Here is a 144,179-nt window from a genome sequence, read left to right on the forward strand (position 1 = left end):
TTAGCACTCCTGCAATGTCTGTGCAGCAGGAATTTCCCTCTGTGAAATTCATCACCAATGACTCGTTTCCACGGAAAGCTGCACTTCCAAGGGCCAGCCCTGAATGTACCGAGATACCAAAATCACTTTGTGGTGACTAAGCTCCTTTGAAAGTAGGATTTAGACTTTCTAAGCCCTGTAAGTGTTGCTGCAAATCACATGTTGGTTCATGAAGTAACGGGTGCTGCTGCTTTCTTTGGCAGTCACGCTGATGGCCGTGCTCAGAGAACTCCAGCCGGGTGTTTTCCAGCACTCACTGATATTTCGGGTCAGCACTCATGTCTGTCAAGCCTACACTGTGGCACTTGCAAGCCTGAGATACTTTGTAAAGTGTTAATGAGGATGGGAGAGGACTTTTCCTGTCCTGGAAACAGGCTTAGCAGAATAGCTTTCTTGTGTCTGTGTAAGTTTTGTTCTGCACACGGGGTGGAAAGGAAAAGGCCTCTGTAAAAATAGTGGTTTGATTTTGCTGCTCTCTTCACACACATCCCAGTGGCAAATGACTTCCCTCCAAGTGAAAGCTCCTGGTGAAAGAAGAAAGCAAGAGAAACACCAAGGTAATTTAGAGATGGTGAGGGAGGCATTCCTCCTTCCATGAGGAATTCCTCCCCCTGCCAGCCTGTCCAAATCCCTACTGAAATATGGTGTATCATGTTTTAATCCCCAAAGGCTTCCTGCACTGTGTTATTTGTGTGGGCTGCATTCTTTCCCCACCCACAAGAAGGAGGCAAGAAAACACAGGCTCCAGCTCTTACACAGTTCAGCTTTTCCCAAGAGTTTGGAGATTTTGATGGGACAAACTTCCCTCTCAGTTGACAGCCCCTTATCTGCAGGCCAAGCACTTGGGTGGCAGGAGAAGGAACTGGCAAGTGACTGCAAATCCCAGCACTGCCCAGAGTGGGTGCTCCTTAAAGAATCCTGCCGTGGATTATTTAATGGCTCCTTTCCCAAGGGGATAAAGACACTGTCAGTGTCCACCCAGGCAGGTGCTGAGAAATGCCTGTCCCATGAACTGGCCTGATCTGTTCTCCCAGAGTGAGGAATTTTGGAAGCCTCTGAGGGGTTTATCAAAGTGAGCTGATTTTCAGCAAGATTTGGGACCCTCTAAAGAGCATCTGTAAAGATAACCAGAGATGGCAAAGTGAGTGAGTGCAAATATTCTTTCCAGTCCTGGACAGCTGTTCCAGTTGTGCACCTGTGCCTTGGTTCATGGATGTCCATGGAATTCCCACCCAAACCCCAAGCCCATGGTACTGTGGGGCTGCTTCCTATGTTGGCCAGCCAAGAATTAGTAATTAATAATGAATAAAAAAGTGAGCAGTTCACTAATGTCCCATAAGGTACAATAGATCAAATAGCTGATAAACTTGTGAATAAAATAGGATTTCTTTTCTTACTTTTTCTAAGGTGGGTTAAAAAAATAAGAAGAGAAATGAAACATCTAAAATACTTTACTCTTTTCTTTACTTGCATTTTTGTCAAATATTTGAACTGTATATAGATTTTAGCTGGTATTTTGAGTAATTTCTCAAGTAAGTGAGGGAAGATCATGTCTGTTTTAAGCAAGTTGTTTCCTTTAATTGCTTGCTTTTAAAAAGTGCACAGATTTATGTCTTGAGAAGTAATAGGTGAAAAAGGGCAGAATTAACCTGATTTTAAAGGAAAAAAATAACAAACTGTCTTAAATGTAGAATTGATACTGTGTATTTAGGAAATTGTTTAGATATATTTTTGCCTTAAAGATACAAATTTTATTTCTTACTCTTTCATAATAATGTAGTTACAATATATTTGCAGTTATGTAGGGTGACAACCAATTCATATCCCTGGAAGTTAAAATCCTATGAGCAAATAATTTAATATTAGATCTGTTCTTCATAGACATCATTTTGGAAGCCTGGGCCATAAGTGCAGTGCAGCCAGGCTGTCACCTCCTCGTGCAGGACTTGCTGGCCCTGGCTTAGGCCATATCCACAGTTTTTCTGTTCCCATACAGGCACAGTCTGGTGCCTGAGTGAGTTTGGTATGGCTGGGGTCATTGTCATTACAGGATTTAATGGTGGCTTCCAGCTCACATGCAATTCCCAGTTCAGCTGCAGGCAGCAGTAGCAGGATTGAGCAAAGGCCAAACAGGCCTGCAGATCACACAGCTAAAGAGTTTGAGGTATAGTCATGCCTGGAAATGAGAAAAGAAAGCAAAAGAGACCTAAGGAAACACCAAGCATAGATTATTTGCTGTTCCTGGAGCAATATGGCAATGGAGCACCTGGAGTATTTACCACACTGTCTGTGTCCATCAGGGTTGGGCTTGGGCTCTGCATCTGCTCTGCCCTCCCTTCAGTGGTCAGTCCATGACAGAACCTGGTTTAATATAGCAGGGTTTGATTGTGCTTATTTTTATACAGTAAAAATTCTGCCATAAACAGGTTTCAATCCTTGCTGGTTCCAGCCACAGTCAAGCATTTGCTCAGCAATTGGCTCTGCTGCCTCTCAGCTCATTTTATCCAGCACTGGTGAGGTTCAGCGCTCGCCTGGGTTATACCAGGTCAGCTTTTTATTTCTTTCTTTTTCTCTCTTTCTCTTTCCCTCTCTCCTTTTTTTTTTTTTTTTTTTTTTTAATCAAAAAGATTTTTATTGGTGCTCTGGAAAAATAAACACAACACACCGCTGTGAGTTTTGTAAGTGAACCAATAAAAAATGAAATTCACTGATGGATTCTTTAATAGCAGCGAGTGAGCCCGGGTTCCAAATGGATTTTATATTGTGCCATTATGTATAAACAAGGTGCAATGTGATAGCCCTGGGCTGGGGGGGGCCACGCCGAGGGGGCAGCACCCTGAGGACAGGATGCCCTTCCAGGCCTCTTGTTCCCTGTCCTAAGGGCTTCAGGTGTGTTTTGGGGTTAAATCCTCTGAGGAAGGGCAGCTGCTGGGCCCAGGTGCCCTAAGGCTGCCTCAAGGCTTAGCAGCTGTGCTCAGTCCCACTTGGTGTCGCCTTCAGTGGTTGCTTTCCCTTCACCCTGCTCATGTCTGCTCCAGGCATTGCTTTCAGAGCCTCAATAATTTTTATAAAGGCAGTTTTGAGCACTTTCATTTAATGAAACAGTCCCAGAGAAAACATTCAGAGCAAGCTTTTCAGTTCCACTCAGGAACCTCCAGGCAGGCAAAGGTGCCAGCTTGGACTCCTGAAAACGCCGAGTTTTTTCTATTCCCCGTGATGTCTTTGAGGCCATTCCCAAAGCCCAGTGAGGATGAGGGACAGGCCCAGTCTGACTTCAGGGGGAAAATCCTTGGGGCCAATGCAGAGCAGCCACCATCACTTTGTGTTTGGCCAGGAGGAGCTCCAGGGAGCTGGTGTGCCCGGGGACCCTCCTGCCTCCTAGCAGGCACCAGGACAACAGTGCAGCACAACAGTGAGTTCCTGAACATGAGTTGTCTGGCTCCAAAACAGAGAGGTTTTTGTAGCCTTTAAAAGCCAGTGTAAGCTCTTGCTCCAGAGTGCAGTGGAAGCTGCAGAAGGTGCTGGCTGGCTGCTGGCAGGGCTGGTTTGTAGGAAAAGAACCAGGGTTAGTGCAGCTGGGAGTCCGTCTGTCAGTCCTGTGATCTGAGGCTTGGCAGCATGGCCCTGGAGGGCACTGTCAGGCCTTGTGTCTGCTCCCTGTCTTGGGTTCTCTTCCCCCCACATGTCTTGAGCTGAGAGGTGCTGCCAGGGAGCTGAGGAGGCTGGAGAAGGGCTGCCCATCCTCTCCAGCACACCTGGGGAGCAGGTGGGACAGGGGAGAGGGATGGGCAAAGGGCATCACGCTGACAGTGGCTGTGTCAAGTGGAGGAAAAGGCTGTGGGAGAGGAGAGGCTCATCTCCCCCAGAGCACACTCTGCCAGCAGGAGCAGAGGGCCCTTTATTCCACAGCCCAAATCTGCCTCAAGTTTTGTTGTTATCTGCACCACATTTTGCTCAGGCTTGGTCTGAAAAATTCACAGAACAGCTGTGGGGCTGTGAAAATTATTTTCATCTGTTTGGCTTTTAAAAATGAATTTGCATCAATCTTTCCATGGTTGCCTCCCACCCACACCCTCTCCTCTTGTCACAGCTGTTCTTTCAGAGAGGTGAAGCAGAGTTGGTCCAGGGAACATCCCCATCCTGCTCTTTTTCTGTCTCCTGTGTCACACCCAGAAAATGCCAGATGCTTTCCTGAGGTTGTTGAGGTGAGAGCTGTGCACAGGCTCTAACAGAGTGGACTCTCCTTCCTGCTGGGATGTCACAGCTGGTTCGGGTCCTTTTCAGTTTCCCCTCTGCAGAGAGGGAAGCAGGGAATTTGTTGAAGACTTGCTGATGCTGCAAGTGAGGAGAGGTGGGGGAAGATGGTGCTGCATCTTCCATCTCCCTTGTCAGCAAAGGGATCCAAACAATGCCCAGAGGAATTTGTCAGGTCTGCTGCTCAGGAGATGTTTTTAGGATCCACTCTGCCCTGATGGGCTGATGTGTGAGTTCTGGTGTGTTTCACTCCTTCCTCTGCAGCACCCTGGGGCTGGCCAGTATCTTTCTAAAGGAAAGTTCCTGTGGCTTTGAGTTATTTCACAGCAGTTATTTATCTTTATTTTTAACAGCATATTTTTCTTTGTGTCCTTAACCCAGTGAGAGCAGAGTTCTTCTCCCAGGCTCCTGTTAAAGCTGGCTGTGTGTGCATGTGTGTTTACATGTGTGTTGCACATAAATAATCCCAGCCTGGAGAGGTTCTGCTGGCTTCAGGCAAAGCCATGGTTTTGCTCATGGCATTATTGAAATTCATCTCCTGTGGACTGTAATTCCTAGGGAGGGAAAAGAAAAATAGTATCAGGTGTTCTTTTTTTCTTTTCCTTGTTAGAAGACTATTTAATCTTTGTTGTAGGGTGAGAAGGTGAAGCACCAGACCTCAAAGTAGGCTGCAATAGGATCCTGGCAAACTTCCCACGTTATAAACTCTGTCCATAGGCAACACTCGTTTTGTGCCAAGTTTGCTTAGCTAAAAATGACTGGGCCTGAGTTTCAAAAGTGGATATTTGGCAACAACTAGCGCTGTATTATTTTTGTCCTAGCAAGGAAAGAATAAGATTGTGAATGACAAGGGAAAAAGTGTTGGGACAGCTCCTTCTGGGTAGATGGAGGCAACTTCATTTTGGTGGTACTGAGCTCCCTTGTAAAGAGGTTTTCTGTGCCTAGATGAGGTGTGTAAGGTACAGCCTGGTATTGCTATCACAGGGCAGTAAGAGTAGCAAGCTCTTCTTCTTTATGCCACGCTCATCACCCTGCTCTCTAGGATCAGTTGAAGTCGGTGGAATTGTGCCAATTTTCCTTGGCTTATCTGTCTTCCTATCTTGTTTCTCAATTAGAGGAAGTAAATGATCCTTTTGTTTTCATCTCCCCTTTCTTTGGGAAATGTTAAAGAAGGGTTCAGATTGCAGTGCAGCTGCATCATTGTGGGGAACCAGATGGTGGATGGGGGACCTGGAGGCAATTCAGGGGCTGGGAGCTGATGCCTGGCTGGATGTGCACTGGCTTCATAAAATCAGGATTTCTTGCCTGCCCCCTTCACTGCAGGGCTCCAGCTTTGCAGGCCTCCCCTGAGCCAGAGCTCTAGGAGTAGAGGAGTCAGGTTCAACTCCCTTGCTCTCCCCACAACATCACCTGTCTCTGACATTCTGTAGGCTCCAAGAACTGTGATCTAATTAATTACATGTTATCTCTAGCCTGCCTTCACAAGTGTTTTTATTTATTTATTAAAATAAATGAACAAGAGGAATAAGTAAGTAGTAGGTGCTGGCCCTCACCCCACATCTCCCTCAGGTTATGCCATCTTCTAAAGCATTCAGTGCAAGCCTCTGTCAGAGAACCTTCTGCCAGGCTTCCCTGGAGTGAGAGGTGAGCTCAGGGAAGGAATGGAGAAGCAGGGTAAATTAGCTCCAAGTTTCCATGGCCAGACTGCTCCCAGTACCAGAACCAGGCAGTCTGAAAGGAGCTGATGTGCCCCATCACTGCTCACATTGCTGAACAAGGCACTTCCAGTTGTGGTTTCCCCTTATTTCTAATCATAAGTGATGTTCCCAGGGTGCCAGCATATTTTGGTGGATGCTGGGAGCTTTCCCACTGCCTTGAGTGGGAGCTTTCTCTCAATGCATGGAAAGGGATATGAGGCCAAGACTTTCCATGCCTGGAGATGTGGGATACTTTAAGGCACAAAAAACCAGCTCTTTAAAGAGGCATGACCTGGGGGAGGGAAGGCAGTTGTTCAAGTTTTGTTAAAACCTCATCCTGCTGTAGGGTCTTAAGTCTGGCATTCAAAATCATTAGCACTCTTTAAATTTGGCCTAAAAATCCCTATGAAAAGTTACAGCACGTGCTGAGTAACTACTTTTCACAATGTAATAACTTGGCCCTTTCAAAGAGTAGGTTTTAGAAGCACATATTACTGACTAAAGGCTTGCCAAATTTCTTTTTTCCTTTCCAAACTCCACGTAATGATTCATGGAGACCCATCGATTTTGTTTCTAATAAGGTGCTGTTCTCGGGTACGTGAAACTGAGGGGAAACAGAGCGACGTTTTGAAGAAATATGTTTTGTCTAGGAGCTGAGGCATCCAAAGAAACACAAGAAAAGCATTTTGAGATTAAAAAACCCCATGTGGTGTTATGTTAAAAATGGAATTTTAATGTGAATTTAGCATTTGCAGAAGTTTAGGGCTGATTGCACTGAAGTCTAATGTGCTCTGAATGAAAGTAGATGAACTAACTCTTTGCTAATGTGTGTGTGTACACAGCACACTCACCTGACACTAACAGAGGGCCAGGCCCACTGATGGCACTCAGGGAGTTCACGCATGGTTTATTCATTAGGAGGAGGTTACTCATTAATGAAATCACTGCACTGCTGATAGAGCTGGGAGATCCTCGGAGGGAGGATGGCAGCCCTCCTTCCTGGGGCCAGCTCCTGGCAGCACTTACCTGCTGGCAGGTTTCTTGGAGGCATCAATGTTGGAGCATTGCATCCTTATGGATCAGACTTGTCTGCTCACCCAAGCTGGGTTTGGTGCTCCAAAAGAGAGTCCAAAAACACAGCAGGGCCAAAACTCAGGGAAAGGCAAAGTTCAAAAACCCCTTCTAGCTTCTGTGTGAACCAGCTGTGGCTGTGGCAAAGACAAGCTCTCTGTCCCAGAGCCTTTTCTGATCCTCTGAAAGTGATTGCTTGGTGTGACAGCTCAGCTCATCATCTCTTCCTCATTCCTTGCAAGGCTCTGGTAAGGAAACCTGACCCCGAGCTGTGCAGCTCCCTCCTCTTTGCAGTCTGCAAAAGGCCAAGTCTACCTCTCTAACAGTGTTTTTTAGTGAAGTCTGTGACCAGCCAGGCAGTTTACTTCAGGGTATGATCAGATTCCAAGCCACAGTGTGAAAATGTCAAAGGTCCCTGGAAAATATGTAATTACATTTTGGATTTGGAGGAAACAATTAATGAAATGGAATTTCTTGGCCCTTTGCTCAGTTGGATGATATGTAGTGGCTTGCCTGTGAGCAGAAGTCTGAGTACACTTATGGCACAGAAGAGTTTTTATCATTTTAAAACTTAATTATATAGGCTGTAATTAAGCTATATACAAAATGTCTGGTTCTTTGAAGTATATTAATTTTAGGGAAGTTCTCAAGCACCCAGTAGCTGCAGAACAATCATGAAAGAAGACAAGGCTTGAATAATGATGACAGTTGCAAGCCACAAATAATAGGAACAACCTTTCCAAAACAAAGGGTTTCACATTTTCCAAAAGTATGAGCTTTATTATTTGTGTGTATTTGCAATTTGTACATGCCTTGGAGGGACTAACCTCAACTATAGTGCTCAAAATAATTGTGGGATGACATAAATGGGCACTTCTCTATTGAGGCAATCGCTTTTCTTGCAGCATGCCAGTTTTTGTTTACTTTTTAAACAAAAAATATTCTGTCTAAATCTGCAATGATCAGGATGTGATATGGGGCATAAATTAATTTGTTGGTTTGGGGTTTTTTTTAAAGGGGGATGGGTTTTCAGAAGGTGTTTCATGCATGTATGGATGGTTGAGGGGCTGAGGAGGGGCTGCCTGTTGCTGTTTTTCTGTACAGTGCCTAGCAAGAGTGATGTTCCTGTAAGTAAAACAAATATCTCCAGTGAATTTTGCATTGGAAACAAAAATCCCTTCTCAGCTGTTTCAGCCTTTACTGTGTGGTCTGTATTTTAATAATGAGTTTCCCCACAACATTTTCATGCTTAGGTCTATCTGCAGTTGGAGATGAAGGTTTTTATTTCTTCATTTAAAGAGCTGCTGTGAGCTTTAAAATAAACACAACTGTCCCTGGGAATTGTAACTATTTCAGTTCTCTGGGCTTGTGGCCGTGGCACATCCCGTGGGTCACCACGCCTGGCCCAGAGTCAGGATTTCAGGGTCTCAGTTTTCTCTGTCACCTGCTGCCCTCGGGTGCCCAGCACCCACCCAAGCACCTCTTCCTTCTTCCAGACTGGCTCTCACCAGAGCTTTGCAGCCCCACGAATCTGCTCACATAATAAATGAGACGGGTTTTTCCTGTGCTGCTTCAGGCAAAATCCTCAAGCTTAACTGGAGGCAAGTGGCAAACAAAGGCAGTTTGCAGGCTCCTGAGTGACTCCCCTTCTATGAGGAGGCTTTCCAAGTATGCCCAGGGAATTCAGTTCCTGTCATCAACCCTCACTGAGGGGCCTCCTCTTTACCTACTTCTCTCCAGAAAAGTTGACTCAAAACAACTTGTTCTTATTTGACTTCCTCAGAAACTACAGGAGAAGTTTGGTTTAGCTGTGCCTTTATAAATAGCTCCCAGTGTAAAAGATGTTTGGTCCAATGGGACGCTCCTTAAAACTGGAGCAAGGTGTGGAGTGGGGAATCATTGCCCTTCCCTGCTGTCTGTGGAAACCATCACTCTCCTGCTTGCTTATAGCAGCAGGGAAGTTAATGGGCTGGCTTTCTCAGCCACATTTCCTAAAGGCAAGTTATAGCCTGGGAAATTGGCTGTCAAGCCAATAAAATCATGTAGTTACATTTCACCTTTTTGCATTTACCAGGCTTAGAAGCAGAGATAAACCAGAAGAAATTGAAAACTCTGTGTTTTAGAAACTGCCATTTATGTCTTGTCATTTTTCTTTCTTCCCTTCCTTTCTAAGAGAATTTTCTGAGGCCTTCCTCGATGTAGGAAGGGCAAAATCCTACCCAAGACTTTGACTTTAAACTAGAAGAGGAAGATGTTGGGAATGCTTATGGTATCTCAGGTCATTGCCTTAGTCTGCACACCTCCAAAGTGGAGGAATCTTCTCAAAGCAGCAGCTTGAATGATCTCTTCAGCCAGAGCTGCCCTTTAGACATAATTCCATGTATTTCAAACCTTTAATGCAAGGAAGTCTGCAGGACCACGCTGGAGGTTTGTTGTACATGGAGTCACATCAGGGCAGCTGTCTGCCTGTGATCCGAGTAGGAATGCACTTTGTTTCTAATTACAGACAATGAGCAATTAATGCCCTCAAATGGAATGAAAAGGAGAGGCTATTTGCAAAACCCCTGCTTTTTTCTCTGCCTATAACCCATAAATCACTTTTTTAAAAATGGAGGGACAATTCAGAAATTGCCCAGAAGCTGGAGGAGATTAATCCTAATGGGTCTGTGTGCATTGTTTTCATGGCAGTGAGCAGGAATTCTCCAGGCCGGGTCTGTGTCCACCAGCGGCGTCCTGCCGTGTGCCACTGGGGCTGCAGCAGCTAATCCAGTCTTTTAGAGGAGTGTATAAAAATCTAAACCTTTTTAGTTCCCTTCCTAATTGGATTTATATAATTTTAGTTTCAGTGGGGGAGGTTTTGAAAGGGACAAATAGAAGCCAAGCACCCCTTTTTTTTTTTTTTTTTTTTTTTTAATATTTTTAATTGCCTCCAGTATGTTGTTACTTCCAGAGGTAAAATCCAAGCTTAAAGTCTCGCTGTGCCAGGAATGTTGAAAAGCACAGTTAAAGCAGTGGTGCTGCAGGAGCCTGGACTGTCTGTGGACATAAGGCAGACAAGGCTCTCAGGTACAGGTAATCTTCTTTGTTAGGTACAGCTGGAACAGTTTTGGGCACACAGAGCCACACAGAAAAAGTTTGTGTGCCTGAAAATGGGATTATTTCTTCCAGCCGTTACAGCTCGTGTAATTAAGGTTTGTGGGCAGAGTTACCTTCTTGCTCTGGCAAACAGAGAGAAGGAGCAAATAATGCATTTTTAAAACATTAGGAAGTATTTCGCTTGACAATCCATATTGCTGGCCTACAGAATTTTGTTAACTGTGGTTTGACTATGAAGCCCCTTCCAGAAATCACCTCCCTGGTCTTGCTTCCAGATGGGAATTTATCAGCCTGTGGCAGGGAATCTGGGACCATTGGCTCTTTGTTCTCATCACTAAATATCCCCATCTCCAGCTCAGTGTGTCTGCTCTCCACTGCACACATTGCCTCTCCCCCATCCCACTGACAGGGATTAGTGCAATGCCATCTTCAGCTGGGGAGATGAGCCTGTGAAAACTTGCCACAAAGTGTGTGTACTGATTTTTGGGGGGGGGATAATAGGTCTCTGAAATCTTACCTGCTTTCTTAATTTTCTTAGATGTTTCTTGTCATTTTTATCAAATGGTATAAACTTAACATGGCTTCACAAACACCTGATCTGAACTCGGTGCTGATATTGATTAAAAACCATATCAGTGCTTAGCAAGAAAGAGCTATTTCTAACGGCTTAAAGCAGGTTAATTCAGGATTTTTGCAAAGACTTGAAGGACAGGTTGCTGATTTCACCAAGTAGGAGACTTGGAAGTGGTTTTTCTGTGAGATGGCAGCTAGTGTGTGGGACAAAGGGATAATTGGCATATGGAAACCTAGTACTGGAGCCATCCCTAGTGGTCTCAGAGCTGGAAAGGAGCAAGCAGAAAGTACAAGTTCACAGGGACTGTCCAAGTTGGGTGAGTTTTTTTCAAAGTGTGATGTGGTTGGAAAATGCTGATGTGTCAAATCTGAAGTATCTTGTAAGAAAAAGATCAGTTTCAGTGAATTCTTCATCAAAGAAAAAGCAAGGTAGAAAGGCTCATAATTGTTAAACAATATTTTCTTGCATTTTTTAGATAAATATTATGGCTTTTCTGTCTAAAAACAATGTGGTGCATAGAGCATTAATTCTCACTGTAATAATAATATTGGGAAATGGTTGTGTGTTCAGATCTGAAGGAAACATTACAGAAATGAAACACTTCCATTGTTCTCAATTATTTCTTAAACTTCCACAGCACACAAAATTGCCAGGGTGGGGGTGGAGCTGTCTCTCAGAGCAGCCAATTGCCCTCCAGATTGGTGAGTGGGGTTGAGGCAGGCTGGACCTTCAGAGGCAATTCCTCCTGCTCTGCCTGGTGGGGTGGGTGACTCTTGTTCCCACAGGCACTGCTGGAGGTGCACAAAACTCAGCTTTGGGGGAGGATCTTTGCAGACTCTTTTTCTCCATGTCTAGATCACCAGAAAAGGGATGTTTTTGTTCCACTGATAACCTGGTAAATCAACAGCTCTTGATCTGAGACTAAAAAAGTAAAGGTTAAATAAAAGCATTGGAGGGGAGACTGTGTTTGGGATGTTGGCTTGCTTTTTTAATGCCAGATTTAGTTAGGACAGACACTTAGAGCTTGTCTTAAGGGAAAATAGTCTGTTAAAATATCTCAGGAACATTGTTTCGCTGTCATCAGTTACATGAGTTTAATAGCCAGAAGTTGTTTCAATATTACCTCTTTCATTTCAATAATGAAGCCATATGGAGTGGGATAGCATCATGAGGAGATAATTCAGTGCAGGGAACTGTTACTTTGTTTTGGAATGAGATTAGGCCATAAATAAACACTACTTTGTCTTTAAGTTAGAAAATGGTTCCCATCCAAACAGCCTCCACAGACATTTTCCACCTGTTAGGGGACGTGTAGTATTGGGAGTCTTTCATAACAGTGGAAACTGGCTCCGACTTTCAACGGGTTTGTAAAAAATAAACCAGCCTTGATTTATGAGTTGAACTATGACAGGGAACATGTAAGCAAATAAAAACAATGAACTGAGAAAAAAGCAAATATACTGTTGATTTGGCACCGCATGAATCATGCAGGCAAATCTGAGAGGAACAGGAGGAATGAGCTTCAGAGTGATGGATTGGGAAAGGGGATCTGATCCCTGGGTAATGAAATGTGAGGGGGTCTTGCCTTATGCTGTTGACCCAGAGGTAGCCTGGAGGAAAGTGATTCCTTCTGACTATACAGTGTTAGTTAAAACAATCCCCTGGGCTCAAATATCAGCTATTAAAATAAATTCGGGAGACAGAGGAAGCGATGTTTATAAGTTGGAAGTTTGAGCTGCTTTTTAAACAATTGTGGATCTACAGATTCTGAACTGGAAACGTGATATGGCGGGAAGAGGGCAAGAGGAAATGACAAGAGGGTAAACTGGGGGTGAGCTGGTAAAGAGCATGGGATTGGGAGGGAAAGCAGCTTTTTGGGGCTGGAGGGAAGAGCAATTCCCACAGGGCCAAGCAGAGAAGCCCCCTACACGAATTCTTGCTTCACCTCCTCCGTTCGAGGTGCCATGGCTACATTTGAAGGTGCCAGAGAAACTCAGACATCTTTGATATCCCAAAGACAACAAGGGTTTATGGTACCTCTGGGTGTGTTTGGATTTTCAACCATAATTATAAGAGTTGGTCACTATTTTTCAGCAGAACATTTTTCCTCCAGGAATGATTTGCATTGAAACTGAGGTCTTCCATGGAAAAATTGATGTGGCTTAGTTCTGGGGAGAAAAAACCAAGTTGAACTGTTTATTTAATCAGTAATAAGACCAAGGATGTTAATCATCATAATAGAACCCTTTCAATTTAGTTGCAGCAGCAGCGTTACCACCACCAAAAGAAATCTAACAACAAAAGAAATTTTTTTAGTTGACCACTGACCAATTTTGGGTTTGGAACAAGAGCATTTTGTATAATGGTGACATTTCCCTTAAGTAATCACTAGAGTTTCTGCATTACTCCAGAGCATTAGTGGAAAACTGAAACTCTAATTTGGGTAACAGCATGACCCAAACATTATGGCAAAGCACTTGAAATGGCTTTGCCTCTGCTTTCTCTCATTACTCTCTGTGATCCTAAAACAAGATGCTTTTCCTGCTGGACCTATTTCTTTAGCCTGGAATATGGTTGAAACAGAGGATTTCTTTCCTTGTGAATGAATGTTACACAGAGCTGGTCTTGTTTTGGTTTCTAACTACCACGGTTATTTACAAGTTTGTTACCTAAGTTGTAAAAATGTAACTAGGAAATGTTGTTGGTGTGTCTCTAGCAGGTGGATTTGGTTGTTATTCATAATAATACAGTGAGCCTCCATGCCACAGCTTCCCTTTTTTTCCCCCCTCATGCTGCTGGAGGTGTCCTGTGGCTTTTCCAAGTGACCTTTCACCATTTAACTTCTTGCTCGTGTCTGATAATGACACACAAGCAAATCCCCATCTGTTCCCATGCACATCCCTATTGGATCTTTTCTTGTACTTAATATTTCCACAGAGCTGCTCCAGTAGGAGAGTCTCATGCTGAGGCTGTTCCTCTGCAATTTATGAGCAGGATTGGTGCCTGGAAATTCCCCAAGTGCCGGGTGAAAGACAGGCTCAGAGACCCCTTGTATACAAATCTGAAAAAAAATGTGAAAGGCAATGAAATCTGAGCTTGGGCTTTCAGAGACAACTTGACAAGTCAATTGCCCTGTTAGGAGCTGACAACAGTGACCCTGATAGTAGAAATGATCCATTTCCTCTGGTTTAATTTATCACCAGCAGGATTCTGAGTAGCTGCTCAGTAGCACAATTTTCAGATACTGATATAGCATCAATCCCAAATGGGACATTGTGTGAAGGGAGAGTTTACTTACAGTCCTAAAAAAAAAACAAAACAAAACCAATCCCTAGGGAAAAAAAAGAAAAGTGCCCTAGGAATGTTCAACGTGTTTATTGTTAAGAGCTGAGCCTGATACACGTGAAGCCTCACATTTTAAAATTCCTTACCCAATATTGGGACCATGGTGTTGCTCTCCTTTCTTAGGCATTTCAGTGTTCTCAAATAATTTCATTCCAGAGATGTAGGGAGCAGTGGTCTCAGTCAGTCTGAACTAAAGGTGAACAAAAAAGTCCTTACAACTTATGTTTGGGGAAGAACTGAAGAATTTGAATTTACCTCAGTAGCATACACAGTCTACTTTTTTTCATTCAAAAGCACTGACAGGAATGATGTTTGGTTTTGGGGGCCTATTCATGAAGCTCTGAGGTTCTGTGACAGTATTTTCACCAAGTACTTCTGCAGTGCTGCTGTGTTTCTCAATATGCCAGGAATAATCACTGGGAGGAAAAAAAAACCAAAAAACAAAACAGAGGGGAAAGCAAATTTATAAGAAAATACTTGAAAGATTTTAATTTTATAATTTTCTTTTTAATATCTGAAATTTGATAAATCACAGACACCAATGAAAAATTTTAAATCCAAACTTTGGTCTTGCCTTGTGCATCTCCCAGATCTGTCCTGAGCTCAAGCTCAGTTTGGGTACAACTTTCTTCCTGTCCCTAATCCAGAATATATTTCTGGGGTGAGAAATGAGCCCCAAGGATGTCAGGAGGGCAGAGGTGATGGACTGGGAGCCTGTGCTCCCTGTCCAGCTGGGGAGTGCAGCTCTCCTGGCAGTGCTCTGGATCCTCCCAGCCCATCTCACTGCTCTGGCTCTAATGGAAGCCTGAGCTCTTTAACAGAGCCATTGAAATTCCATGGTTTGAGTTAGGTGGGTGAATTCCCCCCCGGAGCAGCGTCCAGATTTATACAGGAAGTCTGTGGCAGAGGCAAGAATTGAACCCAGCTTTTCTGTGACTATCTTTTTATTCCCAAGCTTCCAGTTAAACTGTAATCCATCTTGAACCACTTACTGGAAATAGTTCCCTAAAAATAAATTGAAAGTCTAAGTGATCAGGAAGTTTACCTAAACTTCAGAGGCAGGTTAATATGAGAGTACTTTGGACTGACTCCTTGGAATGGCTCTTCTTGGAGAGGGCAGAGCATTATGGGTGCTCTCCACTCCTCCATGGAGTGGCCTCGTTATTCTGCTCCTGGGGATCTGTTATTCCTACCAGGTACCTCCTTCCAGATCTCATGAAAGAACAGGCATTAGTGAGACTTGGGCAATTGATTAAAAAATGAAAGTAGAGGTCTTAGATGGGAGACGGACACTTTGCATAAAGTACTGAAAAGCATCTTATCCCAACAAAAAGTTGGATTTGCTTCTCCAGGAGCTGTAAGGAGGGACATTCCCAGCTCCCTGCAGCCAGCAGGAGGGTGATGTTTCTCACCAACCCCTCGTGACCAGGAGGGAGGCTTGCAGCCTGTCCTGGTCTGCCTCTGGCAGGGCTGAGTGGGGGCCAATTTCCAATTTTATGCCAGTGGCATTATCCACAAGAGGCTTTGGAGCAGGTTTGCTGGAAGAAATCAGCCCCTGTCAGAAGCCTGACAAACCTGAGAAGTCATTTGGCCTCTTATATTCGAGCTGAATTACTCCTGAGCACAACCTGTGTGCTGCTAACAAAGGTGAGACTGTTAAATAAGGTGACAGGACAAAAGTTGGCTGATGTAATTAAACTGCTGCAATTTTGGTGGTTTAGGGTTTTTAAAAAAAAAAAACCTCAGCTTACAACAGTCTTGGAGGAGATGCAGGGAGGAGGGTGGGAGCAGCAGAACCTGCTCTGATGTGGAAGGGACTGGCATTGTAAACATGCTGCTTAGGTGATAATATTATTGTAATGCTTTTTCACATATTACACACATATATACTACACAAACAATTTTGTGCACACGTGTGGTGCAATATATTATGGACTGTGGAAATACACAGAAGAGTTTAAACTCCAGCAGGGTCACTAATTTCATTGCATTTTGTGGTTTCTGTCTGAAAGAGCACATTTCAGCTGTGGAATGGGGCAAAGGGGCACTTATGCTTCATCCTGAGGCAGAGCTGTCCTCTTGAAAATGAAGATCTTTAAACCAACTGCTTCCAGTCTGAGTGAAGTCAGACATTGCCTAGAAGTGCAAACAACCAAAGGGGTGTTGTCACCCTGATGTGTGTAAAATCTCCATGGGAGTGTTTCCAGTAGGCAGGTGCCTGCCAGTGTTGTGGACAGCTGAATCCCACTGGGGCCGTGTGACACCCCTGAGCCTCTGTGCTGAGGTGAGCTCTCACCAGAGAACAGGCAGAGCCTGCTCTTAAGGATGGGGACCAAAGTGGTTGTGTTTTCAGGGGTGCTGTGTCTTGGTGTCCCAGGGAAATCTCAGGCTAGGAAGGTGGGTGGTTTTGCAGTTTAAACACTGCACAACAAACCCCATCCTGACAAAATGCAAACCTTGCTACTGAAGGTAGCATGAAACCTGCCTAAGCTGGAAACCTCTAAACCTGGCCCCAAAAAATGCCATTCCCTAGGTTTCCTCTCCAGAGGCAACATCCTTTTTCTCATCCTAGGCTACCTTTGGAGATCCAGATAGCTGTGTGTCTCTAAGCACAGGTATATGCACAAAAAAGCTTTTTTACAAGAAAAAGCACCCCCAGCACTTCCTAACCCCTGTGCTGAGGGCAGCTCTCCTGTAGGGTTTAAACCTGCCCTTGATAAATGTACTGTTATTCTGGCTGCAGGTTTTTATTTCTGGGGATATCAATTGGATTCTTATTATGAAAGCAGAAAATTGGAGTTACATCTGGTGGCTGACGCATGTGACAGTATCACTGCGAGGAATTCCAGTTTCCTGAAGCTTTTCAATTAACTTGGAGCCCTTTTCCTCAGGTGCTGCGCGCTCGGGTTTTCAGCGTGCGCCTGCTTCCAAGCTGTAAATCAAGGAGGGGGTTATTGTACTTTCCTAGGAGCTCTTGTGCCAGTAAAATGAAACAGCAAATAATAAACCCCAAGGAGATTTATATAGCCTGAGTTGATGAAACAATTACTTTCTCATTCCTAGGCTCACTCAGAAAGGTGGGTTAAAAATAACTGAAAATTTACAAGAGCCTAAAACTGAATCTGAAAAGTACAACCTCAGCAACTTATTGGGCTCAGCCTAGTGAGCGCCAGATTTACTGTTTGCAATTTCTTCAACTTGTTCGGTCATTTTTATTATTTTAATTTTTTTTTCAACTGCCCCCTCCCCAGGCTGATGACAAGCCTTGGCAAAAACATCTGTGCAAATAAAGCAGGGGAAAGAGTGGAGGGACCCGGCCAGGAGCTCCCTGTGTCTGCTATGGCAAAAATGTTTGATAAAAGCATCCTTTGCCCTAAAGCCTCTGGGCTGGCATCTCATGTGGCAGATGAAGGTCCTGGTTGGGTCATGGGTGCCAGGAGCCTCAGCTGGGTTCCTCAGGCACCTCAGGACAGGGCTGAGAAACCTCCACTGTGCCCTTGGAGGTGAGTGAGGAGCCTAACCCTGGCAGGGTGCTAACATCCCCCCTGGGGCTCCAATCTCTGCACCCAGCCCTGTTAATGCCTTCTTCATGGTCACTTTCCCACTCAGTGGCTGTGCAGTGGTGGGAGCAGAGACCAGACCTGCTTTTGCAGAGCTGTCACCAGCTGAGCCTGACCCATGGGATGTTTCTGGTGACAAAGACCCTGTGTGGAGGGTGTGGGTGAAGGTTTAGGAGACAGGAGCCTGCAGCAGTGAGCCCAGCAGATGCCAGGGCACCAGCAAAACACAATCAGTGTGTCTGGGAGCAGGGCAGGGCAGAGAGAGACCAGCAGGGAGTTGAGGGTGATAGGAGGACTTAACTGCAGTGCCCCAAAGCACAGGCACTGTTTCTATCCCAGCCTGATCCATCAGCTTGATAAGTGCTCTGCTGACAGCGTTGGGATTAAGGTGACAGCACTCTGCAGTCAGCACACATGGGGAGGTCCTACATTCAGCTGGAGTACTTGGGGTAAGAAAGGAACAGCTCAGTGGCCATTTCCCTCTAGCCCTGGTGATGGTGCAGACCCTTTGGAAACCACCTCACTTTCTGCTTCCTACTGCGACCTCCTGAGGAAAAGGTGATGTGCTCCAAGGCCCTGCTTCAGGGAACAGCTTGGGCTTTTCAGCCTTTAAATGACATTTTTGTCCTTCTCTTCCTTTTCTCCTGCAATATGGGCAGGTGAATAACATGTTCCAGAGTGCTACCCACCTGTGTCCTCTATCTGTGTCCCACCTGCTACCTCTATCCCAGCGGGGACACTGGCACCTCCTTATCAAAGGTTGCTGGTGAAAAAAGCTTTAGCCTACATTTTCCAGTACAAGTTTGTAGAGTTTATTCCAAAGGCAAGGTGGAATGAAGACATTGGTTTGCTTTCCAGAGATGTTTTGGTCATAAATCAGGAAAACACAGGAACACAGAAATGGGCTGTTAGATGGGCATAGGAGATTTTGTTTTCCTTTCGATGGAAAGTTCTTTCCCTCTACCAATATGTTTGGGTTTTTTTAAAACACATTTTTTTAAATGAAAGAAATCCTCAACACATTGCTTTCAGCTGCCTTGTGACATCCTTGTGAGTCTCCCCAGTGAAATTTGGCTCTCCCCAGGCAGAGGCTGTTCCCCAGCCACTTTTGGGCTCTCTATCAGTGCCACAAATCCTCCAATTAAAAATGGCTGAAATAATGATACACATTTTAACGGACCAGTTTTCCCTCTGAAGGTTGGCATGTGACTCTTATTTTGTACATTATGTAACTCCAAGGGTGGGATTTTTCAAAACCACTTGGTTCTGCCCTAATTCTTCTCCTGTTGAAGTCAGTGGGACTCTCTTACCCCTGGACTGTAATCGGAGCAGTTAAGCCAGCACTGGGAGTTTATGGAAACCACATCCTAACTATGCTCCCAGACCTCACCCAGATTTCTGTTTCATGGCATGAAATTTGTTTTCATCCTATTAGATGTGCTGGAATGCTGATGTCCAAGGGAAGCTCCCAGGGACTGAGTTGAACATTAATTCTGGCCAGGCTTGGCTTTGTGGGTTATGGCTGAAGTGTTTCTGTGAGCATGGCAGGGCCACTCCTCACACAGACAGCTTCAGCAGGGTCAGAACAAGTCAGAGCTGGGCATGCCCTGCTCATCCCAGGGCCTCGGGGATCAGGGGAGGCACAGGAAGCACCTTGGCCTCCAGGCAGACACCTGCTGGGCCAGATGACTCCACCAGCCATCCCAGTACCTGTGTCCTCAGAGCTGCAGCCAAGGCTGTGGGACTGAGTTTGGGGCACTGTACCTAAAGCAGTGCTTCCTGCCACTCTCATGGAAGTCACTGTCCCAAATCTGCTTCCTTGAGTCAGGGATCTTGGCCATAGGTCCCTGGAGCTCTGTCAGCTCAGGGCAGATCCAGCCTTCTGAGAACGGCGATGGGAAACAGCTTCTGCAGGGATTTGTCAAGTAATTGCACTTTCCACACAAAACCATTTGGGTAGAAGATATCTGCTCATTCTGCAAAGAGAAGTGCCAGATTGCTGCTCCCTGGGAGCTTGGTCAGTTCTCTCCATTTTGGTACCTTTTTTTAATCTTTTTTGTTGTTGTTATTTATTTAATGTGTCACTTGCAGTTGCTCTAAAAGTTCTGCTTTGCTTCTCAGAAAGTTGACCTCTATTCTTTTATGAAAATAAGCTGAAAAACAAACCCAAGCCAAAAAAGAACAAAACAGTTCCCTAATTTTACCTCTTAATTGAGTGTACCACATTGCCTGTCAGGCATGCTGGCAAAATCCTGTCTTTTGTGCTTGAATTAATTTGGAAGCCAGCACAGGGAGGGAAAGGTGGCCTTGCTCATGTTCAGCATTAGGTAGGATGGGATGGATCCCATCCCTGTGACCTCTGCCATCTCAGGACTTTGCTGGGAACCTGGTGGAGTGTAAAATGACTCCGCCCATGAAAATTCATCATGGGGAAAAGCTTCCACCCCAGTCTCCATATCCCAGAGATGAAACCAACTGGAAAAAGCTCCAATCCCTTTCCCTGTAGCCAAGAAAGTCATTTTGTGTTCCCTGCACATGCTGGACTGAACTCGGCCCACAGCTGATTGCTGCTGTCGATCCAAATCTCCCAAAAGGCTGGTGTATTTTCCTGCTAATAAATGTCCCACAAATGTTTTGAATTTCTGCACTCATTAGGGCTTAGGGAGGCTATTTGTCAGGACCAAAGACGTCTTCCACAATAAACCAGCAGCTGTCTGCAAAGGGTGAGGAGACGTTTGTTGCCGTGAGCTGAGTCTGCTGTCAGCAACCCGGCCCCTGACCAGCTCTAGTAAATGTTTTATTGATTTAATATTAAATTAACTGCCTGGGCATAAGGAGTGCATTATTTTTAATGGCATTCTGATATTAGGGACTGCAGTTTGCTAGAATGCACCTGTAAAATTAGTATCCCCCAGTATTCTGCAGGAGCCATAAAAGGTAATGCTTGTGGTGCTGTGAGCAGGGTGACATGGGACCCACTTCACCCCGATGGCTGCACCAGTTCCTGCTGCCACAGGAGGAGGAGCTCAGTCAGCTCAGAAGGCTCCTTCCAAATTCATCTCCTCTTCACTCTGAAGTGGGGCCAGTGGAGCCTGTGAAGCCTGAGTCCTAATCCCAGAGCATCGAATCTGACAGGGCACAGGAGCTCATGGTCCTGGCAGGGCACCCTCTGCAGGGGGGGCAATGCAGGAGCCAGTGATTTCCCTCAGTTTTGAGGTTTCTCAGTAAATGGCATAAAGGAGAAAAAAAAATGCAGTTAAAAAACATCACTTGTTCAGCCCCAAATATTTGGAATTTACCATTTTAGTGAAAGAAAAAACATTTGGAAAGAAACAGAATTTGAAATTTAAATAAACAAGCACGTTTCTTAGTGTAAGAATGAAAATACTTGAATATTTGCTAATTTCAGAATGTCTGGGAGTTTTGTTTAGGTTTTTTGTTGTTGTTGTTTTGGTTTGGTTTGGGTTTTTTGTTTTTGGGGTTTTTTTTTTGTTCAGAACTGGGCTGTGAACTTAATACAGGGAAAATTTCAGCCCAAACAAAAAATAGTTCAAATACAAACTAAAGAAACTAAAGTTCAAATGAAGTCCTCCATAGCGACCTTTTTATTGTCCTTAAAGTGTGTACCTGGTAAATGCTGCCTTTGGGTTTATTAAGGTTGTAAAAATGCCACATTTGAGCTGTTTATATTTTTTAACTCCCTCAGAAAATGTTAATTACAGAGTCATATCTTCTTAAATGGCCTTCAGTGAGGGATTCTGAGAAATCCTGGGATTTCTGGGAAGTTCCTTTCACGTGGATTTCACAGGCATGAATCACAACTCCAGAACAATTATGGATCCAGGACACACAACAGGCATGACAGCATGATCTTAGCATGTCCAAGCTATAAAAATAAAAACCTTAAATTAGAAGTTGGCAGGGTCAGGAGATGAGGTAGGATACCAAATGTTGTGTATTTTGTTGTTGAAGTTACTTTTAAAGCTGGAGAGATGAGGGGTTCCACACATGTGAGGGACCAAGTTAATTCCAATGGCAGCTGTGAGTAAAGCAGCAATCCCAGTGGACTGGGATCAAAATGGGCACCTAGCAGCCTCTGGTACAAGGCACTTTTCAACTGCTTTCTACAAGATCATTGCCTTTGTGCAAATTGTTTGATGATCTCTCTTCTGCAATTGCTTTCTTGGACATACCAGTGAATGAAATCCATGTTTTCATACCCCTAAGGCAAACATTGACAAGAAAAGTGTATTTCTTTTTCCTGATTTTCCAGGTGACATCTCAGTTTCCTTCCCAAAAAGTTGAACGTTTCACTGACCTTACTTTTTCCACAGAGTTTTTGGGCACCAAAATTCAGCTCTCTCTATACTGGGGGAAGAGAGGCAAGATGGGACAGAAAATGGAAATGGAGTTTAGTAGGGATCAGTCACTACAAATATTGTCAGTGCTACGGATCAGGTTTCTGTAGGACCAGATAATGAATTTCTCAGGTGACAACGTCTGCCCAGGACCTCTCTCAGGCTCTGAAGCTCGTGAGTGCACTGAGGGCATGGAGAAAACCACGGAGAGAGGGTCTGGGCAAAGATTTCTGTTGGCTTTAGTAGGTACTAAATCATGACAGCCTCCTGGATTTTATAACATGGTGTTGGTGTTGCTCTCCCTTTCTTTGCCTGCTGCCCCTCTTGCTGCTTGACACTGACTTGCCACCTTTCGTGTGGTGTTCAGAGGTGAACACAAAAGGTGGGCAGTCACTGCTGGGTCATTGCTTTTTGGATGACAAGTACAGATAATTCCTTGGCCAGGCAACTTGAGCTGATGGAGTCAAACCATACTTTTTTCAAAGGATGTGGTGGATTTACTTATTCCTGTTTCTGTGTTTGATTTACTACCACATGATTTCATTAAACAAGAACTTAAGATGGGGATTTCTGCCAAGCAACTTTAGGCAAGGCCCATATTCCACAAATCCCTAAATTTGAGGGTGGTGGGTGGGAAATAATAATTTTTTCAAGCAGATGTCCATTCTGCCTGTGGACTGGAGTTTGGAGTGGTTTGTTATTACTGTTGTTGCTTTAAAAACCTTGTAAAATGATGTTTATTTTCTTCCCATAAGATAATGAACTTGAATTTTTCAGTTCCATGAAGTTGCTGATAACTGTAATGACTATTCATTCTCTAATTAATAACAGCATTGGAGGGAATAAAGGAGAAATCTTCAAACAGGCTGCATTTCAGGCTTGAACTGGTTTCAGGTTCAGACAGGGTTTCTTGGAGCTCTCCCCTGCCCTCCTTCAATCTAAGGCCACACAGCCCATGTTTGTTGGTATTTTTAAGTAGATAAAATATGTAAGAAACTTCCTCCCTTTAATTACTGGATAGAAAATCCATATCCTGGTAGCTCAACTGTCCGGATCATGTTAAACTTCAGTGGAAGAAAATAAGTAAATGCAAAGAAGAAGAGGCCAAAGAAAATGCAAGGAGGGAAGAAAAAGTGATGTGAGTTGGCCAAGAGCTGAGTTCTGCTCGCTGGCGCAGCTCTTGGTGTATCCATCATCCCCACACAGCTTCAGTGCAGCCATTCCACTTCTCCAATGCCTTCAGCTTGACTCTTGTCAGCTTCCAGCAGAAAAGATAACAGGCAAAGCTACACCACTCCCAGAGCAAGTTTGCTCACTCCTGAATGCTGACCTTTGCCCTCAGAGCTGTTTTTGTCCCAGTCCCTGGCACTAGGGTGGCTGTGGATGCAAACTGAGGTCACAAAGGGATGCCATTGTTGAAAGTTGGGCTGGGCAGAAAGACACACCTGGGAAGGTCTTGTCTCCAGTTCTGAGCTGGGTCTCCACTCCTGTGCCCAAAAGGATTTCTAGGGAACACCTGGCCAGGAGAGGTTCAAGGCATTTTGGTGGTCCTGGTTGCACTGCCCACTAAACAACCTCAGCAGACTGCTGTTGTTGCTTTAAACTATTCCAGAGGAGGCTCTGGAAATGTTTTGGGAAGCCACTCCTTGGAGCTTGTGCAGCTCCCCTGAGCTTGAGGTCCAGGCTGACACATGCAGCAGGTTGTCTCAGGCTGGTGAGACAACCTCCTGTGGCTCAGCCTCAAGAATTCCTTTTGGTTCATTTTGCTCTTTCTTGGCCATTTTGGGTTTGGCTTCAGGGGACAAAGACCATCAGCCATCTCCCACCCAGCACCTCATGCCGCTGCTGGCCTTTCAAACATCTGGAGCATTCTGGCCAGTGGCACAAGGAATTGTGTTTACATCTTCTCTGAGAGACAGCCAGGGTTGAGAGAAAAAAATAAATGGCCAAGACAGCTTAGTGCTTTTGGCTTATTGTTTGAATATTTAAAGACATTGCATCTGGAAAGTATTCCATTAATTTGTGGCTAGCACCCATATATCAAATTCATGAGCTTCCAAGTTAACAGCTGTCACTGGAGCTGCCACAGAGGGAAACTGGCACTGCTGGCTCGTGGTGAGCAGCGAGGGAACACGCTGGTACAGCCTAACCCAAGGAGGAAACATCGACCCAGATGTGTAGAGGACAATGAATGAATTGTTCCTTAGAGCTCCTCAACTTCTCTGCTGTAGTAACACGAGACACAATTAAGGCCTCAGGTTATTCTGCTCCCTCACACACACAGCTGGGGTTGCATCTTACAGCCATAGCCATAAAGCAGCCACCTCTGAGTTGTGTCTGAGGGACAGCTGCCATCCGTGCTGGAGGCAAATCTGCCTGCTTGGGTCACCTGGCTGTAGTTTGACACTCACCCAGCTTGGAGCACCAAGGTCCATGACTTCCTCAAGGAGGACACCAGCACCCATCCAGGCCTCAGTGCAGCAGGGGTAGCAGTGGGGTGCTTGTCCCAGAACTTCAGGTTCTGTGGGGCTCTAGGCAGTGCCAGGGCCTCAGCTGGAGCTGGGACTTCCCATAGGAGCAGCTCAGAGCGAGCCAAGGAGTTCTACCTGAAAATGCTGAGGTGAGGGCTCAGCTTTGGGTCCCAAGAGCTGCTGGGTTTGGCAGAGCTGTTTGTGGTGCAGCCCAGGTCAGCGGGGGGAGGGCCTGGTAGCTCCAGCTCCTGTTTGACCCATCTGCTTTCCGTGAGGTGCTCAAGGAAATGAACCCTTAACGAAGAGGAATTGTGGAAGTGGGACAGAGATGATGCTGTGATCGCTGTTTTCTTGGGAGGGGCATTACAGAAGTGTTGGAAAACCCCATGGCAGTTCCAGGGTCTCTGGGGTAGGAGCGTTGGGGCACCTGGGGAGACTCCAACTGAACTGGAGGAAAAGGAGCAAGAAGGTTTCCCTGTCCCCCTTCCAGAAGGGAGGGTCTGAGGCCTAGGGAGATGAGATGAGTCTTCCAGGGAGGTGGGTGCACCAGAGAAATCATGGATGACATGGGAAAACTCCTCCCTGCTCCCACCCCAGAGCTGCTCTGGCATCTCCTCTGGATGCTCTGGCACTTCACAAGCTTGGGATTTGCTTTCTGTTTACTACCCAACCTGAAGTGGGTTTGAACTGGTGACCTAAAGGTGAAAGGCTCTGCATCTTATTAGAATTACTGTGAGCTGCTGAACGAGTCCCCCATGGCAGTTAAGATTTGATTATGGTTCTAGAAAATGTTCAGCTTTTACAATTAGTGTCAAAGCAGTGGTAAGCCCCTCTTTGATTCCTGGGTGTAGGCTCGTGCTTTTCTTAACCTCACACATATGCTGGCATATTTACAGTAAGTGCTCAGGGGTTTGTTTTTTTAATTATTATTTTTTTATTTTTGAATTAAAAATGAAAGTTCCCCAGGGAAATTATGCAATGGGAAATAGCCACTTCAATAAACTCAACTCACACATTTTATTGATTATGGTAAATTTAATTATTCTGTTTAAACCTTGCTTATACACACACAAAAAAAACTTATCCCTTTCTTCCTACATGTTTTTTCCTGTTTTTGTATCCATCTCTACAGACCAAAACTGTGCTATGTGTTATTTTAAACTTTTTAGAGAAGAAATACTCAAGGCTAAGTTTCTTCCTCATAATTAGAAATTAAAAATTAGAGAACATACCATAAATCTTACTCAAAACATCTTCAAATAGAACTACTAATTGTGAAACAGCAGTAATTATGGCTTTTAATGTAGCTCTTTTGCCTCCACCTTATATTACATGACCACTTTCGCTAAGGGAAACAATTATCAAGTGCAAAGGATGTTAAAAAACCCCAAAATAACAACAAAACATAGAACAAAATCAGTATTTCTCTTACTCAGGACTTCATTAGGTAACACTGTTTGTTTTCTTGATGTTCAGGTATTACCTGGAGGGTTTAGTCTGTTTGGAGACCATTGCACTGAGGTTTTTAGAGGCTACTGCCCAAAGATAGTGAAAGAGCTGCTGATCCCTGGGTCTGAAAACTTATTTCCCTTTTCCTTCTCTTTCAGGGAGCTGCTGCTACTTCTTCCAACCTGCTAAACTATGTTCAATCCAGGTAATCACCCTTTTTCTTCCTAAAGTTATGAACAATGTCCTCTTCCTGGGAAATGCATTTACTCATTACATTGTGACTGTTCTGTGACTGGGGAATGTTCCTGTGGATACAGGTCTGTGGGGCTGAGGTCAGAGCAGTCCTCCAGGGCTAGAAATTAGGACATGGGAAGTGGAATTGTCCCTAGAGATAAAGAATCACGAGTAATTCCCAATCTGTGCTCACTCTTCAATGAGGGGCCTATTCAGAACCAGCCCATCAGAGCAGTGAGGCAAATCATGGTTGGACTTCTTCCCTGACACTGCAAAATTGTCTGGGGTTCTGGAAGCTGAGCTGACCAGTTTTGAAATGTGAGGAAGGACCTTTGTTCAAGGTTTTGTTCCTCCCAGATACAACTTTCATCTGAGTTTTTTCATGAGACTGTCAGGCCAGGGCTTGTCTGAATCCCACGGCCAAATCCTCATCTGTAAAATCCAAAAGGGCCCCGTTTATTTCAAGGGATCTGCACCCCTCAGTCTGTGGGGTTCCCTGGAAGGAGCCACTGGCAATGCAGGGATGTGGAAGGTTCTAGACCCTGTGTGCAGGTCTCCTTTGCTCCCCTACAGTTTCTCTCCAGGTGGCACATTGAACTGCCACCATTGGAAGCACAGTGACCAATCTTCTGGATATCCCTTCTTGGTAAAAGATGGACTGGGGGGACCTTGATGCCACTTGCTGGGTTTCCTGCATCACAGTGTGATTCATTAGTCACATCTGTACCTTCAAGAAGGAGATATTAACTGGGATGCTCTGTATTCTGGTAGGTTTCAGATTTATTTGCTTTATTCATAAACTATAGCTGCAAATAAGTACTTGCATATTTCTAAATGACTTACATTTAAATATAGCCACAATCTGATGTAAACTGGCAAAAATTCCCTTAATTAAATGCATTCACTCCAGCTTGCACCAGGAGGATTAGGCCTTGAGATTCAAGCAAGCCCTGTTGTGATGACCACAAAAAGAACTTAAAGATTAATTTGGAAGCAATCAAACCAATCTGATTTCACTTGTTTTTCTGGCAAGCCACGGATTTCTGAGAATACAACCTTGTTCCAATGTGTATTACACCAAATCCTTCAGCTGATCAGCCCATTGCCACAGAAGTCACTCTCTGTGCCACAACTCCCCAAACCATTTCCATTTCCTTCCCTGTAACTGTCACCGTGCTTGTTCTGGCCACCATGGTGAGGGAACTTAGCCCTGTCTGATCCCAGACCCAGCTTTTGGCCTGGCTGACACTCAGAATCATTTTGCAGATGGGCCAGCCTAGGACACATGCTTTATCTGTCCAAAGGCACAGGTGTGTGGGTTTCTTACTCTGCCATCCCTCCCCAGGATTTTGTTACATTCCCCTAGAATTTATCTGTACCATGCACTGCAGAGCTGTTCCCCAGGAGAAAAGGCTGAGTCCTGCATCAGTGGCTGAGCTAAAGCAAAACTGGTGGGGACAACTCTGCACCCCCAGAGGCCTCACCCAGCCCCCTTGGCCACGGGGATATCATGACTGATGTTCCTGCTGGCCAGAGCCCTGTCTGTGTCACTGCAGAGCCCAGGCATGCCCAAGACAGGAGCAGCTGGTCATGCCCATCTCTGCTACTGCTCTTTTCTCCTTCCAGACTTTACTACGTTTGTCCTCTTAGCACCTCTGTAATTATCTGTCTGTAGCAGATGAGAAACAGAAGAACATGCAGGTCTGCAATTTGAGCTGGGCCACGCAGGAGCTCTTTGCAGAGAAGGCAGCCTCCTGAGGGGTGAGTAATGTCCTTTTGTCAATCCCATTAGACTCCTGGTTGTATCCTCACACACCTAGAGACAGCCCAAATCACTGAGCCTGACTCTCCTGGCACTGAGGGCAGCTTTTCACCCCAGTCCCCAGCACAACTCCCAGAGAACTGCAGAGCAGTTCCACTCTGATTCACTTTGAAGGCTCAGGTCTTATTTATGCCACCGGTGTAAAACATCATTTTAGTCTGACAAATGTACAGAAAATTCACAGCAGCTGCAGTTGTTGTGTGCAGTGCCCTGCAGAATAATCTTGCCCTCACAGCTGGATTTTAACCAGTGTGACTGGAAAAAGGAATCAGATGGTGCTTGGCTTCGAATGCAGGTGCATGGCCAGCAGTAAAACCCAGAACTACACCAGGAACCCGATTATGGCTTTAGACCCTGAGTCAGCAGCAGGACTCAAGCAGAGGCAGCCCCAGTGCAGCTTGAAGGAGGCTGAGCTGAGCAGAGACTCTGTAAAACAGCAGTGAGACCAGGTCTGCTGAACATCCTTCCTGCTGAGTGAGTCAGCAGCAGTTTAATTAGGCATAGCTGGGCAGGGAGCAGCAGTTATGACAGAAGAGGCTTTAGTTGATAGGATCGTTTTCAGCACAATAATATTAATTAGCAATTGCGATAGGGAACATGAGGCAGGTGGAGCACTTTCTGTCAAGGTATTTTTGTAAGGAATTAGCCTGTATAAACACCCATTGTAAATACATTGTCCTTGTCAGGTGTAATAACTGCCTGGGCACATGGCATCCTTCCTCACAATGGAAAGATAATTAAAGATGCAGTTCCACACTCCCAGTGCTTCTCCCAGCTGCTAATTGTGTCACCTGAGAGATCCAAACAATTACAGCAGGAAAACACTGGGGGGCTGTTAACAGTCATTTCCAAAGTGAGGACAATAAATAGATTGAGAAAATGCTGTGAGCGTTGAGCCAGCCTTGGAAAAAGCTAGAGGAAAAATTGTATTTCTAGAGGAAAAACTGTATTTTGACGCAAACATGGAAATTTGAAATGGGAGTGAGGTGTCTAAACATCTTGGAGGAACTTAGACCCTGAGCTTTCTGGAGCCAAATCCTACCCTTGCCTAGAAATAAATTCATATTTCACAGCCTTCACATTTTCCTCAGATGAACGTTGTTCTTAGAAGCTTATACAAGGAGGGCAAATTCTGAAGACATTACTTAAAGGAAATTTCTATTCATGTCGCTGAATATTCACCACTGATAATCCTGGTAATAATTCTCATGAAAAACTGTGTTACATTACATTGCATGTTGTAATTTGTGATGTACAGCAAATATAATATATTGTATAACTCAGTATTACAGGTCTGCATTACATACCTGCAATATTATGCTCTGGTAATTAAACCAATTAAAGTGCAGTTATGAGCTCATTAAACCCAAGAAATATGAGATGTCAATCAATTCTGTGTTCATCAAGATAAAATCTTATCAAAGTCAAATGGTTCAGGCCTTCAAACCAAGTGTTCATTCATGTCTCCATTTAACACACCCGGAGAACATGATCCAGAAATGCCTGTATAGACAGATGGGAGCTGCACGCACAGTCCCACTGCACAGGGAACTGCTGCTGGATATTTTTACCTCTTTGCTTCCCATGATTCATCCAACTGGGATATTCTGTTGCAATCACAAGGTTTTAAATATTTAACACCATCACGTGATTCTTTAGAGATCTGATAGGGGCAAAGCACAGCTGCCAGCCAGGTATGTGAGATTTGCACATTGTCCCTCAGCAAATGCCAGAATGACTTGGGCTGAGTCCTCCTGCTATGGTCAGATGCCTTTTCCCAGGTGCTGCAGTTCCTAAACTGGTCCTTGCAGAATTGGCAGGTCCAGCTCTCCCTCTGGGCTCAGAGGTGATCCTACATTAGTTCTTTTGAAGTCACCTGGGACTGGTGCCTTCTTGCCTGGAGCAGAACATTATACTCTGGGATAAACATACTTGGGGCAGAAATCTCCTTCCCACTCCAGTTCTCCCATGGCTTTTATGGTGGGGATAAGATTTTGGGCATAACCTCACTGCCATCCCAGTATTTGCTGGGAGTGTTTGGTGGAGCTGAGTGATGGCAATTCTGGGCTTTTGCTTTGTGTTGAGAAGAAAAATTTGGTAAAGCTGGTGATCACAGGTGCTGCAAGAGGAAGAATTCAAATCATACAGAGAGGCAGCAGAGGAATGGCAGTGACAGGGGGTTCATTGAGCTGGGTCCTGAGAATGTGGAGGGCACAGCCTGTCCTCAGGTTGTGTTTGTACAGCATCTGAACCCTCACCAGGCCTTGGTCTTGGCTCTCATCTCTAAGGGGGGCTCTAACATAGGCAATAATAACACTAATGGTGATGACAATGCTAATGAGAGTCTGATAATAGTGATTTTTTCATATGGTCCAGAAAAGCTCCATGCCTCAGGTTCAGCTCATCCAGAGCAGAGGAGATGTTTATGTTTATACTGATTTCTGGTGGGAGGAGAGTGTTCCTATCCAGAGATCAAGTCCGCAGGGAGAGAGCTATGGAATGATTTTTCTGTTGTAACAAAACTATGATCAGAAAAAAGAAGAGGGAGAGAGGAAAATGTGGATGATGTTGTTATTACCAAAATGAAAGAATTTGGATATAATCATAGCAGTTAGGGAAATGTGTTTTTAAAGACCCTGAGAGAAGTCATAGTGAGAGTTTACTTGGTAGATCTAATCACACTTTACAAGACCATATGCCAGTTCCCAGTGGTGTCCATAGTGAACAGCAGGACATCAGTAATTTTCCAGATGTGGCTTCCCCCCTAGAAGGACAACAAAACCAGTGAGAAGAACTGGAGTGACCCAGCACTGGGGGAGCCTCTGAACTCCTTTTGACTGGGATGCTCTCACGAATAGGTTGGTTGTTGCCGCTGGCATAAATTCTTCTCCAGTGTGATGGAGCCCACAAGAGAGGAGAAAGTGGGAGAGGGATCATAGGTTCCAATTTTAAGGAAATGTCCTCATAAGAGCTGAAGCGTGCATACCATAACTTCTGTCCCAGATACCCAGTGAGCATTTGGAGCCACATCAGCAGTGGGACAAGGGAAGGATGTTTGGAGCCACCAGGGCACCCTGTGAAAGGTGCCAGTGCAGAGATCACGATCTCATCTTCTGCCCTGCTTTCTCTAACTTCAGCAAACAGGTGCTTGTTTGGCCCCCTTTGGTCAGATCCTTCTCTCCCCCAGCCTTGGGGCATTGCCCCGGTCCCACTGCAGCACAGCACCTTCCAGGGCAGAGCACACAGCAGCAGGAGAGGTCACAAGGGACCGTGGAATCACCAGATCTCCTGGCTTTGCTTAGACAGAGCAATGTCCCTCTCAAACTCCAACTGTGGCTGAGGGTGCGACTTGGAAAAGATACCCCAGTGAAAAATGGCATTCCCCAGGGAAGGAATGTGGAATCATTTGTTGTCTTCTGGAGGCTTTGCTGGCACCTGGCACCCTTACTCCAGGTTGCTCTTTTCTTCCATCTTGTTTACTTTGTGCCCATATTGTGACTGACATCAGCTCAGGGGGAGGAGCTGTCACAGTTTGGTGACAAGACAGCGGTTCCTGGTGTCACCCTGCTGCAGCTGACTCACAGCTAGCTCTGGAGGAGCAGGGAACAGTCTGAGATCCACCAGAAGCAACCATCTGCCTGCATGGTGCCTTCAGATAGACTCTAGCTCAGGACTGAGCTTTGCTTGCACCTCTGGATGTGGTCAACATATTGTCATTTCCCCAGAAGAAACAGAGGGATCGTGACAGTCACAGCTTTCCACGGGAACAAGGAGTGGAGTTTCCTCATGAGCTGGAGAGGGAGGGAGGAAATTTCAGTCAGGGCCTGTTCTCTCAGAGCAATGGCACATCAGGAGCTGCTTGGCCAAGCGAGGCTCTGCCTGCCCAGGGCTGCTGAGCTGAGCAGGAGAGCGGCTCCAGCCAGGGCTGTGCCAAGGAGCAACGTGCTGCTCTACATGGTACTGAGCACTGGGCCAGGGGCTCGCAGGAGAAAAGGGAAAAGCCCTCGTGGGAGATGGCCTATTTTTAATGAGCCCAAACCTCTTCCACAAATTAAGTGAAATATTTTTAAAGGAAACAATATTACTTTGGTTTTATTTGTTTCAGCTACTTAGTTACAGCTCCACGTGGACACAATTAATGGAGGAAATAGAGTATTTTATAAGCCCAGGACTCTGAGATAGATATTTTGTGACCATGTGAAATTCTTTGCTTTAATCACCATACATTCCTAGGGAGAAGGTTGTATATTGCTGAAGATTATTAACCTTGATTCCAAAAATGTGTCTAGTCATTGAAAGGCAAAGGTCAAAATTGTCATGGCATTTTTGTGACAGTTTGCCCTCCCTTTTCCACTAAATTCCATGCTTTCCACCTCTGGCTCAGGTCTGCCCTAATTAAGTATTCCTCAGCAAGGAAAAGAGAAATGTCTTTTCCACTGGAGCAACTGTGATTTCCTAGATCCTTCAGATTCCCTGGGACTTCATGTAAATTATTTGGACCTTCAGTACCTTATTTCTTGGTGATTTGGGGGTTTCTTTTAATAGAATATGATTCCCCCTTTATTTGCTATTTTGCAGGATGACTTTTTTCAAGGCAATGAATCATCTTATTTTGATGGTATCTAACACCAACTCCTCTGATCTTTGCTGATCAGAGAATAAAAACAGATTGAGGTAAAAACCTGGGGGTGAATATTGTTTAGATGAAGAGTTTCATTTGTGCCCTTTCCTGCTTTCTTGATGACAGACAACAACAAAGAAGTCATCCTTAGAATAAAAAAATAATGGGTTTTTTCAGTCTTCTGGGACTGCCTCAAATATCAGAGATGGGACCCACAAAATACCAGGACAGGGAGTTGTGAGAGGAGTGGGGCAGCAGGGTGTGATTTCTGGCTGGAGAGAGCTGACCATTTCCTCAGGTCTATGAGCCTCATGAATCAGCCATCCCCTTCTCCCAGGCAGAGCCAGATATCCTCCCTTCCAGCTCTCAGAGCAGTGCTGGGCAGGCTGCATTGCAACAGGCTCCTACAGGAGGAGGTAAACAACACCTCCTGATGCAGGAATCTCTGCAAATGTCCCCAGAGCGAACCCAGCAGAGGAGTAAATAAACAAACACCCCCCTCTGCCTGCCCCTCCACCCCGATGATAAATTTGGGTTACTGTACACGTCACTGCTCGGGCCCTGCAGGGCTGCTGGGAATCCATTAGTAGGGCAAGGGTGAGTGACTTCTGACTTCAGCGACCCTTAAAGTTAATCCAGCATTGTAGGGGCAGAATTAAATGTGATGAGCTCAGAAAGTGTGATAAAACCAGATTTAAGTGCACAGCTGGACAGCAACCTATAAAGGCAGAATTTAAAACCGTAATAAAAACTTTGTAATCTAATTACGACGGCAGAGTTAAAGGTGAGGTATTTGCAGCATGATTCACATGCACCATGGCTAACCTCTGACATCTTGAATATATTATGTGGTTTCTTCACTACAGGCATAATTTTTGAGTTACTCTCTCACACTACATGGGTCCCTATGTTTTATTCTCGTGCACTGTCTCTGGAGGCTGCAGGCCAGGGCAAAAGCCTCTGCTTTCCTGCACTGCTGCCTCCAGGGGTCTCTGGGCTGCCCCCCCCCCATGCTCTGGGCAGGGGCTGCAGCAGGTGCACGACACCTCCAAAATATTGCAGCTGCTGAGAGAGTCCAAGGAGAAATTACAGCAAGAGTGGCCATGTCTCAAGCTGGTTTTAGCCTAGCTAGACTTAACACCAGGGGAAGGAGGATGCAAAGGAAGTTAGAGCTTGGCTGCAGGATACAGTCCCAAGCAGTGTCGTTGTCATCCTGTCTTCATTGCAATTGGCACCCAATTAACACCACCGCTGATAGCAGCCACCTCTCTGATTTCAATGTTGGCTTGTCCAAACACCGGAGGGAGGGGAAAAACCAACTTGTGAACCCTGCCTGGCTCCTCTGGACTGCTGCCAGTGACAGGGCTTGCTTTGCCCATCTGGTGCAGAGGGCTCTCACCAGGGTGGGCATTGCCAAGTGAGACAACAACCTCAGATCCAAGTCTGGCATCTGCCAGCAGAGGGGTTCTACACTAAAGCAGGGGTCTGTTCCCTGCTCTCATTAAGCACTGTCCAGCATCCCAAGAGCTCTTCATGTGTGGGCAGGTGTAGTGGTGGGATTTAAACACGTTTGCTCAAGTTAGCAACAGCTGTGCAGTAACACCTGAAGAGGTCTCACTTTCTTCAGCCAGCCTATGTCAAGACAGAAGTTTCAAATTAGAAATTTACCCCATGTGATAGTTCTGATTTTTTTTTCTGTATCCCAAACACCAATTCAAAAATGGAGCAAAAATGCCAGAAGAAAATCTTTCTATACAAAAGGGGGTCTACACATTGGGAGTTTTCTTGAGCTAAAATTATTTGGTGGCATTTCTGAAATCAAGTTTCATTCTTTTTGAATTTAGCTGAAAAGCATTCTTTTAAGGCTGACTGGCACAAGCCAAATGCCTATAGCATAATGCTCATGGGAGGGGCTGAGGACAGCCTTGTGTGTAGAATCAGCATCCCAAAATAAACTTCAGCTCCCTCAAGGCAGTGTGAACCCAGCTGATCAATCTCCACACATGTTGTTCTTAAACTGATGAAATATTTCCCATGTTTGTGAAAGCAAACTGAAACAGATCTGTTGCTTAGGTTTCCCCAGTGAGTAATCCAGTAGTGTTTTTCCTCAAAGAAATGAATATTTTTTCAGGATACTGTGTTTCAGAACATGTCTCTCTTTTTCCCCTTTTATGAAGCTCAGGGGGGAAGAGCAGACCCCTCAAGGACCCCCTGTGAAAGGTTCAGGGTGATGCTCTCCTAGAGGAAGAGGAGTTTGTGTGAGCCATTGGCTAAAACAGGTGACTGATATCACCAGTGGGTGGGAAAGAGGAGTGGGGTGCTCTTGGAAAAGGACTGCTCAAAATTCCAAGTACACCTTACCTTTGTGATCAGGGGCCTGTCTCAGTATTGATATTTAAGAGACAGAGACCTGTTTTTTGTTTGAGAGAGAAAAAGATGTTGTGTGCATTACTGGGGTGCTGTATACACTTCTGCTCTTCCTGAGACAACTCTATCCCAAACTCTCCTTCTCTTCCTACAGCTGTACAAGAGCTACAGCAGGAGAGAACCCTGCACAGGACAAAACAGCTTCTAAAATGTGATTGAGGACTACCAGGAAACACCACAGCAAATGCCCCAAAACACAGGAAGGAGCCCACCAGCTGCAGGAAGGCAGCATGAGGATCAACAGGGACATATCCCAGGGACAAAGAGGGTGAGATCCCACAGAGCCCAGGCCAGCAGCCACACACTACCTGCTCTGGTGGGCTTAGAAATCCCATCCTGGATGGCAGCTCCAGCTCCTACACGCTTCAGCTCCCCGCACAGGGAGAGAATAAGAGAGCATTTAACACCCTCAGTCTGCAAGACACAGACAGGAGGTGGTAAATACCTTGATAAGGAAACTGGAGTGAAAATACCAGCTTTAGGCAATCCAGATTTTATCAGGGAAGCATGCAGGAATGAGTAACTGCCTGACATGCAGATGTGCCTCTGCACAGTGCCAGCAGCCTGCCAGTCCCCACATCTGGCCTCAGGCAACGCGCTCCCATTTCCAAAGCCATGTGATTTCGGGGGTATGCTGGGGAGGTATTTTTGTGTGAGGTTCTCACTTAGGCAATGGCAGTGCCCAGAATGAATCTCCACAGCTCCATGCCTGCAAGACTCTCTAGACTCAGTGCTGGAGACTTGTTTTCCTGCTGTAAGAAGCAGCTTGGCTTGTGAGCAAAGGCTGTTGCTCTGCTTAGCAATGACATGCATGTCACAGCATGGGAATCCATGTGTGCTGGTTGAAAACAAGATCCTGGAATCCAAGGGCTCGGCAAAGTCATAAAAATTGTTCCTGTATATTGCTCAGTGAATGGATGGTGTCTCGTGGACCGTGGCTGTCACTGTCACTGTGGGCCCAAGAGGAGACTTGTGCCCAGTCCCATAATTGTCTCTGCAATGAAGTCACAAATTTGGTGGGAACAGATGGAAACTGAAGTGCTGTGAACTGGCACAACACAAATTCACACTTGAGGAGATATGGGGATGGTAGGGAAAGAACCCCAGGGAAGCTGTAACCATGCCAAGCCTGTCAGAGTTCAAGGAGTGTCTGGATGATGCTTGTAGTTGTATGGTTTAATTTTAAATAGTCCTGTGAGGAGGTGGGACTTGGACTCAATGAATTTTATGGGCCCTGCCCAACATAAGATATTCTGTGGTCTGATACAGCCAGCTTGAGTAATTATTGCTTGGTCTGTTGCTGTAGCCCTGGAGTCCAATGCATGACAAAGGACCTGAGTGCTGGCTGCTCTCCCTCAGACTCCAGATCTCTAGGAACCCATTGCCTGGGCTGTCATCAACCAAGGTGGAAATGTCTGTTCAGAGAGCCTGTCCCTGCCTGGCAGTGCTCTTCAGGGGTCTTATTGGCTTTTGGACCTTGTTGTTTGGTTTCAACACTGATTCTTGATCAGGTTTTCAATAGAAGAGAAGGCCAGCCCATTACTTGGTGGGAAGGGAAGGGTAGGAAGAGTTTGGCAGCTCAAAGGGATATGCTGGAAACCCGAACAAGGAGAGAGGAGAGCCTTGCTGAAATGGTAAGGGGTTGGGGCAGCACTCACCACTGTGCCACACCGGGGGATTGGCTGCCAAAGGGGCACAGGCAGTCTCCTTCTTGGAGTGGTGCTTAGTGAGGCTAATGACAACCATAAGTAGGAAAAATATGGATGCTATTGGAGAAAGAGGCACAGGAATGGATAAAGAATAAATTGGCTGTGCTGTGTACAGAGAGGGCCAAACAGATGTTGGGCCTGATCCAGAGCCCATTGAGTTAATGGAAAGGCTCCCTTTGGTTTCATTGGACGCTGCCTCAGACCCATTCCAGCTTCACAGGAAGCAGTGGAGACCAAGAGCAATAACTTGTGGTGGCTGGAGTGCTGTGAGTTGCAGAGGTGTGGCCAGGGGGGTTCATGCTGAAAACAGATGGGTCTGACAGACCGGTCCCTTTGGGCTGGGTAACCCCTCTGCTGCTCCCCCCACCCGGCCATAAGCAGCCTCATGTGGGTTTGGTCCTCTGGCCAACACTTTGGCATAATTCTGAGCAGAGCTGCCTTTCTGCCTTCTGATTCACCCTCCTACTGAAGCAGGTTCCCGTGTGATCTCGTGGTGGCCCAGGATTTAGAAACCAGTGATTTGAGCCATCCACAGAGAAGGAGGAAAGGAGGTCTGCTGAAAACTGTTGACCAGGGAGGAATTTTGTTGTGGACCAGCAAAAAAAATAATGTAAAGCAGGTGTTTCTGCAATTGTGAGGCATTTGTAAAGCCAATGTGTCCAACAAGTCTCCCACTCACATTCTGGTCCACGTGACATGGCAAGGTCTGACAGAGAGGACCGCAAATAGAAAACATCTCTCTGTACTAGTTGGCGTGCACCAGGGCCTCCCTCCCCTTCTGCTCTCTGCTTTTCTGTTTATTTAGGTGTGTGTCTTTGTTTCTGTTTTTACATTTAGCACGAGTGGAGAGGAAGTGGGATTTCAGAGGGCTTAGGAGGCTGGAGCTCACCACACTTTGGAGCATGGGCCTTTGTTTGTCCTCACCCTGCAGGTGCGAGTGTTCGCAGGCCAGACCCTCACTGGTATGAACAGCCCCGGGCTCCAGGAGAGCTCCCTCTTCTAAGCCAGCCCATCTGAGCAGGCCTGTGGTATTCAGAGGTGCAGGCACAGGCCACGCTGAGCCCAAGCTGCTCTCATGGTTAGGAGTGGGAACTGGAAGCTGAGTAGAATCCTTTTTCTCCAGGCGATGATAGCAGGAGGAATGGATCAACCATGGCATGCAAATGCCTCAACAAACAGCAGGTGCTGTTTTGTTCAGGGCTGGGAATTTACTGGAAATGTAATTTGGGGAATACTTGAATTTAGTTTAATTTAGGCCAACCTGGAGAAGGGCAAGGAAGAAAGTTTTAAGGGTAAGTGCAGGGCTCTTTTCAGGACTCCCTTTCCCTCTGCAGCTATTTCCCTGCTCACACATGTATGCACAACACCAGGACCAACCATGGCTTGGGCTGAGCTGTATTTTAGGTACTTAAGAGGTTTAAATCACGACCCTGCAACACCCAGTCTCCATAACAGAATCTCTTGCTCTTATTGACAGTAGTGCATTTCTAGCCCTTTTTAAAAAGAAGCTGATACGGAGAGAAGCCACTGAACTTCCTGAGCGAGGTAAGGTCAGTTTAGGGCTGGATGAATTGCCTGGCAGGAAGGTTGAGTGGAAGTTTGGCTATCCCACCATAGCACAGCAGAAGAACAACGCCCCAGCCCTGACTTCCAGTCCTCTTTTTAACCACGCTGGCTTGTTTACATTTGGGTGGTAGATGGGTGGAGCCATTACTCCAATTTTTTGGCTTATATTTGTCCATTTGGATGTCAATGTAAACTGATGCAATTAATAATCGTGGCCACTATTAGAAATGATTAGTCTGTTCATCTTCCATAAATATTTTCTGGCTGGCTTCACCTGGCAGAAGCTGGGAATTATCATGGCAGAGATGAAAGCCCAGAGAATATGGGGATTCATAACTCCATGAGAGCTGTGGTGTTTTCCAGTCTAACAAGACTATTGGATTTATTCATAAGCAGGGTGCTGGACTGGGATTCAGGGAGCAATAGAGAAAGTGCAGGTATTTCAAAGCAAGTGCTGGTTTAGTCAGAAAGTGAATTTCTCATTACAATAAGCCCCAATCTAATGGGGAAACATTTAAATGTCAGGGAAAAGTTGAAAAATATCCAGGCTTTCTAATTAAATAGCACTTCCCATTCCTACATCTCCAGCGTGGCAGCCTTTGCTCTTGCACACCCACCAGCTCCAGTGGGCAGAACCACATGTAAAATGTAGCCGTGTTTGAACTTCAGGGCTATTTATTCTACAAATGGGCTCCAATTCCAAATAACACTGATGCCAACCAGGTTTTTTCTCCCCAGGATTCAGGCATACAACACACTTTCCGCTTTTGGAGCTCATCATTCCATAACTCCAGAAATTGCAATATAAACCTTGGCTACTATGCAGACTTCAACTTGAAAACACAGCAGTGATCTGGGATTTTAATTCAAGCAAATTTGAGAGTGGATTAGAAATAGGATCCAGATGCATCTCTAATAGTGAAAAGAAAAATTAGCAGAACATTGGAGCTGAAATGAACTCTGTCTCTCTTTCAGCTTTTTTCCTCCCTTTTGCTTTGTAAGAGGAATTACACAGACCTAAAGCACCATAATTAAATTGTCATTTGTTCCTTGCCTTGGTAGAAGCTCTGCCCAGCTGAGCACATCTCAATTTCCACCCTGGGCATTTACCTACAGCACGGGGCTGGGAGTGAGGGGCAGTTTCTTACTTGTTTTAAGAAATTAGGAATCAGAGGCATGCAGAGCCTGTCTGGTAGAGTCTTCAGCGAGCGAGTTGCCAGGCTCTGCAGGTTATACATCATTAGCACACAGAGTGTCCAGGAGAGCCCAAAGCTTGTGCAGGTGTGCTGGCAAAGCTCTCACCACTTCCCTCCCTCCCTCCTCCCTCTCTGCCGCACTTCCAGCAAGCTGATACTTGAAACCCGATGTGGCAAAATCACAGAGAGCTCCTCTCGAGGCTGTCAGCTCCCAGCTCACGCAGCAGACGTGACGGTGAGAGGGCGCGTGGAGCCTGGAAGGGACTCGCTGGAAAAACACAACCAGCGAGTCAAAAGCTTAGTGTGTTTTTCCATGAGTGCATGAAAAAAGTGTGAGTGGTTTTTTAAGCACTTTCAGATATTAGAATTTTAGTGAACACAGAGACAGCTTCTTTTTTTTTTTTTTTCCCTCTTTTTTCCCTTGCCCTTGAACTTTCAGAATGACTATAGGGAATATATCCCAGGCTGTTTTCAATGACCCATTCACGTGGTGGGTTTCTTTCAGCTTTTCCCAAAAGAGAGTGAGCTTCACTTGACCTCTGATCTGGCATTAGCTGCCATTATTTGTGCATTCCACTCAGATAATCAATAAAAATGGATGGCATCTGAAAATAATTATACACACAGCTCTTCCCCAGCTTCCAAGCTGAAGACAGAAGCTGGGAAAGGAGCCTTTGCATATTCAGCACTTGTTAAAAGAATGAAATATAGTGCTGTGTGTTATTGTTGTATCCCAAATCCTGGGCATTCTGCAGCAGTTTCTTTTGACATTGCATAGCACCCTGGCCATATGCACCTGAACACAAAGCTCATCAGCTTTCCCATCCCTCCTGACTTTGCTGGAAAAGTTGTGCTGTCTGCTCGTGTGGTACGCCAAAGGGCAAGAACTCCTGTTGGAAGAAGGATCTGGCTGGGTCAGTGCCCTTTTTTTTAAGGGGCACTAACACAGCTGCAGTTTTGCAGCCAAATGTCCTGGCCCCAAGCCACCGTGTGGTGACAAGTGGGTGGCCTGTGTGAGGCATGGTGTCTCTCTGTAGCAGGGGATGAGCTTTTCTGACCAAAATCCATGTTCAGCCCCCAGCTAAAATGGCTCTGTCTCTACATGGCTCATGGCAAAGTCACCTTGAGATGTCGTCATCATCATCACCTTGGCCTGTCGTCACCTCAGGCTGTCACTGCCTACTGAAGAACCTGATTCAGGTTCTCCATCACCCGAGAGAGTCCTCCCAGCCAGGAAAGTAGTGAGTCATGTTGTATTAGAAGATATTTAATGTCTATTTTAGGAGGTTTGCAGCCTCAGCCTCCCTTCAGGCAGTGGCCAAGACGAACCATTGCTGTGAACATGAACATTCCCACTGCAGCCTCCCTGAACAGCAGCAGCACTGGATGCCAACATGGGCCTCTGAGCCAAGCAGGTGGTAGGAAAAGAAGAGGCACAGATTTTGCCAGGGTAGGCTGTAACTGCAGGGTAAGGCTGTGTCCTCTTCCTCCTGCAGCCCTGGAGAAGCTTTGTGCAGCACTGTCACAGTGGGGACTAGATCCTGGCTGTGGCTCTGTTCAGGTTTAATGGTCTTTCCACAGAGCCTGTTCATAGTCCCTATTTAAGACAGGAGGAGAGGTGGGGTGGAGTAAGGATCTGTCCCAGTGTGGCTGTTCCCACATGTTTCATTTAGACCTTTCTCTCCTGATCTGCAGAAGGAATGCCATGGCTGTACAGCCTGGAAAATCCTGTGATGCCTGCAAGAGCTGGCCACTGGGGACATCCAGGGTCTGGCAGCTGCCTCTTTGGAAGGAGCTAAGGACATCAGGCATCCAGCTGCTCCCAGTGGGTTTCCCAGGGCTATTTTAGATATCTGGACAGCAGCGATTACAGGGGAGCAATTATTTTTGGCCATTACTCTGGGATCTCTGCTGTCTCCTAATCTAGGCAGCAAGCAGAAGTGTTTGCTGATGGGCTGTTCCATTGTCCATGCCCAGCTTTTCTCCATGGTGGTACATTGTTTGTGGTGCTGTCTAAATCCTCCTGCCAGCCCCAACAATACCTCACACAACCCCGGCATGTCGGGAGCTTCCCCAGGCTGGGAGAAACCGACCCCGCTCAGCCCGGCTCCGTTTGTGGCAAAGTGTTTGTGCAGTGATTAACTCCTGCATGGACACAGACAGCCACAAATCTCCAGGTTGTCTCACAGCCTTTTCATTCAATTAAGTCTGTTGACTTAGTCTCATTTGGAGCAGTAACTGGATTTAGATAAGGCAGTGGAAAGCAAAACATCAATTGTGTGATTCCTGGCCCAGCCGGTATGTTGATCCGAAGGGAATGTTTGTGCGGGCGATAAAGGAGGCAGTGCGGTGATTAGGACAAAGTCATTTGTGCAAAGACTTCCACAGAGTAAAAACGCTCTGTGTTAAGTGCAAGCACTGCCCTGAGGAAGCAGAGGGAGCTGCCTGCTTCCACAAACTCCCTCTTTGCCTCATTTGATGCCTCTGCTGTGAGCACACAGTGATGGAGAGGTCCTGGTCAGTTTGAAAGGGGAATCATGTTTGGGTCAGAACTGGGAGATCCCATGGGAGAATGGGCTGTGCTGGAGCCCAGCTCCCAGAACCATAACTGCTGCCAGGTTCTACAGGGATGTAACCATTTGGGATCCAGCCAGTTACTCTTTGTCACAAACAGACCGAAGTTCTTCTGGGATAATTCCTCCCCACAAGCTGTAATGCAGGAGTTCACAGGCAGTTCCCTAGAGGCTGGATTTGTCCAACATCCCTGGGAAGGGGAGATGCAGGTGACACAGCCTCAGCACCCACTGCTTAGAATACAGGTGGTCCAGGGGGAAAGATCCTCTGTATACAATAACTACTGTCTCACTGTATAAGCAAGAGGTAAGAAAGCTCTCCTTGTTGCAAGCAAACATTTTTGTGATGCACTCCTGTGTCTGCTACTGCTTTCAGGCTGTAATCAGAAAATATGTCAGGGAGACATCCATTGTTATATGTTTGTCAAAAGCACATTTCTATGCATGACTTTTTTGGTCACTTTGTTTTCCAGGTAGCTGTTAAGCTAATGAGAAGCATAGGGCATTCCTGACATCCTGCAAATCTTCAGCAAGGACCACGGAAGAAGAGTGCAGAAAAAGACAGTGAGAAGACATTCTTTCCTATGTTAGCTGAGGATAAGGTATTGGAACCTGGTAAATGTATCACTGACTTTCTTGTTTTCTCATGCTGGAGAGGATTTCTTCCTTTGATTCTCATTTATGTCCTTCTGTGGCATAAAATCCATGATGTAAAGAGATTGTTCTAGCTGGTTGGACTGAGAACTGGCCACTGAGAACTCCTGGTGGCCATTGAAAGTGGACAATAGATTTTTGGTGGTTCACTAACAATGGGCTGTATGCAGCCTCACTGAACCTGTTCCTCTGAACAGCATGGCTCACCACTGCAGGAACAGGAGAATGTGTTACTTGGGAAAAAAAGGATTTTTTTCCTGTTCCACCCACCTGCACACTTTTCTTTTGGGCAGTGCAGCACATCTCATAGAGGTGATGCTGGCAGCAATGTAAACCCAGCGGTTAGGGAGCAGTTCTGTGCCATGGGGCAGTGATACTTCACATCCTTATTCCTATGTGTGGCAGTGCACTCAGACACTCAGTATTCCCATCAGTGACTTGGACCATGGACTGTTCATGGCTCCCTTGCAACAAGACACTCCAGGAATGGTGGAGGGACCCCAGGCACTGTGGACTCTGTGCCCAGCACATGGCTCTGCCCTGGCACAGTGTGCAGCTCCTAGACTGTGTGTACACACACACAAACACTTAATTGTTGGCAACTTAACATATATTAAACATCTTCTGGTGGCGATGAAAGATGGCATCCTCCCAGAGTTTTGCATGAGCTAATCGGCCTTTTGTGTGAAAGTGTAGGTGGGGACTCTTCTAACAATACAGAGTTGGTTAGCTCATCACCTTGGCTTTAGGGGCATACTGATGTGCCCATCCTGCTTTCAGAGCCATGAATAATCCAGCTTTGCTGCTGTGGAAAAAAAGAGAGAGTGTAGTTTCAGGGCTTGGTGCTCAAGCCTGTTTCTCAGTACAGGGGATGAACAGGGATTCACCTGTTATTCACTGGTATCACTCTTGGCTTCAGTCTTCTCTGGACTGCTCTTGGTATCAGAAATGATACCTATCAGCATAATTGCTATTTTTCAGCCATCAGTTGGAATAACACCCTTCAGGATTATGCAAGCATGATTCACTATCAAAATGAGAGGACCATCCACAGAAGTCTGTGCTGCTCACAGTTCATTTAAACCTCTGTTAACTGTCTGGATGGTGGAGTAGTAGGTTAAACAAACAAAACAGGCTGGAAGACCCCAGCTTTGGGAGGAGGATTGATCTGAAATGTTCATGAATACACTTCAGAAATAACCTTAGGTGAAAAAAAGGAAGTGCATAAAAAAAATACACATAAGGAATTAGGTCAAGGTCCTGGCACTATGCCAGGGGAGCTGGCAGGGGACAAGCTCCACTCTAAGTCTACCATGTGATGCTGTGGCCAGAAAGACACTTGGTGTTGGAAGGGATATTAAGAGCACCCTGTGTGTGGAGGTCATCGTGGTGCTGGAGAGGTCCAGGCTCAGACCCACACTCCAGACTTCAAATGAAGATGTAAGCTTCAGAGGAAGTCTGGAGTAGGACAACAGGACTGATAAGAGGTTTCACAAAACACCACCTGTAAGGAATTATTCTTTAAATTGGATTTGTTTAGTCTAGAAAAGACTGAGGACAGCTGTGAGAGGCTTCACTTGAGAAGACAGTAGCTGAGAGGGGTCTGGTAAAAGAGTGCAGGGGTCATAGGTCTATTTGCATGGGGGGGGGGACAAGAGCAGGTGAGAGTTTAGGAATGCTGTTTCCTTAAAGAGCAGGAGATGCTGGAACTGGTGATGCAGAGCTCTCCATCTCTGGGAGTTTCTAAGAGTTTAAACTGATGTGTCCCGTGAGTGGCATAGGCACAGAATGACACAGAAGGGTCTCCCCACATCTACATGATTTGTTTAAATCCTTTCAGTGGGATTTTTTTGCTTTCTTGGCAGTAGTAGAAGGAATGTTGGACTCAAGTTTGGTTGCTGACATGGAAAACATGCTGATAGGTGGGTATGTTTGCACAGAAAATGTTGATAAGACAGGAAAAATGATATCGTCGTCAGAAACAAGAGCCAAAAGTTTTACAAGTTCTGCTTCAAAGAAGTATATTTAAGGAAAGGGGCTCCTAGGGCAAAACATCTTTCATTAAACAAAAGATTTAGCTGGGAAACTTTGCAATGAGCTCTGCAGATTAGCAGCCCAGCACAATCCCAAGATATCTGAAGTGTAGTTACTGATCCTAGAAATGGTTCTTTTCACCATTTGGGATTAAGCAGAGATAACACAACACCTCTGTTTGCAATGGGGAGGTGAGGAAAGAGATTTTCAGGGCAGCCAGAGAGGAGCTTCACCTGTGAAAAAGGCCATGGAAGAATAAGGATTGAGAAAGACTCTGTGCAAGAAGTGCCAGATTAGGAGGGCAGTGGTATCTCTCAGAGAGCCAAGGAAAGATTGTGGTTCAGGGAAGAGAGACAGAAACCCAGGGCTCAGCAACTGCTGGTTCTCACAAAGCCTGCACTTCTGTGTGTTCAGCCCAGGAAACTGCTGAGTGGGATGTGAAGCTGCCATATGTTTCTGCAGATGCTCCAAGTGTGTGTGCTCCCCTTATGGATGTATTCTTTATACCCAGTTTTGAAATTGGGTCAAAGTATTCCAGAGCTCCAGGAGGAAACTCCTGAGAATTTACAGACCTGAGATGCTGTGATAATGGACAGCAATTTTACTTTCCCCTATTGAGGGTAGACAGAGGGGAGTGCAACAGGAGATCCACACCAAAGACAAGGCACACACCTCTGCCTGGCTGTCAGATTTCATGCCAGCAAATTGGAAGAAAATTAAAAAATTGAAAGTCAGATCTGGTCCTTACTGTGGGAATGCAAAGAGGCCTGAAAGGCTCCTACATAGATATTTATGCCTGGCATAAAACCACCACAGAAGCGTCTGTGTTTCACTGTTTTTGCCATGCCTTTAGTAAGAATAATCAACTGAATATGGAGGAATGAGATGTTATTGTTAGGAAGGTCTTGAGTTAGTGTAACTTCCCTTAAGAGGAGGGTGCAGTGTTCAGCTCTGCCCACTGCAGCTCAACGGCTGCTCTCCCAAATATGTCAGGCTGCAGGCTCACACCTTAAATCAACAGTCCTGCAGGTGTGGGAGACAGGAGAGCTTCAGTTCTCAAAAGTGGTGGGGTTTTATTCCTCCAAATCAGATTTTTATCCAAAGCCCCAGGGAGATTTGTATCCTGAGATACCATCCCTCTGTCAGGCACGGAGGACGAGCTGCCACCATCATCATTGCTCTTTGCTTTAATTTCCAGCACAAATAGTCCCAAACCTCTCTGGAGTGGGGGCAGTGTGAGACAGACACGTTTCCTCTTAATGCAAAGCTAACTGTGTTTACTCTATTACTCAGTTCCCAATTACAAGCCTTATCTCACAGGAGCTTGGGATGGCTCTATAGTTTCAGAAACTTCATGGTTTAAAAAAAAAATGCCCCTATTTAAAAAAGGCGCATTTTTTACATACAGTGTTTTCCAGAAAGACTATCTTTAAAATATAGTGCAGTTCAAATCCTCTGCTTCCTTTAATTCTATTTTCAGGTTGGGTTTTTTTTCGAATTGGGTTTAGCAACATGCATGAGATGTTAGATTAAAGGGACAAGGTTTGGGTTTTCTGTGTCTGTACAGAAATAGCTGTTCCCTGGGTGGGCCAGGTGAAGCTGAGCAGAGTTATTGTCCCTTGACTTCCCCAGCCTTCTGGGTGGAGGAGGCAGGGATGGGATTGGCTGCCTGCAGGAAAGTCTGGCCAAAAGCACTGGGCCACATCCTTTGTGGAGGTAAATCAACATTGTCTGGGTGGTGCTTCTGGAACCATGACTATTTCCATCAGGATCAGGCCATTTCCATATGGTGAGGAAGTGGTAAAGATCACAAAGGGAGGGAAATCTGTCCATGCATGGCAATAATTGCAAGAATCTATGGGGTTTTCCTATGTAGGTCTAAGGAATGAAAGTATGGCTCTTTCCCTTTAAGGAGACTTGCTGAGCCCATAAGACAACAAGCCCAGATGCCCAGAGGAAGAGCAGTGTTGGTGTGAAGACACAGCCCCGAAAGGCAAAATGTCTGGATTTTATTTGCAGCTCTGCCACCAGCTTCCTGGATGATTGTGGCCAAGTGAACCAGGTCCATTGTTCCAGCAGCCCCTGTGCCCTCTCTGCACAGGCACAAGTTGTGTGTTCACTCAGGGCTTTGCACAAAAGTCCAGCAAATGCAAAGCTGCAGAGAGCCATGTGCTGCCCTGCTTTACCCAGGAGAATGGGATGAGTTAGTCAAGCCACTGGATTCTCTAAGAGCTGGGATTGGATCCAGAAATGGGGGAGAGTGTCAGAGCAAAGCCCACCTTGCCCAGTGGCCCATTGCTGGCAGATGGTGCCCAAGGAAGAAAACAAAATCAAGGTGAGCAGAGCTGGACTTCCAGAGCTGGGAGTGGTTCATGTGAACTCAGCAACCCTCAAAGGATTTCTAAACCTAGGAGCATGAGTAGTCCAGGATGAGCTCTCAGGGCACCTTGGGATTTTTTGCTTCCTTGGAGCAGGACTCATTTCTTCAGCTCTACGTCAGACCTGCCGGGTCACACAGGGCTTCTGTAGCTGCTGCAAAGAACAGCCTTCCCATGGCTGTGTCAGCTCTCACAAGGAAGTGATGCTGCCTGCCAGGGAATTGAGGCTAAATGCACTGGTGTTTCCTCATGCTTTGGAAGGGAATAGAAGTCTGGAGAGAGTTATTGTTGTGGTGTACAGGAACTTTGCCAGTATAATGTCCTGTAATAACACCTAGTCTTCCTTCAGGTCATTAAGTTACCTATTTTTTAGTACTCTTGCTCATGACAAATAGATCTTGAGTTTAGAGATGTCCTCCTTTCTCTTCCCTTTTTCCTGACTTGCTACATATATTTGGGATGTTTTCTTCTTTTTTTATGGCGGTGCACCCAAATATCCCTGTTCTGGTGTCATCTCCCAAATCTGCCTTCCAATGAGCCATGACCAGATAACCAACACATTTGTGCTCTGTCTCCATGTGTCAGTGGAAACTAAAGCATGAGGAAATATTCTGAAGGGCACTGCAGATGATGAAACTGGCTTTAGAATACAGAAATATCTGTCTGCTCTCAGAGATAGTCTCACATCTGCTCTGTCTGTGCCCCACAACGAAGCTGCACCCTGGAAGCCACAGAGCTGAGTTAGGTGGGGGTGCCTTGTGGTGGGGCTCATACATCCAGGCTCAGGATGGTGTCAGTGGCTGCATTCCACCTGGAGATGGCTGCTGTCCAGCTGGCTGGGAAGGGGGCTGGATGGACAGGCAGCTGTTTGCCTTGGCCAGCGTGGACATGCCCAAATTCTCCTCATGTGCTCTGGAGGGTACTCAGATATTCCAGTGATGAGGGCAGTCTGAGAACCTGTTTAGACCAGAACATGGGTTTCAGTGGCAGTTTTCTGGCCGATTAATTGGGTGACTTTGTGCAAGTCTCAGCTTGTCATTGCCCTATCCAATAAATGGGAATAGCAGCATTTGTCTCCCTTTGTAAAACACTTTGAGGTCTATGGATAATCCTCCTCCTTTTTCCCACCCATCATTATGGGACCAAGTGGAATCTTACAACACTTTGAGTTTCTGTGGTCTGGCATTTGCCAAGCATCTGAGAATGACTCTTTGGCTGGAGTTTGCAACATCTGTGACTGCCACATGACTTGTCATGGCAGCTCCTCGTTGAAACCAGGTCACCGCTCACCTGAGAGTGCTGGTGATGGGGAGAGGAGCTGAAGTGGGCACGAGGAGGATACAGACCCCAGGGCATCCTGTAGCCCCACACATCAGCAATCCATCAATAACCCACAGCACTTTGTGGTTCAAAGCTCTGCAAATACTTAAGAGTGGAAAATTCCAAACAAGAGAAGATTCCTCTTGACCACCACACTGCTCTGTTACCCTGGTGAGCAGTAGGCAGAGCTGGAGAAAGATCTTCACTGGGCATGTGGAGATGTTCTCACAACATGATGTTCAGCAGTTGGAATTCAAAGACCTTGTGCTGTTGTACACTACTGATATTTAAGGACACAGTTACTTCTTTCCCTGATTGTCCTTGGAATTACAGAATAGAATTGGTTGGGTTGGAAGGGACTTTAAAGATCATCTAGTTCCAACACCACCCCTGCCATAAGCAGGGATGTCACCCACTAGATCAGGTTGCTCAGGACCCCATCCAACCTGGCCTTGTCCAGGGAATTTCTCCTATGTTGGGATGCAAATCCATTTTTAAATCTCATCCCAAGGAGGTACCAACAGGATGTGTTACTGAAATTACACTATTTCTTGCAATGGCATGAAAGAAAACATAAATGATTGCAAGTAAACCTTGAAGGAGGGAGGGAATAGCTAAGAAATCAGGTTGCTGCTACACAGAGATCTTCCCAAAGAACATTGCAAGGCTGGAGGAGCCTTGAAGAGCCAGGAAACCAGCAGAGATCGGTATCAAATGACAATGAGCTTAAGGAGAGAGGTTTGAAGAGAGGCTTGATCACAATCTCACAAGAGGAAGGGAAATGAGGCAGTTGTATCCAGACATCTTCTGGCTGAAACTTGAAGGTGGACGTTTTTTATTTTTTGTGGTGGTGGGGAACAGGAGCAGTAGCTTCCTGAGAGTAGTGCCCCAAGGCTCCTGCAGCCCCTGAGTGGTAGGGGCAGTTGTTTGAAAAAATAAACGTGGTGCCCTTGCCACGTACAGGAGTAGGTTAGGGGATCCTCCTGAGTCCTGCAGTTCAGGATCCACTGATTTGGATTTCTTCTGCCACAGCAGCATTAAAACCAACTTTATCTTCTGATCTCATCAAGCACTGAGCCCCACCAGTGGGGGTAAAGCTTTTGAGAAGGAATAGTGCTTCAAGGCTCAACTCCAAACAACCTGGGCCAGCTTGAGCTGCCTCTTCTCTTGTCCTTTGCCTCCACTGTATCATTACAGGGTGACAGCATCAGAAGTACCTGGTGTTCTCATCTCTCCCTTAAATCAGAAAGAAACCCAAACAAACAAGTAACATACCAAGAGCCCATGATTGAGTGCACATGAAAGGCTGCAATTTCCCAGAGCAGCACCCAGGGTCTGCTCCCTGGACCAGGGCTCTGACAGACTCAGCACCTGGCTGGGCTGGACCCAGTGGCTCTGTGTTTCATGAGTCCTATCAGGTATCATCTGTCCACACACAAGCTGTGCTTTACTTATAAAGTAAATTACATTACATGGGCTATAATGTACAATTTCAAAGCAGACCCACCTTAAAAACATTTTGTTTAATAAAATAACTTAATTAGAAGAGAGCTTCTGGCTGATGTGGTTGAGGCTGTGATAATTTTTCCTTCTCAAATAATTTTCTCTGTTTATTATACTTAATTATAGTGTAATTATGTATCCATCCTCTAGGCAAATTATGCAATCAGAAAATGTGAGTGGTTCATTTGCCACTGCTGTTGGGACCAGTGTTTACATCCCTAGTACAAAATATGAGCATAATTCCTATTATTTATAATATTACATATATACATATATATAAAAGAAGTTTCACACAGGATGAAGAATTGGTGTAAATATTTTATTGGCACTCATTTTTGCATCATCCACTCAATTCATTTGTGGCCTACTAATAATGGAGACACCCAAAGCTCAGGTAAGTAAAATCTTTACCATGAATTTTCTCAAACACAAATACATGGCTGAGGAATGTGGAAGTTGCACAGCTGAGCTTTAATTTTGGTAGGAGGGTTATTATTACTTTTAAGAGCTGTTTTTGCATTTCACTTCCTAATGTTCCAGGACTTAGCACAACAAGAGGGAAAGGAACTCCACAATATCCAGTTGTGGAGTGTAGAGTTGTGTTCATATCGTGGGCTCAGACTAGCCTATTTTTAGCCATGTGCTTCATGAACTTTCTAACCATGGCAGGCCTGACTTTAGCAGACTGAGTTGTTTGTTCTTCCTCTTGTTTCCCCTGATGGGAGTTGACAGATCATGTTTGAACATACCAAAACGTGAAGCCGTGTCCAAATCTTGAAAACCCTCCTGAGATGGATGTTTTCTCCTTCTTTGGCCAGCTCTCAGAGTTAACACAAACTGAATTCCCACTTGGCAATTTCAGCTTCTCTGTGCTTATTTTGCAGGATGAAGCCACTCTCACCAGCAGAGCAGATGGGGGAGGTGACGCATCTACTGCTGCAGCTCAGCCCCCCCATGTTTGTTACAGCTGGCAGAGGTGAGACATCCACCTCACCATCCCACCCAGAGAAAGAAAAAGGTGATTCCTGATCATCCTCACCAGCTCTGCAGCTGCCCCATGGCCTCAAACAGCCTTTTCCCTCTCCCCCAAAAAGCAACCACTGCCCCATTCCTCCCTCTCCCTGAGAGGAGAACTGTCAGTTGTGGTCTCTGAGGGAAAGGCACTGCCCCAGCCAGCCTGGAATAAAGCTACAGAGTGGAGAATCAAAGCCCAGATCCAGGCAGATACTTTGTGGTAACCTAAGATGCCATGAACATCTGGGGAGATTTTTCAAAGGAGCTAGTGAAAGGAGCTGCCCTTCCTGGAGAGGGGCTGTTGCTCCATCCTGACCCGCTGGGGAGCTGCATTCACACCCACACAGGCGGCCAAACCAGCCCAAAGAGGTGCAAACAGCCACTGCTCCCAGTGCTACCTGTGGCAGCAGATGGGACACAGCACATGGGATGCCACATGCCAGGAGCCCCGAGCCTGGGGCAGCAGCAGCTCCATGGAGAGCCGAGGACCACAGGGCAGGCGCTGACTCAGTCCATGGCAAGGAGGATCTCCCAGCACGGGATGAGATGGAGCAGCAGCTACGTAAGGTGTTGTTGTTTTTTCCTGATGTTATCCCCATTTTCCCAGGTCCCAGGTTCAGACAGCCGTCTGCCATGGCCAGACAGCGAGACGCTAACCGTGAGCTGGCACTGCTGCCATGAGCAAAGGGACAGTGCCATGGAGTGCCTGGGCCCTGCCAGCCTCTTCCCACAGGGATCCTGCATGGGCTGGAGTAGGCTGAGATTGGGCAAAGGGTGCTCTGGCACTGGCCCCCTGCCAGAGGAGGATTTGTCCATTATAGTCTCTCTTGCTTTTGGGGTGTGGCCTGAAAAGGGAGTGTTGGAATATTTGTAGGGGGTTTTCCACGTTTTGTTATGAAACCCTTGGGTTTTCCATGCCTTGAATTTGGGAGCACATACCTTAGCAAGCAATTTTACAGGTGCTTGGCTTCAAGGTGATGCTTCCCACCTGCTGGTTTGTAAATGCTCTGGAATGAGTGGTGTGTTTAACTATTTCTAAGCAATGGGGAAGCTGTGGTGCAGTTTACCTGAGGTCAGGCAGAGCTCTGAAGGAAGGGTTTGGAGCAGGAGTCAGACTGCCAAGTCCCCAGCTGCCAGGCACAAGTGGGGCTCCTCCATCCTTTCTGTCCTTTCCTGGTTTTGTTTCCCCTTGTATTCCTAGGGGGGGAAATGAAAGAGGGGGAAATTAAATGCAGATTATAAACTCCAGCATCTGTGCTAGGGGAATCTGCAACCAAATGCAAGTGGATGAATTTCATCCAGTATTGGCCACTGATTCTTAAAGAACTTCTTGTCTCAGAGGGAGCTGGTTCAGAAACCAGCCAGGAGCTGAGACCCCAGAGCTGTAAGTGAGGACAAGGGCCAGCCTTCCTAACTGAGGTTTGATCAGTTGAATGTCAGTTATTGGGAAGCCATAAGGGAAGCCTGGCCTATTTTTATACCCTGGAGCCCCCCTGAAAGCTCAGCCCCAGAAATGTGTTCCAGCACATGCTGAGCCTCACAGCGTCCGGGGGAGCATTGCACCCATATCTGAGCTGTCGTGAGCTAAAGCCAGCAGAAGTAGCTTTCCATTCACACCTTCTGCTTTCATGTCAGCATGCCATAATGACATGAGGCAGCAGATGGATGCAGACCAGGAAGAATATTTGGACATATTAGGCAATAGGGATTGGTCCATTCAGCTCACACATCTCCAGCTGAGAGATCACACGGCTGCAAAGGACCAAACTGAAAGCTTCTCATAAATAGAAGCAAAATGGGCTTTGCCCAGGTTTATTGAACATTTTATTTAAACCACCAGCTCCTCTCCCAGTCTGTGTAACCCCACACCATGCCCTTTAAATTGCTAACAGAATGACCCCATTTTCATTGGGTTCAGAGTCTTTCTCAGAGTTGCCACCCTTCTCCTCTGGGGAACGGTTAAACAGGAGACATCCAGCTAAAACCCTGTGTCAACAGATGAAGGTAAACCACACTTTTCAGTCAGCTATGGGATGTGTTTCTCAAAAGCTCTGGTATCTCTAGTCCTCTCTACTTTGTCTGTGAAACTGTTACTTGGCCTGATAGAAGGGAACAACGCTCGACCATCTGGTAGCAACACCACCATGATTTAGGTTGCTTCACTCACTCTCCCATCAGCAACAGGAATGGAACTTCATTCATTTCCCTTGATCTCTCAGCCCTGTGCTAGAAAGACAAAGCCAGAAGGACTGTGGGGGAGTGAACTGTACCCTGAACTGGGTTCATGAGTTTCGAGGGACATCTCTGATTGTGAGTGAGATTCCTTCATAATTAGGACATTTCCCAATTCTGTGTGAGCACAGGGATGAAGAACTCAGTAACCCCAGTTGGGAGAAGACACTGGGTATCATCCTATGTGCAAATGCCACTTTCACCTCCAGCAAAGCCTGGGGACTGGGATCACATCACCTGGGCATTGTTCCTGGGGAATCACCACTGAGATCAGTGTCACCAGACAGCACCACACACACACACATCCATCCAACACAGTTGTGAGGGAGGTGCTGAGCTCACTCATGTCCAGCATGGAGAGACCTCCATCAGGGACCAAGCCACTTCTTCATCCCCATTGCTTGTTCTCTTAGAAACCTGAACCAGGGAAACTACTATTTGCTGCCATTCCTCTACATCAAGAGGAATATCCAGACCTGTACTTCTGTTTATTCACTCCTGGTGAGCGTAGTCAGACAGTGAAGGCCTGGATGCTGGAGTTTATGGCCTAAATCAGTGGGATTATTCATGAGCTGAGAGATAACCATGTGCTTTTATGCTTGGCTGGAGCAGCGTCTCAAGCTGACAGCTGGGAGTCAAAAGCTCTGAGTCACCGGGTCCCTCCTCTCTCTCCTTCCTGTGGGACCAGTCTGCCCGTGTCTGCTTCCCTGCCTGCTGCATAAGGAGGGTGCCAATCGCTTTTATCTGATGGCTGCTTTCAAATGGCCCTAAAGGCCTCTTCTGGCCTGATGAAAATTCAGTAGAAGCTGGACTAGCGTGGAAAGATGGGAGGACATTTAACTAATGAAAGCGCTGGGGCTCAGAAGGCAATTACATCCTTTCTTCCTCCTGCCATTCCCACACAGGCTACTGGTGATTGCTGCAAAATCTTCCACGGGCAGAGAGGAGTGGGAGGCCATGGAAAGGGTGCGACAAGGCCCTCGGAGCTTGGGGGAGGCTCTGTGGTGTGGTGGTTGGGGTGACCAGCACAGCAGGTTCCCAGCAGTAGTTACACCTTAAAAGAGGCTCCTTTCAGCTAAAAACGTGATCCTTCAAGCCACTGCTTCACCTATGTACTTTGTAAAACAAAAACAGGCACAAAATCCAGAGCCAGAGAGAGGTACATGGGCCAGATGCATGTATTTTATGCTCCAGTTTACAGTTAAGTCCCAGAGGGGTTTTCACATTTAGCATGTACTTCTCTAAATAAAAGATGATTTTAAATATAGACCCCCATCCCTTGTCCTGCTGTTCCTGTGCATTGTTGGTCAGTACTGCAGGGGGTCTCTCTCCCTGTGGACCTGTGCAGGACCCACTCAGTGCTGAGCTTTAAGAGAGACAAGCAGTGTGAGTTGCAAAGGGCTGACTGGATCGAGGGCTGATGGTGCCTTTTCCTGGTCCAGTTATCTCCTTGCCACCATTCCTGGGAGGAGAAGTTGTTCCTGCAGCCCTGCTTCAGTGCACCCCTGTTTTTGGGGGAAGCTGCCTTTGGCATATGCCTGTAAGATGGGCTGTTCTGCACCTCCCTGTTGGTTAGCAAGTCAAATAGGAGAGTGTGAGAAACCCTGCATAGCTACAGCTGCTGTGCCCAGGAGAGAGTGCAGGCAGAGGAGCTGTGGGCATCCTTCCAGCTGCTCCAGCATCAGTAAATACAATTGCTCTCACTTTCCATTGATAGACATCAAAAAGCAATTAAGAATCAAGCTCTTCAAATTGATAGGTCTCCTGAATTTGAAACATTTTTCATTATTTGGCTGGTATCACTGCCTAGATTAGATTATTTTTTAAAGGGAAGATTAAAATAAACAGTATTTATGGTTTAATTATTTGAATGACTAAGAAGCTACAGCTTTATTTTTACTTCACAGAGGACCAGGAGATGTTTTTAATGATATGTTTTACTCACATAGGACCTTTCATCCAAGAATCTCACACTGTTTTTCAAATAATTAATTAATCCTCTTACCTCTCCATGAGACAGTTATTATCTCTGATGTTACTGATGGGTAAGCAAAGGCACAAAGACGTCAAGGCACAAACTGTTTTCCAAATATTAATTAACTAATTCTCTCAGCACTCTGTGAGACTGTTACTATCTCTGCCACTACCACTGGGTAAACTAAGGCACAAATCTGGAGTAACTCACCCGAGGCCATGCAGGTGAGTCAGGAGCAGGACTGAGAATAGCAATGCACGGTCTCTGAGCTCATTGTTTCCAGCAAGTCCTACCCCTGTTCCTGACAATGGGCAGCACATTCCCTGGTATGAAGCACAGCTGAAACCAGCTGCTTTGGGAAAATATCTCCTCTGCTCTCTCTCCATCCATTGGAGATCATGTTTGCCCACATCAATCTGCAGTTTCTTTGAACTTGTTGTGGCTGGTGGAAGCTGGAGGAGCAATGTTTGGTTTAAAGTCCCTGGGGAGCTCTGAGATGGTGGTGGGGCTGTCCAGCAGCACACAGTGCTTCTAGAGCTCATCCCTGTGCCAGCCTGTGTGCCATCCTCAGGCCAGCACAGCCTCGGGCTCAGCCAGGCACAGGGCCCCAGGTGTAATAAGCTGAGCTGCTGAACCTGCGTGTGTCCTGCCCCGTTTACCCACCTGCTCCTTTGGCACATGGCAGCAGGGTACTGTAAGGGAATGTGCAAGGGAATGTGGAGGAGCTCAGCAGCCAAACCCACCTTGTCCCTTGCACAGTCCATCAGCTCAGGCTTGGTGTGTGTTTATCCCATGGAGCAAGAGCTTTCTGTCCCTCCCAGGAGGTAAGAGGAAAAGGCAGGAAGCTGGAGGCACTCTCTGCTCCCAGGAAGGGTCCAGCTGTAGGATTGTCTGCACAGGCACCTGAACCCTCACCACAAGCACATCCCAGCTGAGCTATTTCAAATATGGGCTTGGCCCCATCAAATGCAGTCTCATTTCCACATGAAAGGGCTGGAGAAATATGAAGCCAGCTCATCTGTATTGATAAAAATTTGGCATTACTTTCCCCCAGTTATCTAAGCTTTCTGTGTACATTAATCACAATGCAAAAACCTGGAAGATGGGGTGCATCTCAGCATCTGTCTCTCTGGGGGTGGAGTTTTTGGAGGGTTTTTTTTGGAGGCTTTTTTTCCCTAAACTTCCTTTGTCCAGTTGCACTCTGTTGGAGTCTGATAGCTCTCTCCCCTCTGCAGTTTGGATGCCTCACTCTTGGTGCTCCAGCTCTGATGCAAGCGCTCGGGTGCCGAGTTTGCCAAAGCTGGCACGAGCACCCCGTGCCCGTCTAGACACAGTCTAACTGTGGCACTGATGCCAGGCTTCCACAGGCTGAGCTCGGCGTTCGTCAGAGCTCTGCCCACGGTCAGCACTTTGATCTTTATCCTTGGAAACCACAGCCATTGACAAAGGTAAAATGAATTTCTGACTTTGAAAGACTTTGATGGCATTCCTCTGTTTTGGTTTGCATTTTGGGTTGGTTTTTTTTTGCTTCTCCTTTGCTCTTCCAGCTGAACTTCATCATAAAGCTTCTGATTACAGCTGCAGCTCCAGGACCAGAGAGAGGTCATGCTGTCTTGCTTTCTGCTGGTTTAAAATCTGAAGGGGAAACCCTGGGACACTTCTGAGACAGTCTGCCAGTGAGTGAAATGTAAACCATAATGGGAATTGGAGATAGAGGCCCCTCAGGATCTGCTCTTGTACCTTCTTTAGAAAAACAAACCAAAACAAAACAGTCCTGAGTGAGGCCAAGTGTCAAGAGCAGGAGAGAATGAGAACTATTTGGTGTTAGATTTCTAGCTGGAAATCTGCAGCCTGCCAAGCACTGCTATTTGCCTCTATGTAGCACTGGCTGAGCTGAGGCAAGGGCCTTCTGTCAGACTTTGTCCAGAAGTGCTGTAAGAATGCTCTGCCTGGAGGTGCTCCTCATGACATAAACATGGTGAGCAAATCCATGTTGCTACTCCTTCTTCTCGGTGGGAAGGGTCACACCTGAATCCACTGAAGGGCTCCAGGTGCCTTCATGGCAGTGATCCCATCAAGGTTGTCAAAGAAGACAAAGATGGCATCTCTGCTGGCAAGCTGTTGGCTCCAAACGTGGTGGCTGTGCTGCCACACACAGCTGGACAGTGGTGCCCTCGTGTGTGCAGCCATTTCTGACACTTTTCCCTGCTCTGAGTTGCAGGGTTTGGCTCGCTGAGGGGAAGTGCCACACATCCCTGAGCAGCTCCCTCTGCTAGAGAAAAAGTCAGCAGCTTTGAGCCAGACTTTTCTCTTTGTAAGGTTATAAAAGCCAATTGTGAGGTGTCTTATCCCTTGAATTTACTGGAGGAAGCACTTTATATGAGGGACCTTCAGTGAGGCACTTCCACCAACCAGGATGAATTTCAGTGGAAGCAAATTAAGGGGGTCCTTCCACTGGGCCTGGAATGAGAGCAGGGACTGAAAGAACTGGAGATTAATACCATGGACAGTGCAAAAGGGGGAGGCTTTATTTAAGGGAGATGGACAGCGTTTATTTGCATATCTGCAAAAATCTTCCAGGGACTGGGAGTGAAACCCAGGTTTGCTGAGGTCAATGGGATTTTTGCCACAGATGGCCAGGTGGGCCCAGCTCTCTCCCTAAACACCTACATGGAAAAGTCCAGAGACCTTAAGGGATGGCAGTGACTGGAAGCACCTACAGGAATGGCCAATCCTAAAGGCAGAACATCCCAGAGCAGATTTTGGGAGTCCAGCTCCTGGTGAGGAGAGCCCATTTGTCAAAATGCACTTTGTTAAACAAACAAGTGAAAAACAGCTCTGCCTTGAAGGTGACTGGCTCCCAGCTGGAGCTGGCTGAAAACTTTCTTCTTATCATGTATAAATATCACATATACATACACATAGTTGGCAAGGAAAAGCCTTTTCTAGGGGGTATGTCTGTTTGAGATAGAAGAATGTTTACATTTGATGTGTATAAACTCACATATATATATATTCCTAATATCTAAAAAAATTTATTTTCCTGAACCCTTCACCAGTTGATTCACAGATGCCAAATGTTGAGGCAATATATTAAAGAGAAATGTTGACAGTTTCCCATGGAGAGTTTTCTGCAGCCTTGAAGAAGCTCTACTCAACATTTGTTTTGAGATTCAAAGGAATTTGATTAACATTTTGCTGTTGCCCATTGCTGAGTACTCTGAGTTGAGCTGGGACCAGAGGAGCACTGGATGAGTAAAGCTCTTCTCTTATTTACAGCCTTGTCGAAACAATAAAGTAGCAGGAATCTCCTTGGAGAGCAATGGATCACAGCACTTGTCAAGATCATTTCCAAATCAAAGATGACTTCCAAGGAGCAGCAAGGGTATAATTTTGGAGCCAATCAAGCCAATGGCAAAAATCCCAATTTCTGCACAGTATTCTTAACAGAGCCTCTGCAATTTTGGAGCTTCATGTATTATATATTATATCCTGTAGATTATATTGTGGCTAAAAGGTCCTGCCCAAATTCAGCATCTGTGAGCCTTACAGAGGTATGACCCTAAAAAGGAGTGATGAAAAAGGTCAGCCTAGTTTAAAAACAAATACCACGTTTATAATGAGGCCAAAGGGAGAATGAAGAATTCAGTACTTAATACTGACACCTGCCACTTGCAAAATATCTCCACCACTAGAAACAAATATCTGGGAGAGTCTGGAAAAGTTTGGTCACTCATTTGTTCCTCCTTTGTTTCCATTTCAGTCACTGTTCCATCTGTCCAGCGACAGCGCTGACATTGCTAAATGTCACAAAGCGAAGCTGCCGGAGTTGCTCCATGTGCTGCTCCCAGGTGAGAAGGCAACAGGAACAGCTATAATCCTTACCAAAACAAAACAAGGCAAAAGAATATTTGCTAATGTTCTTGGATATGGTTGTTAGGTCCCAGGCACAGAGATTAGTCAGAGTACCCATAAATATCACTGTCACTGAAACTCTGATTTCCAAGTTCTTTGCTCCCAACACCAGCCAGCTTTGAAAACCCAGCTGAGCTCTGGCTGCTGTACTGGGAAAACCAATGCCAAGAAGTGGGATTTGTCAGCTCTTGGTCCCCACCAGACCATTTCAGGAGGGGAAGCAAGAGGCACAGCCATGTGGTGCTTCTCCCAGTAGGAAAATGCCCCCATTGTAAATCCTGCAGGTGACCCCTCGAGCTCCATTCCCAATGTCACAGCTTCCAGTGGCATCATTTGGAAGGGATCAGACACAGGTGACAGAGCAGATGTGGAGCCTGGCAAAACACCCAGGCCAAGTATTACAAGTGCTCAGGTCAGTTTTCTCTCTTCTCTGCACGTCTCTGCTGGGAACCAGAGTCCTGGTCCTAATAAATATGGCAGTTCTGAGTGTCATTTAAGAAAATTCAGTTTCCTAGAGAAACCTCAGACAAAAGAACCAACCCAAGATATTTATCACTTCACACTACGTTAATGCAAACAAAAACATTGCACGCTGCAATAAATCCATTACGGAGTTTTACCAGAACAAACTGATATTCCCATGGGGCCAATTTCAGGCTGGAAGGGTTTGGGTTGGTTTTTGCTATTAATATTCTTTCGTAATGGAGCAAGCATTTTTCAATTGAATGAAAAACTTTGCCTCCAAAAATGTCCTGTTTCATTGAAAGATTTAGAGGTTTCAACAAGAAAAAACGAACACCAGCAATTCAATGATTGCCTGAGTGAGAGATTTCTTCATGTTCCCCCTCTCCCCATCACCTCAAAAAAGTCAAAAAGTAAAATATTAACTGAAAGAACCAAATCCATCCATGTCATCAACGTTTTTCATGGGGGAGAGCCACAGTCCCTGGCTACCTCCATCATTTACTTTGCAATAATGATATGTTTATGTGTTAACCCCCAAATGAGCTCGGCCAAGCCAGGAATGCCCACAACGAGTCTCTGAAGGACATATTTGTACCTGCAGAGCAGGACTGGGTGTACTCACACACAGGCAGGGCCAGCCCAAGAGAGAGACCCCCCTGGATTTGCAGAAGCAAAGCTCAGCAAAGCCTGGCTGAATGGCACCATTTGAGCCTGAAAGGAGAGCCCAAGTGCCAGCCAGCACAAGGAGATAAGGAACACCCTGGAGAAGGGCACAAAGGTGGCACTGATGAGCAGCACTTGGCTTTGCTCCCACAGGGGTCACAGCTGGGTCCTCTATTAAATTCTTCTCAACACAGCAGTATTGAGAATTATACCAGTTATTAATATACTAGTATTTGACAATCCTGGCATCAGCAAAGATAGTCAAAGGCTCTGTTATATTTTTTTATAAGCCGGACAATTTGGCTCTGAGGAGACAAAGGTCCAGCAGAGCACGTGGGGAGTTATCACTCATGTAAGAAAAGTGGTACCTTTGTCTCTCTGAAGGTGCATTCTGGGTTTAGCTACAAGAGCCTCCATCTGGAAATACCAGTGACTGGTAAAAATGTGTCTATTCTGAATTTTTAAAAAATCATCTATTATACTAGATGGAGAAACTATTTCCATTTCATTACCAGTATCCTTTTGGAGCTGAGGTTCCTGAGTGCACATGCACCATTCAGGTTCGTCACACTAAATCATCAGTGTGGCAAAGCTGCTCCCAGTCATTGCTCTGTTTATTTTCAGTGTCCCATCCTATCAGCTCAAATTGAGTTGGGAAGAGGTAAAGCAAAGACAACAGGCAGTTTTTAAGGTTGCACCAAGTAGAAGGTAAGAAAATATAATAAATTTTATTTCATGCCTTCTTGCCAATTGCTAGAAATGTGCAGTCCATATGAATGCATATAACAAGGAGGGAATGTTGGGAAAACCAATAAAGATTTTGTGGTCTTAACTATAATGAATGTAGTTTGATATAGAGTCTGTTTTTCACTGCATGGCAAAATGAATCATAAAATACTGGACCTTGAAACTCCTGCATTTTTTAACAATAGCCTGGGGATGGTTTACAGTGTAATGAATTGTAATTAACCCACCTTCAAAATCTTTTATGAGTATTTTGCCAATTAGCTTCGCATGCTTGCTAATGACTCATGGCCAGCGCATGTCTTTACAGAGCAGGGTTTACAGCACACACAGCCTGGGAAGGCAGCAGAGGGACACGGGATGGGGAGGGACATGCAGGTAAGACCCAGCCAGTCCTAGCAACCTACATATTTCAGCATTCAAAGAGCCTTTGCTGTTCTCCCAGCCCCAAAATAACTGCAATAATGTATAGCAACGTCAAAAGGCTTTGGTTTCCGAAGGATTGCGAGGAATGCAAAGGGCTCAAGTCCTGACATCTGTTGTTACTTAGTACTAACATATATAATGCTGCTAATTGCTGAGCCATCTTTGTTTTCCTTACTTAGCACTAGGGTTAGAATTATTTTATTTTTGTGGTTCATGGCTTCCTGCCACTTGCAACACAAAGTCCACTCTAAAGAAAATAAAACAACTACCAGGCTGCCTACTAACAGTGTGTGGAGGGCTGGAGCTGCCTCTTCCCCCTCTTCTGTTTCAGGTTGTGTTTTGGTTGCTTTTTGGTTTTTTTTTAATTAAGGTAAGAAGAGACAGCAGAGCTGGGACCTGACCAGTGTCACAGCGAAAGGCCACATGGGCCAGTATCCCATCTCCCAGTATCCCATGTCCCAGCATAGCCAGGAGGTGATGCAGGCAGTGCAGAATCAATCCCTCCCTGCTGTACCCTCCTCGCTCCAGGCAATCCGTGGTTTATGGACTTCCCGAGGCAGAGGCTGCCTCCAGACCAGTGTGTTTTAACAGCCACCCATGGATCCATCCTCCTCAAATGTTTTTGATCCCTTTCTCAAGCCATTTATAACTTTTGGCCTCCGCAACATCCTGTGGCAATGAGTTCCACAATTTAATTATGCTTTGGATGAAAAAGTACTTCCTTCTGTTGGTTTAAACCTTCTCGTGTGACAGCACCACCAGGTCCCTCTAATTCTTAGGAGAACCAACGAACAGCCAGTTCCTGGTTCTCCTAAGAATTAGAGGGACCTATTTGCTTTTTTCTGTGTCAGTCATGATCTGACAAACCTTTACTGAACCTCCTGCTTCTGTCATCCCTTTCCACCTTGAAGGCTCCTCATCTGCTTATTTTTCCATCTTTGTGGAAGCTGTTGCCCATCTCTCCTCATCCTGAATGCTTCCTTCCTGTGCTTTCCAGTTCAGCCCAACTCTTCTGGAGTTTCCATGGCCAGAAAACTCTAGCATGGAGATGCAGTTTCACTGAGGAGTGCTGTAAGGATGTTTTCTGATTTGTTCCTGCCTCTTTGCCAGGTCATTCCTAACATGATTGTTGTCTCTTCTGATGGACTTTAAATGATATTTGCAGAGGCCTCACAGCTCTCTTTGCTCCATGTTATTTTTAGGGCTCATCTGTGTGGAAGTACAGTGGGGGTGAGTGTTGTGCACGTGCTCTGCCTGTGTTGACCCTGGCCTGCATCAGCCATTTCACTGCCCAGCCACTCGGCACTGCGGACCCTTTCAGCCGTGCTTTGTGGCCACATTTGCATCATCTGCAAAAGTTCTCTTCTCTCTGTTCATCCTTTTTACCAGACTATTTATTGTTTAAGAATATGTATGAACACTATCAAATTAGTATTTCAACAACAACTCAGTTCCAAGTAATGCATGAAACCACTCTCACACAAAGATGTGTGGCAGACACCAGCCAAGGCCTTGAGGGGACCCACCAGTGACCTCCAGTGAACGTGAAGGTTCAGATAATTCTACCCATCCTCCAAAAAGGAGCTTTTAACCCCTTATATCTGCAGGAAATATATTTATTTTGTCATCTCCTATCATGAAGCCTTGTTGCAGACAGTTTTTAGGCATTTATGTTTATTGGCACAACTCTCTGAACTCCTCTGAGTATGTTATCAATATTGAGTGGGTAAGTAGGAGAAATCAATGATAAGAAGGCCAATCTGGTGTGTCAAGTATTTCATTCCCCAGGCAGGGGTATGCCATTTGTTGGTTTATTACTCGCAGTCTGTCCCTGTTGGTTGTGCAGACCATGGAGCACAGGTTGGTAAGAAAGACTCAGCTACACCAGTGCCTTTTGTTGCCAGGTACAGAATCACTCCTGTTTACAGGTGAACTGCACACCTCTGGCACTGAATTCCTGAAGTTCACCAGCTAAACCCACAGAGTGTATCCTAAGTGCCCTACTGCAGGAGAGCTGAGAGGTGAGCTTGGCTTGGTGTGCCTGGAAAATGCCCAGTGCTGCTCTCAGCTCCCTCCTGTCATGGAATTCTCAGCTACACTGGAAGTGAGCTCACCTGAAACTGCCCTGCTTGCACACTCTGGCTGAAGAGATTTTTCCCTTTGCCAGTTCTCCTGGAGGCTTAGCCCTCATGGCAGTGTGAAACCCCACAGGGCAGTTAGCATTGCCAGGCCATTTCCTTGTGTCACTAAATGTCACCTCTGCTCTGTTACCCCATGTCATTCTCACTTCCCCGTCAGTCTGCTGCCCCAGGGTTTGGCAGGAAGGGCCAAACTTGTGATAAACTTCACCTGAGACTCAGCTTGTGCCTCATCCTTGAAAGCCCTGTTTGGAAGCATCCTTGAGCACTGTGACCCTGCCCTGGCTCTGTTGTGGTGCCACGTGGAGTTATCAGGAGTTCCTGAGCGTTACCTCTCTGGGTGTTGCTCCATGCACCACTTTGCACCTGGAGAACCTGTTTGCTGGACATGCAGATAATCCATTGCAGAACTGTATCACAAACATGACTCTGGTGCTTGCAGAGAGCCTCAGTGGAAGGGAAGCTGAGATTTACTGCAGGAATTGTACAATTCTTGCTGTGACTCTTGAGAATTGAGCACCATGTTTGGATCACAACTTTTTCTCAAAGAAAAACTGCAATATCTGCTTATTTCCAATCACACTGATCTTGCTGTAGTGACCTCAATTTCAATCCCAAATTTTCAACCTGATTTTCCTCTTCTTAGTTCAGCAGGAGCTTTTCCTGTACTGTGCAGGGCTGGACCATCTGTGTACATCCAGGTCATGGAAAAATATTATTTCTGTACTAAATGAGATCAGTGTGTCCCCAGTGTAGAGGGACTGCATTTACAGTCCCAACCACTTCCACTTTTCCTCACAGGGACCTAATCCTGAATCAGGGAATGGTGGCATTAAATTCAGTCAGGGCAGGGTTATTGTATGTGTTATTTTAGCTGATCTAACAAGTCACAAAAATGTGTTGAATCTCTTTTTTTTTTCAAGAGCAAAATAAAACATCTGGTTATGTAATCAGTGGGAATCACCAGACACCTACACAGGAGAGCTACGAGCATGGAAATACTCAGATACATATTTGAAGTAACACCACAGGTTTTTTGGGTGGGATTCTTTGCCCTGCTGCACTACATCTGGACAAATAATTTGGATGTTGACCACTCAGGTAATGTAATCCAAAATCCTGTTTCCCGTGTTGCAAACAGAAGAGGAGGAGAGAACATTTCATTCCTGTCTCAGGCGGAGCAGAGCACAGCTGTGGTGTTTCATGGCAGGCAACAGCACTGCTGTAACCCAGCAGAGCACTGGTGGGGGGTGTGAACTGAAATTATTGCTCTTCTGCCAAAGAGCTGAGGCAGAATGAGTTCTTTTTTACTTTTTTTTTTTTTTATTCTCATTGACTCTAAAGCATAAAAGCAATCAGTGTTCCTGCAGTGCAGTAGGAACTGCACATGTGACATCAGCACCCTGCCATGCTGGAGCTGCTGTTTCTGTGCACAGAAAGGGAGGTCTGACGTGGCTGGGTGGGAAGTGATGGAGGTGCAGGGACTTCCAGACTGTCCAGCTGAATCTCCCCATTCTGCTGCCTTGCCTTTCACCAGCTGCAGAACAGTGATCTCAGCACTGAAGCCAGTCCAGGTGTGCTGGAGATGGGATAATGCATCAATTATCACACATCCTATCACAGAATCACTGAGGTTCAAAAAGACCTCTGAGATCATTGAGCCAACCTTGATCATCACCCTGTCAACCAGACAGTGACACTGAGTGCCACATTCAGTCATTTCTTCAATGATTCCAAGGACCCTGACTCCACCACCTCCCTGGGCAGCCCACTGCAATGTTTACCAACCTTGCCACTGAAGAAATTCCTCCGAATATCCAGCCTGAACCTATCAAAACTCTCAGGACAGATCCAATCCCATCACTGATTAGCATCTCTCTTTTTTATCTTCTTTAGCACTTAGCCTCTAACACCTGGTGGAAATTTGAAAGGCTGGAAGTGTCTACCGCACCCTTGAGTAAAATGCCATCCATTTTACAACAGACCAATTCATGCATTTGTCTGTAAATTCCACAGTGCCTCTTTGTTTAAATGTTTGCTCCTTATTCAGGATTATTCACTGAAGTATTTTATTCTTCACATCCCCCACAGTTGAAAAAAGAACTTTTCTCCATGTTGACAAGCTGCATGTGAAGCGGCTCCTCAGGCTGGGGTGGCTAAGTGGCTTCCCTTGGATCAGAAACACTCAGCTAAGGACAGGTTTATTGGGAGGGTCTTTGTGGTTACCAGCATTCTTTTGGGCTAAGCATTCATTTCTTAGGCAGAAACATAACTTTTATATAATCTTTTTTCCCCTGAAAAACAGATTTTCTGATGTCCTTTCCAAACAGTAGCTGGGAACCTGGCTCTCATTCCAGCCTAAGCCCATCTATGGCATCTATTACCAGTCTTGCACCACTGCACCCCTTTGCCTAAAGAGTTCTTCTTTCATTCCTTAGACAGAGACACAGAGCTACATCACACTCTAAGTTATAGCACTGAGTGACCAAGGGACTTCTGCCAGCTTGGAAACAAGAGATGAACTAAAGAGTTTCTATTTTTGCATTAAAATGGAAACAGGTGGGAAGGACGCGTGGAACTTATCAAGCCACATAAATACTTTTTTTCATGTTAAAATTTGAATGGAATGGAAATTACGATCTTCCAGTGTTCTGCAGAGCAGCAATATTGAGTTTCTCCTTACTCAGCCTTTAGCAGTAAGGAACCAGGTGCAGTGGAGATGGAGTTCTGGAATCTGCTTCCTAACTCCATCTAAGTCTCTCCTAGGTCTGCCCTAGTTTGAATTATTGCTCCACCTGGCACAGGAGATGTTGCTGGCTCTGGAGAGAAGAGTCAAATCTTGCAATAGTTTTTTTATAGATGGCTAGCTGGAGAATAAGAACAGGAATGAACTGCTGGATGGCAGAAATCAGTGGTTTTCCCTTTTCCTATCTGATTTATGGCAGTGAACCTCCGCTCCCCGACTGAGTTAGGTGCTTTGGCTCAGCTCAGGTATTTGCTGTGTGTCAGCACTGAGCCAGTGTGTGGTGGAGAGACCAGAGCCACTCCAAAGCTCTGCCTTTTGAACCAGACCTCTCCCTCCCCCTTCCTACCTCTATGGCAGAACAAAACCTGAGGGAAGTGCCCCAGCTGAGGTGGAGCATGTTCCTAGGAGGACGTACTAAAGTAAAACCCACATCCAGAACAATTTTTTAAATTATGACGTAGTATAAATAAGACAGACTCTACCAAAACACTTGATTGTCCATTGCCCATGGGGTAGGAGCAGCTGCAGCACTGTCTGAACAAATAAGTAACCAAATGGACGGACAGACAATCTATCAGACTCCTGAGTGCCTTCACTCACCCTTAATTAACAGTTTCCAGTAAATAGCCTTGGCTCTGTCATCATTTTATAGCAGGTAAGTATTGATCCAGTACTGCAAATATTGCCATCAGCCCAGCCACAGACTTAACCCATGTGAAATCCTACTGGAATCAAGTGGATTTGCCAAACTGCATCTGTCCAACTCAGCAAAGAGCCTGGGACCACGACCATGAGCTTTTCCAGTAAAATGGAAATGCACATATGTATATATTCCATGGGAATATGCAATGTTTGCAGTGCTCTGTGCCACAGGCACCAGGGCAGGCTGCTACTGGCAGTAAGCTCCAAGTCTAAATGAGCTTTAAAGGGGATTCAAACCCTTCTCCTGTTATCAAGCTGCATTTTTAATTCAAACTAAGAACAGCTTTCTGTTTTGTTAAGGTCTGGAGGGCTGGCCAGTAATATACATATTAATTTAATTTTTTTACCATTTTGTGCTTACTGGTTGTTTCTTGGTTTGCAACAGAATCTGGAGCCCAAAGAGCAGAGTATTTACAAAAGCTCTATGGCTTCAAGCTCTTTGAACTCCCGACACCAGGAGGCGATAAAAAGATCCCAAGACAGGCTGTACTCCTGAGGCTCTCAGCCCAATTTCCAGGAACTGGGGCACATCCAGTGCGTTCAAGGAGATGGATTTTCCTCCAGAGGGAGGAAATATTCAGGTAGGATTCAACTATGCAACCAAACCATTGACGTTTGCCTGTCACTTGTCTAGACACATGTTTCAAAAGGGAATGAAATAAAAGGAAGAAAAATACCCTGTCTGGGAATTCTTACCAGAGACTTGCACAGCCCAAGAGCTGGGTAATTCTCCTCAACTGAACAAACATCAGAGGCAGCCTGAGCGCAATTTGGCTCCAGAACAAATATTGTTACTGAATTCTTTGCACCTGCAGTGGCCAGGGAAATGATAATACAGCCTCTCCACATCTTCCTGAGCCAGGCTTTGGAAAGCAGCTGGGAAGCATCTCCCATCTGCCACAGTACAGAGGTCTCTGAGGGCAGGGCTTCAGGTGATCCCTGCTGGAATCATCACATCCCAAAGGGAAGTGTGGGTGTCAGCCTCTCAGGGACCAGTTACCGGTGGCCTCCTTGAGGGATTCAAGGACCAAGCAACTGGGGAGAAGAAATGAGCTGTGGGTAATGGTCTCACCTGGTACCACCTCAGGCACATGAGCACAGCGATGGCCGATGCCCCTGTGAGCACATAAATTTGAGTTCATCAGCACCACAGCTGCTCAGCTAGCAGGGCCTCAAGACACATAAAAATAGGGGGTAAATTGTGTTTTAAACTGTTTCTCCTGTAAAAGAGCTTTTCCCCTGGATGAATCCTAGGCAGAAATTGATTTTTATAATAAAGAGATCTTGCATCTCACTTGGAATGTAATTCAGTCCTGAGTCACAAGTCACTGGGTTTATGCTACTCTTTGAGGATATTTGACTGTATTTCCCTTAATTTTTAGTAAATTTGGTGAAATTGCTGTGGTTCTGTCTTGTATCAAGAACTTTTCAAGTTATTTGCATTTATGAAAAGCACAGGAAAAACGGGCAAACTCTGTGTTCCACTGGAATGGCTTGTCCACAGTACAAAAAGTGTTGCATCCCAGTTTGCCACCCTGCATTGCACTAGCTGTAGAATTCAGTCATTTAGTCCTGTGCAAACCCCAATAACTTGCCGTTTAAATATATAATAAATAAAAATGCATTTATGTATTACATGAAGCACATGTAGTGCAACAGGCTGGTGTTAAGGTGGCTTTGCTCACTCACAGCCCCAAATTCCTGCACAGTAGCAAGGGTAGGAATTTTATACTGCGAGAAGTTGACTGCCTTAGGAGGGTATTTTTTAATTTTGTTTTTAAATTATACCTACAAATACACACACAGGGTCCTTGTTTTCAATCATCTCAACATTCTCAATCTCTGTATCATCTGGCAGATTTAAAAATAGGTGATGACAAAACAATTTAAGAAAAAAATGAGTAAAGAGGAGAAAAGATCTGAAGATAGGGATCAGATTATTAGGAGAGAACAAAAAAAGAGACAACACTGAATTACAGAGCCTAAATTCAAAAGAATTATGCCAATTTCAGTTAGCTAAGTAGCTGTAAAGACTACCAAATATTCCTTATGATTCTCAAACATATTAACAGATAATTATTCATATCTGTCCATGAAAATTAACCCTCACAAGAATGTAATTTAATCACTGCAAATTCAGATTGGCAGAAAAAGCATTCTGGGCTTTGTATCACTTGACTGAGCTTAGCAAATGAAAACACAGGAGATTTGCTTGATCCTCCACAAAGCTTTTGGGATGTGACATGATCAGAAAGGAGCAGGACGGTCTCGTGATGAGGTTTTGATTGTGAGATGGTGCTGAGCGCTGACCTGGACTCGTGAGCTGTGCTGCTTCCGAGCCCTGCTGGGGGGATGGAGACCCTGGGGTGGGCACCATCCCCCTTGGCCTGCTTTGTCCATTTGGACAAGGAGCAGCATGTGCCCTGGCAATGGATGGATGGTCCTGCAGCAGCACACAGCTGACTCAGGAGTGAGCCTGAACAAAACCTGGCGGTTTCTGCCCAAACATGGGAAAGCACCCTGCAAAAGCCAGTGTGTCAGAAAGTGTTCTGCTCCCCTTACCACACTGACAGAGCCCCAGTCACCTCACCCACCTGGTACCCCCAGCCATTCATTCCTGCTGAAGGCATTCCACTGGGAATAGCTGGAACATCCCAAGCTCCCTGAAGGAGCAGCCCCGTTAGCAGAGCCTCTGTTAGATCCAGCCCAGACTTCCCCACAGTACCACATCACAAAACCATCGTGCATCTGGCCCAAATTTAAGGCAGAGTTAACAGAATTGATACAAGAAAGAAACCAAGGACTGAATTAGTATCCCACAAGGTTGTTTGGGTTTTTTTCCATGTCCCAGATGAAGCAAGGAGCCATGTGGAGAAGTCCATGAGTCCGCCTCCCAGCCCTTCCCAAACGCTCTCTAGGTTTTACACTCTTTCAAACAACTTCATTACCTTCCCTTTTTTTTGTTGCCAGGAGAGGTTAACAAAATTACCGAGGGATGAAACATTCTTGAAACATTCTTTCTGGCTCATCAACCAGGATTAGCGGATGAATTGCACTGGGTGGTGCACACCTAAAGGAGAGGGGTGGTGGGGCTGCATCATCACCTCCTCCTCTTCAAGGAGTCACCACAGAATGCAGGGTGTGCACACACGTGGGTTTGGAGGGGAGGCAGAGGGACAAACCCCCGAGTGCTGCCAAGTGCTGGAGTTGCTCTGTGTGTGACCAGTGCTGCCATGAGCATGGCACACACTGGGAAATCCTCCCCAGCACCTGTCCCCGTGGGCCTGCCCGGCTGCAGAAGGGCCAGGTGAGCCAGCAGGGCAGAGCTCCATGCCTTGGGAAAGCTCAGCTCTCCTTGGGGAAGGCTGTGCTCCTTGGCAGCACCAAGATCTGCCAACTGGTGGTTCTAACCCCCAGCAGGGCATGGCCTGCTCTGCCTTTCCCTCTGAAAAGCAGTGTTTCCAGCTTCCCACCAAACACTCCTCCTACCAACCTTTTTTTCAATAAACTGCACAAGTTATCAGGACCCTCCACGTGTGACTTTGCACAGCACCTCTGCTCTTCCAGGAACCTGCCCTGCATCACTGACAGGTACCAGTGTTCCTTTTTGTCTTTGCTTTTGATCTGTCACAGCCAGGGGGTTATAAAATAAAGCTCTGCACATCCCTTGACAATCATACTTATTAAGGTGGCCCTGGCAGCCCAGAACATTTATGGTCACTGCAATTTAAAATATTTTGTTGCAGTCTTGAGTATCTCCTGAAAATAGAAATTAAAATAATTGGGAAACATAAATGTTTTATAGATTATATGTGTGTCTTCTAGAGGTAGTAGCCAACTAAGCAGAAGGTAAGAGGAAAAAAGGCAGAGATTAAAATCTAGGTCAGAACAAATGTTGGACAAGAGCCCATGCTGTCAAGTCCTAGGCGTCCCACAAGAGAAAGAATGAAAGGGAGCAAAAAGGAATTATTTTTCTTTTAGAGGAGGAATAGTGGCCTTTGCAAGCATCCCATCTTATAGAAAAAAAGACATTTCAGAAATGCCATTGCTCCATTCCATCATCTGCTTCTAGGACAGCCATTACTGGCCATTAATATTACAGATGCTTTGTTACTTGTGCTGCTGGCTTGTGCTCGTCTTGCCCTGCCCCTCCTTCAATCCCAGCCTCACCTCTTTTGTGAGACTGCTCCCCAGTCTCACAAAACACCAAGCCCTTTGGTCTGCTCAGTCCCCACAGAAGCAAAACAACCCCCTGCCTTTCCTCCAGAGCAGTTAGACTCAGGTGCTCCCATGCACAGGTGGGCACCAGCAGCAGGACCTGTTTGCACTCTCTGTGCTCCTCTCTCAATCTCTAATTATCCATGGGCACTAGAACCAGTTTTCCCCAGATCCCAAGCATTTGGGTGCTGCAGATTTCACACCAGTTAACCCCACCAAAGAGGGAAAGGGAGCCCTGTGGCTACTGCAGGAGGCAGGACCCCGTGCTGGCCCTGGCAAGGTGCAGGGATCAGAGCAAGCCGAGGCACAGCCTCTGCCATGCCCACGCCTCTGCCTGCAGTTGGAGCATGCCCAGGTGCCAGGGCTGGCTGTCCCGGGGAGCAGGCAGCAGCCTCAGCCACTGAGCTTCATGCTCCACTGAAGTCACGGCCTTAGGCTACGTTTCTTTCAAAAGCAGCAGCGTTATTTTAAAAGCTTCACTTTCAGAAGTAACTTAAGCACTTCAATAGTAAGTCTTGCTGGCTCACAGTGAGGTTTACACCCTTAATGCCTTAAGTTACCCCTGGGATAGGCTCCAGGCTCCCACCATTTCTCTGCTTCTCTGACTGAGCTACCAGACCTTCAGGACAGGGACTCTCCATAAGACTGGGTTTTAATATCCATGCCTAAATCACTGGCTTGTTTGGGTGTCAAGATGTCTAAAATAATGGTTGGTCTTTTTGTTGTGGGGCTGACCCTGCATTCCTCATGGAGTCAAAGCTGCCCTCACTTCTGAAAGATGCAAAGAAAAGCAGCCCACCATCTTGTTGCCAAATCATTCTCCATGGGAGATTTGATTTGAAACTCACAAAATACCAGGATTTATGAGAAACTGGCCGCAATGTGATCATAAGAACATACCAACATTGCAGCTCCCCATCCTTTGATCTTGGCACTTTAATGATTAATTAGTGCTAAAGCACTGGAAAAATACCTCACTTGAGGCAGTTTAAAGCTTCTCTTTGTATAGATACAAACTATGACTCACAAGAAAGGATAACGCAGAACTGCAAGAGGGTGAGATTAACGCAGAAGCCTCTGGTCACATGCAGATGTTTGCCCAGCTGGACAAGTGGCACAATCTGCTCAGCTTTAGGGACTGTTCCCACTGAACTGCCTACACTTTCCATCATGCACTGCGAGAAACTCTGTCAACATGGAGGGAAATCCATCCCTGAGAAAGAGACACATGTTCAGGGAGGTGTGAGCCTTAAAGCATCACATCTTATGGCAATTTGCAGAAAATATTCCTCACCTGGGGTGGTTGGAGAGAAGCCATTTTCCCCTTCCTCTGTCACAACTGTGCATTTAAATACTTCCAAATATGCTTCAAGGTGTAAGTCCCAGTGCCACCAGTGCTCAGGACAAAGCATGACATGGGAGAGAAGGCTCTTCTTGCATAATCCTGCAGAGTTTACATATACTGCACCCAAAACTGAGTGCTGACCTTACATGTTCACAGCCCTGCCTCTCACCCTTCTCCAGCCTTCTGTCCCTGTGCATGCAACCACTCAGGGACACAGGACAGGACAAGAGCACTCAGCCTAATCAGAAATGGCTGAAGTGCCCCCACAGCCAAAACCCACTGCAGACCCCAGAACCAAAGCCATCTGTAACCTTTCTTCTCCCAGAGACCTGTGGGCCAAGCTCCCCAGCACTGGGGTGCCTGCAGGCTGGATTTCCACCTCTGCCTGCTGGTGGGAGCAGCCACAGCTTCCTGCAGAGGGACCTGTGTCCAGGGGCTGTACACAGCCTGGTAAGCCATGAGATCCTGCCAAAATAAAGTGAGTACAGCCCTTTTCTTTACCCCAATTCGAGCTGACTGCTGCAAACACCTTCTGATTTATGTCAGGTTTGCAGCACTGCACATGGAGCCTGCTGCTCACAGCCTGTGAGGGGAGCTGACTTTGTTCTGGGACAAATTTCAGGAAAAGTTTGCTTGGGATCTCTTTTCTATATGGGAACTCTCAAGTGAAGTGTTTGACTTGGACTCACCAGAGCAACAAAGATGGTTTGCTGAAGATGCCATAACACCACTTTTAGTTTGGATCTCTCCCACCTCCATCACTGCCAGGCTCTGGGCCCTCAGGATAGGACACCATCCATTAGGGCATGGTGAAGTTAGGATTTATTTCTGCATGCATTCAGTGTTTTCATCTACAGCATGGGATAATGCTGAACTGATTTGCTTTGAGATCATTACATCAAAGGTACCCTTGAAGCACAGATCCTCAGTGCTTTATTGGCAGTAAGTAGTTTTAATATTCACTAGCAGAGCTACTGGAAGTGCTCTTGGTGGAACCTGAAAGGCAGAAGCAGTGGCTGGATTTTGTGTTCCTTACAAGAACTGAGGCTGAGCTCAAGTCCAGTGGAAGTGCAGCTGAGATGGAGCACAGCCTGGTCAGGTAACAAAGGGGCAAGGCCAAAGGGATTGTGACATACCCACATCACATGAAACAGGGAAATTGTTTTCTGGATTTGACATCCAAACCCACTTGGCCTCAGAGGAATTCCACACAATCCCCAAACTGAATTGACACCTGAGGTGGGAATACAGAATTCCTAGCCTGTGTAATCACAGCTCTCTGCTCCCAGTGCTTTGATGCTGTCTCAGTTAAAGCAGGAGGGAAAAGTAGATATAAATAGCGTTAGCTAGGAGACTCCAGCTAGGAGGATTTCTGAGCATTCAACATGAATTGTGCTGTGAATTTTTGAGGCCACAAGGAGCTCCTCTTCCCTCAAAACAGGGCATTTGCCTGGAAGAGGTAGAAACCCAAGGACAAGCGACTGATCTCAGCCAAGCATGGTCATTGCTCAGACCCTGGATTCCAACTTTAGCAGGAATGTCAGACACTAGGCTGGTGCACAGAAATACAGGGATAAGAAAGGGAGAATCCATCTGCTTCTGTCTGTCTGTATCCTTTCTCTTCACCTCCCTCAACTCCAGCTAGGACTAAAGACCTTATCCCTTCAAACAACCTGTCAGAAACTAGACTACTTCAGGGTAAAAATTTCAGCCTAAATGATGAGAAAGATTCTTAAAAAGTCTAGGAATAAATATTTGAAGATCCTAATTATTATGTACACAACAGCAGCTGCTTTCGTCCTAAGCTTGAATGAAAATTGCAGGATGGAAAATACAATTCACAGATGGATAAGCAGCAGTTGTCCTGCAATGCAAATGAGCCAAAGGAGGGAGGGCAGGGAATCATGGAGTTGTGCACAACTTTGGCTGGTGGCTTTGGTATCTCCCTCATCACAGACAGGGAGCTCACAGACAGCCCAAAGAAGCTACAGAAGAAAGCACCTCCACGCCTGATTGCCAAGTAACAGAGGATTCCTGTGCAGAGCAGGGCGAGGGGCACCAGGAAAGGCAAGTGGAGCACAGGGAGGTGCAGGGTGTGCTCACCTTGTCCTGGCAGGTCGCAGCTGCTTGCCATCCTCAGGAGAGGCCATCACCTTGATCTGCTTCCATCTCTTCTGGCTACAAGGAGCTGAAGGGCCAGGAGCTGGCCTTTGGAACAGGGCTGTGCATGGAGCCCAGCATCAGCCCCACTGCTTGCCTTGTGCTCTTCCAAGCCATCCATTCCCATCTCCCTGTGGCAGCTCCTTCATCCAGTGTCACCTGAGCTTTGGGTCTGGAGTGAAACTCTAAGTCTTGGGAGATTCCTCATGCCTCTGGATTTCAGAGAGGACACCTCTGCAGGTCTGGGATCCATACTGGAAACTGGCCACTGCTTGTAAGACATGAGTGCTTTGCCCTAAAAATAGTTAGCAGGGCATTCAGAACTGGAGAGAACAGAAACAACACTTCTGAACTCAGCTCTGAGCACTGTTTACCCCTTAGGATATCCAGTAATGTTTCCTTCCAGGAGTAACTGCTGGGAGATAGCCACACATCTGCCTGGCTTGCAAGGATGTCAGGAGAAAAGCTCTCAACAAAGAGCTGTATCTTACATCACACCCTGGATGCAGGGAGCCCCAGGGCTTTGGCATACCTTTGTAAGGAGCACATTCCTAAATCGAGGGCTCTCTCTTCACAGGAACACCCTATCCTCCAGCACCAACACACTTAATCCACAGCCCCATGGGCAGAGCTCCCCACCACCCACAATTCCTGGGTGATGCAGTGAATTCTGTTTGTAACCAGATACACCACTGGCAACCAACTGATCACCCAGCAGCAAAAAAAAAGCAGTGGAACGAGAGTCCAAGAGCCATTTCCCAGTGCCAAGTTCCCCAACTCTTCCTCCATCTCCCTCCCTCTGTCTCCAGAAAAAGAAAACCAAAAAGAGGTGGCATGCTCAGCACATTGAAGTGCTTTGAGACTCGAGTCATCCACTCATTGTTTTTTCTTTTCAGAACTCAATAAACCAGGATCTGCCAGTGTTTCAAGACACAAAATGCAACAGGGAGTCTTTAGCTCCCAAAGTTCCATATTCTCTAGGTGTTCTTGTGCATTTCTCTGTAACAATTCCAGTGGAATAGTCCCCCTTTTTTTTTGTCCTGGCTCTCTCTGAGAGGTTTATCAGAACAATCCAGACTGCTTTTGTAAATTTGAGTGCCACTGGTCCACTGGTGAAGCAGATAGCTTTTTAGTTGGTCACAATTTTTGGAAGGAGGAGATTCCATTTTCATGTATTTTTCTTAGGCTTGTTCCAAAAAAAGAAAGCCAACCCCTGCCCTATTTTGAACAGGCAGAGGAGAAAAATTGATGTAATGAACATGTACCAAAACACAAGCTGCAGAACCAGGCTCAGTTTTGTCTGGCAGGAGGCCCTGATGTGTGTGAACAAACAGAAGAAAAGACCCCCAGCCCCAGCAAGAACAGGCAGGAAAAACCCAAACCCCAGCATGAAGGGCAAGAGGTGAATTGGAGCCCTGCTGGCCTGTCCTGCTCTGTGCTGAACTCCCCGTGGGCTGATGCTGGCTGGGAGGAGCATGTTCCCTGGGCTGTGGCAGCCAGACTGGTTTGGTGACTGCTGCATTTGCTTTTCCCTGGCCCCCCACACTCCAGGTGCTGCCCCTCATAATCCTAATCCATCCCCGTGGTGCAGTGCCCTGTCCTGCCTTCCTGCACAGCACAGCAAGCAGCTCCTGGGTTTTCTGTGGGATCAAGAGGAGGAAGTTGATCCTATGGCTGCAGGGGAGGATTAGAGGCTGGAATCTGTGCCCTATTTTGGGCTATGCTCTTGGGCAAATTGAATTATCTATGCTTTCCATAGTTCCTTGTAAAGAAACTTTACACTTGGAGATGAGGACAGTATCCCACTTCCTTCCCTCTCTGAATTAAATATCTGTCAATTCCTTGCGAGATGCAAAGGGACTAAAATCCCACACAAACACGCCTGCAGATACTTTTCAATGGATTTTATACCTAGAGGGTCCCATTGAAATGCAAATATTGGGCGCTTCCCAATGAAACAAGTTTCTGTGCCACAGATAACCTAAGCTAAAGGAAGTAGAACAGTCCATATGGAAATAACCTTCCCATTTAAAACATTATTAAAACGAGTACCTTTCGGTGCACCTGGAGAGGAATTGCAGATGGCAAGGCACCAGTGGAGCACAAAGCCAGAGGGATGTGCCTCTTGGAGCCACCTTTCTGCGCTGTCTCCAGGTCTTGGGAGTGCTGGAGAGACACCAGCAGGGCCACCACCTGCCCTGAGCTGGCAGAGGAAACAGGGGGCCTGAGCACCAGAGGTGAGAGGATTCATCCCAGCTGCCACAACCCTGTCAGAGGTAAAAGCCAATCCTGCTGGAACTGCTTCATCCCTCCAGGAATGCCGGGCTGCTGCTGGATGTGGCAGAGGCACCCCAACAGGAAAGTCTCAGAAAAGAATCTGCTGTACCATCTCCTGCCATCAAAGCTGTATCAGAAAACTGGATTTGTGTGTGTATTTTCCTCAAGACACAAAGCCCCTACATGCTGAGGAATCCAGCCAACAAAATTACTTTTGGTTCAACTTATTCCTGGGAGCGTGTGGGGCACTGACCCAAATACCTCAAAGCAAAGTCACAGCTCTTCTGTAAAACCTGTGATCATTTTTTCCCAACCAGTGTCCCATTTCAGCAATGGAAAACCTCTGTCTAAAGGTGCAAATACCATTTTTCATCAGTGCAACAACAGACATGGTTGCAGCTCGTTTAATTAAGGAGCCTAATTTCCCTCAATTGTCTGTTAAGGCATCACACAGGTGTTTCATTTCAGAGTGCATTAGTACATGAGGCTCTAAGCCTAAAAGCTAATTTTTAACTTAACCTAATAATGTTAGTAATAACGACCTGTGATTACAGTCTTGTGAATCAGAACCTGTGATACTTAAAATAATTAGCATCAAAGCCTAGTTAGTACCTTGCTAAATTCATTATTAGACCTAAACCCTCAGCACTGAATTGAACTTTAAAATGAGTGTTGGTGTGGGCTTCCCCCACACACACTGGAGGCAGCATTTTAACAAATTTAATTTGGAAACAAAGTTTTGATCACCAATCTTTTCTTGGAGGAAGAAACTGTGGTATTAGCACAAAGTACAATTTGATTAAAGAACAATGATCTATTTTATGTGGTCACTGCTATGTTTGGAGCACACATTTCCCTCCAGCTAGGGAATTGCTCCAGGAATTACTACACTGCCCCAAACCTGTGGCCAGTGAAGCCCAATAAGCTCTCAGGGGACATCTCTGAGGGGCTTCTGAGGGTGACAGAAACCAGCTGGCTTAGGGAAATGAGGCTTGGGTAAACCTTGGCACAGAAGATTCCTCAGTGCCTTTCCACCCAAAGAGAAAATCATATCCTCACACTTTTTGCCTCTCTTTTTGACAGTCAACATTTCTTCCGAGGTCACACAGAGACTCAGCTGTCCTCTGTCTCTGGAAAGGACAGAGGAGGTGGCTGTCACTCCTGGTAAGTGAAGGAGTGAGAAGAGAGGCTCAGAGCCCAGGGACTGGCTCCCCTCTAACAGCTGCAGGAGAAACAAAAACCCTTTCCAAAACAGTCAACAGCAAAGAAGGAGACAGAAGGGCCTTGAAGTGTAGCTCTCCCTCCTGGATCAAGTGGGAAGAGGTGGGATCACAGCAAGGGCCTGTGAGCACCAGTTATTATGGCCAGGAAAGTAGGATGACTTGGAGGAGGTCAGGATCCCTCAGCAGAGTGTGGCTTCCCCCAGGACCCTTCAGCTTGCCCGTGACCATCTCATTTTGTGCCTCACGTGCCTGTTGCTGGCAGGAGCAGCTCCCAGCTGATGCCCCCCACAAGGGAGGGCTTTGGAGGCCACACCTGACAGACAGAGCTGACCCAGGCTGGTGGCTGCAGCATCCAGGGCACCAAACCCAGCCGGGAGCCAGAGACAAACCAGAGGTGAAAGCTGCTGAAGTGGTAGGAATCACTTATCCTGTATGTGTGCCACAGAAAGGAACAGCCAGAAGAGCAGACCCTGAGCAATAAACAATATTTCAGGCATTACGAACACACGGGAGAGCTCTGCTGATGAAAGATTTGTAGTTGTTATTAATATCTGTCGAGTCCAAGCTCAGACCTGAAGCTCAGTCTGCACTTGAACCTTTTCCAGGTGCTCAGGTTTCCTGATGCAGATCTGCCTGACAAAACAACAACAACAACAACAACAACAAAGGCCTGAAAACATGCTGTTGATTTGGAGAAGAATTTCCTCCACGCATCCAGGGAAGTTCAGAGAAGAAATTGCTCACCTGGGATGCATAGCTGTTAATACCTTCTCACAAGCTTTCCCACCCACAGAACGAAAAGCAAAAACCAGTTGGCTTTGGGGTATAAACCAAATTAGAAACAGGGAAGGGAAACCTACCAAGTACCCACAAGGAGTTTGGCTGAAGAACTGTGATGCTTCTGAACATTTGACTTGATATTCTCCCACAGAAAATGAGAGGGAGGACAAAGCCTAAACATTCAATTGCTTTTTAAAATGCTACTTTAAGCCAGTTTGGGAGATTGTGCAAATTTTGTCCTGATGTGATAAAAATAAATAAAAAATTCCCAGTGCTAATCACGCTGGAAGTCAGATATCCTAAATGTCCTCTTTCTTTTATTTATCCCAGCTATTATCACAGCCTAACATAAGCAAGTCTAAGACCAGTGGTGGTCAGTATCTGTGAGAAGGATCCTTAAGAAAACAAAATCTTCTGGGTGTAAAAAAAGGTGCTGCAGATCATTCCCACTTTATTAGGACACAGCATTGCTATGGGAGATTTTCATTGTAAAAAGCTCTCTGAGCTCACTTGTGTTCACAGAAGGTCCTAGAGGAGGTTTTATATGATTGTGAGCATCTTAGCCCATATCCATCCTGGACAATTAGAAATTATTTTGTTTCTTTTATTAATTACATTGATTGCTGACAGAGTCCAGGGCTTTCAGCCCAAGCCCTCTGCACAGCCCTGACTGCTCTGAGGTTTTTCCTTCCTTACTTCTGCAAAGGCCCTTGGTCAAGCAGACCCTGCACCCTCCTCACTACCAGGTGGAGTTTGGAGCACTTCTCCTGCCCTTACACGTCAGCCAGCAGAGAGTCGGCAGCTCCCTCCAAAACCTCCTGCAAGGGCGGAGCAGGAAGAGGCTCCCGCAGTTCCCCTGCCGGCTGTCAGGAGGGATGTGCAGCCCCAGGAATGGCAGAGTCGGGCAGCCTTGAGCCGATAGGGAGAGTGGATGCTCGGAGGTGAAAGGGAACGGAGGGGAGGGAAAGGAAAGCAAGGAACAGAAAGAGATGCAGGAAAACTGGGCTAAAAAAAATTAGGCGTTATTAAACTAACAGAATGTGGTTCTGCCCAGTTTCCTAGGGATGCTACGTGTACCACAGGAGTGAATATGCTGTAAAAATAACAGCAGCAGAAGAGCAGGTCTCTGGTTCACCTGGAAGGAGGGAGGTGCACAGGCAGTTATGTAGCCTGTGTGAAAGAAAAAAATTTGGCCCTGAAGTGTTTGGCATCAGCTCCTCAGTATCTCCACAAGTGGATTTCCAGTCCTCATGCAGAAATCTTTGCATCCTTCCCATACAAAGCCACACCTGAGTTACATGCAGGAATCCTTGACAGCCACATTTCATAACCCCACTGGCTCCTTTTCGTGCCAGTAAACAAAATGTCATTCACTGCAGCTTCATAGGACTTGATTTAGAATGGAATGAATATAATTCAATGTAAATACAACAGTTTTCAGCACTTGGAGAAACTGCCCATGGGGACCACTTCGCTTCAGGCTTTTGCATTCTGGGCACCATGAGAAATGGGCTGGGGCCTGGGCATGAGTGCCTTTCCACAGGAGTTTGTGTGATGGTGCTAATCTTCATCTTCCAGCTCATCTTTGGACAGCAGTGTGGGAGGAACTGAAACATGGGGCAAAGACTCACATCTGAGTAAACAACATCAATAGCTGAGGTTTTACACCCTGTCTGGCATTGGCCAGCGATGAAGGATTTCACTGCAGCCACAAACCTGTTCCACCTCTCTCCATACTCAGACCTGTGCACAAATACACACACAGAGTCTGGGGGCCCGTTCTTACAGGTCAGCCCTTGCTTTCCCCCATCACCCGTGTCCTGTGGCACTGCTGCACCGGCCCCAGTGCTTGGTGACCCTCAGCTGCTCCTTCCAGGCGGAAGAGGATGAGACTGCAGCTCCCTGGGCTCTTCCTCCCTCCCAAGCTTGCCTTGCAGCATTCAGGCATCCCTGTTCATTTAACCTCTGCCCTGCCCGGGGTGCAGACCCTCAGGGAGTGTGAGCCCTTGGCACCTCTCTGCAGAACGACTGTGGTGGCTCCGTGCCATCCTGCTGCTCCAAACAATCCTTCCAGAGTCCTTTCAGGTGTGCTACTAATTCACAGGGAAAACTGTGGGGAGATTTTCATTGCATAACACAGCCAACCTCAGGACCAAAACAGAATGGAGGTGTTTAATCAGAGCAGTCCCCTCCAGTTCCCACGGCAGGGAGCCGAGCCAGATCTACATCTGAGCTCTGCTGCTCACGAGCCGAAGGGACCTGGGGCTTCTCCATGCTGCTTCAAGCATCCATCAAAACAACTGTAAATGAGTTATGTTTCAAGTATGCAAGAACTTGCTTCTCCATGCCAAAAAACTATTAGTGTTCTCAGGCTTCCAGCAATGCAAAGCAGAGTCTGCAATGTCCTGATGAGAGATAGATGCATTTCCTCTTAGACAATTAATATTAGGGGTGGGTTTTATTGCCATTCTTTTTTATGTTGTTAACATCCTGCCCTCTTTCCTGGTTCCTCCCAAAGAGCTACAATGCAATTTGCAAAACTCCCCTTTGTAAGACGTAAACATTTACTAAACATTGTCTTTCCACTTTGTATTATGACAAAAGAATAGAAGTCAAGATGTTAAATATGTTTCTGTATTTGCATCTGAAAGCCCCAGGCCTTCCTGAACATACTTGCAGATAACTTCTATTGTTTCCAGCACGTTGTTACCTTTTTCTGTGGATCATCAGCTCCGTGAAAATCCAAGGGCGAGGTCTTTGCTGGAAGCCTGTCTAGGAGCCTCCCACCACCAGTGCCTTAGCAGTGTGCCCATGCCATGTGATGAGCATCCATGTTATTCCACCTGATTGGTTCATCCTGGGACAAACCCAGCCTGGCCTCCAAACACGTCGCTGGGATTTGGGAACCAGACCTTTTCTGCAGTGCAATCCAGCTAAACCAGAGGCTGAAGCAGTGACTGCAGAGGGCGTGCCTAGAGCCACCAGACAGCAAAGCCTCTGGTGATGGGAGTGATCCTGCTGTCCCCGAGGGGTGGCCAGGCTGTCCCAGGGCTGTGGTGCTGCAGGACAGACCAGGGGCTGCTGACAGATCCCGAGTGCAGAGCACAAACCACCAGCACACCAGAAACCCTCCTGAGTGTTCTCTGGAGCCAGGAACACCTGGAAACACTTCAATCACCTCCCTCACCTCTCCACTAGATAGAAGAAATCCAGGGGCTTCATCAACAGTGCCTTTGCCAGAAGCAATGAAAACAGGACCTTCAGCCCAGTTTGGATGGAGCCTGGAGTGCCCAAAGCCCCTCCCTGTGCCCCCAGCAGAGCGTGGCCACCTCAGCCCCTGCAGCAGTGCACCCACCCTGGACCTGTGCTCTCTCCTTTTGTTTGCCTCTCTCTCTGCTTGCTATAAACACCCTCCTGTATTTCACAGAGGGTAAGAGATGGCACCACATTCATTGATGTTGTAACGTTCTCCAAGGGGGCAAAATAAAACCAGTTTTGCATTCTATATCCCTAAGCAAATGCTTTTCCTTTCCCTTTCTTCCTTGTTATTTTGTGCATGTGTGTGCACATGTATTTTTTCAGGAGTAAAGAACATAGTTTACCCCACTACACATACACACACACACATTCTTTAAGTGCAACTATTTGGAAAATTTCCTGTTAAAATTCCTACTTAATGAGTAAACATCATTTAAGAAGAACTGCTTGGCATCACCTGGAGTTTTCTTAAAAAATAATAATAAAATCCAAGATGTAAGGGTGTAAGAAGAGATGCCCAGCCTGACTCTGTAATACAGATGTGACTTCAAGATATGAGTTTACAAAACTGATTGAAGCAAAAGAGGAAAGACTGATTTTTTTTTTCTATAGCTCTTTTTCTAGAGCTATACAAACAGTTTCAGAGCTTAAATCTTTTTTTAAATCACACCACAACTACAGGGGCTGAAATCTTCCTGAAATTTTTGGAGGGAGGTGGGGCTGTTTGTTTTAAATAGCCTGCTAACCTCATCTGCTACTGCAGACAAAGCCTTAGGCCAATCCTGCAAACACCTCTGGTATTGTTCAGAGCAGTCGCTTTTGCACCTGCCAGGAAATTTGTAAGATCAGAGCTGCAGATCCACCTCCTGCAACCTCTTTGCCTTCCTGGAAACTCCCCCAGAATAGCTGACTGGGTAGGATTAGGCTCTTGCTACAGAGGTTGATTATGCGATCTCTGTTTCTTCCAGCCCTGCCAGCCAGGGCTTATCTCCAGATGAGTATTTCAGCACATGCTTAACCTTCAGCAATGAGATACTCATGCTTATAGTTAAGTGTAGGCTTAAAAATTTAGTTGGAAGCAAATCACAAGCACATTCTTACATACTTCTTTGGGCTGGGCCTAACCAGAGCTCTCCTGTTAAAACAGACCTTTTTTTTTTCTCCCAACACTTATCCCATCACTGTAACGTCCCTCCTCAACTTCCCACTCCAGCTGCTTCATTCCAGTGAAACCAAGGGGAAATTACATTTTCTCCTACAGCAGGAGATCATAAATGACAACAAGCATCAGACTGGGCATGAATTTACAGCAAGAGGTGACATCTTCTATTTAGCTCAGCTATCCCAGGCTAACGGTACACATGGGTCTGTCCAAGGCCTGGCTTGCCCTAAAACATCTCTTCTCACACCTCTTGCACTCCCACAGCTCTGCAGGACTCTAGGCACACACCGAGGCTTTATGGGGCTGGGGGGAAGCTGCCTCCTCTGTTAAGCATCCAAGAAAACAGAAGGAATGCAGCACATTGCTCCTGCCTAGCAGAGAGTTAATATCCTTGCACATGAGCCATTTCACCTACAGCAAGAAGTGAAAGCATGCGACTACACCCAGCAAATGATCACAGAGCACCCTGCAGGGAATCTGCTTCCATTTCAAAGGGAGAGATCAAAACCCACAAAGAAGAGAAGGGAAAAAAAAAAAAAAAAAAAAAAAAGGAAAGAAAGAAATAAAGATGCTCCCAGCCTGTGCATGAGATCAATGTTGGGCCCAGCCTCAGAAGTTTTCAGAGAGGAAGGGAGAGACATGGACAGAAGAATCATAGAGCACCTTCAGTGCCGGATTATTTATGTGCTGAGGGTTTGATCCTACACACCAAAATAAATGGGAGGTTTGCCACCAACTTCAATGGAAGCAGAAACAAGTCCTATCACCTTCAGGTTTATTGGCTGTCTGCAGAAAGTTTTAAATTTTATATAGAAATTAAACAGAGGATAATTTGACAGTTTAATGGTGACGTTGTGGTTTTTACATTAAAAGAGACACAAATTTATCCTTTGGGTTTTGCAATTATTTTTTCCCTGCCTGCTGGTTTTTTTAAAGAAGAAATCTCATGTTTCAAGGGAAGACTGATAAAAACAGGACATTCCTGTGCATAAGAAAAAAAAAGCTTAAAGTTCAGTTGGGTCCTACATGCCTCACTCAAGGCTCAGTAGTTTGAAGCAGTTGGCATTAGTGGTAGCAACAAATTAGCCATCCTGCAAGTGCTCCACTCCTCTGCCAAAAACAAAGACTGTCCTAATTTGAAGTATGCCAAATAGGGCATTTGACCATGAAAAATGGCTTTAAAGAGATGGAAAAAAAAAAAAAATCAAATCCTCTATTTGGCACCCTTTAGCCGGTCCAAAAAGTGAGGAATCTGCTGAGTGACAGACCAAGGCTGAGGACTCCCTGCAGCTCCAGCTCTGCAGGAAGTCCAGACCTAAACTGATGTGGAAAAGCCCAAGTAAATTACTTCCCTACCCCTTGCTCATTTAATCATTGATTATTAAATTAATCCACTCTTTAAAGCCACTTAGTGCTAGTGCAATGAGCCGGCCCAGTAAGACTGAGTTTGGGCTCAGCAGCCTGGTGGCAGATATTTAAAGTTAGAACACTCCCACTTCCATCAATATGCAGCTTAATAAAATGATCTGTCTCTGCCTGGTTTGGTTCATTTCTTTGGGAATCCAAGGTACTCTGAGTGTCAGCTCCTGATCTCCAAGCAGACTGGGACAGGCCCCAGACTCTGTTCAGATCTGATATCCAGCAGCTGCACAGGATGGAGACTGAAGGTGAGAAATGACAGGACTGGGGAGCAACAGGAGAAATGCAGGACCACGGCAGCCACCCAGCATCACCTGCCACCTTAAGGAGGCCTTTTCCAGCCATCCTGTGGGAGCCTGGGAACATGGAGTCATTCCCTGGTCCCTGTCCAGCACTTGCAGGAAGGTGGCTGTGCTCACAGCTCTCCTCCCCTGCTCTCTGAAGGGACATCTCCCTGTGTCGCCTCCACAGATGGGACAGTTCAGTCCTGGGGACATCCATCACCCACAAGCTCCAGGAGAGGGAGCAGCCCCTGGAACAGAGGCAGATGGGAGAGGGGATGCAAGTGGGATGGGTGGAAACATGAAGGGTTCACACAGGAATGAAAAAACTCTGGTTCTCCCTTCTCCCACTGAAAGATTCCACCACCTAGGACTGTATTATTTCTTGTGAAAATACAGGAGGATCCTTGTTCTGGGCAACAACAACAACACGTCTTTAAAATCAACTGTGAAAAATACAGCATGACCAAAACTATTTGAATTTGTGCCATGTTCTGTAATGAGGGGTTTTTTTTTGGTGGTTTCTTTTTTTTTTTTTTTTTTTTGTTGTTGTTTGGTTTTTGTTTTTGTTTTTTTGATTGCTGTTTTGGGGGATGAGGAAAGAGGAAGAACAGCAAAAGCATTTCAAATCAACCCAAGAGGATTTTTCTTTTCCCTCTCCTGAGATTTTTCCACTTCAGTCAGTGTGCTAGAGAACATCTCACTCCCCCAGCCCCGGCAGCAGCACTGAGGGATTTCTAACACCAAATGGCCTGAGCAGGAACCTGTCCTGAGGCAGCGGGGAGGGGCTGCCCTCCTTGGGCCACAAGGACACCACGTTTGCCCCGGATTTCCCTGGCAGAGCCTGGGGCAGCCCGGGCAGCGCGCTCCGGCTGGTGGCTGCCCCCAGAGGAGACAAGCTCTGCTGCTGGATGCAGCATCTCCCATTTATACAGAGCTCTGAAAGGCATCCAACGGCCTAATTGGGAGGCCCTTAAATTAAAGTGGGGATGGGATTTGGAATCTACTTTAGAGCCTGTGGTTTGGAGGGAAGTATGGGGATCCATTTCATCTGTGTTGATATCAAGGAGCCCAATATAGATGTTTTCTGGCACTTTTATTCCTTCAGCCCTGGGGTTTACACGAGGCTTTGCTTTTTGTTCATGGTTTTTTTTTCCCTTTCTCTGTTGTTTTTTTTGCACTCTGAAGCCTCTTCCTAGTGTGATTTTGGAAGAGGAGTGTTACTGCAGTGTCTGGGGCACCACCATTTCTCTCAGGTCTGGCTGCTGGACTGTGGCACTGCGCCATGCCTGTCCCCTCACTGGTGGCAGCTGCCCTGCCCAGGGGTGACATCAGCAAAGCTGGGTTCTGGATGTGCTGCAAGGGAGTGGAGGGCAAAGGGAGCTGTGCCCATTGCAGCAGCCTCAGAGCTGCTCTCAGGGATGGTTCTCTCTCCCCAAGCCTCAGCCCTGCATTTCCACAGCTCCCCTCTAGCCTGGGGCTTGGGACACAGCTCTGAAATAGCTTTGCTGGCCAACCTCAGGAAAGCTCTGCTGCCCTAAGCCACCACTGAACATGTCCCACCACCCTTCACTCCCAGTGTAAACCAGCATTTTTAATTCAGTAGGCAAAGAAATGCCCATATTCCTATTTCACAGCATCCCAAAGCCTAAGCAGACACTTATTTCCAACTTGTCCCACTGTGGCAAGTGAACCACAGCTAAAGCTGAGAGACTGCAAGGCACATACCCCTCCTTTTAAGGTGCTCTTTGCTTTTAGGCCTGACAGAAAACCTGCAATGCATTGGGAAAGGAGGGCTCCACGAGGGCTCTCCCCAAACCCCTCCCCAGCTGCCCCAGCTCAGCCAGGCTGATTTACAGAGCTGGGAGCATCAGCATCCTGAGAGAGCAGGACCTCAGCATCCTGAGAGAGCTGGAGCGAGTCAGCCGCTGCTAAATGCGGCCGCTTCTCCTAATCTTCAAATAAAATATTCATCAAGCCAGAAGGAAAATGATTTGAGGGAGTGGGAGCTTTCCCAACTTTGTGTTTTTGCTGCCAGAACGGAGCATTGTTCCTCCTCACCGCTTGAAGTGGTTTATGCTCACAAAACCCTGCAACAACAATGCCGTGCGTGCGCAGGAAATTCCCCTCACATCTCAGTGACACGAGGAGGAGGAATGGGGATTGTACAATGCATGCAGAAATATAAACATGAGAAATTACCTCATTTGGGCCAGTGTTCCCAATGACTGTATGGGTTCATGGCCAGGATTGCTCCTGTGGCCTTATTTCTGCTCTCCTCTCCCGTGTGCTGAGTGCTCTGCTCAAACATCAGGATAGGACCTTAAATGAGATTTGGCCTCATGTCATGTGCTCTCCCTCCAACTCCTAAACCTCATCCCAGCCAAGCTCCACAGGCACTGCCATTCTCCCAGAGCTGGGAGGGCAGGTTGCCTTGGCCCTGTCCCCACAGGGAGTGACTCTGCTGGTTGGATGCTCTGGTAGAAATTTCCTGGTGGGAATTACATACATGTATGAAAATAAGGGATAACCTTGAGGCTAAAGTCCTGGCATGAGATGCAGAAAAACTCGCCCCCACCTGCCAGCCCTCCCTCGGTGACACCTGGCTCATGATGGGAGCACACACCTTACCTCCATCCCCAGTGCAGCAGGGTGAAATGCTCCTGGTGCTTCTCACCTCTCCAGAAAAGCCAGCTGTGACACTCCACCCCTTTGTGTGAGTGACCCCAGAGCTGTGCCTCGCTCAGGATGACCCACTGCTAAATGCACCATAGCTCTGCACCAGCTCTGCCTGGCCAGCGAGTCACAAATCCATGGGTATCTTAACCAGAGCAGAGATGGCTGATCTGCCATGCTTCTATTTTGCAAGAAATTGTGACATTTCACAAGTGTCTGTGTGTGGGATCAGCTTCAGAAGGACAATTCCCTACAGAAAGGAAATTAGTTCGAATTTTTTCATTTCATTTTAAGGGGGAAAAAATGGGAAATCCTTCCACAGGATTTTTTTCATTGTGAAACAAATATCTGGCTCTTTTGACACCGGAGGACCTGCTACTTTACCCTGCCCTGGGGTCACAATAAGCATCAGGGATCCTGAGAGCAGACTTGGGAAGTCTCAAGACTGCAGGCCCTGGAGCAGGGCCCAGAGCAGGAGCATGGTCGCCACTCAAATGGCTTTCTGGGTTCCTTCCCGAGGGCAGCAAAGGGGAAGCTGTCCCTGAAGATACATCCCATCAATCTTTGTGCCTGAGAAAAAAGTGCCCACAAGGTTACCTTGAAGCCATCGCCTTGAGGGGACCCCTTCGCTCAGCTGAGACTCGCGGCTCTGGGGAGCTCCAGACGCGCCCAGCTCCCCGCGCAGGGCCGGCCCTGGCCGTGGGGGGAGCCCGGCCCTGCCCGTGTGGGGCACAGCCCGACCCTGCCCGTGTGGGGCACTGCTCGGCCCTGCCCGTGTGGGGCACAGCCCGACCCTGCCCGTGTGGGGCACAGCCCGGCCCTGCCCGTGAGGGGCACTGCTCGGCCCTGCCCGTGAGGGGCACAGCCCGGCCCTGCCCGTGTGGGGCACAGCCCGGCCCTGCCCGTGAGGGGAGCCCGGCCCTCACCTTCCTCCACCGCCCCGCAGAGCAGGACGGCACAGCCGCCGCCTCCTCACAGGAGAAGGTGCTTGTCGCTCCTAGCTGCCTCCTGCTCCTCTGTCAGTGCCCTCCTTCATTAAATTAACACCTCGTTAGAAAATGCAAGCTGCTTTGTTCCTACAAATGGTGCTGGAGGGTGTTTACTTTCCTAATGAATATCCTGTGTAGAATGGAAATCTGTCCCTGGCAGTCCTTAACAAGTGCTTCATTAAGCTGTTTGAAAAAAAATGCTCCTTTCTGTTCTCCTTTGAACAGGTTACGCTTTGCTCTTTTAAGCTGGGTTTTGGCTGCCTCCCCACACCTGAGAGGATGGGTGGAGAGGTGGCCATGTGTTCCCAGAGCCAGCAGCCTTCCCAATCCCAGCACCAGGAGCGGTGCACAGACACAGCGCGGCCTCTGCCCCCCGAGAGCCCCGCCCTGCTGCCCGGCCCCGGCGGGCACCCGGCACAGCTCGGAGAGAGCAGCACGCACCTGCCAGCGGGCTTCACACTCCTACAGCCCTGCCACCGAACAAGGAGAGCTCACCAGCAAACCAGAAATGGGGAAAAAAGAGGGGCACGGTGGATATAGGGGCCAGGCCACCAAAGGGATGTTAGGCAAGGACTCCTTAAAAAAGTTTTAAAACTTAACAACAGATCTTCGGGTTGAAATGTGGTTTTTTTCTGTGTTGGTGGTAACACTTAAAATTGCTTATAATTCGGTTTAATAAAGCCCAGGTTGAAAACTGAAAGCTTGGGGATAAAAGTGTGTTTGATGAAGCTTGTTCCCCAATCACTTCTGGAAATAGATACCACACAGGTTGTCTTTCACCCAAAACCTAAGGAAAGGTCACAGAAGGACAAAAAACACAGGGCAGGTCCCTCCTTTAGGAGACCTGATCCTCTCTCACTGCAGAGATGCCAACACAATGCAGGAACGATAGAAGCCCAGAAAAAACACATTTCAGTAAAATGCCGTGGTGCTCCTGTCACTGGTGGGATTTTCAGCCCACAGCTTAGCACCAGTCACACAGCCCTGACCTTGGCTGGCAGGGCCTGCACTCTGCCCTTGGGATGTTTGCTTTGCCCAAACACAGCTTAAAAAGCTAAGAGAAAATGTTTGCTGGCAATCAACCCAAATGTTCTAATGGAGATGGGGGGACTGTGTGTGTTTCAGGGTGTTTTAGTGGGTTAAGGAGGATTTTCTCCTTTTATTTCTTTTTGTTTCACTACTGCATGGTGAGATGCTGCCATCCAGGTCCCCAGGCAATCCCTACAAACCTGAGAGACACACAGGAGGCACATGAGAGCAGCAGTGAAATCAGTGTGCACATACCAAAATCTGAACCAAAACATGCAGCTGGCAACATCAAACCAGCATTTGCAGTTTGAGGAAAGCAGCCAGCTTCCTAGCAGTCACCTCATTAGGACAAGCTCCCTTGTCACAATTATACTGATAGAGGAGTGGATAATTAACCACCCAATGTCTGTTCTGTACCACTGATTGTCCAGTGTTATCTGACAGTGGTTTCAGAGATAACACTGCACAATGGCCTGGCTGGAAAAGTAGGTAAAGTGGAAAGAAGTACTGGAAAGTTGCATGAAAAAAATATAATGGCACTATTCAGACACTGAGCTACTAAATTCAACTGTTCCACATAAATTCTCATTGGACTTGGAAGGTGTCCTAACAGAGGATACATAACTTGGATGGAAACACTGGTGTTCCAGTGGCTGCACTTTCCCTTTGCTCCATCTCTTTGTTCATAGGAGAGAAAAAGGTATTTATCTGCCACTATCTGCCACATTAAAAGGAAGAGTATTTAGGAACCACAATGTTGAAAGCAGAGGGAAAATAGCTGAAGCACCCTGAAATAGCAGACACAGAGCAAGGTGGATCATGTCAAGTAGCTCTCTCAGCAAAATCTGAATCAAATTCTGGCCACCCAATGTGGGAGACAAATTGTTCCAAACCGAGGGGGAAAAAAAGTTCTTTGCTAACCAAGAGTAAATAATTTAAATAAACATGTATGTCCAGTCTAATAGCTTGCAAGCCTGTCTTAAATCTGAGAATCTCTGCTTTTTCTGTGGCCAGATGATTCCAGCTGGCACATCCATAGGTCACCTCCAGCACTCACACCAAATTAGCATTGCCATTATCTGCTAATAGATGAACCAGGATTAAATACTAATAAACCAAGGTGGGCTACATCCTGCTCTAAGTGACCCATTAGCCATTAGGAATAGCCTTCCCAAAACCACTGGAGTCACTCATCTCTTGTAACTGAGATTAGAGTCTAATGTGAAAACTTTGAGGATTTCTTTTTGCTGTTCTCAAGTTCATATGAGCAAATGAGCAACTTTGCCTCTATCAGGAAATTGGACAAATGTGCAACCCCACAAATTGTGTTTGCATCTCGGTCTGTTCTACAGGTAAAAGATGCCCTGTGGATTCAAAAGGTTGTTTCACACTCATTGCTCTTACCCTGCAGGGCAAGGTTACACAGGGAAGACAGGGCAGAGGTGGGACTGTCTTCCTTACCACCAGGCCTGCAAAACCATCAACATCAGAATTTTTGCACTACTTAATAGACTAAAAAACATCTTCAAAGGCAGGCAGGAAACAAATCTTAGCAGCCCTGTTGCTGGAGAGGAAGGGAAGGTATGACATGGTAAAGGACCTCTTGCTCTCTATTCCTGCACTCCTTCCAAAACAAGATCTTGATTAGGTTTTTTTGGACTTCTTCAGCTCCTCAAGGCTGGGTTAATGAATCATATCTAATGCTAGAGACACTGGCAGGAAGCTTGTCAGCCTACTTCACATTTGATTCACTTACCAAATTTGGGGGGAAAGAAAAGGAATAGTACATGCAAAGACAGAGGGCAGAGGAGTTTGTTCTTCAGCCAAGTGAAAAAACAGTACAAGAAGGGAAAGAAATCAAGCAATAAGCTCATCAATAAACAGAACTGATAAAATGAAAGACTGAGCCAGAGTTGTCCTCACTGACAGCAGAGGAATCCAAACATCATCCCTGCATGTTTACAGCAGCAGAGACAGAGACATAGGAATGGCTCCTTGAGCCACCTTTCCTGAACTGAATTCCTACTGCCTTCCTGCACCTGTGGAAAAGGCACAGTGGAATGTTCCACCTTCTAGCTAAGGGGCAGCCCAGCATCCCCTACAGAGAATGGCAACAACTTCAGGTGCTCAGGAACCTGGAAAAGCAGGATACTGTGTGGTAAGGGAGAAAAAGTGCCACCTTGGAGCTACGTGATAGCTCCTTGTGGCCCTTCCTGCACCAAATCCAACCCCATCCCCTTTTCTTTTTTCAGCTTCTTAGAAACAATGATCAGAAATTCCACCTGTTACAGCCTCCGACATAATTCTGTAGAAAACCGGGACAAAACCCAGCAGGTTTTCCTGCACAGCTGCAGGAACAGGCCTACTATTGCAAGACAGCTTTCCCAAGGCTCACACTGTGGGATGAACTTGTCCCTTGGCTCACACCACTGCAGCTCTTCCCCTGCCCAGCACTGCCACCAGATTTGCAGGATGGTTTTTGGGGCCTCCCCCAGAGCTCTGGATTTTACCTGGGGACAGGAGCAGCACGGGGCCAGGGAGTGGGGAAAAGGAGGTTGCTGGCAGGGCAAGGACACCTGCCCAGAAAGTCCCAAACATTTCCCTTTCTTCCCCTTACTGTGGAACTTGCTTCAGCCACATTCTTCCAAGGAACTCTTATTTTTGCAAGAGCTCTGGTGTCATCCCTATCAGACGATAAACATTTATAAGCCAAAGCATAAGTCCAAATGCTTAGCCCTTGGTTAAACACTAGAAAGTAAAGGTCAAACTGTAAACATGGGTATTTCTGTAAAGATTGCTTGCATTCATGTTTTGAATTCTTGTTTTCCTTAAGTAAACCCCAGGCAAGAGATAACAGATGCCTAATTTCAAAGAGCCTGAAACTTCTAATTTGGCACGCAATGGCATGCGCGGCAGTGACGTCTACAGAAGCGCTCTCTGAAGCCTTCACACATGAAAAATTCAAGTGGAGAGAGTTTGTTTTATTTAAATCAAACCTATTTTCAGAAACCTTTTATCCATCCATAAACTGATGTGCAGCAGAAGATCAACATTTGTGCCTCCAAGTTTTCTTCCTAATAACAAGCCAGTAAGGCAGCGCTCTGCCTCAAAGGACCATTAGGAAAGTATTTTTTTGCTGGGGGGTGTATGGGGATGTTTGCTACTCAGACAGATAAAGACGACTTAATGTTCCTGCAAAGCCAAGCACTCAAAAGTGAGAAAAAGGCAGAATGACGGTAAATGGAGCCGTTTTCCCCTCTCCTCATGCATGTGCATGATGACACAGCCCGGTCCCGTTTTCCGGCAGGGGAGAGAAAGGGGCTGCCCTGAGCCCCAAAGCCGTTTGGTCCTGGTGTGATGAGCCCAGCACATCCCGCGTGCTCCCAGACCCCCTTGGGCACCCAGGGATCAACCCAGAGCCAGAGCAGCAGCGCCTTGGTGTGCCAGGGCCCTCTGCACATGGCACAGATAGGATTTTATCTTTGATGTTCTCCAGCATAAAGGATGAGCTTTCCCCAATTTCACAGGCTAGGAAGTAAGGAAGGAAAAGGGGAGCTGAAGCATCCATGGCTATGGGACAGTGCAATCAGGCATGCCAAAGATTTTGCATTTTTCAGAACTTTACAATGATATTTTCTGCACTGCAGCTCTCCTGAGCTTCTCCTGCAACTGCCCAGGTTTTCAGGTCGGTACCCTGAGCCTCAAGTCAGATACCCAGAATATGAAGAACATTTAAATTAGTGACCACCCATGAAGAGTTTGGTTTAAGTAACTTGCTTGGAATCACTCTGGCAGAAGCACTGAAAGTGCTAATTCCCTAGTGAACATCTGAACAGCCTTTAATACTTTTTCCTCTTTCCACAAACCCCCAGCTCACTCATCATTCATCTTTCCACTCCTGCCAGAAATGGGGTAGAGATCCTTGGACAATGGTGTCTTTTACCACACAACCCTGATTCATTCCCAAGCAGGTCTGTAATTGTAGTGGTCTAATTAAAGACTGTATCATAGCACAGAAAATGGGAGTAGAGCTGGGAAGAGAATTAAAGTTGCAGGATAATTTTGGTACATCCTAAATGTTTTTAAATACAGTTTGCACACATGTGTGTGATGTCCTTGACTTAAAAAAAAAAAAAAAATCAAAATAAAACTACAAATAAATTCACTGAACAGCTGGAAGCAAATTCCATCAGGGACCGTTGCAGTAGCTGAAGAGACTCCAGTAGTTGAAGCAAACCTAGGACCTGACCTGTGTGAAGGACAGCACGGTGCCAAGAGGGAGCTGAGGAGCTCTGTCTGGGCCTTTGGAAGGGAAAAGTGCCAGCTCCATGTCCGGATTCTGGGAGGAAACCTGCTGAATGCAAGCTTTTCTGTACTACCTCCCCAAAACACAGCAGTCTCGTGCTCTGCTCCCTAGGTATCTATGCACAGAGGGGCAGGGCAGCTCTGCGAGCACAGAGATCCTCCCCAGCCATGCAGGCCTTCCCGAGGTTACTCCTCTCCTGGGAATCCAGCTGCAATCACACAGCAGTTCCTCCCTCCATCTCCCCGAGGGCCAGACCCATCCTGGCCGGGGCTGTGGCACAGCGGCTGCCCCAGAGCAGGGAGAAGCCCCAGGCGGTCCCGCAAAGCCCAGGGTTTCCAGGCTTTCCCCTCAAACATCAGCCGAGCACGTGCAAGGGGAGAGCTTTGAAATGTTCATTAAGTGTTTGGCAGCAAAGCAAAGTGAAAGTCCCTCTGCTGCCAAATCTCAACAGCACGGTGGTGCTAGAGCCGCTCAGACTGGCGGATCTCTCGCTGCTTCAAGGCAAGAAAAACCTCTTTTTTCCTTATCCCTAAAAGCTGGTTTCAGTCCCACTTCAGCCACATGCCACACACACACAGAAGATCTGCCCCTGGAACTCCTACATTGTGAAGAGAAGAGTTTGTCCTGATTTATAGCAAATGCCTGGGAAGTTTTAGACTTCAGATCCACCTATCATAATAACAGAAAACCCCACTATGCCTGAAATTCCTTCCTATAATATTTACCAAGTATTTCTACTATATTTGTCTACGTGCCACTAATAAAGGTGACTTTTGTACTGGTCTAGCCATGGGCATGGTTGATTTTTTAATATTATACTTTTGATCAGGTGTCAGGCAAGAAGGTTTTTTATTCTTACTTTTCCCTCACTGGGCTGAGCAGCTCATCATCTGTCTACCTCAAGCTGAGAACTTTCATTTTAGACTCACAAAGTTGCCTACATTGTCTCTGCAGACCTGCTACACATAATAGGCAAATAAGAAATGTGCTAAGAAAAGCTGCAAGTGAATTAATTGGGAATAGACCCAGCAGACAAGAGAAGACACCTCTGTGTTTAAGCTGTTAGGAACAAATATCCATCTCGTCTCCAAAAGCAAATTAACTGTCCATATTTGGTTCTTCAAAAGGAAGCCACCTCAGAGACTGGGTCTACCAGCAAAATCTGGTTTTACTGGTCTCATGTTGGACAGTCAAGCTGGCTGCAGCTGCCAAAGCTGGGACTTCAAAGAACAGAGCATTTGGTGGAAAAGATTCAACCAAGTCCATTCCAGAAACTCTCCTGACCCTACACAGCACCAGCTACACGAGAGGGAGGAGAAAAAAAATACTAATCCTCCTGCCTATTATGTACACTTTTGGGGCTTTTAGAATGCAATTATTTTTGTGAATAATTATAAAATTAGTGACTATTATACACACTTTTGCTAATTTGGACTAATTGCTTTTCATTGCTCTGTTTAAGCTTGGAGCAAAGACTGTCCACAGAAGTCTGTTTTCTCTTTGGGAAACAACTAAAGAACAAAGAAATTGAACCCAATATGATTAAATACTGGCTAAGGAGTATATTGTTTTACCAGACAGAAGCATTAATAAATCATGGTACTTCTCTCTCTCTTTTCTATCAAAGGAATTTTTTAGGACGAGACAGAAAACAGCTCTTTCTCTGAAAGTTTTAAGAAAAAACCTCAGGTCATTTGCACCTCAATTGCCATTCAGCTATTACAGATATATTCTGAAAGTCACAAAACTTCTGCCTTTGGAGACTGCTTAAACAGAGCACTAGAGTAGCATAAAATGGAAATATTTTTGGGAAACAGACAAGGGCAAAGAAAAAAAAAAGGGGGGGGTGGTTACTGCATAAAAAACCCCTATCAGTATGAGTAGAAATCATTCCAGGGGAAAATCCTCACTCAGTTCTGCATTCAGTTCTCCCAGCACCTTCCTCCTTGCTCAAAACAACTATTTCCACTTCAAGCAAAGGTAAAGCAGAAAACAATGGGCAACAGAAATGAGCCTGATTTTCCACAAGATCCAAATCAGGGCCAGCAAAGGAACTACTCTTGGAGCTGTGTCCATCTAGAGACCCAACCCCTGAGACACTCAGGGCTGCTGCTCAGATCTCAAGTGCTGGCCAAGGTTTTCATTTCACTCAGTGATTATTATTCTGAGGCAGCAAAACGTGCTTGTCCAAGCATCTGGAATTCCATGGATCCCTGCTGGCTCAAGAGTCCAGCAGAGAGAGGGAAGCAACCAAGCTTTGCAATAAACACATTTTGGAGTTTGTAAAACCTTCCACAAGCTCTGAGGGAAATGTTTGGCTGTTTGCTCAAGCACACACTCCTTCAAGATGGGTTTGCAGCACAAGCCATGAATGCTGCCCATGCCAGAGGTCTCACAGGCTGTGCTGTGACCTTCCAGAGCTCAGTTTCACAGTCACAGTGCTTAGGTGGTTTGGATTCCACCAGTTTTGGTTGGGATGAACCAAAAGCCAGTACCAAAGCCGTGCTGGTGTGAGCCAGTCCCAGGCAGACCGAGCACTTGTGCAGCTGACACTTCCCTGCAGCACCACTGGAGGTTGGGAGGTTTGCTTTGGTGACCTGTGGCCTTTCTTTCTTTCTTCCCACCCGCCTCATTCTTTCTTTCTTTGCTATGTATGTTAATTTGGGGAAAATCGTAGCCTGGGGCAGCACACCTGACTGCTTCCCACCCCAAAATCATTTACCATTTAATGCACGGTTACATTCATTCTTCTGCCTTTATAGTTCCCTAATGAGCTTGAACTGCAATTAACAAAATGATTGTGTTCGCTTTAGTACAATGCACCTGCAAATACCAGGATGGGAAGTCAAATTTAAAACACAAAAATACACTCAGTACATATTTCAGCAGAAGCCTGATATTCCAGCATGGGCTTGTGTTTTCAGCAGGTGCCAGTGGCTGCCAAGTACTTTGCTTTCTAAAATACTTTAACTGGTCAGAGATCTCCTTGTATTATCTTTCTGTCCATGCTACAGTAATTTTCTAAGGAAAAAAATATTAAATATTTTATTTTTCTACTGAAATTATTTCCAATTTTGCACTGACTGATTTTTCAGTCCAGGTCGTACACACTAAGATTCTTTTTAACCCATTGCTAGGATTCATTCAAAACTGCTATTTATGAGAAAAAGCACCTGCCAAAAATAAATTATCAGTTATAATTTACATTATTTCATTGATATTAGACAGCAATTTCAACAAGTATTTGACACCCAGATCTGCATACTTCAGCACATCTGCCTGCACCTTTTTGATGATTTTGGGGAGAAGGAAAAAAAAAGAAAAAAACAAAAAAATGTTTTCTCTTTCTCTGCTTGTTAAATAGAGCACAAAGTAGAAGCAACATGGTGTACACAGAAACAAGAACTCACCATATATTCACATTGCTTCATCTACTGCTCTTGCTCAGTGTTTTTCTCTCTGTCAGAAAATCAGAAATACTAATGAGCCTCTGAAGCTCTTCTCCTTCAACCTCCTGCTCACAGAGCCAGTCCAACATCAGGTTTGATCAGGTTGTTCAGGACCTCTGCCAGCCAAGCTCAGGAAGTGAAAATTCCAAATTTTCCACTTTCCAAAGTGGAAACTTTACAATTTCTCATGGTTTGAGTGCTAAAATACTAGTGCTGTGAAGAATTTTGTCCTTCTATTCAGTCAGATTTCTCTTTGCTCTAATCCACAGCAGCAGCCTCCTCTCCTCCTGCTGTGCACACCTGAGAAGAGCCTGGCTTCATCTCCTCTCCAGCCCTTGGGTCATGGCAGAGTGCTAAATCAGTCAGGGCTCTCCCAGCTCTCCTGCTGTCACCAGCCCAGCTGCTGGCCCAGCACAGCTCCCTGAGATCTCCCCAGCCTGCCTGTGCTTCCAGCAGAGCCCCAAACTGGATGCAGTGCTCCAGTGGCATCCTAATGAGAGCACAGGGGAATGGCCAGGCCAGGCAATCCAGCAAGAATTGGCTTTTATTGCTGCAGGAGCCAAGTCAGTGACACATTGGATGTGGGGTCCAGCAGGACTCCCAGCTCCCCAGGTGAAGAGGTGTTACCCCCACACCTGCAAAAGGCATTTCTGTGCCAGGTGGAGGAGCTGGCATTCATTTCCCAGCTCACTCCTCTGATGGCTCCTCTGGCCAGCTCACCAACCACTTATTCTCTCCTGATATCCCCCTGCAGACTCCCTAAGGATGCTCTAACCAGTGTCTCATCAGGGCCCACCAAAGAAGATGTTGAACAGTCTCAGCCCCTCAGCAGCCTCTGATCATCCTGACTGACCCCATGAGCTCCTAGAGCCTCATTTACCTACGAGATCTTATTCTTTAATGTGTGTACCACCTCCTCCCTTGAGCTCTGCCACTATGTGTAGAGAACTGAAAGCAGATCCTGCTCATGAAAACCAAGACAAAACACTGAACACTTGAGCCTTTTCCCATGATTTTCATCAGCTGCCTCATTCAGCAGAGGGCCCACATCTTCCTTGGTCTCCCTTGTGTTGCATGTAGAAATAACCTGCTTACACTCCAAAAGCCTCATCAGTTCCAGCTCCAGCTGAGCTTCAACTTTCCCAAGTCTGTTCCTACATGCCCAGGCAATATTTCTGTGCTCCCCTTTGGTTGCTTGTCTCTGCTTTCGCCTCCATACTGCTCCTTTTTGCATTTGAAATCAGCCAGGAGTTCCCCGTTTAGTCACACTGGCCTCCTGCTATACCTGCTCAGCATCCTGAACATCAGGATGGACTGTTCTGCTGCTTTGAGGAGGCTGTCCTTGAAGATCAAGCAACTTTCATGGGTCTCTCTGCCCTCCAGGGCAGACTCCCAGGAGATTCTGCTTACCAGTTCCTTGAACAAGCCAAAGTCCACATGCTTGAAATTTTGAGTGATTATTGTATTACTTGCTCTTCTCACTTCCCTCAGGTTCTTAACCAGCCATCTCATGACACTGCAGCCAAGAGTTCCCAAAAAGTTCTTCCTTATTCAGGAGCAGCAGGTCCAGCTTCCACCAGTTAGCTTTGTCCAGCACCAGCACCAAAATGTTGTCCCTCATGCATTGCATACATCTCCCAAATTCCTTTTCCCCACCACACTGCCCCTTCCAGCAGGTGTGGGGAGTTTCGTGTTCTGGAAGGGTTTGGCCTATGGTCAGAAAAACAAACCCACTTCTTGATAACCAGCCTTGTGCATGAGTTAACAGCAGAATACTCCTTTGGGACTTCATAGGCCATATTCCTAATATTCCAATTGGGACTATTTTATATTTATATATATCCTAATATTCCTATTGGGATTTCATAGCCAAAGTGCCTGTCATCAGAGCACGCTGGAGCCACAGCTGGAATCCACACCATGTAAATGCAACAATCACAGCCCCTTGGAAAAAGATCCATTTTGACAAATCCACCAGGGGAGGATCCCTGGAGTACTTTAACCAGTGTAGAAACAGCAGCAATGCAACACAGAAGTGTTCACTGACAGCCAGTTCAGGTGAGCAACACTGGCTCATTTCAGGACCTGGTAAGAAGAGGCACAACATGACCTACCTGAGTGATGAAAGCTCCAAAGCCAGACAGTCCAGAGGGCAAGGCCAGGAAATGAGTAAAAGGAGAAATATTTCTGTACCTTGTGGGCTCAGTCCCCAGCATCAGTCAGTTCCAATGACTGCCAAGGACTCCAGCTCTTTTACAAATGACAGGATCTGCCAAGCTGCAGATGCAAAACTTTAGGAACCTGATGCTGTGCTTTAATGAACCTGGATACTGGCTGCACCTTTGTGGTTTATAAATCAGGGGATAAGTAGGTTTTTTGACCTTTAGCTGAATTCCCCCTCATAATCACCCAGCCTCAGTCAAAGGAGAGTAAGTATGAGGCAAACCTGGCCTTCAGCATGAGCTGGAGCATGCAGTTTGCACAGGCCCTGAAAAAGGCTGGTGATGTAAAGGAGTGTGATCTGACTGTGACTCACTCGCCCTGTCAGACAGCCCTAATGACTGGCCTGGCCTGGCTCCCCAGCAGGGAGGAGCTCAGGACTTGGCCTATCCATGCACTGACTCCTGAGCCATTCACATCTCTGGGTCACCAACCTGGGCTGCTCCAACACCACCACTGTCACCATCCTCACTGGAGCACCTGAGAAGTGTTCCTGAGTTTGTCTCACAGCAGCCACGCAGGATGGATTTCCACCATGTCAGTGATAAGGCAATGACAGGACATTAGGAACCAGATTTTGTAAAATGGAATTTGGTCCAAGTTCCAGAGAGTTTCAATAAAGCTTTACATTGCCTCTTGAGCTGGTTTGAGCTCACTTAGAGCTCCTGGAGTTCAGGCCATGTGAAAGTGCCAAGTTTCACACTGTTTTGCACATGAAACCATAAATCCCTCTCCAGAACCCTAGGGGCATGAGGGGGGTCGCTGCTCAAAAGGTTCATGAACTTTGATAAAATCAGGCAGATATCAGAGTTTGTAACAATGTACTAAATTAAGTTCTGTCCACAAGTTTTTCATGGGCCAAGAGTACAAAATAGGTAATAAGAACAGGAAAGTTTTGCTGAATCAGGCCACTAAAAGAAAAGTCATTGCCATATTTAGTTCTTTCTTTTTCAGTCAATTCATTGCATTATTTCTCCCTGGAAAATACAAAGGCAGTTTTCTGTATCATATCTAGCCCTAATATTTTCCTGTTTTGTTTACTTTTGTTTCCAAACTGTGCACCTACCAAACAGAGATAAAGAACCATGTTCTAGGAGGTGAGGCTATCTGAAAATGTTTAGTTGACTGATCCCAAAGCAGTTGTTATCTGCAAAATATTTAGAGATGATATTTGCTTACACATATGTGAAGTAATAATATGACAGTATTTCTCACCAGCTCACTTTCAGTAAAAAACTAAATCCAAGTAATAGGAACATTTTTGGAAATCGCAGTTACCACCTCAAATCCTTTACAACTCTTGGTTATCAGTTTTCAGTGACAATTACAACCAGAATTTTCACTATCTTCTTTCAGTGAAGTTTTAGAGCAAAATTTGCCATTCGATGTCCAGGATGCTCAGAACACAGAATTCAGAATAAAACAAAGAAATAGTTACTCACCTACCCCACAAGCACATGAAAGAAACTCTGGTTCATGGCTGCTCTGAACCCCAAATTTCAAGGGGAAAAACATATCCTGGCAGGCAGATTTGAGGGTTAGTGATGATAAGTAACAAGTTGCTCCCTTGCCAGTCTAGCACAGCTCTAACACAAAGTGGGAGTCAGATTTTTTTGCCCACAGAGCAGTGATAAAGGGCCAATAGAGGAGTGAAAAGGACTCTGATTTGATTCATACCAAAGTCACCCATGCAGCTGATTCAGGGGAAGCTGTTTAGAGCATCAGCTGTCTCTTTCCTGCATATTTAAATATGAAACCTCATTTCAACATCTATTTACCACTGACATATTGATTTATTTCCTAATCAGCAGGATCAGGTTGTCTAACAGCACAAAACACTTCAGGGTTTTGCAAGCAGTTTACAAAGCCCTTTACTCACTGGGTAATGGTCAGTGAGGAACCCAAGATCCAGGAGCTTGGAAATATTCCCCTCCCCTGGTAGCCATTCTTTAGGGCTCAGCAGTGCTCTACGGACTCCCAGCCATCCAGCACTGAGCTCTGGGAGCAGCACCAATGGTCACTGAGGACAGATTTTCACCTCTGCCTGCCTAGCACACAAACTGACACGACTAAAGAGCAGTGAAAAAATGCAAAATCTGAAGGAAACCTTTAATCTCTTTGGTTAAAAAGAAAAAAATGCAACCACTTACTAATGGAATGTTAAGATTGTGTATTAAACCCACAAAAGTCAGAAAACGAAGGAATTAAAGACTCCCTTGGCTCTTTTAACCCTTCCCTCTGCCTGTGTGCATTACAGGCTTTTCATCACACAGCCACATAGCAGTGGGCAAAGGGACAGGACCATAGGTGAGGCAAAGGGGGAGCAGGGCTTGTTATGGGGGCCAGAAATGGAAACATTAATAATTACTCATTTTGTCTTGTAAAAATTTCATGTTCAGCATTAAAGAACAGCAGGATACTAAAGAAACAGCAAGATGTTGTTATAGAGCAGAATGAAATCCTGAAGAAATGAGCTGTTGCTCTCAGTGAATATTTTGGTTGCAGTGGTATTTATCCCCCATGAACCACAACAAAGGTAATGTATAACTGGTAACTGTCCCCCAGCTCCTGCCCACATGGAATTGGCTGTTTGTCCTGCACAAAGCACCCACACTTGGATTGAAACCCCTCAACATGTTCCCCCCTTACCAGGCCTGCAAGCTCCAGAGCAGCTGCACACTTCCCAGTCCCTACTGCACACTTCCTCCTCATGAGCAGGGAAATATTATTATCCTGGCTTTCCAAATGAGAATCCTAGGCACAGAGAGATTAAAGCTGAGCATTTCAAAGCATCCCAGTTAATTAAAATGACTGGAAAATGGGTGTCCAAATTGTTTAGATACCTTTGAAGTCTCAGAATAATTATATTGCTCAAGGTCACACAGGGAGTTGATGGCTGACCCACAACTTGAACCCAGATTTCCAGCGTCCCACTCCAGCACCTTAATCACAAAGCCATCTTTGCTTTCCAATTTAATACTGGCCAGACCTGGTCCTCATGCAAACTGGTTACCAAGGGATGAAACCTGTCATTATGCCATATAATGGAGCTATCTATCTCTACCCTACAGGATAAACAGCAGTGCATTTAGGCATCCCCAAACATTTTAAGGTACATATCATTACAAAACACTTAGGAGGCAGGAAGACCTACTTCAGAATTAGCACACAGGGACAGCAAGGGACCTTTCCAGCTCCACAGATGAGTAGTTTGCTGTCTCTCCTGTCCTTGGTCTGGAGGCTCCACTGCTACACTCCTCTTTTTCCTGATGTTGGATTTGACTGGCAGCATTTCCTGTCAAGTTTTATCCACAAAAGCCCTTCCCCACTGCTGTCAGCCTGCCTCTAAATTCCACTGCTTTTTGTGACCTGGCCCACTTGACACTACAGCACCAGCGATGCTGTTTCTTGACATCAGGATACAGCACAAAATAAATCCCCAAAGTTATTCACAGCAGCACAGAGACTTCAGCAAAACAGGATAATAGTGGAGGAGTCTTGTCCCAAAGGAAAAACTCATAAAGGACCTGTTGGAGAGAGCTCCACACCATGCAGGAGAGTTTCTGTGCAGCACTGGCAGACATTGCACAGAATGACACCACACTCTTGCCTCTGGGGTCCTTGGTGAGGGCTGCACTTCACAAACCAGTTTGGACATCCATTAAAAACCTTGATCCCGATTTCTCCTGAGCATCCACTCCAATTGCATTTAGAGCTGCAAGCCAGAAAGCTGCATTTTCCAAATGCTGATTCCTATCGTTGGCACAGAGTCCTCAGGCCTTGCTATGAACAGATGCAGACAAGAAGCAAAACTTCCCAGATAGGATTTGGTCTGGGCTTCTCCCTAGACACACCAACACCCTCCAGGATGTGGAATGCAGGGGAAGACAGAGCTCAACATAACACAGTACACACAAACACACACACACATCCCTACCATGCTGACTTTTTAGCACAGAGGTTGCTAATTCCCCATGCTAAGAACAACCTTAGGAGCTAACATGAATTATGCGTCTCATTCTGAGCGCATCAAAGAGCAGACAGCCTTTTTAAAGGAGTCAAGATCACCTCAGCTGTGCTTTTGTTATCTAGCCCAAGGTTAAGGATTTGGCCTTGGGCTAACAATTGGCTCAGAAAACCGGGATCATGTAATGAGAGTTCCAGGAAGAGAGAAAAGCCAAAGCTTGGTAGAGGCACACTCTTCAAAGTGTCCCAGTACTTGACCTTCTTTTTTTCCCCTCCCCTCCCCCTGAGATGCATGATGTAAAGAAGAGAGGAATGGAGCCTGACACCCTGAAGGAAGTACTCCCATTGAGAGGAGCTGCAAGGACCTTCCCAGGTTCTCCCCAGACACTCAGGCTCATGGAGAAAGGCCTGACAACAAACTTTGCTCCCCACTGAGATGGAAGAGCAGGCAGTAACCCCTGAGTGGCTCAGGGCTCAAGAAGAGACAGCTCTTGAAAAGGGCAACACTGTGATTATTTTCTTTGCTATGAAACAAAAATTAAGCTGCTTCTATTTGAAAATTAAATGCAGCCCTCCAAAACAGGTTCAGACCCTTCTGCAGGCCCAAGCTGAAACAGCCATCTGCCAGCAGCATGGCCTGCTGGGTTAGAGGGGGCTCTCTGCAAAATACTCCATTTTTTAAAAATGTATTTTTGTTGCTTGGGGTTTTTTTCTCAGAGCCTGCACACAGGAGAGTCACAGGCCATCTTCTCCATTTTTGCTGCTCACAAAAGGCAAAGGCTCCACCCAGCACCATTTTCCCAGGGCTTGGTCCCTCTCTGCAAGGAGCTGGCAGTGGGCACGCTCCAGTAACCCAGCAGGTGTGCAGGAGCTCTCTCTAAATGACTCTGCCCTCTAGGGTACATTTGGGTTATATTTTCAAAGATGAAAATCTTTTCATCTACAAACCTGGGAGACTTCTTTGCCCAACATGTCAAGAAGCAGTTAACCATTAACTATTTCTAAAACAAAAAATAACACAAAAGGAAAACAAAAAAATCACCAGACCAGGAAATATGAATCAATTAGTCTTTGATCCTCCCCTCAGTAATAACATCTAGAGAACTTGGGTTGCTGCTAATCCTAAACAACTGAAAATGTTGATGGACTTTAAAAGTACTAGTGGTTAAGCAAAGGAGAATTTCAATTCCATTCCCTTCTGATCTTTGAGTCTCAAGGTGCCACTCTGAGGCCTCTCCCCAGAGAATGTGGGGAAATTTTCTTTTTAAGAATCTCAGGCTCCACAGTGTCCTTATGAGATTCCAGCAAGGGAAGATTCAAAGTAATCCTGCTGTAAGTCTGGCCACTGAAAGCAGTAAAATGACAACATATCTGTCATTTGAACAACAGGAATAAAAGAGTAACAATAATACCAGTGTTTGCAGAACAAAACCACTCATTTTTTTCACTTAAAGCTATTAGGCCCACCTTTCATTTACAGTGCCAGGGCTAGGAAAAAATATTTCATATGCATTAGGACTCGGTCCAATAGCAACAGACTGTGACATCAAAAGTGCCTTCGTTCTGCCATTATGATGTCAACTAGAAAATCAGGATTCTTCATGAAAATAACAAAAAAAAACTGGACTCAAAGTGAGGAATTGCTTTTAAGTAAAAGGTTTTTTCATTCAAAGGAAGAGAGAAAATACAAGCAGGAGAAAAAGTTGTGTTAGAACCACCCTTAAAATAGAATCATTTCAGACAACAAGCCAGAATGATGCTTATAAGAAATAATACAAACTCTGTCTCCCTTCCTAACAAGCCAATAACTCCCTTGGTCTATGAAGTCTCACATGAAGTTATCAATAAATCCTGAGGAAAAATACAAAATTCAAGTTGATCACGGATTGAATCATTGTTTGTGGCTGTAAAGCAGAGGCAGCCAGGGCAGATAGCCTTTCTCCCTTCCTCCTCCCATTTCCACTGGCCTTGCAATTAAGCTTCAATATGCCTGGCAGTAGATTATTGATGTGGAAACAGCTATTTCCATCAGCCACAGACATTCTATACTTTTGAAGTCTGTGGTTACAGAGTCATTATTCCATACAACACTTTCCCATCACTAGGGTGTGCAGGATGCCATAAAAAGTGGTTTGTGCAAGTTCCAAGCTACAGGAGTTATGTCAATGGTTACCTTAAATACATTCTTTTTTATCCGTGGTCACCCTTGTCTCCCAAGGAGTTGCTCTAATAAAAACAACTGGATTGTCTGAGAACCAGCTCAGCAGAGCTGTGCTGATTTGCAGATCTGGTTGATGTTTCCATCTTTTAATCTGCATATTGTTTCCAGGAAGATGATGATGATAGTAATAATAGCAGTAGTAGTAGCAATAAAAAATAATAATAATAATAATTTGCTCCTGCTTGCAGTGAAACACTGCTGGAGTTGAAGGCTTTGTTTTAATGAGACATACTGAATGAAACAGTGTCCTGCAGTGCAAGAAGTACATGTCAGCCTTGGCATTATGAGCCAAGCTACAGTACAATACCCATAATTTTCTTGGTGATCTCCCAGAAAAACCTTCTTAATTTAATCTCTAATGAGATTATCAGCCTCATTAAATTGTAAATCTTCCTCAGTCCAGCTGTTGTGGGAACCTGAACTTTCATAATGTTATCAATTTGCTGCTCTGCTCTCCGTACCTGAAATCCCCTTTGAAGCTTTTAACACTTCCCTACCTCCCCAATGAAATCCCAGTCTTTTTTCAAACTAACCCTACTGATCTGCTCCCTTCCACTGCAGACCTTGCCCAGTGGCTCTGGACTAATTTCTGTGGAGGCAGCCAAGTTTTTTTTGCAGAAGGCCCTGCAAGAACAAGCTGTGAAGAGCAAAGCCACCTCTCCTGAGCCAAGAACCAGGCTGCCCACTGCAAATTCCCTGCCCCTGGAGAGGCACAAGAGCTCAGCCTCTGCTCCTCTGGGATGGGCCAGGCAGGTTTTCCAGCTGAGTGCCTTCACAGCACTGTGGAAACACGGATGGAAAGGAGCTCTGGCCCTCATCTTTCTGGCAAGTTCCACCCCCAGTCCCTGCTGTACCTTCAGACCAGTCCCAAAGTAAGATTCCTGCTGAAGGCTGGGACAAAGTCCTCTCTGCAAAGGACACAGAACCAGGACAAAGCCAGTGTAGCTGCTTTTCTAAGTGACCATTTCACAGGGCTCATGGATAGAAGGTTGCTAAATCCTGGAGGGCAATGACAGGTGACAAGATTCCAAAAAAGGAAACTCCACCTTAGGAAACCATTACTGTTTGCTGCAAGCAAGGCTCTCAGGAATACAGGTAATGAAAGATTAGTACTGGAGAGACAGGAAAGTAGTAATCTTAAAATGCTTTTAGAATTCTTTTTGTGCCTAAGCAAGGCAAAGGCAGTAACCATGTGTGTGCCTGCTCTCTCACACACCTGCAAAACCTCTTTGGAGAAATACACACACAAAAAAAATATTGGAGTACAGCAAAGTCATATTCTGAAGGAGCTAAGATTTTTTCCTTGTACACAGTAGCCTAACAAAACAAACCACTGTTGTTTGTATCCAACACCCTCCTTACTGCACTGACATGTACAATCCAAGTGTCCTTCTGAACCCAGCTTCTTGCTCCCTTCCTATGTAACTAAAAAACAAAGTGGTCTGTGCCTGTAGCAATCTTTAAAAATGCATTTGATGCCTTTGGCTTTTTTGTTATTATTTTCAGCAGCTTAAGTCAACTGGGAACAAGATTTGTGGTTCTCCTGTTTTAAGATCACATATCAAGTTCTCATAGCAGCAGTCTGCCCTCCCAAAAGGGCTTGCCTTGATATAAAGGAGAAACTAAACATTCCATATCCACAATTAGATAAATAATACTTCAGGCAAGATATGGCACCTTTAAAAGTGCCTTTTCAGGCTTGGATTTTACTCTGCTTGTTACTACAGAAACCATCTAGCAACCAGAATCTAACACAGACTCCACCCAAAACAGAGAAAAACAATATAGACAGAGTAGGTTTTTCCGCCCCTTTTTTTTCCTCCCTTTGACCTCCCCCCCCCACCTTTTTCTTTTTTTGAAAGGGTGGGTGAATGCTAAGGAACAGCATCTTACTATGCAAAGGATAGGAGCATTTTGCATACAGCTGAAACAGTAAAGCTCTGATTACAGATGGCAGCAATGAAAGCAGCAATGAGTAATGAGCAATGAGAAATGCGTAATGCGGGATGAGGATATAATTTCCACACATCGGCTAAAGAAAGGTTTACACTCTTAAGCAATAAAAACAAACCATTAAGCCAGACCTGCACTGTCAGGAAGTATAAAACAGTTCTTGAAACTCTGCAGTTACTATACAAAAGGTTTTGTTTCATAAACTTTTGTTTCCTGATCTTCATAAAACATTAACATCAAGCTGCCATATGGCAATTAGCTGCCTCCTGAAATCAATAAAACCCCCCCAAAAATCAACAACTGAGGAATAACCATTCAATGAAATAGCTCAATAATTATCCTCTTCTAATAGTGTAGCAAAGTGGGTCTGATCCAAACCCAGCGTGGATGAGCTCCTCCTCCACAGCTGAGAGTACAAGGAATCATGTTCCTCTCTGAGCCTCGGGGGTGGGGTGTGAGCCTCACCTGCCTGGCGGGGAGCAGGGATGTGGCCCCCCAAACCCTGCACGGGCAGGGAAGGGGTCCCCAGCTGGCTGTGGTGAGCCCAGGGGAGCCAGCAGAGCAGCCCCTGCTTGCTGGCAATGGCCAATGCTCTCGGGAGAGCTTACCTCCTCTGAAGATCCTCCTCTACATGCTGCTGACCTCAGAAGTCCAACTGAATTTTGCGCAAAAATTATCAAGCCACTCGACAAAGCTGCTACTGAGTCTCAAAAGGACAAGGAGACATGCTGATCACATTTGTGTTTAGAGAGATGCTTATCTGAAATGCACAAAGGGTGACATTATCTATCACAATCTCTGCCTATATAGATCATATAAGTGCCTAGAAGCAAAATGTTTAGGAGCTATAGGGTAACAAAGGCAGTTTTGCCGTTAAAATATTTTGCTTTTTCTCCTCTTAAGAGGAAAAAAAGCTCTTTTCTCCTTGTAGAGCACTATAATACTAATAAGTACTAAAGAACTAAAGTAAGTGCTAGTGTGCTGTGCTAACAGCATACCTTAAGTATTTAGCATTATTTAGCAGTCATTACCAGTCTTTCAAAAGATGCCAGAAAGGCTGTCTGATCACCAGCTCTATCTGAAAGACTTCAGGAACCCAACTGATCTCTAGGAGAAGTTTCTACTACTCATCTGTGAAAGTTTGTTCTGTTTCTTTTACTTTAAGTCCTAAGCAAAGTCTTTAGTGCAGCACTCTCACGCCTCCAACCTAGGGAGTGAGGTGAAGGTTAAGGCTTTAAAAGTGCATTACAAAACCAGTTCTGCAGAAATTTATTGACGTGCTGAGCTTGACACCTGCATATTTCCTCCTCAAAATCAGTATGGAACTGATGATTCTGTGGCTAACACTAAGCAGTTACAGAGATGCTTACAAGAGTGGGTCTTACTAAGTTTGCAGTGCTCCATTGGCCTCCCAGGGTATTTGACTAAGGATGCAATTCCTTGTCAAGCACAGGAGGTTTGCCTGTGCAAGGAATGCGGCACTGTGCCATGAGCCAGCTCCTGCTCATGCAGAGACAAGTGCTGTAGCCAATTTTTTGGCAACAAAATGAGCATCAATGAGTTCTCATGCCTTACAGGAGAAGTAAAGCAGTCACCACTCTGTAAAGAGCCTCCTTCAGTCTGGTCACACATGAAGGAGCTGCGAGACTTCAGCTTTACAGCACTGGAGCTGAGGGTCTGGTTAGAAGTGCTGTAGGTTCTTTACATTTTCACAGGGTTGGGATCACACCTTTCATGCTCATCATTAAATTTTCAGCACTTGTCAGCTTCCTCAAGCTTAGGTTTTACAGTACAGTAACACAGCTCTGACTTGACTGCACAACCACATATCACAAACACCAAATCCTTGCTGAACTTCCACTGCAGCCCTGACAACCTTGCCAAACAACAGCCACAAACTCATCCAGCACCAGGAGAGCTGGCAAGAAGCAATAGGCAAACCAAACTCCTGCACACATGATACTTCACCCCTAAAAACATCAGCCACTAAAACAGCACCAGTGTTTTAAAAAGGCACCGGGAGATGTCCACTCAGCCAGCCCACAGGCTGCTGTGTAGTATCAGCATGGCCAACATCAGCTACTTCTCAAAATTAAGCAGAGCCCAGGTGCAGAGTGGTGAATTGTTCTCTGACAGCTGCTAAAAACACTGCTGGTACAAACAAATACACCAGTTTTATCCCACCACAGAGCCTTACAGCCAAAGAGATTTTTAAGCTCACAAGAAAAAAAACAGAAGCAGCCAAAAGGTAATTAGTTTTTCACTCCTATCCTCTGTACCCTCTGCTTTTTGTGATGAACAGCAGTAAAGGATTGTTCTACAAGAGGACCTGTAAGACATCACCAAGTTAGCCTTTCTGATCAACACATCTAGTTAGTACCATTGCTGCAACCCAGATGATTCTGATAAAAAAAGGAGGAGTTTGGGGAGTGCCAGGACAAAAAAGAGGGGTTCATTAACAAAGCATCAGGAGGCCCAAATCAGAGATTCCCACAGCTGACTTAGAGAGGTCCCTGCAGGGCCCATTGCACACATGGCTTCAGGAAGTGCAGCCACAGTTCACCAAATGCAGAACTGGACCCACACCACAGCTCAATGGCCAAGAAACCCATTTGAGCTCCTTTCTGCTCTCCTGTTCCAGCACAACTTTCACTCAACACCCCCAGGCTCTACCTGCAACACCAGGTGTGGAACATGCAACAGGCACAATCAGCATCAGCTTTAATGCTCCCTTTGCCTACTGCAAATCCCACTTTGCCCCTTACATGAAGGATTTAAAAACCAGTAAGATGATGCAAGCACAAGTTGTGATGACTGCACAAGTGAACAATTTTTTCTTACAGACTGGACTTCTCAGAAAGAAATATCAGAATTCTATGGTTTATTATCCGAAATAGATTTAAACATTTGGGAAGAAAAAAAAAAAAGGTTTCCAACACAAAACCCTGGAAATGAAGAGAGGCTAATCTGCCAAACAGCAAAACCATCAGCTGAGGTTAGAGAGGAGGCTGCATATGACAACAGCTTGCTGCATGTAGGGCAAAAATTGCAGATTAATTTCACTGTAACACTCCACAGAAGTGAGCTCTCATCTGAGGTGAGGAAGTATGCAAGGCTTTTCCAACTGTTAAAGACAAGGGCCGGTACAAATTAGGTAAGTATTCCTCTTTAGCATAGATAATCACAAAAAAAAGGATGACATTTTAGTTTTTATTATTTCATATTTGGCCAGGACTTTTAAAGGAAGGACTTTTAAAGGAAACATCAAACATTCACTTTTCTGTAGGTCTAGAAAGGATTCAGTCTTCCCCCACCCCCAGCTCCCATAGGATTTCTATTGGCCCTTATATTCACACTGCAAATTAGTTGGGAAAAGCAGTATTTATACTAGATCAGCAACGTCTGGTTCTTATCCAAATGTTCCACCTAAAGAGGATGCCAGTTCTCATGGATTGGACAGCCCACCCTGCAGCATTCCTGAGAATTGTACAATATAATCTTGAAAGTCAGCAGAGTGGATTATCCACTTTTTTCTGGACTTGAACTTGTGACCTTAACAGTAGCACAGCAGAAAGCAAATGTGCTATGCACTTTGCCATAGTAACCTTCCATGTTTTCTTTTCAACTTAAATACACACAATTGAAACAGCTACAATTTTGGAAAATTATGTACAAACCCTATATTTTTTTCTTTTTTGATTACATATAAATACAAATTAGCTATTCTTCTAAAAAGTGGTTATAATAGTAAATAAATACAAAATAAGAATCTGACCATTATACTTCATGTGCTGGGGTTAAACCCATATAAAATGTACAACTAAAATACATTTAAAATCTTTAAAGGAATATTTCTCTGATTAAAATATTTGTTTTCCCAACTTTTTCGTAGACATAAATATATTTTCAAAATAGTTGTGTTTTTTTTCTTTCCATTTCATTACATAAATAAAGTCTTCATTGGGAAATATTAAAGTGTCAGCTATTTTTTTTTGCATTTGTCTAATATATTTGCTGTGTTAGCGGCACCCACAACCCTCCACGACCATATCTTGATAGTTCTTTAATACAACTTTTTCATTTTCATCAAGGTAGAGCATGGAAATAGCACTCAGTTCTGTCGGCACACAGCAAGCCTTGGGGATTTTGGAATTCACCGAATTGACCAAAGTCTGAACAATGGCATGGTTTGTTGAGTTTAGGTGATCTGCCAGCGGGAAGGGACATTCCCCATGGCAGTAAAAGGCACTATACCCCGGCGGGGCCACAATCCAGTCATTCCACCCCACATCATTGAAGTCCACATATAACGGATGCCTTTTGCAACTGTATTTGTGCCGTTTACGCTGTTTGTGTTTCGCTTGACGCTTTTCTCTTTTATGGAGCGGGTGTCCCTTGCCATCATGCCCAAACGTCACTAACAATGGCCTGAGCTGAGACCAGCTATCTTCATCCTGATGTAAAGACCTGCTAATCCTAACGTGCCTCTTGGAGGCACTGTTTTCTTTGTCCAAGTGAACCACCTCTACCACAAACCCATGATTAGGTTGTCCATGTGCAATCCACCTCAAAACAGCTGGCGTTACATCAAAACTTTCCCATTTACTTGCATTATGATGCACCAACCTGGTGTCCAAAAGTCTTGTGACAGGGTCCTTAGAGGTGGCTGTGGCTGGCTTTATAATTTCATAAATATTAATACGGTGATGGTAGCTGCTGTTGTTCTCAAAAGCTCCGTGCACCTGTTTCCGAAAAATCTGGAGTTCAGCTGAGGTGATAGACTCCTCGCTAGGGATGGAAGTTAAATTAAAGAAGAAACGCCGTGCTGTTTTCCCACTCGTTTCTGGCAGTTCTTCCAAAACTTCTAATTTGATTAAACAGAGAAAATAAAAAAAGAGAAAAAAGGAAAAAAATCAGAAACTGAGACAAACAATCAAAACCCTTAAAACTGTCTGCTGATGGCAGCTTTCAAAAGACAGTTACCACATGTGACACACAAGACCTGAAAGACTGTCAGGCAGAAAATACCGTGTCCCTTGTTTGTTTGTGCAAGCATGTATAGCACGAAGTTAAATATGCTTCATTCATTTTACACATTGGATTGGATCCTGGTGGCCTTTGCCTTCCAGGTAGCCATCATTAGAAGCAAGAACTATACAGCATTAATCTGGACTTCAAGGACGTGAATGAAAAACTCAAGCACTGGGGAATTATTAAAACTGGTGGAGAACTTTGGATAACTGTTGCATTTCTGATTTTTTCTAAGAATACAGCTCTGACATCAAATCCTTAAACTCCATTCTGAAAAACATTACTCTGCAATGCAGGTGACCAACAAATCTTCATGTATGAAGTTTTGTGTGTTTCATCACACACAAATCACGTATCAGCAGCCATAACAGTACTTTACAAAGCATGGCCCAGTATTGACCCAAAAGGGCCATAAAGAGCAGCAGGAAGATTCAACTGCTGAAATAAGGGTGGATGGAAAAGAGATAATGAAACAAAATCACCTCCAAACAAGAAGTTTATAAAACACCAAAACCAAACATTCCAGGAGTCACTAAACTCTGGGCCATTCCCACCTTTGAGTAACAAGAGAATGGAGCTTCAGAAGGAGCACAATATAGGGTTGCTAAGTACATTATTGCTACAGACATTAAGAAGTTAAGTATTTCCCAAAATAAAACTCTCTCATGGTTTTCAACTTTGGTGCTAAATACACTGAAGGGAAAAAAAAAAAATCACTTTCTAAGGGGCAGCCAAACCTGCTATTAGCAATTCTTAGTGGTGTAACCATTCCCCTTTGAATCCAGTACAAATTTTTGTATAAGGTAAATCTCAGCCTTATGGTATTTCAGGACCAGACCAGTATTTGCTAATATGCAAGTATTTTTGAATGGTCACAAAACAAACTTCTGCTCTCAAGAAATCATTAATGCAGTGAGAAGTCAGTGAAAAAATGGGAGTCACACTGATTTTCTTCCAAATTGTTAAAAAATTATAACACCGATTTTCTAACAGAATCTGCTTTTGCTGTAATCATACAATGACTTCAAACTGCAGATTTTTACATTTGCCTAAACCTTATCAACTTTGCTCTTTCGACTCCTCTCTCACTCAGCCCCTTGCCCACAACCCCTGGGTTTTACATGAATGACCCACGTGCTGGCTCTTCCCTATAAACTGCCAGGTTTTTACGTCCCATGTAGGGAAAGGTGGATGAGGAGAGGTTAGATTTCACCATTCATCTTCCTCATGATAAGGCTTTCCACTAAACAGCACATCCACTTCTCAGAGGCCGCCGCCTTTTGGAAACTTAAAAACTAATTAATATCTTTTCTTGACACAGTTTCACTCTAAAAGCAGTGGGAAAATGCGTTTTCATTACTTTAGCAGCGGGACCACTGCACGGCAGCACCGGAGAGCCGCAGCCAGGAGCAATTACAACCTGGGGAAACCGTCCCAAAAAAGCACGTGAGCGACACGCGCCCCGCCGGCTCCGCGGGCCCGGGGAATGCCGCAGCTTCGGCCACGGGAGCCGGGAAGCGCCCCCGGCTGCGGAGCGAGGGTCTGCCCGGAGAAGCGCTGCCTCGGGGGGCTGCAGGCGGGGAGGTGCCGCAGAGGCGCCGCTGGAGGCCTCGCAGGTGAGAGCCAAGCGGGCCGCGGGCTCTGGTTACCCGGGCACTGCGAGCCCGGCGGGTCGGGCTGCAGCGCTCCTCGACGGCAGCCCCCAGGATGTCGCGACTGATTGTTTCGCTGATCTCTCACGGGGATTAGACAGGGATTAGAAACCTCAGCAGAGGCCCGGCTCAGCCGCACGTTAGGGAGCCTTCCCTGCTTTCTACCCTCGCAGGACAGCAGCGACCTGTAGGAACGCTTAACGCGGAGTCGCGCTGGTTTAGCGGAAAAAGTCAATAAACCGGGAGCGGCCCGGCGGACGGAGAGCGGGGAGAAGGGAGCTGGCAGAGCAAGAGCTCCGCGGTAGAGCCCGTCGGGCAGCGCACCCGGCCGGGAGATGCACTGCGCGAACCCCGCGGTACCGGCGGCAGGAATCCGCCCCCCGCTCCTCCTCCGGCCCTGCCCTCCCCTCCGCTCCCGCAGCCCGCGGAGCCCCCGCCCGCCCGTACCTTCGTGGTGGAAGCTGCGGACGGTGTTGGCGCGGCTGGCCGCCCGCTCCAGCGGGAAGCCCAGCGCCGCCGGCTGCCCCAGCTGCTGCCCCGCGTGCAGGCGGTAGAGGTCCAGCATGTAGGGCGGGATGACGACGTCCTTGCCGGGGCTGGGCCGCCGCTTCAGCCCGAACATGTGGAGCAGGCGCAGCTCGAACTCGCTGAGCAGGTCCTCGGGGCGCTGCGCGGCCGAGGCGGCGCGGCCCGGCTCGCTGAAGCGCCGCCGACCCACCTCCGGCATGAGCCCGGCCGCGCCGCCCAGCAGCGCCTGGCAGAGCAGCAGCGCCAGGAGCGAGCGGGTCACGGCAACCATGATCAACCTGCGCGGAGGAGGAGGCGATGGGACCCAGTCAGCGCGGACACCGCGCCGGGGGAGGGGGGGTACGGGCGGGGACGGTCCGCAGGTGGAACCCACCCCGGCGCCGGGCCATGGCCGGCGGAGCTCCCGCCGCGGACCGGCCGGCGGAGCCCCCCGAGGGGCCGCCTCAGGTGCGCGGCGGCACCGAAATCCCCGTGGCAGGAGATCAAAGGGAGCGAGGCGGGACGGGGGAGCGGAGCGGGGCGCTCCGCAACAAAGGAGCGCGGAGGTGAAGGGGAGGAGGGGATGCGGCCGGGGGCACCGCCGGGGCCGGGGCGCAGGTGTGCGCCGGGCCGGGCCGGGCCTCCCGCCACCGCGGCCGGCACCGCTCACCGGGAAGGGAAGGGGAGGTGCTGCTTCTGCCCAGCAAAGCCAGCTTCCCTCTGCACTGCCATCCCGACCCCCGGGCTTCCCCACACACACCCCGCTGAGCCGAGCCGCGGGGGCTTGGGGCCGGCTTCGCTTCCCCCGCGGCGGGGCAGCGGCTTCCCTCAGCGGAGAGAAAAGGAGAGCGGTTTTCCCTCAGCGGAGTGGAAGAAGGGGAAGGAGGAAAGTACATATCCTGCTACGTCCTTAGCCAAACCCACAGGATGACATTCTCCCCCGTGAAACTTTGGGCTGGATTATTATAACAGTAATAATAGTTATGATTAGTGTCCCGTCCCCCCTCTCTCTTCCAGAGCGCTAGCACCTCCGCCGTGGCCCACGGAGTCATCCTGCGGAGAAGGCTTTCAGCGGATCTGCGACCGCCGGAGCTATACCTGTGTGCAGCAGCAGGGGTTGTGTCTGCAGGAGGGTGTTCTGCTCTCGGAGTGTTTTTCCCGCATCACTTGGTGTTACTCCAAACTTCGCTGCTGCTCCTCTACAGCTGCCGAGCAGAAAATAGAAGCTCCCTGAAGTGCAGTCCGCCTCGGAAACATACTTTTAGCAGCTGGTTGAGGAGGCAGAAGGCAAGTCCCAGCCAGGGAAAAAGCGTCTCCCTTTTAAAAGCAGCGATCGTGAAGTTGCTTCTTCTTCTTCCTCCTCCTCGCGTGTGTGTGCCTGCCCGTGAATGGGTCCCTACGTGTCTACGGAGTTAAAAGGCTCCTTTTCAAAAATGTCCTTTGCATCACGCTCATCAGACAGATGGACATTTACCGAGACTCCAGCAGCAACATCAACATGAAGCTTGACTTGTCTCCGCTCCCTTAAAAAAGAAAGGAAAAAGGAGGGAGGAGGGTAAATAAAAGAGGAAAAAAAAAAAAAAAAGAAAAAAAAAAAAAAAAAGGGGGTGGGGAGCCGCCCGCCGCCGTCCCGCGTGGAGCGGCCGCGCTAGGGCACCGCGCCGGGCTCCCCGCCGGCCCCGCACCGCACCATGGCCGGGGGTGGCCGCCCGCCGCCGCCGCCGGGGCTTTTTGTTGCGCGGCGATGTCACGACCCCGGAGGCTCGGGGGCCCGCGCCAATCACAGCCGCCCTGTGGGAGCGGGCTGCGGCCCCGCACGGCTTTTAAAGGAGACGCCGCCTCCCTCCCTCGCTCCTTCCCTCCCTCCTCCCTCGCCCGCTCCCTCCCTCGCCGCGGCTGCCGCCCGCGCCCGGGTCGCAGTGCCGCCGGGGCGAGGGATGGGGCGGGCGGCTGTCCCGTTAAACTGCTACCAGCGGCTGATCCGATGCGGGAAGACCCCCGTCCCGCCCGGTCCCGCGTCCCGCTCCGGGCGGCACTGGTGGAGCGGGACCGGGCCGGGTCGAACAATGACCCATTGTACAGCCCGAGCGCTCCGCCGCCGCAAATCGGATTAACGCCGTTCCCCGGACTGCCGGGGTGGTAAGGTGCGAAGGTCACGTAAGGTACCGGGAGAATCCTGGTTCTTTAGAACTACTTAAAAAATACATATATGTACTTATTTTTTTTTCTCCCCCCACCAGAGCGTGGAGCTCGCTGCCCGAGCAAGGGGCGGGGGCTGGAAATCTGGGGGTTTCCTCGCTCTCCTCTCCGAAAGAGAAGCGCCCGGACTCTGGAGAAGTCTCCTCCCGCAGCGCTGCCGCGGCGCATCCGATGCGGGCTCAGCCCCGTGCGGGCGGCGGAGGGGTTGGGCTGGGTGTTTTTTTTTAAGATGTGGCTGCCCTCCAGTGGTGGAACGGCGATGGATCGCCCGGCCCGGAACGGCGGCCCCTGCGCGAACCGCCCGCCCGCGGCTCCGCACCTGCCCCAGGGCTGAGCCGCGCTCCCCGCCGTGCCCAGGCCGGGGCTCCCCGGGCTGCAGCCTCGACAGCTCGTGGCATCGCCCACAGAGCGGGACAGCGGTGGCACGCGTGGGGAAGGCGTGTCCGTACCCAGCGCGATTGTGCTCCCAATCCCAACTGCATCCCTCGATCCCTTTCCCGACGCTGGCAAATCTCCTGATACAACGAGTAACTCGCGAGCAGGGCTGTGTCCTTTGCTCCATCTCCTGTTTGTCTGCATGGGCTCTGCGGTAGGGCCAGGCCCTTGCATAGGTATGCGACACCTAGCAATTTAGGGTCCTCATCAAAGCCAAAGCCATCGGCACACCATCATTAGCCGGGGTCCTGCTGCCTTCCCGGCAAGGCAAGTGCTCTGCGCTCCACCTCCTCTTCCCAATATCTCTCAGGGGCTTCATTTGCAAAAGGCACAGCCAGCCTGTGACACCTTGAATTACTGCGGAGGAGGACTGAAAGCAATAACAACTGAGACAGCTCCATTACCAGCTCCTCCTTTGGGAGCGGCCTTTCCCCTCCATCTTACTACTTCTTAGTGTAGGAAGAACACCGATTTGAGACAGGAATTCAGCATATTCGGGCTGGAATAATTCTTCCTGCGGACCTTCTTCCCCTGGCTTCCCTATCACGACTCCGGCCATTCCCGTGAAACGTCCCTGCAGGATGAGGAGCTCACCCAGGGAGGTACACAGCAGCAAAACAAACCATCCCAGAACTGCACCAGAATCATTAAAGAGCTGCTAAAGCTCCTTCATGCCAGCAGCTCCCAACACTCGCAACCCTCATTCTCACTCGTGCCGTGCACACAGTGCGAGAGGGGACACCGAGCAAGGTGAAATCCCTCAAAAGTTGAGTTCTTTTTCCCTTGCATTCCAGTGCAGATAATGTTTAATTTTATGACTTCCTGCAAGTCTTTAGCATGAACTGAAAGTTCGTGCAGTGTGACTTCAGGGTATGCCAATTATGTAAATCAGCACTAAAATAACAATGGCAACGTAGTTTACACATCACTGACATTAAATGAGCACTTCAACTTCTAATTGCCATTCCAGTTCAATCTTAGTGGGTCATGCCAGGAAAAAGTAATTTCTTGCCTCAACACTTACTGCCTGTGCCTGGAGCAGAGACTCTACTGTATGCCCAGCACAGCGTTATCTCCAGGAGCTCTCTGTGTTAGGATAATGAGTCTTAGAAGGGAGAAACGTCTTTGTGGTTGCTCTGAAGGCCTGCATATCCTCTGATCTGATATCAACAAGGTCTTGTAGGTTTGCCCCTCTCTGATTTCAAGTATAAAAAGCTTTCAGACACTTCTCTTGGCCATAAAACACCTTGCCTCTACACTTTGTCACGTCTCAATCTATTTTGATCTGGAGCTGCTGGGGCAGCAACTCTGCCTTCCCATCCATTTCCTCGAGGGCCCAAAAAACAGCACTGAAACACCTATAACACATTCCCTGAGTGTACTGGCACCCACCCACAGCAGAACCTCAGCCATGTCCCCTCACCTTCCCCACAGAAAGATTTCTCACCAAGGCAGATCCAGCTCCTTTGAGGCAGTATCCTGGAATATGGAGGAAAAGGTTAAAAAGTGTTATCAGCAAAGGTTCGGTTGTGGTCTGCATCTCCTCAGCACAAAAACTGACTAAACTCTGCCTTGTGTTCAGGCCTGCTCCACCCCAGCCCCAGCACACCTGAGCTCACCAGCTGAGAAGCATCTTCATGATTACAGAGAGAATTGGAGACAGGTGCATTTAGATATCATGGGAGGCAAACATGCCTGGATTGTGCCCACCCAGACTCCCAGCTCCACAAACGAGCCCTTGTCCCCTTCCCACTCCTAGAGCTGTGCAGCAGCACACTAGAGATAAAGAAACTAAAGCTCAACCCTTGCATTTCCTGCAGCTGAAATTCCTTACAAGCTCTGTGAAAATGGAGTTGAGTGGCACATCAGCTAAATATCCAGCCCCATTGAGGTGGGCTCTCACAAAGTCATTGCATTTTACAGTTATTTCAAGGGCAATCCTGCTCCTCAGCCCAAGCCCTGCCAGAGAGAGAAACCACCACTTACGCTGAAAAGATCTGTGTTAGTAAAGGTGACTGTGCATATTTGTTAATCTCCTTTGTGAAATTTCACTTCTGCCTCCCAAACTACAAACTACACTGATTCACTTCTCCTTCTTTACCACATGCACTCCTTTTTTCGTCTTTTTTTGTCTTTTTTTTTCTTTTTTTTGTCTTTTTTTTGTCTTTTTTTTTTTTTTTTTTGGGCAGGTGTTTAGCCAGTAAGTACTCAATTAGTGGCACCTGCTGCTAATGTTTCAGATCCAGGTGTTCCTTGCTAGGACACAAACACAGCTGATAGCTATCAAGTTCAGGTGTTGTTGGGTTTTCTTAGTAAAAGGGTGGAAAAGTATCCAAATAAGGACATGGTTTACAACAAGGAGAGGGTCCTTTTTTCAGTGTAGACAGGAAAGAAGAAAATATTTTCTTCCCTCAGAATTTTCTCTTACATGTCCTGTACAAAATCACATTTATGCCCTGCCACAATGTAGTGTCTTTTTTTCCAATTTGGTTACACTGCAACCAGCACTGCTAGTGGCTGTGGGCAGGAGACTTCAGGAGGACCTAGATGAGAAAGGCTCCCTGGGATCTGTGACCACAGCTTGCAATCCTTAACAAAATGGCCTAAATTCTGGTCTAGTTGGAGACACAAGCCTGCAGAAACACTGGCATCACTGTGCACAGTGATACTCAACATTTACTACTGGCACCAGCAGCCCCGTGTGACCAACGCGGAGCATTTTTGAGATTCCCACTTTAGACCACTGTCCCCTGGATATGATAAGTATGTGAGATATGAAATATTAATGGTAGTGAGCTTTTTAAAATGGATTTTGCACGTTTCAGTGAATAAAGCTCTTGATAAAAGTCTGTGCTGAAGTATGACACATATACACGGTGCAGCATCAAATGTGAGCAGGGCGACGGCCAAAAATGAGTTAAGATGTGTTAGTGATGTTGAGGTTTTGCCTTCATAATGGGTAGAGATTATCTGAAAGCTTTTCTTTTCCTGAGCTGCGCTTCCTGCTGGCATTTGTGTGAATATGATGTGTGGCCATTCTTTAAAATATTAGTTAATACTATTTTCCAAAGACACATTGCCTTTTGGTGGTTTGTCTTTTAACATCTATCAACTGGCTCTGCTGCACAGCCTGTCTCCTGTTCTGTGAAGGATGGATTCTCACCTGAGAAGATAATTTACAAGAGGTGATTTGTTTTTGAAGAGAGGAAAGGCAGCTTATTCAGAAATGTCTATTTCTTTTTTTGTTCACCTTTGCTGAAATCTGGCAGCTCTTCAAAGCTGTTGCTCTGTTTCACAGTGAGTCTCAATTTCATTCATCAAATCTCAGCTTGCTTTCCATCATAGAGCCAGGGAAATTGGAATTTATCAGGAAATACAATGCAGACCCGGGATTTTCTCAATTTCCAGTATGTCTCCACTGCTAGTGAACAATAGCAGTTGCTCCCAGCTCTGTTACATCTGCAAATACAGGCTGCAGCAATCAGTTCACATGGCTGTGCAGCTTTGAAACTGCAAGACAAATTCCTACAAGTTGTAATAAAATTACTGGTGAAAGAGGAAAGGGGGAGGCTACTATGATAGCCTCTTTTTTTTAAGTGTTTTTTCCTTTGATGCTGCAAAGTTCCAGATTTCAAAATCCAGTATTTGGCCTGTGGCTTTTATCACAAAGAGGTGAAAATGCCACAACACCTAGGTACAGCCTGGAGAACAACCAAACCATCACTGGACAGATTCCGAGGCACTGCCACCACTGATGCATGTTTCATTCCATGCAGTGGGAATAGTCACAGACTAGGGCAATTCAGTAGGCCCTGAGCTGATTCAGAAGATCCCAGTTCTCTTCCCAGCAATAGGAGTGTCCTTTTTACTTTCCACAGTGCCTTGGTTTTCTCACCATGGAAATGAGATGATCATGCTGACCCTTACTTTTAAGTTCCTGTAAGACCTTCAAGTAAAGGCACTAAGGGTTAGTCACTGCAATTGTTTGGGGTTAAATATTAGGTGAATAATAATCTCAAATATCTGGGATGCCAAGGCTCAATCTTGCCTCAAAGACAGTGGCAAAGTTCTTACTTGTTTTGGTGGTACAGGCTTACATGTTTAAGCAAAGAAGAGACAGGGATGCCAACTCTTCTGGTCAGAAGATTTGGAGCAAAGTGGGATTTTTTAATTATATAAGTCTTGTTAGGAAGACAATGAGGTGAGGGTGTTCTCCCACAAGAAAGGGAAATGGCTGCGTCATCGATGGTCCACTTCAAGAGCTTATAATTTCATCACTGCAGAGATGACGTCAAGCAAAATGGAGGATAAAATAAAGTTACGCATATTGTCCTAAGAAGTGCATATTTTAGCAGTGAAACTGGATAATGTTTTGCAATTAAAATAAAATAAAGGCAAGCGTGACGTTCTGTTTAAGCAGATTGGGTGTATGAAGGCTTTATTGTAGCTGCAGATTTAGGGCATATGAAAAGGTTTTCTGTGCTCAGTTGTGGGATGAAAAACATTGCATCATCGGGCATTCTTGTTCTCTAACACTTCTTTGCCTTTGCTAGTGAATGCTCACAATTTTCTTTTCTGCTGTAAAGTCATGTTTGCTCAGGTCATTATCATTCCAATTTTTAAATATCCTCTTAGGAGTAGGCAGAACTACAGAGAGCAATAGTGAAGTTTTGTGCCTGCTCGGGGGCATGTGCTGGGCACAAGCAGCTGCACCTGCATCTCGCTGCCAGCAAAGCCCTTTGCCAGTTGCTTTCAATCCCATCCCTTGTTCCCAGCCTCCAGAGGGGCTCTGATGGGCACAGGTCCCCATTCAGACATCACCATGGAACTTTATTTGGGAGCCTGTTTGCTACAGAATCTACTGGCTGGGAGGGGCCTCAGGAGAACAGCATCCTTTGACTGCTCCCAGGCTCTTGTCTGCTCCAGCACGTTCCAGATTGCAGGGATTAATTATTAGCAGCACACATTCAGCTGCTCCAAGGTACTGTTTATCCTCAGAACATCTGTAACCTTAAAGTTATGGAGTCCTAGTCAGAGTCATCTCCCTGGATCCAGCCTCCACAGTCATCTCCAAGGGGAGGAATATCCACTGTCTCCATTTTACAGAAGGAAAGAAGGGGCAGAATCCAGAAAAAGGCTGTTTTCACTGAGAGGTACACAGGAGCCCAAAGACCAGTGGAGGTCACACTCAGATTTCCAAAAATGCACGAGCAGGTTAGATACAGTCTGTGGGTTAAAATCCCTAAACTTCAAGTGAGATGTTCAGTTCTCAGCTCATGGAGACATTTTTTAAAAACCTCATAACGAACCTATTACCCAATAGTTTCCTGACAAATTCCTGCAGTGCCTTGTCCACAGTTCTTACTGCAACCCTAAATCCTAGCAGGAATATGATAATCCCATTCAACTCCAGAGAAAAGCTCTGATGTGGTAAGAGTCTATTTACACAGAAGAGAGAGGGGTTTTACAGCCTTGGTCAGGATAATGAAGGCACCAGTCAGAGTACCCATGTACAGATTTGTTCCCAACCTGGATCAGTCTCCCTAGGAGAAGGACACACTGAATTCCCTCATTGCTGTGCCATCACCTCCTCCCTTTGCATTTTCCCAGGCCCCACTGCAGGATGGGCATTGTGCAGCCAGTCTGCTCAGCACTTTGGGAAAGCCTGGGCCAACCTTTATATTCCTTAATACCTATAACTGCCTTCCCTCACCCAACCTCAGTTTTTTTCTGATATTTGCAGTGACCCATCTACCCTCACTTTATGTGCTCATTAAAGTAAGCACATCCATCAGTCTGTTCAGGATTAGCCTGGAAAAGCAGTGCCATAAAACATCCATGATGTGCAGCATTGTCCAGTTACTAATTCCATTATTCCCATCAATTCTGCTTTCTCTCCCTGGACTTAGACCTTGGTGTTGTGTTACTGTAGGAGATTTGCCCTTCCTTACATTTTCTGCTTCCTCTCCAGTATTCAGGTGTAGAGGCTCAGCAAACAGTCACATCCACTTCAGGTGGGTGTACTAAATATTGCATACATTCCTCTAGTCAGCTGTGGAATAAACTCCTTTCAAATAAACCAAAATACTAAACAAACAAACATGCTGGGGAAGCACGGAATAAACTTCATTTACTTTGTACCTCAGACTGTCTTCCTTGCTTTCTGCTTCCCTTTGTACATCCCAAACCTCTGCATAAGCCCTGACAGTTCCTTTCAAAAAAGGAACTGCCCCAAAATTCCTCCTGCCCTCCTTTGCCAGAAAGAGCAGCCAGCACTTGAATCAGGAAAGAAGTAAGATCACACAAGTCCCAAATTAATACCTTAAATAATTTTAAACAAACTCTAAGTCCTGGTTTAGATTCTCACACAGCCTAGGAAGAATCCTGAGGTCCTGAAACACAAGTTTGTGAATAAATCCTTGGAAAATCAGGGCTTCTCTCTCCATACCAGTGGAAAATTGAAAATCCAAGTTGTGTAATCAAATGTGACATTCATTTCTGCAGCTGGTGGGAAAACAGTTTCCTTACAAAATAAACTTAATAAAAAGTAGAGTGTTTTGTATATCTTTTTTTCCCCTAAGCAACTTCTAAAGTGTCAGACCTTAATTTTGAGGAACTCTGATAGATTAAAAAAATACACCACTGAAATAATATGTCAATATTATTTTTTCCTTTCTTCCCTTCATTCATTTACAATATTGGACACATTCTGATAAAACAAGCTCAATTTTCCAGGTCTAAAATTATGAAAAAGCTTTTCTATGAACTCTCCAAAGGAACATCTACTTATATGATAAAATAAAGATTTCTTCCTCTTAAGATGAAGTGAAATCACTGCTATCCCTACTGAATGCCATTTGCTCTGTGGCTTTCCCAAAACCCCATATGGAAAGGAGGCTCCTGAGCTGCCACATGGACATCACTTACATTTTTAAGCTTTTGAAGTTTTAACATTTTTAAGCAGAGCAGCAGATTGGCAGGACAATCACCATTGTGTTCAGAGAAATACAATTTTCCAATGTTCTTCAAGAGGGGAATAACTGCTCCTGGCAACCTCTCCATTAGTCCTGCTGCTGATAAAAGCATTTCTAATACCACTACTTTGATATGAACAATGTAATAAAACCAGAAAAAGATACATAACTCTCCTAAATGAGGAGTCTTTTAAAACTTTTCCCTTATTTTAATATTTCCCATCCTAAAAGTGGAAGAAACCACAGCACAACAAATCCCATCTTAAGGGGGAAAAGCAAACCCCAGGTTAACTGTGGGGAAGTGTTCAAGGCCAGCCTGGGTGGATCAGCCTGGTTCAGTGGGATGTGTCCCTGCCCATGGCAGGGGCTGGAGCTGATGAACTTCAAGGTCCCTTCCAAGCCAGCTCTGTGAGCCTCTGGAGGGAATTTTTGTCTCACCCCTGCCAAGCCAGTGAGCCACTGGAGCTTGGCACCTGCAGCTTGGAGGATTGCAGCCACCCTGCTGTGCTGAAGGAAGGCAAGGATTTCCAGCCAGAAATGGGCATTCAGGGGGCACAGTGCCTCCAGTTTCTTCCCAGCTTACTGAAACTGCAACTTTTCCTTCACTTGTGTGGAGAACACTTATTATACCCACCTTAGGGAGTTAAACAGAAATGCAGGTGCAGCAATGCCCAAGTGATCTCAGAGCCCTGACAGAAGTGTACCTTGTTCCTTGCTTCCTTCTCTTCCCACAGCTCCATGCTCCTCATGAGCCCACTGCACTTTCAGAGAAGAAAACCCTCTTCTTCCAAAGCCCAGGGCCAAAATCCATGGGAGCAAACTAAACCCACAGCTCTGTTTGTATCTCTTCCTCTGAGGCTCCATCTCTACTAGTAAACCCAGAGTGCCTGGGAACATTCCTGGGCATGGAGGCCAGCTGGCATGGAAAAACCTGCTTCACTGCTGGCTTCCTCAGCAGGATGGCTGCATGCAAACTGCATCCCATGCTTAGGGATGGTCCCAGGGAGGTTAGACAGTTAGAAACCACCTGGGAAGAGTTCCTGGCCTGGCCCAAAGGCACACTGGGGTGTCCTGACAGCCCCACAATCACTGGTGTTGGATGTGCTCCCAGGCACTGCTGTGGGGACCCGTGCAGGTGCTCCCAAGGCCATGCCCACCTCTGCCTGCCCAGAGCATGCAGGACCTGGGTTAGGGCTGTCACCACTTCAGTCAGCTGTGGGGATTTCACCAGGGCTGAGCACACTTTATCTGCACAGGAGCTGTTGATAAAAGGTGCCCAGAGGGGAAACCACTTGAAAGCAGAACTGCGGTGATCCAGAGAGCAGCTCTGGGGCAGCCAGAGCTGTGGGGAGGTGAGAGGGTTGCTGAACACCCAGAGGGGCTGAGGGGTATGAGGTGAGAGGATTCCCAAAGCCCCAGTGCTCAGCCATTCCCACAGAGGGGCTGAGGGTGTTTGCCAGGATCAGTGGAGCTCTGCAGGGGCACACCCATGGCAAGCAGCAAAACAGAGTTCTGCATTGTGTTTGATCCACAAGCTGGTCCAAACTGGCACCCAGCTTTGACTGGCATTCTCTTCACTGGGGTGACACTATACAGCCATGAACTGTTTTGGCTGCAGGGAGCAGGGAAAGGGGTCACCTTTTCATCCCACATCCCCACTGAGGGCCTCCTCCACTTCTCACACCCAACCATTCCCCAGCTCAAGTCTCTCCAAGTTAGGATGAAACTTTTCCAGACATTCAAGCTGACTCTGACTATTTTCTCTGGGTTAGGGAGCAATTGGACATGCTTCTCTGCTGGCAGGGAGGGAGCAACTCCAGGGAGAGGAGCAGGGATGTTTGGCAGAAAGTGCTGCTGCCAGCTGAGGATGAGTGACCAATACCTCTTTGGGCAGGTTTTTATCTCAGTTTTGTTTTCCTTTTAAGAAAAGCTCAGTGATGGATGTGAAGTTATTCAGTTCACCAGATGAGCACATCTGTCCTAGAGACAATTATTCAGTGAAACCTCAATCAAGTTTTATTCCTTCACTATCGAGCCATAAACTGGGCAGGGTTTCTGCACAACCACAGCAAAGCCACTTCTCCCATCCTGCTGCAGTTTGATAACCCCTTGTTTGGATTCAGGCTTGGCATTTCCCATGGCTAATTTATTCAGAGGTGAAGGACCCTTCCCTCCTTGCTGCATCTGCCCTCTGTTCAGCACAGGAACTTTCTGAAGCCAGGCTGGCTGCCATGAACAGAGTCCTAAACAACACAGCTGATCAACACCCAGGCTGCCACCATCCCTCCCAGCAGAGAGCTCCTTCCCACCATCCCCCCCAGGAGAGAGCTCCTTCCCACCATCCCTCCCAGCAGAGAGCTCCTTCCCACCATCCCTCCCAGCAGAGAGCTCCTCCCCAGCCCTGCTCCACCTCTGCTGCCACAGCCAGGTTCAAGGAGCTGGTCTGTCTGACCAGTAAAACCTTCCTGGAGCATGTGCACAGCGCTTCACTCCATGGGGTCCTGATCAAGGTTGGAACTTCTACATTACAAATATATCCTTTCCTTTCTATTTAAATGCAATGTAAATTCATTTCACAGGTAAATCTCAGTTAAAATCTTTACCTTGAAAACCAGGATTTCAAAATCTCTAGGAGCCACGTTCCCTGCCACAGCTGAAGGTACAGTAGCTATTGTTTCAGCTAACCTTTTGTTCAAAATCAAAGGGGGTTCACATTAGGCCCACAAAAGGAAATCATGACTGATGATCTGGCCTGCACAACTACAATTCTTTTAGTAACAAAAATATTTTCTAAATTCATTTATTATTGAGGACAAGCAATGAGTTTGGAGCTACATAAAATGGTTCCAATTAGATTCAAGTAATTGCTATTTTGAGTGAACATAAGCTCCTCTGGATAAAAACAAAGGGCAAGAAAAGCTCAAGTATATTTAAGCCTTCAAAGCTTTTTTGCCTTTTTTTCATCCTCTTTTTCTTTTTAGTGTGAGAGAGGTACACACAGAGGAATGGGGGGAGGAGCAACAAGGATGCATGAAAAAAGAGGAGTGATTTTCCCAAGCTGATTTCCTGGGTGACCCAGTCTCCCTGGGAATGCTGCCCATGTGATCTGCACCAACTGCATCAGCAACAGCATGAGAATCCAGAGCTTCCACCACACCAAAAGTGGCAGAGGGAGGAAAAACCAGCAAAGCACAAATTTCAGAATTTCACCACAGAAATTCTCAGCAGGACCATGAGTGATCAAGGAGTTATTAGTGAGGAAGATAAGATGAATTATTTCTGATTTTTTTTGCCCAAATGTCATCATTAGATATTTAATCTCTCAAAGGTGCCCACTCAAAGGTCTAAAAAAAGAAGTTCTCTACAGCCTCCACCAGCGATTTAATCTCTAGAGTGCAATTTGCTCCTAATTACAACCAGATCATAATTACAGATTCACATTTTTGTATATCTTCTTTGAGTCACAATATAAATAGTGCGACACAGAACAGTTTTTGCTTTAGCTTGGCTTTGGTTTGCAGTTTTTTAGTGTTCCTGTCTGAAGTCTTGGAGAGGAATAGGAATCCTAAATCCAGTGAACTTGTAAAGCTCAGCTGAAACTGTGACCATTCAACCTAGCTGAAGACCTACTCCTTCCTAAAAACAGTTGTTACAGTATCTTGGTATTTCTGGGACTCATCCCAGATTGAACATGACAAAACACCAGGACCTTTCCCTCAAAGACAGTGTCCCATGATCCCCGTGTGAGCTCTAGCTTTAAACTGTCTCCTAACTTTGTAAATATTTTTCCTTAACAATGGTTCAAGAACAAAAGGTTTAGCAGGCAGGAAATGTCAATATTTGGTTTTGATGAGACACAAGTGTCTCCTTTCTTTTACTTATAAAAGATTGTCTTTTACAAGCAGTTCTGCCAAGAAAGCAGAGGAGCACTGGAGTACCAAGGCAGGTAAGCACAGCCACCCAAAGCACTGCTCTAGAAACTTCTACTTTGAAGAAGTACAGAAACTTATTCTTCACTACAGAAATCCATTTAGCAAATCTTTCCTTGAACTTGGGAATGACAAATCCAGACTGCTCTGCAGTAAAGCCTCGATGACCTTCAATAACAGAGACCTTCTCTGAAATGGGCTGAACAGGATCAATGCACATATTTTGACCATGTCTGATGACCCCTCTTTTTTTTTTTGAGATTGATTCAAACAAACAAACAAACAAACAAAGGCAAACCATGCCCTTTGCCTTTGTCTGCTTAGAAGTCAGTACCTTAAATAGTGGATGGAGAAGGGAGAACTCATTGTCCCTGATTGGTGGGAACTGAGGCACAGGGAGGTTTAAATCACATTTTCCCATGGATTCATGTCTTTTTGTTGTCCCTTTAATCCAGGAAAAAAAGGAGGCTCTATATGCAGTTGGCTGTCTGCTCCACCACAATTCAAGTCAATTGACTGTGCCGGGGAGTCTCAAATGTTTTCTTTCCTCATAAATTACCTTCATTAGCTATGTAAATAGAACCCTAATGAGATACTAATTAGCTGTTAAGATTTCGATCTCAAATAACACAAACAGTTGTGCTGTAACCATCTGTTTGTGTTTGCCAACTTGCAAGCACGTGCCACCAACCTGCCAACCCCACGGGCTGCTGCCCTGGCCTCTGCTGTCCCTGCAGTGCACACGTCTAAGATGGGTGCTGGAGGTGAGGGGGGTGGATCAATACCCCCAGCTGGCTCCTCAAGCTCCTGTGGCTGCTCCTCAAGTATTTGTGAGGCTGCACCCTCAGGTCAGCTCATTTGTCACTGCTTCTCAGGCTACTGGAAGTTTTTCTTACTGTCATTTTATTAGGAGAGCTGAAGGAGTACATAGGGAGTTGGTGGACAGCCTAAAGGAGGATTTCACAGAATCACAGCCCAATCTGGGTTGGAAGGGACCTTTGAAGGTCGTTCAGTCCAGCCCCCCTGCAATGAGCAGGGACATCTTCAATTGGATCTCTGCTCTGAGCCTCAGCAGCCTCACCTTGAATGTGTCCAGGGATGGAGCACCTACCACCCCTCTGGGCCATCTGTGCCAGTGTTTCACCCCCTCATCATAAAAAATTCTTCCTTATATCTAATCTAAATCTACCATCCTTTAGTTTAAAACCATTACCTTATCACTGTGGGTCCTACTAAAAACATCTGTCCCCATGTGTCATGTAAGCCCACTTCAAGTATTGAAAGGCTGCAACAGGCTGAACAACCCCAACTCTGCCCAGCCCTCTGACTGCCTTTATAGCCCTAAATTTTTCACTGGTACCAACAGAAGCAAAACTAGAGAGCCCAGCAGGAGCTGACATGGATGTGTATCTCACTAAAATGAAGTATCAATAACCTAGCTCACACTCGATGAAAGAGCCAGTCTGAATTATTTACTGTATGTCATACTTCAGGTTTTCATTTCAATATATGGTGAGATGCATGATAAATTATTCAGCAGCATGACAAATTAAAATGCAGGTTCAAACCCCATTGCGTTTTCTACTCTTAGGTTAACAGTCCAGTTCACAGTGATGGCATGCTAATCTATTTTTGCAAAGGGTTTTTCAACCAGAGAGGCACAGAGGCACACAAGTTTTCCATTGCAGCAAATCTTATCCAGCTTGAATCATTTAACAGCCCATCCTCCTTGAGGTGCACTAATGAAATACAGCTTGGTCAAGAGGGTCAAATGTACCTGCAGCAGGTTGGCCCAGGAGCCAGCAGTGTGGTTGCTCCAGCTTTTCTCAGGGCACTTGCAAGGGTGTGAGGGCTCTTGTTCTCTCACTTAGGTTATTCTTCTGGGTGCCAAATAACTTAGAGATGTTTTGTTTTACTTTCTAACTTCTCTCTAGGCATGATGAGTTTTGTAGGAAGGTCTGGGAAACAGAGCTGGTATTTTAACCTGTCCAGGCACCCGTTCTTTTCTGTTGGGGTGACAGGGAAGAAGTTCCTTCTGCTGCTCTGAACAGTCATGGCTTCAATTCAGGGATTGTTGCTTGGTGTTGCAACTCATTTTTAAAGCAGTCTTGCAAAGTTATTCATGTCCACTTGTCAAGATATTTTCCATCCTCTTTTTGGCAAACAAAGTAAGGAAACACTTGTCAATATTCCCCCTTGGGACCTCCTTGGGGACATCTCTTTAGACAGAAGTGATTCAAGTTTTGGTCCTCAGTGGGTAACATCTCTGCAAAATCACAACCTCCTGAGCAATAGAATATGTAATATTCAGCTTTGCAAGAGTGATAAGTCTAAGATGAAATATTTCCTGACTCATCAGAGCTCACAAAGGAAATCTTTGCACTGCTTGAGGGAAGACATTCCAAGTTTCTGTCCATAAAAGAGCCTAAGTTCTTTAAAAATCATGACATGTTTATGCAGAGTAAAACAATTTTAGGTCAGTTTAGGACATTCTGTCCCTCTAAAATCTGTTCTGCTGAACTTGTGTCCAGATGATAGGAAGTCTATATGCTGTAACAAGCACATTTGACAAGACTACATTTAAAACAAAACCTTCAAAGCCTTTGACCCATACCCAGGGCTTTATACAATGGTCTGCAAACAAAACCTTGTTTGCTGTTTTGTTTGTAACTGGCTCATGGCTCATCTCTTCTGAAAGCTGGGTCTGTCCCAGAGGTTTGATGATGAAAACTGCTCTCAGTCAAAAGGCTCTCCATGGAAACAAAGTTCCACCAGACACAATGGTTTGAGGAGCCTCGGAAAAGTTTCATTTGAAATATCCTGCATCTGATTGACTTATGCCCTTCCAAAAGCAAAGCAAAGATTTGGAAAAAGCTCTGCCTGTGTTGCTGCCATACCTGGAAGCAGCAGATGATGTCTGTGACTCCCAAGTGGGCATCCTCTGCCCTGTGCCCCAGCAGGGCAAGAGTGCAAGTTCCCCGAGCTCCATGGTGTGCTGGGATCAGCAGGGAGTTCATCACCCAGCCTGTGGTGCAGCCACAAAACCCCAGGGGCAGCGGGTGAAAGGCTGTCCCTGCTGTGCAGGGATGGAGCAAGGAGCCAAGGGCAGCCAGGGCACCAGGGGTGCACTGCCTTTCCCCCAGAGGCAGAAAGGCTCTGATGTGCAGCCTCAGTGGGATTGCTACAGAAGGCAAACTGAGCAAATGCAAGAGCTGCTGCTTTACCTGAAGTTAAAAAGGAAAGAAAGTTTCTTTAGGTTTCTGGAGAATCAGAAACCCTGGATTTATGCCAGCCTTTAGAGAAAGCCCTAGACACACCCTTATGTCCAGATAAGGTATCTGTATGGATAGCCTAGCTCTGAGAACTCTCCAGCTGAAGAAGCTGAGCTGAAAGGGACCATATCCACTTTAATATTGGTCCCTGAAGTGAGATGAACAGAAATCTGCTTGTTTCTTCCTTAGCAAAAGTAAGGCTGCAGTTAAGGGGAGTATGAGGTGGTTGGACTTCTCCCACTCCAGAATCATCCCATCAGGCTGGGATCCAGTTTCATATTTAGTGCACAACATGTTGCATTAAGAACAATGGGCAAATCATTCTGTGCAATGGGCCTCAATTTCTGCACCTGAAATACTCAGTTAAATAGCTACCAGGCATTGCATAACCCAGTTTAGACATTTTAGGATGTGCTGACATGCCATATTGCCTGAGCACTTGGTCAGAAAAAATAACAAACATTACTGATATTACAATAATACTTGCAAATTATGGACGTCTGCAATTACATTAAATTAAAACCTGGTGTGGTTCACAATACTCAGATGGGGCAGCATGAAACAGGAACTCTACTACAATCAAACTGTTCCAGCTTAAATATTTGGACGTTTTGGATGTAAAAATAAAAAGCTCAAGTTCATATAGATACCTCAGATAGTTCAGCAGAAACCAACTTTACTTTTCACAAGAAAATAGCTGCAATAGCAGATTTTGCCAGTCCACCCTGTGGTACCATGACACAATTTGTCAGGCTGATCTCCCTGCAACTCATGGTGTTACTGGAGCACAGTTCAAAATTGGAACCTGGTTCTTTGCTGTCTAGCAATCATTTTTTAGAATATGTACCTTTTTTGAAACTAAGCTGGCATTGCCAGACAAACCAGTGGTGTTGCCTTTATTTAGATGCAAGAAATAAAGGCAGCAGCATCCGCCTGAAGTTATTGCTCAGAGCTTAATTAATACCAGGGTTTTCACCCTCATACTGACACTTTCCTCTTGAATTGAATGGGACTTCACCTTGTCACAATAAGATCAGGGCAAGTCTGTGAAAACAATGTTGTGACAACAAAGGAATGTCACCACATATGTCAGAGGAGGACATGGTGGGTCCTCTTACAGTAGCAAAATAATGTCACTGCGGATCCTGGGACACCTTGGCTACCAAGGCTCTCTCTGAAAAGGAAGTGCAATGGGAGAACCTGGAAGGTGGCAATTCCTTTAGAAACCGGGAGATGTGGATGCAGTCCCCAGCTGGGACTAAAGGGGCTCTACTGACTCTAATGGGGTTGGACAGATTCACATCTGTAGGAGATCTGGTCCACTGCAAGCAAACTGTGGGAAGGATGTAGGAACTAAAACACCGCTTCACTGCAGGGCACATAAATTCGTCACTGGTGTGCTTGGGCATTGCTCCCCATCCCTCACAGTATAAATAAGGCCACAGCATTTTCATTTGTGGGTAAGAGCTCTCAGTTCCTCGTGCCCCTCTCCAAGGTGAAAACCCCACTTAGGGCTGGTTGCTTTTCCACCTGATGCTTTGCTGGAAGAGCTGCACTGTGAAATCCCTGTTCCCAGCAGCTACCACCTAACGGGGGGAGTTCCCTGTGCCCCCTCCCCTCCAAGACTTAACAGTACAGCCTTAGAAAGGGGATTTTCCAGTATAAACAGAGCTAAGCCAAACTCTTCTCCTGGCCTCTCTGTGCCCCAGCCCATATTTGCCCCACATATAATTACCTGTGGATTTCACCTAGAAGACAGAGGATTTCACTTATAGCCCCAAATAAGCGGGCTCTGACGTAATGGCAGTCTGAGGAATATGGGTCAGGGAGGTGGCCTGGCCACTGGAAATGAATTCTGGAAGCAGAATAAGCAACCTTGTTAGAGGAGAAGATAGTAATCAGCAGTGGTCCTTGGATCTAAACATTTCACCTCCAGCACTCTTGCAGCTACAGCCCTCATCTGTTTCACTTTCCTATTTTAAGTACCTGACTCACATTCTAAATATTGACTTCTATTTTTCTATTAGCACTAGATTTTCAGCCTCCATATTGACTTTGACTGTACCTATGGTTGATACTAAACCTCTCAGGTCAACAAACTTTTATAGCTGTTAGCTGCTCAAACCACAGTGGGCAGGAACTGGCACTATAGAGCAGTAGCTAGAAGCAATATTATTGGGAATTATAAATTATTCCTCTGCCTGAACTTTTCCTCTTATTCACATAGCTACATTCATTTTTAAACATGTGGCAAACGAATTGCACAGTGAGGACAATTGGGACTCTGTGATTGGGGAGCACCCGCCACCACTAGCAGGGATGGATTCTCCCCTGGGAACAGAGGAGTAATGCCGGAGTCACAGCCAGGCTACAGCAGCATAAGCTGACCAGTAATGCCTGTGAGGACAGGCAACACCCAGCCAGAGGATCAGAAGCCCCAAATCCATCTTAGCTGCACACACAGACCCCTAATGTCTCCTCTGGCTGACGTTTTAGCAGCACACGGAACTGAGCTGTTGCAACCAAACATCAGAGAGACTTGGCCATCCATCATTTCTAAAACACTTCATGTATGTAAGAAACAATAACAACATTAAAAGAACATTATGGCAGTGACAAAGCCAAGCCTAAAAAGTGAGGAAATGCAGCAATTAAGATTAACTTATGCCTCACAGTATAATATTTTTCTGCAGACCACATACTATTTTTTGGAATTAGGACCCAAGCTCGGGAGCAGGGACAGGGAAGGTCCAGCTTGCAACAAGTTATGGCAACAATCCTACATCAAGGACTTTACTGACACAGGATGAGTGCAGCATTTGGATGTGAGAGGAACTGTATGAAGCTGCATCCCTTAAAAGATGCTCCTATGGGTGCTGCTGCCCCTGGGGACTTGCCCAGCATGTGTTCCTGCACAAAGAGCTCACAGAAAAGGTTGGTTTCCTGCCATCCCCCCTCTGCCACTCCACCTCACAGACAGCCAAAATGTCACCCGGATTTATCTTAAATTTTAAGTCCGTGCCATGTTCAGTTTAATGCTTTCTAAAAAGTTGTTATCACTGAGGAAATGATTACTGGGATGATAAGCTATGAATGACTTATTCATGCACTATTTTCAGCCCTTCATCAGTCTACTAGATCTTGTGCTTATGTTCCAATCCTTCACATACTGATTAATTTTTCATGTGCTACCAGGCCTTTTTCAAGCAAGGACTGCCAAAGTAATGCAGTCTGGCCATTTGTAAGCTGTTCCTTTCCTTTTTTGTTTTTCTTACCCCATGCCTGGAGTACAAGCCCGTGGAAGGAAGGAAGGGTCTGTCAGAGAACTTGTACGATACTCGTGATTTATTATTAATTGCTGGCACAGCAGTCCCTGCAGGTCACAGGACCCTGCCTGTGCTAAGCAACGTCTGGATGTTGTGCTGGGCAATGTCCTGACTAGGAAAAGGGCTTTTCCCAGCCTTTCCAAGCAGGCAGAGGTGTCCCCCTCCTGTGTAATGGGAATGCCAATAAAGCGCTGGCTGACCAAGTGCACGGGGGGCCGTGCTGCAGCAGAAACTGGGCAAGTGTCAGGAGAGGAACCCTCCACAGCAAACTGAGGAAACAGGGTTTTCCCTGGTCTGAAGCCTGCAGAATTATGGTTTTCAAGGATTTACCACTTAATGGCAAAATTCTGGCCCACAATTACGCTGTGTTCTCTCTGCCAAAGCACATACATGAGCTGTAATCAGAGCAGCTTTTTTCCCATCCTCCCTCCAGCTTTGCCATGAGGTGGAAGAAACTGTGATGGGTTGAGCTTGCCAGGAATGGCACGTGCCTCATCCCAGAGAGCTGCAGTTCAAATCCTGTTGTTAAAAGCCCCAGGCTTGCAGCACACAGTCCATGGCCCCACCAAAACCAATGGACATCCTTCCATCTGCACCTTGTGGCAGGATCAGGGCCACAAATACAGGCCATGAGAAGTGGGCAGAACATTAAATAAGTTGTGCCCTAAGGGAAGTGGCCAGCACCAGTGCTCAGAGTGAGAAGTAACTCTGCTTTGGCAGAGACTCCCTGCACAGCTGTAGCCAAGTCTCTCAGGTATTTGATAGTTTGATTCCTCACCTGTACAAGGAAAAGGTAATCCTGCTTTCAGCAGAGTGCTCTGAGCTGACTGCCCTGGGTTCTGGAAGGGACTCTGATGTACAGCATGTATAATGACCCTCAGATACCTAAACTTGATCCTTCTGGTGGAAACATTTATAGCCCTTTAGTTCCTAATTTCAGCTATACATTACCACAGGAGCAAGATGGAGCAAGATAAGCCTGTTGTCTTAGCCAGATCTCTCCAGCTGATCAGTGAAAATTTTGGCTGTGCCGAGCCAGCACAATCCCTTCCATGCTGTCCCCCTGTCCTGCAAGCAATGCAATTATCAGGCATTAAAAAATAAATAAAAACCAGAGGCACACAAAAAGCAATACTTTGTGAGCTACCTGCTGCCATCAGGGTCCCAGGTGACCCAGGCTAGCTGTGCTGTGTGCCTGCAATCAGCATGGCTTGTGTGCCCTGAGCAGCTTGTCCTTACCCCATCACTCCACACATGGGACACTATCCCCTTATTGCCCTCACCCAGGGCCCTGACCTCAATTATTAACTGCGTTTAGCAAGGACATTATTAAACCTGACTCTCTGCTCCCAGATGAGCTATCAGGTGTCTCTCTTTAACCCAGCAAGAACCTTTTTCTCACCCCATGCCCTTCTTATTACCCTTTAATGTGTCCTGAAGCCTCTGGAGCAGCTCTGTCCATCTCATTTCTAGAAGGACAGGGAAAAAAAAAAAAAAAAAAAAAAAAAAAACACGGAAAATGGATAAATCCATTCCTGAAGATTTTTTCCTAATTGGCTCTAAAATGTCTTTCCATTTCCTTTCTGTTTTAATCATCCATCTTTAATAACAAATTCTAAAAACCAACAGGTCTATCCAGTCACAGCAAACTGCTCAGCTGCGGATTAAAGCACATTACAGTTTTTAGCAGGACACTACTCCTCTTTATACCTGTGAAAACTGATTGCATCTGTCTATGACGATTAAAAATCAAGGAGATATTAGTAAGTAGCTACTAATTAGCTTGCATTTTAATCGTGGCTTTTATGCCAAACAAACACAGGAGTGCCACTGTGAAACATAATATAAAATGTCAGCAAATGTCTCCACTTTAGAGCTTGGCAAGTGCAGCTTGCAATGTGCTGATGCCACCAGAGAAGAGAAGGGCATTAGGCAATGCTCCCTGCTCCTCTTGGGCTCTGGCACAGGAATGCACCAGGCTGTGGCTGGGGCATAACCCTGGAGTGAGTGAGAGCACTCTAAGGCAGCTTGGCTTCATGAGCAGCACCAAAAGCCCAGTGGAGGCTGTTCCAGCGGCTGAACCAAGGAGACCTCAGAGACCTAACCTGGTTTTCTACTTCCTCGCTCCTCTTCTGCAGGTTTTTACAAGAGGGATGTGTCAGGGTTCATCTCATGTTGGCAAGGAAGCACCCCTGTGCCACCCTCAAAATGTACAAGGTGGGGGTAACTGGGTTAACTGGGAACCTCAGTCAGATATCAGCAGTGTCCCTGCATCTCCTGCAGCCTATGCCTCACCCATCCAGCAGCAGTGACAGCTGCCAGCCAGCAGTGCAGCTCTCCCATCACCGGGCACAGGCACTGAGCCAGCAGTGCCCCTTGCAGTGCCCCATGGCTGCACAGGGCCTGACTCACTCCTTGCTCCATCTGAGCAATCTCCCATCCCTTCCAAAACCACCTTGTGCGAGAAGAGCTGCTCTGGGGCTGCACTTCTGAAAAAAACCACCACACTTTTCATTCCCAGTACTGTCCTTCACTCTATGTCTGTTCAGTGCCCAGCATCCCGAAGCCCTCATCTCCTCCAGAGCCCCTAGGGGCTGCTAGATGGCAAAAAATACACACCAAGGACAAGCTGGAGAGCAAAACGTTCCTCAAACCTCTCCTTCCACTCATGGCAAGCAGCTGAAAAACGCAGCAACCCTTCAAATAAAAGGCTAGGACTGAATGTTGCAAGTGCAATGAATGTTTTATGGATGAGAATGTTCCTGCCCCTCAAAATATTTGTTTTCAATACCCACAAAGTAGTATAATGTCATTTAGCGAGGAGAATTCTGGCAGTTGATGCACAATCTGGCAGAGCTACAAGTACTGTAGGTGTTATGATACACACACAACATGTTTTACAAATAGAAAGTGGTTTCCAGAGTTCTTTAATATATTCTAATTTCCCCCACCTCTACCCAAAAAAGCTGCAGTTATGAAAATACTGTTGCATACTGAAATATTAAACTAGAAATCTGAAGAGAGTTGTTTTTTTAAAAAGCTCTCTTTTCAGCGATTCCTTCTTCTCTTTTTTTTTTTTTTTTTAAGTCAGGTATGTTTTTAGCAACTTAAACAGGTTGGGTTACCCACAAGAAGTAGTAATTTTTCCACCTAGCAGATTGAGGCATTCATACCCTCTTCAAACATTTCTAAATTTATTCTCCAGTATTATTCAAATAGAAATATTTGCATGTACACCCTGAATCGGATAAAACCCTTTTTATACTAACTCATGGGGAGAAACCACACAAATGAAGAAGATTAAAAAATGCACCTTCTTTGAATCCAAGGAGCCTCTGCAAGAAGTCCTTCCAAAAAGCCACCGAGTCTCAATTGGTTGTTATTTCTTCTTTTAGGAGGAGAATCCTGCTCAAGAGCAAATCTGGTACCTATACACCCTTACCTGGCTGGCAGCCACACAGGCAAGGGGTTATTAGCCCAATTTACAGGTGGGAGACCAAAGGAAGAGGAGACCAAGTGAACTTTGCAAGGCCACCTGAGACACCTGTGGCAAACCGTTTTTTTGCTCGAGTCCCATGCCTCAGTCACAACACAAGGCTTCTTTCCCAAGAAATCACATCAGCTGCTGCTTGTGGATTTTCCAGGAGCAGGAATGCTGGGTTTTAACTTTTATAAGTCTCTGAGGTCACCAGCTTCACTCTTCACTTAGGTGAAGTGACCAGGCTCAGTTTCAGGAACAAAGCTCCTTGTACAGTGCTCAGAGTGAGCAGAATGAACCACTGCCCCATCCAACCTCCCACCCAAAGGGGGCATGTCAGCTCCCTGTGCTTGGGCACTTCCACACAAAATCACAGTGGAGACCCCTGCCTGATCCACGAGGAGTGTGCCAAGAAGGAGTGTGCCAACATTAGCACTGTAGTGGCATCCTGCACCTGAGCCATGGGGGCCTTACCTCATCTGGGCAGTGCCACAGGGCCGTGGGCACATCACTGAGCAGCTCAGCACAGAGCTGAGCCTTGCTGCTTCAGCCAGCACTGAAAACCACACAATGCACATCCACACTGTGAGGATACATGGGAAGTTTCTTCTGGGAATGTGGATAAATGGGCAGATGACTGCTGATGACATCCCAAACCAGTGGCATAGATATTTCATAATCCAAATGAAGATGCTTCTAGTTTATCTCAGAGAATAATCTGGAGCAAATGCAGTATTTTCAGTTCACTCACTTGGGGAATTAACAACCAGGGAATGAGTTCCCCTATAGGGAGAAGAGCAAGGTGGAGGAAAACTGCAGCCTACGATGGGGTTTGGTAGGCTGTGCTACCCCAGGAACAGGACAACCTAAGGGAGCAGGACTTGGAACATACTGGGGTTTCTCAGATTTCATGACCTGCTTATTCCCACAGCCTACTGTGTTCAATCCAATACATCTGCTCTGCAAAGAAGAGCAGCCTTCCAATTATGAGCTTCTATCCACACTCCCAGCCTGGAACATCTCCCAGATATCTTTTAATTGCTACACATGAGGCAACCATGAGGGTCCAAGCAGGTTGTGAGGAGGGAAAAGCTCTTATGCTGCACTGATAAAGAGAGGATGATGTGATGCTGAGAACAGGGCAAGAGCAGGGTGGCACCTGCGTATCAGCTGCAGATCACGGCCACAAGATCTGTCTGTAGCCTCAGGACAAAAACTGAGTGAATAAATTGGTACAAATTACATGAATTACCTAAATAATGCTTGTTACAAAATTACATCTCCATGCTGCCATCCGTTAGACTGCAAACAGCTCCACAGACAGCAGAGGAACTACATGAAAATAAAATATTACCCAGTACAAGGTGGGACTGAATGATTGTGCCTTTAGCATTTCCTACCTGCTTGCAAACAGACTGCCACCTTTACAACTCTAATCACTGGGCTGGATTCTCACCTGAACTCAACAATGCTGATTTGGGCTAGCTCTGAATCTGTGACTTACAAGCATTTGCTGATAGTCACCGTGGCCTGCAGCCTGTCTCTGGGTTATTTGCTAAGTTCCATAGTATGGCCTGTGGTGTTTCCCCCTCCTGCTGCTGCCCAGCTGCCCCGAGGTAAGGAATGGTGAGCCCAGTGCTCCAGCTCCGTCCTCCCACTTGTGACAGGCTCTTTCACCTCACTCTTCCCCTTGCAAACCCAACCTGGGAGACACAACCCTGACCATCAGTCCAGTCCAGTCTCCAGTGAAGGTGAGTCCCAACCCAGCTGATCATGTGGATAAGTCCTGAGGGACTTAAGCATGTGCTTAAGTTCTCTGCTGGATCAGTGCCTTTGCAACCAGTCCGACTGCTTTGTTAGCAGAGCTGAGCACCAGGGCTGAGCTCCAACAGGAAATAGCAGCATCCCTTTGAAGTCCTGCCACTGATGTTCACGTAGGTGGGACTTCAAAGAAGAGCCACCGCTTCCCCTCCCAGTATCGGAGGCCCCAGTGTTGGAGAAGCAGTCCTGCTGGTTTTAATTGCATGAAGGGATGCTTTAGGGCGGACGATTCAGCCCTTCTCAGGAAAGGGACAATGTGAAAAAGTTCCCACCTGCTGGCAAGACACCCAAGGAGAGGTGAACCCATACCCCAAAATACCCTTTAAAACAAAGGTCTGTGGGAAGAAATCTCATTGCCTTCTGTTCCCTGTTTTCCATAGTGCCACTGAAAACCACCTTGTGAGCATCTGGTTTACTCTGGAGCTGCACTCCTGAGCAGCATAAGGGCCCCTCGCCAACTGGATGGGGATGAGGAATGGCCAACCTCAGCTCCCATAACAGAGATCACTGGAAAAACTGACTTCAACAACAGCCAGACTGAGCCAACATGAGGAAATACCCCCACAGGCAACCTACATGGCTGATTCTGCTGCTGACTGACAGTGCAATCACACACCAGAGCTCCTCTAATTTCTCTGTATCTCTTTTCCTTGAGGGAAAACAAAGCAGAGAAGTCCACATTCTAAAGGGTGTCAGTGAACTCAAATGACATCAAAACGTGGCTCCACCTCTTCTCCTGCAGGCTGCCAATATCCATCTCTTCTCTCAATCTTCAGACAGAAGCAAGACCCAGTCAGAGGGGAGAGGGATCAGACTCTTAACACAGAAAACCCTGGGGACCATGGAATGCACTAGAGAAGCAGCCAGCATTCCCAGGAGCAAGAGAAACAGTGCAGGATTTACATACATGTGCAAAGCTCTTCCATGTTCATATTGCTTGGTTTCTCCTCCCTGAATTCCCTTCATGTATCCAGATTCCATACATTTCTCCATTCAAAAGCCAGCTACACGAGCAGGCATGGATTTTGAGGGAAGATGAGTAATTCTGTGTTCTTCAAGGAGTGAGTCCTTTGTGACCCCACTACAAAGAACTCAGCTGAGCTTTGCTGTTCTTGTCACCAACTTCCCATAACCTGGTCATCTGCCCTGGTCACTTCATGTTCTGTGCCTTCTCACACAACACTTTCACATTGCTTTAGGAACAAACTCGAGTCAGCAGGAAAGCAGTGTATGCCAGTGGGGATTAATAAGAGCAGGAATTTTAACCCCAGTAAAACCAGCTAAGCAAAGATGTGCCCCAAAAATGCAGAGAGCTCTCAGTGCCAGACCCTGAGGGGCTGACAGCAGCAGTGCAGTGTGACAAGACTGGACTTGACCATCAGAAGATCCCAGCCCAAACCCTGGTGTCTGCTCTGGTGCGAAGAATGACCAAAACACTCAACTTAAACAATTCCTGGCTCAGGACGAAAAAACGAGTATGGAAAGTCCCCCATGTGCCTTTCAGTGACACAGCCATGGTTTGCTCAACCACCTCATCAGCAGAACAACTTGCATAGAAATGTTTGATAAAAGATCTCTTTTTATCAATAGAAAGGTGATTTTTTTTTCAAGACATTTCTCTTAGAGTTTTGAACTTCTACCAAAAAAATGCCAATATGCATTCTCAGCCAAAACTGTGTAACTATTCTATAATCACCAGTGTCCCATCAAAGATTTTTGAGATTTAGGAGTCTGGGGGTTTTAATTGCTATTTTTTTTCTGAGTATTTAATCAACATTTTCTGCCGAGGGAGGAAAAATATCCTGGTCAAGTGCTGGTTTCCTTGCAAGGTTGAGAAGGGCAAGGAGGAGGAGGGATTGCTGTATTTTTCCTTAAAGACACAAACATTCTCTTATAACTCAAGTAACCATGCACTTGTGAGCCTGACAAATTTAGAGGACTTAAAATCAATCAATAAAAAAAGAGCTTGACCACAAGGGAAGTTCTGGTCAACCCTTCAGCTTTACATCATAGACAACATTAATTTTATCACAGCCTTGAAAAATTAAAATAGAAAAATGCATCTTCTTGGAAAACAGCAGTTATTTTCTTCCCCTGCTCAGATATTTTTATAAGCCTGGTTCCACCAGCCTCACTCCTGTTGAGAATCACCTTTCCCTGCAGGGCAGAGCATTTATTTAGAGGTGAGATATTATGTCCCAAGCAGGACACTGAGATGCCTCCACCCAACAAAAACTCCACTGTGCAGCTGAGCTGGACCAACTACATCCCAGGTCCAAGTCTGGTTTGCAGCATTCCCCATAGTGTCTGGATACTGGCCTCTATAAATAAACAGGCCAGAAGGTCTGGAGAAGAGGTAAAGCCTTTCTCATTAGCTGAGAGCAAGGAAGGAAGTTGTACCTCACCAGCAACTGCAGGAATTCACAACTCCCTCCTTCCCTTAATAGCACTGCTGGAGGCAGAGAGGAGCAGGGCAGAGCAGCCTGACAGGGATGGTCCAGCAAAACTGTTGAGACAACCAGTGAAATGAAATGTGCTCATGAGTAAGGGTGGCAGAACTTGCCTGACAGATACCTTTCTTGCTGGCTAATCAGAACCACAATTTATAGGTCTTTCCATGAAATCTCAGCAAAAGAACACAATGGCACACAGACTGATTTGGGTTGCTTGCAAACACGTCTGAACCCTTACTTGTTCAGAGGGTTGGTTTTGATAGTTTGTTGTCACCCCCAACATGTTTTTCTGGTTACTTATGCACATTAGCTTAGCAAAACTTCCACTGGGAAAAGGTTTCTCTGGTCCAGAAGGAATCTCCTGGGCAAAACAAACCTGGCCAGAGCAGCCAATGATTTCAGCAGCCAGAAGATGCACTTCTGAAGGCCTGATACAGATCAGGGAGTTGAACTTGGATCTCCTAAATCCAAGAGGGATATCTTAACTCCTGGGCAAGAGGCTATGCTTCAATGTTGCTTTCCTGTAGGTGTCACTTCACACTGCACATAAGTCATGCAACATTTGCAGGTAACAGCCAGAGCAGTTCTGCAGAAGTGACCCAGAAAGAGCAGGAACACGACCCTGAGTCTCCTTGTGCCAGAGCAGTGACTTGGCTATCCACTGGGTTTTTGCAGTAATCAGGAAAAACAAATCCCTTCACAGATCCTGTGTCTTCCAGGAGGAATGGAAAAAACTGGAAATGTCCCAGCATCCTGAGCAACAGGAGAAGTGTTTCCTGCCCGCTGCTACGGGGGGCAGATCCGCGTGTTTATCACCTCTTGTCGCCAGAGCTGGGATCTGGCCTGCTGCCTTCCACCCTCATTCAGAATGCACTTTCATCTCTACTATAAACACTGAGGAATATCAAAAGCCCTGTTGACAGTACTGCTCGCATTTTCTGCTTTAAGAAGTTGCCAAAATGTACAAAATTAAACTCCCCAAGTCACAGTAGGCTGTTTTGTCAGTTTATCCAATTGGTAACGTAATACTATCACAGCCTCTATCATTCTCTCGCTTTTGTTTTTTCATCCCACTCTTTCCCTTTCCTTCTTTCTTCCTTTCTTCTCCTTTCTTCCTTCTTCCTTCCTCCTTCCTTCTCCTTCCTGCCTCCTCCGTCCTTCCTTCCTTCCTCCTTCCTTCCTTCCTTCCTTCCTTCCTT

General features: G+C 46.2%; 1 protein-coding gene across 6 annotated transcripts; it reads right to left on the minus strand.

The window, feature by feature from the left end:
* Positions 1-14,165: 14,165 nt before the first annotated feature.
* BMP2 (bone morphogenetic protein 2) lies at positions 14,166-119,169 on the minus strand. Of its 6 annotated transcripts, none has more exons than XM_030236284.2 (5): positions 116,192-116,705; positions 115,034-115,392; positions 112,530-112,767; positions 52,033-52,162; positions 14,166-14,266 (listed from the first exon to the last, which is right to left on the minus strand). In XM_030236284.2, exons 2-4 carry the CDS (start codon positions 115,383-115,385, stop codon positions 52,039-52,041), a joined length of 714 nt encoding a protein of 237 aa, XP_030092144.1. In that variant the 5' UTR covers positions 115,386-115,392; positions 116,192-116,705; the 3' UTR covers positions 14,166-14,266; positions 52,033-52,038. The 6 variants fall into 6 exon arrangements, 5 of the variants coding, with proteins under 5 accessions (XP_030092144.1, XP_050828248.1, XP_050828247.1 ...); XR_003945724.2 differs by lacking the exon at positions 14,166-14,266 and adding an exon at positions 108,512-108,663 and having other exon boundaries at positions 52,034-52,162; positions 116,192-116,702; XM_050972291.1 differs by lacking the exons at positions 14,166-14,266; positions 52,033-52,162 and adding an exon at positions 119,151-119,169 and having other exon boundaries at positions 110,768-112,767; positions 116,192-116,616.
* Between the last annotated feature and the right edge of the window lie 25,010 nt (positions 119,170-144,179).

The sequence above is a fragment of the Serinus canaria genome, chromosome 3, assembly GCF_022539315.1.
Source record: "Serinus canaria isolate serCan28SL12 chromosome 3, serCan2020, whole genome shotgun sequence".
NCBI lineage: Eukaryota > Metazoa > Chordata > Aves > Passeriformes > Fringillidae > Serinus > Serinus canaria.

Coding starts and splice junctions, on each gene's coding strand:
- BMP2 (XM_050972291.1), bottom strand. CDS start 115,385: ATGGTTGCCGTGACCCGCTCGCTCCTGGCGCTGCTGCTCTGCCAGGCG. Junction 112,768..115,033: donor CCGCAGCTTCCACCACGAAG/GTACGGGCGGGC, acceptor TAATCAAATTAG/AAGTTTTGGAAGAACTGCCA.